This window comes from Macaca thibetana, chromosome 5 (genome assembly GCF_024542745.1).
Source record: "Macaca thibetana thibetana isolate TM-01 chromosome 5, ASM2454274v1, whole genome shotgun sequence".
Lineage (NCBI taxonomy): Eukaryota > Metazoa > Chordata > Mammalia > Primates > Cercopithecidae > Macaca > Macaca thibetana.
The window spans coordinates 34449204-34593382 of record NC_065582.1 but is presented as its reverse complement, the minus strand read 5'-3'; the positions used below and the strand labels follow the sequence as shown (position 1 = coordinate 34593382).

The following is a 144179-nucleotide window of genomic DNA, read 5'->3' as shown; positions in this document are numbered from 1 at the left end:
GATGCTGTCTCACCCTAGTTAAAATGGCTGGTATCAAAAAGACAGAAAATGACATGCTGGCCATGATGCAGAGAAAGGTGAATGTTCATACACTTGGTAGAAATGTACCATGGAGAATGGTACTGAGGTTCCTCAAATAGCCACTACCATATCATTCAGCAATTCCACTACTAGTTATATATCCAGAGGAAATGAAGTCAGGATTTCAAAGAGACATCTGTACTCCTATGTTTATTACAGCACTATTTACAATAGCCAAGATATGAAATCAACCTAAATGTCCATCAAGAGATGAAGGGAGAAAATGTAGTATATATACACAATGGAATATGATTGAATCACAAAAAAGAACAAAATTCTGTTATTTTAGCAACATAGATGGAAATGGAGGACATCATGTTAAATGAAATAAGCCAGGCACAGAAAGACAAATATTGTATATTCTCACTCATATGTGGGAGCTAATAAAGAATTGATTTCATGGAGTTAGAGGTAGAATCATGGTTACCAGAGCTTGGAAAGGGTAGGGGAGAGGGAGAATGGGGATAAAAAAGGGTGGTTAATGAATACAAACATACAGCTAGATAGAAAGAATAAGTTCTAGTGTTTGATAGCACAGTAAGGCGACTCTACTTAACAAAAATTTATGGCAGCAATTCCCAACCTTTTTGACACCAGGGACCAGTTTCATAAAAGACCATTTTTCCACAGACTGGAGAGTGGGGCAGGGATGGTTTTGAGATAGTTCAAACTAATTACATTTATTGTGCACTTTATTTCTATTATTATTACATTGTAATAATAATACAATGTTGTATAATGAAATAATTATACAACTCACCATAATGTAGAATCAGTGGGATCCCTGAGCTTGTTTTCCTGCAACTAGATGGTCCCATCTGGGGGTGATGGGAGGCAGTGAGAGATCATCAGACATTAGAGTCTCATAAGGAGCATGCAACCTAGCTCCCTCCCATGCGCAGTTCATAATAGGGTTTACACTCCTATGAGAATTTAATGCTGCTGCTGATCTGACAGGAGACAGAGCTCAGGCTGTGAGGTGAGTGATAGGGAGGAGCTGTAAATACAGATAAAGCTTCACTCGTTAGACAGCTGCTCTTGCTGTGCGGCCCAGTTCCTAACAGGCCACAGAGTAGTACTGGTACTGGTCCGTGGCCTCCAGGGATTGGAGACCCCTGATTTATAGTGTATTTCCAAAGAGCTACAAGAGAAGATTTAGAATGTGTCCAGCCCAAAGAAATAAATGTTTCAGGTGATGGATAGCCTAAATATCCTGATTTGATTATTACACATTGTATGCATGTTTCAAAAAAACACGTGTAACTCATAAATATATACAATAATTAAGTATCAATTAAATATAGCATTGGAAGAAAGAGGTTAATATGTGTATCCAGTAGCTGAATTAGAAATCACAATTATTCTCAGTTCTGTTTTCTTATTATTAGGATATTTCTGTAATACTATCTAAGAACACATTTGTAGGCATCTTCAATTAATTGTTAGAGAATGAATATATATTTTTTATTATACTTTAAGTTCTAGGGTACATGTGCACAACGTGCAGGTTTCTTACATATGTATACATGTGCCATGTTGGTGTGCTGCACCCGTTAACTCATCATTTACATTAGGTATATCTCCTAATGCTATCCCTCCTCCCTATCCCCTCCCCACAATAGGACCCAGTGTGTGATGCTCCCCTTCCTGTGTCCAAGTGATCTCATTGTTCAATTCCCACCTATTAGTCAGAACATGCGGTATTTGGTTTTCTGTTCTTGCGATAGTTTGCTGAGAATGATGGTTTCCAGCTGCATCCATGTCCCTACAAAGGACACGAACTCATCCTTTTTTATGGCTGCATAGTATTCCATGGTGTGTATGTGCCACATTTTCTTAATCCAATCTGTCACGGATGGACATTTGGGTTGATTCCAAATCTTTCCTGTTGTGAATAGTGCCACAATAAACATATGTGTGCATGTGTCTTTATAGCAGCATGACTTATAATCTTTGGGTATATCCCCAGTAATGGGATGGCTGGGTCGAATGGTATTTCTAGTTCTAGATCCTTGAGGAATTGCCACACTGTCTTCCACAATGGTTGAACTAGTTTACAGTCCCACCAACAGTGTAAAAGCGTTCCTATTTCTCCACATCCTCTCCAGCACCTGTTGTTTCCTGATTTTTTAATGATTGCCATTCTAACTGGTGTGAGATGGTATCTCATTGTGGTTTTGATTTGCATTTCTCTGATGGAGGGTGATGATGAGCATTTTTTCATGTGTCTGTTAGCTGTATGAATGTTTTCTTTTGAGAAGTGTCTGTTCATATCCTTTGCCCACTTTTTGATGGGGTTGTTTGTTTTTTTCTTTAAATTTGATTGATTTTTTTATAGGTTCTGGATATTAACCCTTTGTCAGATGAGTAGATTGCAAAAATTTTCTCCCATTCTGTAGGTTGCCTGTTCACTCTGATGGTAGTTTCTTTTGCTGTGCAGAAGCCCTTTAGTTTAATTAGATCCCATTTGTCAATTTTGGCTTTTGTTGCCATTGCTTTTAGTGTTTTAGACATGAAGTCCTTGCCCATGCCTATGTCCTGAATGGTATTACCTAGGTTTTCTTCTAGGGTTTTTATGGTTTTAGGTCTAACATTTAAATCTCTAATCTATCTTGAATTAATTTTCATATATGGAGTAAGGAAAGGATCCAGTTTCAACTTCCTACTTATGCCTAGCCAATTTTCCCAGCACCATTTATTAAATAGGGAATCCTTTCCCCCTTTCTTGTTTTTGTCAGCTTTGTCAAAGATCAGATGGCTGTAGATGTGTGGTATTATTTCTGAGGGCTCTGTTCTGTTCCATTGGTTTATATCTCTGTTTTGGTACCAGTACCATGCTGTTTTGGTTACTGTAGCCTTGTAGTATAGTTTGAAGTCAGGTAGCATGATGCCTCCAGCTTTGTTCTTTTGGCTTAGGATTTTCTTGGCAATGTGGGGTCTTTTTTGGTTCCATATGAACTTTAAAGCAGTTTTTCCAATTCTGTGAAGAAAGTCATTGGTAGCTTGATGGGGATGGCATTGAATCTATAAATTACCTTGGGCAGTATGGCCATTTTCACAATATTGATTCTTCCTATCCATGAGCATGGTATGTTCTTCCATTTGTTTGTGTCCTGTTTTATTTCACTGAGCAGTGGTTTGTAGTTCTCCTTGAAGAGATCCTTTACATCCCTTGTAAGTTGGATTCCTAGGTATTTTATTCTCTTTGAAGCTATTGTGAATGGGAGTTCATTCATAATTTGGCTCTCTGTTTGTCTGTTACTGGTGTATAAGAATGCTTGTGATTTTTGCACATAGATTTTGTATCCTGAGACTTTGCTGAAGTTGCTTATCAGCTTAAGGAGATTTTGGGCTGAGACAATGGGGTTTTCTAAATATACAATCACGTCATCTGCAAACAGGGACAATTTGGCTTCTTCTTTTCCTAACTGAATACCCTTTATTTCTTTCTCTTACCTGATTGCCCTCGCCAGAACTTCCAACACTATGTTGAATAGGAGTGGTGTATGTTCTAAATAAATATTAGTACCAAGTTATACAACTGGTAAGAGTTTGCTAATGAGAATGTGGGACTTCCATAAATTGTTTAAGGATTTCTTTAGTTTGCTTTTATTGTAGTGAAAGAAAGTTAATGTTATATGGAAATATAAGTGGCTCAGATTGAGCATGGTGCTGAGAACAGAATGTTTTTGCAATATATGGCGTGGAAAAGCAAGTAAACCCAGAGTTGAATGAAGTGCTAAAATGGGGTAAAGCAAAAATTAATGTGACAGAGATTTAGTCCTGAGCCAAGAAAATTCTGGCTCATCAGAGCAATCCCTTATTATGAGAATCCTCTTATGAGGAGCAACACTCTTCCCAGCGTAACATTAACTATCATGATTAAGAAATGTTAAACTGGGCCGGGCGCGGTGGCTCACGCCTGTAATCCCAGCACTTTGGGAGGCCGAGGCGGGCGGATCACAAGGTCAGGAGATCGAGACCATGGTGAAACCCCGTCTCTACTAAAAATACAAAAAATTAGCCGGGCGCGGTTGTGGGCGCCTGTAGTCCCAGCTACTCGGGAGGCTGAGGCAGGAGAATGGCGTGAACCCGGGAGGCGGAGCTTGCAGTGAGCCGAGATCGCGCCACTGCACTCCAGCCTGGGTGACAGAGCGAGACTCCGTCTCAAAAAAAAAAAAAAAAAAAAAAAAAAAAAAAGAAATGTTAAACTGGATTTGATTTTAAAGTTTATAGAACATATCAACTAGTAGGAGTTAGACAGTCCTGACTACCTAAGATTTTCCTGCTTTTATTTCCATGATGTGAAAATTAAACCAAAAAAATTATGCACCACATGGTGGGCTGCAGACCTTTTGGGTCCTTGGAGTTATTTCAAGAGGTCTGTGACTCCATATGCACACTAAACATTGTCTGTAGTTTGGATAAATAATGCATTGCATACACAAATGCACTATTCTATTTAAAATGCATGAGATTCTGTTTTGATTAATAAAATTCCAAGGTAGCATTTTGCCATTCAGCATTTTATTGATCAACACATACCGAAAGCACAGTTTCTCCCTGGTGGGATCCATAAATCTTTTAGACCATGTAAAGGAATCATCACACATGGAATGGCTTAAAAACATGCCTTGTAAGTTAACAATTTTATATCAGTCTATAACTAATGATAATTTAGTTTTGAATAAGCATTATTTGTCAAACCATATATCAATGCCATTAATCAACCTCAGCTATGTATAATGGCCTATGATAAATATCAAAGATTCAGATTGGCTCATGATATCCAGACCTTTCAAGGCCCCAGAAAATTTTCAAGTGTTGACTGAGCCTTTTCTTCCTACACTCAACAAATTCAAAACTCTATTTTCCCACGCAAGTGTTTTTTTCTTGATTGTGTTTACTATCATGTTTAATAGTACTGGAATTCAACTTACAGCCCATGCCATAAATTTATCTTGAATTCTACCACTTTCTAAATAAAAATTCTTCCAAGAGTTCATCTGTCTTCATTCCTGCCACCACTGCTCAAGATTTTGCTTTGATTAGGAGCCCTGCAACTCTTTCCTAACTGGACCTTTGCTTCCAGCCTTGCCCCACTTCAAGGAATACTTCATAATTTGCCACAATAGCTTTATAAAATTCAAATGTGATCACCCCATCCATTGTTGAAGTCCTTTGACTGTTCCCTATTACCTTTAGGGTAAAATTCAAATTCTTTAATATGATCTTTATGGTCTGGTCACTATCAACCTTTTAAATGTCATCTACTGATCTACTGTTCATTTCTTCATAATCCTCTTGCCATTCCAAATTCAAAGTATTTTTTTTTATATCTCATCTTGCTTCATACTTGAGGCATACATGGTGAGTTCCATCTCAGCAACCATACCCTCTACCCTGCCTCTCTTACCAGCAGAATGTCAATTTAATTTTGTAGTGGCATTTTTTTTTTTTTTTTTTTGAGGCAGGGTATCACTCCCGTCATTCAGGCTGGAGTGGTACAGTGGGCAATTACAGATCACACCAGCATCAACCTCCTGGGCTCAGCTAATTTTAGTAGAGATGGGGTTTTGCCTTGTTGCCTAGGCTAGTCTCAAACTCCTGAGCTCAAGTGATCTGTGAGACTCAGCCACCTGCTGGGATTACAGGGATGAGCCACCGCACCTGGCCTCTGGTATTCTTTTCAGAGACATGTGGTCAGAAAAGATGATCCCTCCCCTGGTTAAAGGGGCATATCATAATTTTTTTTTAGTTTGAATCTCAGCGTGTCACCCAGAATGGAGTGCAATGGTGCAATCATGACTCACTGCAGCCTTGAACTCCCGGGCTCAAGCAGTCCTCTAGCCTCGGCCTCCCAAAGTACTGGAACTACAGGCATGAGCCACCATGTACAGCCTAGGAGTATATCATGATTGGTTTAAGTTAGGCATCAGCAAACCTTTTCTGTAAAGTTCCAAATACTAAATATTTTAGGCTTTGTGAGCCAACAGGCAAATTCAAGGATTTGATGTAGGTTCTTACATAAAAGGACATAAATTTTTATACATTTTTGTTGACAAATTCAAAATATAATCATAATTGACTACAGTTTGAATATAGATCTTCTAATGAAAATAGTCAAATTCCTTTTTAGGAAAACAGTTGAAAGTTAGTTTTCTCTATTATTGCTTCATTTGCAAATGTTCGTTTGTAAAATCTTCTGGGTCATACTTGGCCCAGTTCCTGGTCTAAACATATTATTCTACTCTAATTACTTTTGCCAATGATTAATTGAGGCATGGATATTTTACCCATTCCTACTCAATGGGACCTAAGAAAATGTCTACCTAGTGGTTCTGGGAAAACAGATCTTCACCAATAACAAGAGGCCTCCTGAGGAAAAAGGCTGGTGAACACGATATGTCTGTATGTGACACCCTGAGCTACTCTTGCTGTCTCGTTGCCTTCAGCAACATTGCTGACCTACTGCAAAGGGCAAAATAGATGGAAAAGACATAGATAGAACATGATAAAATTGTGTGCAATTCAACTATGTGCAGTTGAATTAACAAACCCTGGGAACACCTGCTTCTCATCTTCTTGTGATGTGAAAAAACAAGTTTTGTTTATGTTTTTGTTTTTGTTTTTTTGAGACAGAGTCTCACTCTCTTGCCCAGGCTGGAGTGCAGTGGTGCAATCTTGGCTCACTGCAAACTCTGCCTCCTGTGTTCACGCCATTCTCCTGCCTTAGCTTCCTGACTAACTGGGACTACAGGCGCCTGCCACCATGCCCAGATAATTTTTTGTATTATTTTAGTAGAGACGGGGTTTCACCAGTGAGCCAGGATGGTCTCGATTTCCTGACCTCATGATCTGCCTGCCTCAGACTTCCAAGGTGCTGGGATTACAGGCGTGAGCCACTGTGCCCCACTGAAATAAGTTCTTTATTGTCCAAGTTCCATTGAGTCATAGTTTCTGTTACTCACATCTTGAAGCTTTCTAACTGATCCAACACTTCTATTCCTAGTATCTAAAATTTCTTTCTCCCTGTGGTTTGAATAAATCCTTACTCTTTCCTTCATAACTGTGTTCAAATACCACATAGATTCTTTTGCAGAAGCTTTGCTGACCTCTGTCACTGACTTCCCCACCCTTAAACACAGTTGGTCACTGAGTCGCTGGTGCTCCCATAACACTTCACACAGCAGCTCTTCTGCTCTTAGAGTTTTACATTTTAATTTTTATATATGACATATATGCCTGACACCTGAATTCTACCAGATGGAGAACAACTCTAGTCTAAGAATTACAGCTTGTTATTTAATCCCTCACACTCAGCACAGTATCCAACAGATAGTATACTCTTGATGAATACGTTCATAAAATAATAAATAAGTAGATTAATGAATCCTCTATACTATCTACCCTCCAAGTGAATGCAGTATAGATGAGAAGATAGAGATATGAATATACCAAGATATGAAAAGTGAACTGTGCTTCTGGTGTTGGAGATTAAAAATGATGTGGCATGTCCCTTAGCTCCATAAGTAATGTTAGTGATTAACAGAGGCTGCTTAGGTATCTGCCTACTGAAGATCCAAGAAGCTGATAGTCTTCACCAATACCTTCTTTGTCTTGATAGGAATCTGCTCTATCTTCCTTATTTTCCTTTCTTAAAATAATGATATTTAGAAGTGTCTAGATCTGGACTGTCATCCTTATTCAGATATTATGCAGTAGGACGATCATCTGCCTATTGCATGCCTTTCTGTGCTTTTCATCTCAGGATACCATCACAAGACATTCTGAAGCCCTTAGCAAGGTGACCAATGGATGTTTTGTCTGGCTACCAATTAATCACCAATTGTGTTTAGCATGACTGGAAACCATGTTCTGAATACCAATAATAAGCCACACTCTCCTCACAACGTTGGAAGGACTATGAGATCAGCTGGTTAGCTTTGGTGGTGGCCACGCTGTGGGAGGAGAGAGAGGCAGGGCAGCAGCCCTCAGAAGAAATGCATTGGTAGTTTGCACAATGATTAGAAAGGTTTTGCCCCTCTATTGCCCTCACTTGCTGAACTGTAGTCCCAGGTTAAAAATGAGATCCCTCTCCACACATTCTATAAATAATAATGTTTTTACAATGCTTTGACAATATACATCAACTTTTCTAAAATACCTCATGATTTTTCAAATGACATTAACACTGGAGGAATGTATTATTCTCCATTAGTGATGCTGAAAACTATTTGCATATAAAATGATTAGAACAATTAAACATTTTAACAATGTAATTTTTCTTAAAAATATATCTTAAAATTAACCTCCCAGTATTTTATTATTAGAGAGTCACATAAGGAAGAATGATTTCTGTACAGATCTTTTTCTTTTAGCAGCAGAATTCATTTTCCTGCTCTGAAGCTTCCAGTGTCTTCTGATTACCTAAAATATTTTAGTTTGGGATTTAATTGCCTCCAGAAACTGGCTATAATCTAATTTGAGCCTATTTTCCTTTGCTCCCTACAGACCCATATGCTCAACTATCTACTGTTTATCTTCAGTGAAATGTCCCACAGTATTTAAAATTCAACATGTGCAAAACTTTCTTCTCCCCAATTTATTCTTCTTCCTATTGTTTTGTCTCAGTGGTTTAAATCCCCTGATTAATCGGTTATCCAAAACACCCTAAAATAATAATAGCTTGCTTGAGAAACAGGGACATTGTTAACAGTATTTCATTTGATTTCTAAAACGTTATCTGTGAATTTCTGTTATTACAAATATATATGTAAGGACTGAGACTTGGCAAGGTGAAGAAATTTGCCTCCCAGCTAGAAAGTAGAGCACCTGGAATTTGATTGAGGTTTGTCTGGCCTGTAAGCCCCTATTCATAATGAGTATGCTGCACTAGAATCTCTGAATCACTCTTTCCTTTATCCTCACAGAAATCAGTCCTGTCACATTGTTTTTTTGATACTTTCCTTCCAAATAGCAGTCAGGAACATGTCAGATGGCTCACATGCCAGTCTATTCACCTGTATAATGCAGGGATCTATGTGGCACCAGATAGAGATACAAAGAGAGTTGCTGACTAAAGACTTTCTATGACCCGTAAGGCACAACTATGTTTCTCAAAAGTATTTGAGATGCTCCTACTCCCTTATCATAAATATATTTTTATTTTATATCGTATTATCCTAAATGTGTACTTTACCTTCATTATTTGTTTATAAACCTGAAGATATCAGGAGTGATACTGTAGATAGTTGAGGTAAAAATTTGTTAAGTTTATTCAAAAGATCATTTTCTAGCCCATATGTACCTATCTTTAATCCTGACTTGCTATATTAAAGTCTTGCTTTAATGTTATGTAAACATTTTCAGCTTCTTTATACTAAAATTCTTCTTATTATCCAACATCAAAATAATGATTTTGCCTTTAAACCACCAGAAGAAAGTTGTAAGATGTTATGAATCAACTTATTTTCTTGAATAGCAACACCAAATAGAAATCCTTTAACAAATTCATCAGTTTTGATTTATGCCAGATGCGTAAATGTGAATTTGAATTCCTAATGTAGAATTGAAGCAGAAATACTGAGGAGGTCTATAATGGCAGAAAAGTAAGATGTTTTATAGTTTATTTATTTTATTAAATTCATTATTTTTCCAGATAAAGTATGTTCTTTCGGCCCATCTATTAATGTGACATTTAATTGTGGTTCCAAAACCTATCCAGTTATAATAAATCTTTGTTGCTCTCACTTCATGTACTGTACTATTTTCTGCCTTCATCTGTTTTAGTATGAGACACACTCCAACTGAGACAAATAGTTTCAGGAAATCAGTTGTTCTAAGGTTCTTCCTCACCACCCCACTCTTCCACCCCTGCTTAGGTATGTTCTAAATGATGCTGGTGATCAATAATGACATCTTTATTATTTTCCATATTTACTATGATATCATAAAGACAAAAACATGTATGGTTACTTCATAAATAACCCTAACTGCATTAGAGTTGAAAAATCAATGCTTAGATTCTTGAGATAGCCATGAATCATAGCTGGCAGAGAAGGGACACAGCAGCAGGCTATAAACACTCATAATGTTTGTCCATAACAACTACCCAACCTCTGCCCACCAAATAGCTCAGTTAGCAGTTCAATCCATGTGAATTTGCATGAAAGGTTTAGGTTGCTAGTCTGTAATAACAGTTACCATGCAGTAGATTGTGGCTGTAGGTTTTATAATTATTCTGATTGTGACTAAGGGTTATACATTTCCTATAAGTTTTTTCTTGTATTTTCTAGGCCCAGCATACAAATTTGTGCATGATTAAACCTTGTTGGTTACAGTATTTTATAGTTTTGGTGGAATGGTGCTGGTTTGGAATGGGCTTAAAGAGACAATAGAAGTAGGAGAATTGGAGAAAAACGACAAATAACTCTTTGGGGGAATTTTGCTTAAAATCAAGTAAAACAATGGAAAAGCACTATTGGACAAAACAGGATCAAGAGGATTTTTTTAATGAGAGAAAAAGGGCATATTTGTACACTAAGGAGAATGGTGTGAGAGAGAGAGGGAGAGGGAGAGAAGAGGGGGAAGACAGAAAGAGAAGAGAATTGCTGGAGAAATTGAGTGTTGGTGGTATCTGTTGCACATATGCAAGAACTAGCTTGAGACAGGCTTGTATAGTCAAACTACAGTCAGAGCAGGAGGACAGTGTAAAAGGGTGCAGAGGCTGGTAGATGTAGTTTGACGCATCCAGAACTTTTCTTCTGATTGCTTCCATTTCTTCAGTGACTCTGGAACAAGGTCTTTATCTGAGAGTGAGAATGGAGGAGGAAGAGGGTTGAAAAAAGAGAAGGTATAAAATAGACACTTAGAAAAGAAAGAGAGAAGGGATAAGGGATAGCGTCCCAGGCCTTTGGCAATAAAGCCATATTAAATTCAACTTCAAGTCCTGTACTCTTGAACTCAAATCCAGTATCTCGTCTCCATTTCCACTATTGCTACCCTAGCTCAAACTGCTACTCTCTCTTGCCTAAACTCCTAAACTGGCCTCCTATTGGCTTACACATGTCCACTTTTGCTGATCTCCAATCCATTATTCTCATTGCAGAGAGGGTCGTCTTTCCAAATGGGTGTGTTCATGATCCTGCTCCATTTAAAACTGTAAGCCCATGTGAGATACAAGCAACCCCTTCCATGATGTCCTCACCTCAACTCTTTGTTCCTCCTTCACATTTAACAGTTCTACAGCAATGGCTTTTTTCACTCTTTTAATGAGCAGTGTTTCCTCATCCCATGTGGCTTCATAAATGCTGCCTGGAAAAATCTTTCTCTCCATTTTGTTTCTATTTTTCCTTTATATTTCAGTTGAATTGTCACTTTCTCAAGGAAACCTTCCCTAGTATCTTTAATTAATTTAATTTCCCTGTTAAATCCTTCTACGGTGCCATGTATTTTTTGCAGTTGTAATTTTATTATAAATTTATTTGTGAGATCATTTGATTAAGGACTTTTCCAGCTGGACTGGGAAGCTCTGAGAGAGTTAGCACTATGCTTGCTTTTGCCCACCAGTGTATTGCTGCATACTAAGTAAATCATGTCTGGCACACAATGGACCTCAATAAATATTTGTCAAATTAATTTTGACTGAGTAAATCTCATGGGTACCAATTATCAAAGTTCACTACCTGTAGAATTCTGAGCCACATCCTTTATAACATTCATTTAATCTTTACAAAAATTTATACAGTAAAAATTATTGTCTGATTTTAAAGATGGAGAAATTGAGACTTAGAGATGTCTCTCCAGGTCTTTGGAGAACTCTTTAGTAAGTTCCCCAAAGCTAGCAAGCTGATATTTAAGCCAGACAAATTTGACTCCAAAAGCACATACCATTAATCACTCTGAACTGTGATTTTTACCAAGTTGCTCATTTACCGCCTGATTTTTCTTCCCCTCTTTCAGCTTAGATAATGTATCTGTTGATTTTTAGAAGACTTCAATTTGTACAATATACCTGATTAACTCAAAATAATTTGTTTTATAGGCACATGTTTCAGGACTTGGTACTATCAAAACAAGTGCACATCCTTCTTGGCCAAAATAAATAGTATTCTGGCTGTGTGTGTGTATTAGTCCTTTTTCACACTGCTGATAAAGACATACCCGAGACTGGGAAGAAAAAGAGGCTTAATTAGACTTATAGTTCCACATGGCTGGGGAGGCCTCAGAATAATGGAGGGAGGTGAAAGGGATTTCTTACATGGCAACAGCAAGAGAAAATGAGGAATATGCAAAAGTGGAAACTCCTGATACAACCATCAGATGTCACGAGATTTATTCACTACCATGAGAACAGTATTGGGGAACTGCACCCGTGATTCAAATTCTCTCTCACCGGTCCCTCCCACAATGCATGGGAAGTATGGGAGTACAATTCAAGATGAGATTTGGGTGGGGTCACAGGTCCAAACCATATCATTCTGCTCCTGACCCCTCCAAATCTCATGTCCTCACATTTCAAAACCAATCATGCCTTCCTAACAGTTCCCCAAAGTCTTAACTAATTTCAGTATTAACCCAAAAGTCCACAGTCCAAAGTCTCATCTGAGACAAGGCAAGTCCCTTCCGCCTATAAGCCTGTAAAATCAAAAGCAAGCTAGTTACTTCCTAGATACAATGGGGGTACGGGTATTGGATAAATGCAGCCATCCAAATGGGAGAAATTGGCCAAAACAAAGTAATTACAGGGCCCATGCAAGTCTAAAGTTGAATTTTAGGGCAGTTGAATTTTAAAGCTCCAAAATGATCTCCTTTGACACCAGGTCTCACATCCAAGTCATGCTGATGCAAGAGGTGGGTTCCCATGGTCTTGGGCAGCTCCACCCCTGTGGCTTTGCAGGGTACAGCCTCCCTCCAGGCTGCTTTCATGGGCTGGCGTTTAGTGTCTATGGCTTTTCTAGGTGAATGGTGCAAGCTGTCAGTGGATCTACCATTCTGGGATTTGGAGGACAGTGGCCCTTTTCTCACAGCTCCACTAGGCAGTTCCCCAGTAGGGCCTCAGTTATGGGGGCTCCGACCCCACATTTCCCTTCTGCACTGCTCTGGCAGAGGTTCTCTGTGAGCACCCCGCCCCTGCAGCAAACTTCTACCTGGGCACCCAGGCATTTCCAGGAGTCAGGAGTCAGGAGTTTGAGACCAGCCTGGCCAACATGGGGAAATCCCATCTCTACTAAAAATATTAAAAAATCAGCCAGGTGTGGTGGTAAGTACCTGTAATCCCAGATTACTCAAGAGTACTCAGGAGGTTGAGGCAGGAGAATCGCTTGAACCTGGGAGGTGGAGGTTACAGTGATCCGAGATTTGACCACAGTACTCCAGCCCGGGCAACAGAGTAAGATTCCATCTCAAAAAAAATAAAATAAAATAAATAAAAAATAATGTTTTAGATAAAACAATAGTAATGCTAAAGTTTAAAGTTATATAATTCTATAGAAAATCTATGTTTCATCTCCAAAATAATTTTACAGTACAGATTCATTACAAACGAATGAGATTTTCAGCTCTCAGTGTGCCTGTGAACTAGTTAAAGCAAGAGAACATTAAATTACAGGCTTACTAATATATATTCTTTATTTTACACTGACCAAAGCAATAAAATCCTTCCAGGCCACTTTACTTTGAAACTACCAACCTTAATGCATTTTTAAAGTCTAAAGAGTAAATCTCTAGTCATTCAAAGAACTGCCTGCTTCCCACAAGCATGCTATTGTGAGCAGATGCTCCTTTTCCTACACATAAGACTGCAATAGGGCCACCTGTTGCGAAGAACTGGAGCCACCACTAATTACCTCAGGCAGCATCAGTCAGAAACTTCGTGACCTAGGCTGGTTTCACCACCAGTCTTTAAGGCATTATATTTTCGGTAGGGTGAATGGCAATTAAACTGTGTGAATTCCCATTATAGACACTTATCAGAACTGAAAGGTACAAGGCTACAAGTCATTTTAAATTCATGAGTGGGGGAAGCAGCAGTGGGCAGGCACTTGACCACATTGGGCTTGTATTAGATCCATTTGGGGGTTAATAAAGCCACAGGGATATTGCATTAGCCCTACTCGTAGGTCCTGGCTGAGTAATCTCAGTCCGCATTTCCCAAACGGTTCATTACTCTTACACAGGCATTTCCTAAATGTTCACTAACTTCTCTGCCACTTAGAAAGGACACACAGAGTCCTCTTCCTTTTGTTCTCACATGCATACTCATGAATTTATGAGCAGTTTTTGACAAGCCATTTCTTCAGATTTGAAAAGGAGGCACCACGTTTCATATAAAATGCAGTATTTCATCAAAGGATGTGAAAAATGTTCCTGGCAGGACTTCTGATATCCTGTGCCAGACTGACCACAGGTCCCTGCCTTGGCATCGTAGTGCCAATATAAAAGCCAGGGTAAAATATTATCTTTCAAAATGTAAGGCTCCAGTGACCTTTAGTACTTTTACTAATAAAAGCTATTTTCACAGTTATAATTCAAGCATCCAGATTTCCCCACTGCTTAATACACCTGTAGTTGCAAAGAAGTCATTTGGGATGAGTATTAGTCCCTTCAAATCATATAGTTGCTTTTCCGTTTATGGCAGACCTTCTAAAACAGAGGATCCAAGAGATCTAAGGAGATCTAAGGCAACCAAAAGACAGGTTCTTTATATTCAGAACATGTATTAAAAACACGAAACTCTCATAGTGAAGCCGAAACACATTAATCCTCCTAATCTGCTTTCAGAGTAATGAGGCACAAGCCTCTGTCACTGGCATGCTATGTCTGCCATGCTAACACGGTCTGTGGTAATCACAGCCACCACTCACAATTAGGAAGGCTAAAGGCAAAGAACTAGAGTGAGAGGTGACTACACCACCATCCCAGTCTTCCTGTACCTTTTCCAGTGGTCTCGTCTGGAGTTACCCATGAGCTATTTAAGTGAAAGGTTAGGTGAGTTACTTCTGATTCACTGTAAAGAGCAAGGAAAGCCATTTGCTCTGGAGCAAACATTTCCAATGCTTATGTAAATAACATAATCCATTTAAAATTATGTCTAGGAAAATAATCATTTAGAAATGTATCGTCAGGAGAAATCGTAGTACCATATCTGTGTGAATAGGTTACATAGGTCATTGTAGGCAAAACAGCTCTTCAACACTACTGTCATTTTGAGTGCATGAAACTAAGAAGAAAAGTCTTGTTTAGGTTTATGTTTTTCCTTTAAACCTTTCAGTTTATCCTCACTCAGTTCTTCTCCAATAAATGGGAATTCTTTGTTTAGCCAGTTTTATTTTTAATTTTTGCCTCTGCCATCACAGTGCAGTATGGGGTGTTGGAATCCTGAAGTATTATTCCATAATGTCTCTTACCACAGCTTATTTCTCAAACTGTACTGGGATTTTCTGAAAATATTCCAGTAGGTCCAGTATTTTATGAGCATTTTTACATTTTTTATTATAAAAAATTTTAAACATATTATAAGCATATCCGGAATCATTAAGATTGTTTTGTAACCTAAAACTACCGTAAAATGTGTTTGTATTTATTTATATCAAATGTGGTTGCTCTATGTTAAGACTGTTACCACAACACTTTGTGCAAATGAAATGTTTTTAAAGGTTCAAATAGATATAAGCAATAAAATAATTTGTCCTCACTCACTCTTGGTAGTAAAGACATGCCCTATGAAACAACAAACAAGAAAACCTGCATTCTGGCATCAGGACCATATTGACATTGTGAGAGAATGTATTTGGGAGATCCCACATTTGTAGATAGAAGAAAGACTAAAGCAGTTCATTGATAATACATATTTAAACAATGAAGACTTATTTGGTTCTTGATTTCAATAATTGCTTTATATACTGTTGACACTCTTGGTTACCCAGCAGACATCCATCACTCCTCCTGTTCCTCTTTCATGGCATGTGATTATGTTAGCCCATGGCCCTACCCCCATTCCTATCCCTTGTCCCTTTCTTTTCTCTTATAATTTAGATACTAGGAAAATCTTCTGGAAGTCAGGGATTATAAACTCTATACTTGCGATTCTGTGTAATACCCAACATATATACATTCACGAATTACAAACATTGAAATAGTACTTCTGAAACTTAATCTAGTGCTTCACCCTGTGCTTCAAAAAGAACAGCAAATGATCTAGAAAATAAACTTGAATATAACTCTACCAATTTTTAATAACATGCTCATGCAAGTAGTCAGTCTTTACATGAATATTGTTAAAAGGCAATTCAGAAACTAATTTAATATAAAAGTGATCTTGGTGACATCATTCTACTATTAAAACCAACTTTAATTTTAAATTTAGCAAAATAATATCATATCTTAGGTTACATTAATATTATTAATATGAATTTCTTTGGCATCATTGTTTGTTCACAGTTAATTTGTACGTTAGTTTTGGTTTTAAGGTTGACCAAACCCCACATGCAAAATGTGTTTAAACCTACTTAATAGACTGTCAAACTTCACTGACTATTTAGTCTAATGGATAATTTAGACTGGAGTGAGAGAGAGAGAGAGAGAATAAACCACAATAGTTAATGGCATAGAATGCAGAGGCAGAATTCTGTATTTGAACTTTAACCTCAGCCATCAGAAAATTTGTGACACTGGGAGAATATGAAACTTTCTATAAAAAGAATATAATACCAGCACTTCCCTAGTGTGTCACTAGGATCATATCAGTTAATACATGTGAAGGACTTAAAATAGTACTTGGCACATGGTATGTGCAAGAATTACTTTTTTCTGTTCCCATTATTATTTATTACTTAATTATTTTATCATAAACAATAATTGAAGTGGTTATTTACTGGAGGGACCAGCCTTGAGCTGGTAATTGTAAAGCATCCAAGAAAAAAAATCTGATGTTCATAATTTATGTCTACCTTAAGACTGGCCATTCTGCTATGATTCCTAGGTACTAACCAAGTTTGAATTCAATGTATAAAGCTAAATACATAGCCCACATGAACTTACCTTCTGCATAAATGTTTTTGCTGAGTTAATTTCTGGTGTTTTGCCCTTGGCTATTACAAGGAGATGACATTTTAAATGACCATATTTGTTTGCAATAAATGCTAGGTTATTCACGATCTGTTACTTCCTCCTACACACCGAGTTCCCAGAAGGCACAATTCAAACTCATTTTTCAGAAAAATTAGAAACTTGTATTTGAATTTATGAATAATTATGCCAGCTTAGCTCTGGGAACATTATGCTTTGGTTTGGTTACCTGAGGATACACCTCTTACAGCTTTGCCTTGCCCAGTGACTTATACTACCAACTCCAGCTTTGTTCTGCATGTTCCCTAGACACTTAAAAGAAAATGATCTACTGCATGGTACTGGGGCTCCCAATTAGCATCTTTTTTTGCATAAGTTATACTATTTCCTTGACAGATTATCAGCATGTAGACCTGTGCAGCCTATCAATGTAGAAGACATTTATTATTCTCTTTGCCCAGTTCTTACCCTTGTTTGGATAATCTTCAAAATGTGGTTGCCAGACACACAGATAAATGTTAAAACACTTGTAGGCCGGGCGTGGTGGCTCAAGCCTGTAATCCCAGCACTTTGGGAGGCCGAGACGGGCAGATCACGAGGTCAGGAGATCGAGACCATCCTGGTTAACACCGTGAAACCCCGTCTCTACTAAAAATACAAAAAAAAAAAAACTAGCCGGGCGAGGTGGCGGGTGCCTGTAGTCCCAGCTACTCCGGAGGCTGAGGCAGGAGAATGGCGTAAACCCGGGAGGCGGAGCTTGCAGTGAGCTGAGATCCGGCCACTGCAGTCCAGCCCGGGCTACAGAGCAAGACTCCGTCTCAAAAAAAAAAAAAAAAAAAAAAAAAAAAAAAAAAAAAAAACAAAAATGTTAAAACACTTTGCTAATGCTTCCGCTGTCTAAACAAGAACCATGCCTTTATAAGAATATTGAACACCAGAAGGACTTGGTCCACAAGAAGACCCCATTACTGAGGAGCTAATGTCTTGAAAGTGAATTAAAAGTCTATCTTACTCATCACCAGGGAAATGGCAATCAAACCCACAATGACATATCGTCTCACATCTGTTAGGATAGCTATTATTACAAAGACAAAAGATAACAAATATTGGTCAGAATGTGGAGAAATGGGAACCCTTGTACACTTGTGATAGAAATGGAAAATGGTGCAGCCACTATGGCAAACAACATGACACTTCCTCAAAAAAATTAAAAACAGAGCTACCATGTCATCTAGCAATCCCACTTCTGGGTCTTTGTCCAAAAGATTTGAAATCTATCTCAAAGAGATATTTGTAGAGTATTTCTCCCTTATCTTAAGTTTCACCTTCCCTGGTTTTAGTTACCCACAGTCAATGGCAGTCTGAAAATGTTAAATGGAAAATTCCAGAAATAAACAATTTATAAGGTTTAAATTACAGATTATTCTGCCGAGTGTGATGAAATCATTTACCATCCTGCCCTGTCCCACCCAGAACATGAATTTGCACATGCCAAAGAGAAGCAATACAGTGCTTCCTCTAAGTAAAAAGGTGAAAATTCTTGAATTAATAAGGAAAGAAAAAACTTCAGATGCTGAGTTTGCTAAGATCTACAATAAGAACAAATCTTCTATTAGTGAAATTTAAAGGAGGAAAAAGAAATATGTGCATAGGACAGTTGACCCTTGAACAACGCAACTGTTAGGGGTGCCAACCCCTGTACAGTTGAAAATCTGTATAAACTTTTGATTCCCCCAAAACTTAACTAATAGCCTGCTGTTCATCAGAAGCATTATCTATAACATAAGACAGTTGATTAACATGTATTTTGTATGTTGTATTTATTATATACTTTATTATTACAATAAAGTAAGCTAGAGAAAATATGTTATTGAGAAAATCATAATAAAAAGAAAATGTATTTAGTATTCATTAGGTGGAAATGGACCATCACTAAGGTCTTCATCCTCATCTTCTTCGTGTTGAATAGGCAGAGGAGGAAGAAGAGAGGGGATTGGTTTTACCTATGAGGAGTGGCAGAAGTGGAAGAGGTGGAGGAGTTGGAAGGGAAGGCAGAAGCAGGCACACTCAGTATGACTTTACAGAAATACAGCATTATTTTTGTCTGAGTTTTTTGCCTTTTTATTTCTCTAAAAATAGTTCTGTATGGTACCAATCTTTCTTCCACTTTTTACTTTAGTTTCAGTGCCCATGTAATAGAAAAACCTATGTTGTAAAAGAGTCAATAACAGCCTTGAAAATTAGAACCCTTATGTCAGACTGTCTAAAGCCTATTTGTTTCTTGGCACTGCTTCCTCTACGTCTTCTTCTTCCTAGCCTGGAACTGGTTCAAAAGCACTCATCTCTGTCAAGTCATCTTTTGTTAATTCCTCTGATGTGGTGTCTATTAGCTCTTTAATTTCTCCAAGATCCATATCCTGAAAGCCTTCACTCCCACCTTTTTTTGTCATATCCACAGTCTCTTTCATGATTCCCTTGATTGCTTCTGTTGTGAATCTTGTGAAGTTGTGCACTAGATCTGGACCCAGTTTTCTCCAGCAGGAATTTATTGTTTGGTGCTTGACGACTTTCACAGCTTTTTCTAAACAACAATGGCATTTTCAATGATGTAATCTTTTCAGATTTTGATGATCTGTGTATCAGGGTTTTCTTCCATATTATTGACTTTTTTTTCCCATAAAGTACCATATGTAATGAGCCTTAAATGTTCTTATGATCTCCTGAGCTAGAGGCTGAATTAGAGACATTGTGTTTTGGGACAAATAGGTCATTTTGATATCCTCCATGTTGAACTCATGGGGTTCTGTGTGGGCAGGGCCATTGTCCAATGTCAAAAGAACTTTAAAAGTCAGTCCCTTATTGGCAAGATACTTCCTGACTTCAGGGACAAAGCAAGGATGGAACCAACCCAGAAAGAGGTTTCTTCTTGTCCAGCCTTATTGTACAACCGAAAAGCCTGGAAGCTGGTGTTTAATTTTTTCCTTCAAGACTCAGAAGTTAGCAGCTTTATAGGTAAAGGAAGTCTTAATCATAAACCCAACTGCATTTGCACAAAATTACAGATCTCTTTCTACCTTAAATCCTGGTGCTTGCATCTCTTACTAATAAATGTCCTCTGTGGTGTTTTTTTTTTTTTTTCCAGAATAGTGAACTTTGATCTGCATTAAAAACCTGTCTAGGCAGATATTCTTTCTCCTCAAATGACTTTCTTAAAGGTGCCTGGGAACTCAGTTCCTGCCTCTTAGTTGGCAGAAGCTGCTTCTGTTATCTTGACATTTTTTAAGCTAAACCTCTTTCTAAAATTATCAAACCATCCATTGCTGGCCCTAAATTCTCCAGCTTTAGATTCTTCACCTTTCTTTTACTTTAAATTGTCATATAATGACTTTGCTTTTTCTTGAATCATATTAGAGTTTGTAGTTATGCCTTTCTTATAGCAATCCTGCACCCACATAAAAGCTGCATTTTCAATAGGAGATTAAAAGGTATTTTGCAAAAAGTGTAAGGTTTCTATGCCTCCTGGCATAGCTGCAGCGACAGATTCATGAATTTTCTTCTTTTTAACGATGATCTTTACACTGATCTTGAAATGGCAGGCAACTGCAGCTGCAGACCCCAATCTAAGGTACATATAAAGCAATTCAATTTTTTATTGTAATATCATGATTTTTCTTTGCTTCTTGGAAACACTTTCAGCACTTTGTATGGATCTGATGGTGTTATTCAGGGTCTATGATATTATAATACACTAAACATGATGAAAAGATATGAGAAACTTGAGAGATCAATTTTTAGTGTGACACATAATTTACTGGAAAGACACACTTCTTACAAGCAGATGATCAATGTCACAGGGCATTTCAAGCCTATACTTGCAAGAGGAGCTCAGCTTACCGCAACAACAAGAACAGGTGGCTGCAACATGATTACAGTAGTACAGTATGTGCTACGGTTAATTTTATGCAGTTATGATTTCATTCTGCATCTTTATATTTGTTTACATTTCTCTCAACTGCAAATGGTACCAGGTATAGTCTGTGTTTGTGTGGGTAAGTTTTGATAACGTTTAATTGTGTGTAATAGATTTATGTATGTTTTATGATAGCAAATGATAAAATAGACTAATATCTACATATGTTTTATATATCCACCAAATAACCTGTTCTCAATTCTTTTGGTATTTCTAGGCTACGTGGCTCATTTCCAAGTTTTTTCAAGTCATTGCAACAGTCCACAAAATTTTTCAATACATTTATTGAAAAAAATCTGTGTATAAGTGGACCCGCACAGTTCAAACCCATGCTATTCAAGGGTTAACTGTAGTAGAGTTCAGTGCTATCCACAATTTCAAGCATCCACTGGGAGTCTGGGAATGTATCTCCCATGGATAAGGGGAGGCTACTATAATCCCATGTTTATCCCAGCATTACTCACATAACCAATATGAGAAAGCAACCTAAATTTTCATCAGTGAATGAATGGATAAAGAATATGTGTAAATACAATGGAATATTGTTGAACCTTAAAAAGAAGGACATCCTGCTCTATGTGACCACATGGAGAAACCTGAAGGATATTACACTAAGTGAAATAAGCCAGTCACAGTAGGACAAATACTGCATGACTCCAACTTATAAAAAGTATCAAAAATAATCAAACTCTTTGAAGCAGAGAGTAGAATGGTAGTTTCCAGGGCATGTGGGGAGGAGGAAATAAAAAATTACTTTTCAAAAGTTTGCTATTCATAAATAGTTGTGCTATTCATACATTTTAGTTATCAACTGCCAATAAGTTATGGAGATTTGCTGTACAACATCACTTCTATAGTTAATAATACTGTATAATACACAAAATAATTTGTGAAAAGGGTAGATCTGAGGTTTAATGTTCTTAGTACAATTTTACAAAAGAAAAAATGGAATAAAAAACAATATTGCCACCAAAACATCTATTTCATTTATATTAGAACACCAGAATTTCAGTTATGACTAACGAATCTACAGTGGCTTAATGCCATTATAAATTGTTTCATAGCAGATATCTTAGTTGACTTGGAACAAAATACTATAGAAATATTACAAATACCTTCAAAATTCAATGAGAAAAAAAAAGTTGTTTTTTCTCCAAATTATTTAAGGTTAGGGAGTATAGTTTGTACTAAATGTGATTTCAAAAAAATTACCTTTTCTACTTTCCTACCAATGAAAATAACTTCTATTTTTATAGTGATTTATTCATCACAATCTTCATAATTATTCCTAAAAATATCTGAAATTCATTAAACATTGATTTATTGAATCAATTGCTGAAAAAACCTAGCAGCTACTTTTCCATTTTGTTTCAGGATATTTGATGTAGAGCATGACTATTCTGAGCTCCTAAAGTCTCAGAGTTCACTTTAATCATGGAATTGCATTTGAGATAAAAAAAAAATAAGCCAGAGAAGTTATTGAAAGCAGTGTAAATATGATATATAAGAACAGCTACATTCACCTCTATCCTTCAAGAGATACTGGACAATGTTGGTATTTATATTAAGCCACAAGGGATTTGAAGTGACCCACAGAAATGTGTGAATTTTACAAGACAAGATCAAATAACTTAAGGAGTTTGGGGTGAAGGGAACTGCTAGTGAAAAAAAATGGAAGTGAGGGGTAAGAGTTACACACGAATATTCATGACATTGTGTTCTATAAAATGGCTAGAAGTTGGACTAGAGAATCCTTAACTCTAGTTAGAGAAGTAAAATGGAAGGTACTATAAAACCTAAATCCTTTCACAATGTCCTTTTGCAATAAAACATCAGAAAGATAAAGTTATGTGTAAGATTTTTAAAAAGCATTAATATTTACATAAACAGTAAAGGGACTCACACTATTTACTAATCTGCTTGTAAAGATTGGTATGGAAGTAGTGACATGAGAATCTAGATAGACGAAATGGACTGCTATGTACTATTCAGCTTTCTAGCTTTAGTACCTAACATTGCTAAGTTAGCCTCAGTGGGTAACTCAATAAATACTCGTTGGATGAATGCATGAGTATAGCAATCAATTAATTAATAGAGGAAATTAAAAAAGAAAGATGACTCTAGGAAAAAATATCTAAAAAGTTTCTACAGTGTATTTATAACTTTCATTTTTTACATGTAGAAAATTCAAACTCATATTAGGTTGTAAACTCATAAGATTAGTGACCATGGTTTACTCATCATTTATTTTTCCTCCTACCCTTACCCTCTAAAAACATAGCAGCTGTTGTTTTTAAAACTCCTACTCTATGCCTGGTACTTTTCATTTATCTCACTTAGTGTCTTAGCTCAGGCTGCCATAACAAAATAGCATATACTGGATGATTTGAACAACAGAAAGTTATTTCTCACGATTCTGGAGGCTGGAAACCTAAGATCTTGGTTACAGCATAGTTAGGCTCTCTTCCTGGCTTGCGAATGGCTGCCATCTTGCTGTATACTCACATGACCTCTTCTGTGTAAGTGTATGTTGGGGTAACGGAAAGCTCTCTGGTGTCTCTTGTAAGAGCACCAATCCCAACAGGAGGACCCAACCTCATGACTTCATCTAACCTTAGTTACCTCTCAAAGGCCTTATCTCCAAATACTATTGCACTGGGGATTGGGGTTTTAATATACAAATTTGGAGGTAGCACATATATTTAGTCTGTAACATCTAGCCTTCACTAGACCAGCGAAGTTAGCATATTGCTGAAGTAAATGGGCATGAGGTTGAAATTGTACATATTTGTTTTATTTATTTGCTTAACGAGAATCTGTAATGTATTAGGGTCTGATATGATCAGCTCCTTTGAAACAAATTCATTCTAAACATACTCTAGGCTGGGTGCAGTGGCTCACACCGGTAATCCCAGCACTTTGGGAGGCTGGGGCAGGCAGATCACCTCAGGTCAGGATTTTGAGACCAGCCTGGTCAACAAGATGAAGCCCTATCTCTACTAAAAATATGAAAATTAGCCAGATGTGGTGGCACATGCGTGTAATCTGAGCTACTCGGGAGGCTGAGACAGGAAGATCACCTGAACCCAGGAAGCGGAGGTTGCAGTAAGCTGGAATTGCACCACTGTAGTCCAGCCTGGGTAACAGAGAAGGCTCCATCTCAAAAAAAATAAAAATAAAAATAATACATAAACATACTCTCAAGCTTGATGAATATTTTAAGCCCAAATGCTAATTAATTACTCTAACATTACAGGAATCCTGCTAGCAGATAATGGTTGACTTGACTGCAAAAAAATCTCCTTGGAATGAAAAATAGAAAACTAAATTTTGGTCAGTAGTGCCAATTAATTAAGTTATTCCCCCATGCTTCCCGTATAGTGTGGCTTCATTAATTATTTGTCAAATTTCTGCTGGAATTATAGAAGAAACGAGAAAATTATTCTTTTGTTCTTGTGTCTGCAGTCAATTTATTGTGATATGTTTTATTAATTGAAGTATGTGAAGAAAATACAGTCTTAACACACATATGAAGTTAGAAAAGGGAGGAACATTTTAATATACTTATTCAGATAATTGTGAACATTCCTTTTGACAGTACACCAAAACTAAAGAAGTGGTAGTTTCTAAATTAATTTCTATACTCATTTATTCTTAAAGATTGGTGGCAATGTAGAAACTGAAACTACATCTAAACGTATTTTTGTCAATTTGTGACATTAAAATCTCTTGATCTGTCTTGTACTTTAAAAAGTACGTAATAATTGTATGTATTTATGGGGTACAGTGTAATATTTTGATACATGTAAACAATATGTAAAGATCAAATCAGGATAATTAAGATAAGCATCACCTCAAACATTTACTGTTTCTCTGTGTTGGGAACATTCATTCATGTTTTCTTTCTTTTCTCTCTCTCTCTTTTTTTTTTTTTTTTTTTTTTTTCTGACTAGGTTATTTCAAAAGACTTGCCTTTAAGTTCAGAAAGTCTTCTGCTTGGTCTAGACTGTTGTTGAAGATCTCTATTGTATTTTTGTATTTCATTCATCAAATTCTTCAGCTCCAAGATTTCAGTGTGGTTCCTTTTTATATCTACCTCTTTGCTGAATTTCTCATTCAGGTCATGCATCATTTTTCTAATTTTGTCAAATTGTATATTTATAATCTCTTGTAACTCACTGAGTTTCCTTAAGATCAGGATTTTGAAATTTTTTAGGCATTTCATAGATTTTGTTTCCTTTAAGCTCTGCTACTAGAGAATTATTGTGTTCCTTTGGGGATATCACGCTTCTTGCTTGGTCATGTTTCTTGTGTCTCTATGTTGATATCTGTGCATATGGTGGAGTGGTTGCCTCTTTCAATTTTATGGAGTAGCTATTATTAAAAGAAGAGTTTTCTTTCTATAGATGTGCCCTACAGTTTCAGTTGTGTAGGGTACTTTGACTTTGGTTCTGGGTGGGTGCAATAGTGTAGTTTTCATGGGATTTTGTTGGCTGTAATCAGCATCAGTGGTGTCAGAAAGTGCCTCAGTGACCTAGATTGTGGGCGTTTGTAGAGGCAGTGGTGCAGCTTTGCTGAGGACAAGGGTCACTACGTGGGCTGATTGTCAGGCTCCGAGGGGATATACACAAGGCACAGTTGCTCTGCTCATCAGTGGACAATGATTGTCAGTGGTATTGGGTGCTAGTCAAGACAGTCCTCAGGTTCCAAGATGCATGTGTGGGGTGTGGCAGCTCAACTTACCTTGCATTTTGGAAAGATCTTATACTTCCGTATGATTTCGCAATCCCACATATTGGTCATGGAAAAATATCAGTTGACTTAGTAACACAGATATTTTTAATGTTGACACATTTTGTTATACAGAGCTCTGTGTCTTTCAGCACACTTTGCTTAAACTCTCAGTTTCACTTTTGTCATTTGAATATGGAGGCTGAGAAGTCCCAAGATCTACTGTTGGCAAGCTGAAGATCCAGGAGAGCTGAAAATATAGTTCCAGTCTAAGTTTGAGTCCAAAGACAGGATGAAATAAGAAAATTATTCTTGATGGGTGGACTTACTTAGATGAGGAATTATCTGCAGAAAATTTACCACCTGAAAGCTTCTTTAAGCTACTGTAACTTTTTCAATTAAAAATTGGTGTTTGTATTGTAGGACACTGTCAACTTTGTGATCAGTTTCTATATGACCACCATTGTGTGGGTATGGGAAATACTTTTTTTATGTGGTGTCAAGATGCCTGAATTTAAATCCTGGTGCTGCTTTTTATATAACCTTAAACACGTTATTTGTTTATTGTGAAACTTCCGTTTTTTGTAATAAAAATTTTCTCAGGGTTATTGTAAGAATCCAACAAAATAAGAGTAAGAGGTAAAATTTGTGGAATATTTACTGTGTTTCAGACAAGCTGTCTACCATCTTACATATATACAGTAAATTGTTTAGTTGCAGAATATTCCATTGTTCCTTTTCTGCATTTACTATGCCTTTCTGTAGGCAGAATATACTTCCTTGTTCCATTGACATTGCTTGACTAATGTGATGTAAGCAAATGTGACTTATATAATGTCAAAAGAGAAACGTTTATGCTTTAGCTCTGTCTTCTTAAGTTTCTACTGTCTACCATGAGAAGAGCAGACTTCAGATAACAGCTACTACCCCAGCCTAAGTCTTGAAATAAGAAGGCATGGGAAACCTACCAGAGCCTAGAAAAGCCATAGCTAACTCAAGCTTTTATAGAATATGGTCTAGTAATAAATATTTGTTGCTATAAGATAATAATTGGTTTGGAGTTGTTTGCTTCTCCGTGGTGCTTAGAAGCTTATTGCTGCCATAAAGTTTCCTGAAATTTTAACCTTGACTTTGTGGCCAGGTAGCAGACAGTTACAAAACTATTCCAGATGTCTGTATACTTATTATTATTTCACAGATGCCACACTATTCAAAGAATTTCCTTTTTGATTTTGCCTTAATTTCTAGAGAGTGAGTTATTGCTATTAGAAGTGGTATATTATTTAAATTACATTTTCTAATCAGTGATTGGTGATATAAAGAGATACCATTATTTTTCTTTTTTTTAACTTTTATTTTAAGTTCAGGGGTGCAAGTGCAGGCTTATTATATAGGTATACTTCTGTCATGGGGGTTTGCTGTACAAATGTTTTTATCACCTAAGTATTAAGCCCAGTACCCATTAGTTGTTTTTCTTGATCCTCTCCCTCCTCCTATTCTCTACCCTCTGAAAGGCCCCAGTATATGTTATTCCCCTCTATGTGTACATGCATTCTCATCATTTAGCTCCCACTTTTAAGTAAGAACATGCGGGTGATACCATTATTTTCATCCACAAAGGTAGTATGTCAATTTTGTCATTTTGTATAATTTGCTGATTATCTTTTTTAATGTAAATGTTTCCGTCATTACGAGTAATAATTACTTTATTCCTTCACTTCTAATTTTTCTAGGTCATTTAATTTCCTGGCCAGTACTGTTAAAGAGTAGAAGTGATAATGCATATTGTAATTTGTTTCTGACCTTAAAGTAAATGTATATAACATTGAGCACACATGGATATAAACATGGGACCAGTAGATACTCTGGACCACTAGAAATAGGGGAGAGAAGGAGTGGGGATGGGACTGAAAAACTACCTATTGGGTACTATGCTCACTACCTGGGTGCAATACACCCATGTAACAAACCTGCAGATGTACCCCCCTAATCAAAAATAAAAGCCGAAATTTTGAAAAAAGAAATGAAACTATAAAACCAGTCGATATTATTAAATTATATTTAAATTTAGAAATGTAAATTAAATGCATTCTTTGCCATGAAAAAATAAAAATAAATGTATTTGTAGATTTTTGTTAAAGCTTTTGTCAGCACAAGAACATTTTAATCTATTCTTAGTTTTCTGGTTTTTAAATTATTTTTATTAGCCTTGCTTTACTCAATAAACAGTATTAATCAAAGTATAATTGCAATTGATTCCATTAATAAAGGAAATGAGACTAATATGAATGTGAAAGGAGCAGAGTAAGTGAAGGGCAGGAAGAGTGGCAGTTGGGAGGTCAAGGCAAGACTCACTGGTGATTTCAATCTGAACCACTAAACAAGTGACTCTCCCAAGTTTGCCAGGAAACTGCTACAGCTCTCCCATTTCTGGGAAAGGCCAAGGTGTTGTTCTTGATCTGCAGCAGCCAAGTAGGAACTTGTGCAGAAATCTATGAAGCCATGGTATCTGGCTCTCACAACCTCCTTGGAATAAAAACCTCTCCTATAGTTCACTTTCCAAATATTGTGTAAGGTCCTTTCATTGGCAGGCTCTAGCCTGAAATGATATAGGGAGGAAAATTCTGTAAAATAAAGTTTCTGGCATCTGCAATGCAGAGTAGACCACAGAAGAGGGTGGGTGGAGTAAAGCAAAGTTGACAGCTGATCCTGTAGCCCAGTGTAGTTTATTTTTTTCTGTACATATTAAGATGACTGTGTAGATTTTCTTTTTTTTTTTTTTAACTCAATATTGTGAATCACACTAGTATATCTTTCTGATGTGGAACACCTTGGATTCCTAGAATAAACTCTATTTGGCCTTGATGTACTATCTAAAAATACACTTTAGGATTCAAAATCTTAAACTATTAACTGTTTCTCCCACAAATAGATACTCATTGTAAGGAATCTAAGAGGATGTACTCTACTAAAGGAAAACGAATTTAGAAGAAAGTTATGTGATATGGAAAGTAATAACAAATAAAATACTTAGTAATAATTATACTGCCAATATTTGCAATGACTTAAGTGTTTGCCATGTAAATTTGCCTTTAAAATTCCACTTTCCACTTAATAATTGTTAATATTTATGTAATAAAATACTATTTTATAGTATTTATTATTTATAAAAGATACTAGCTGATTAGATACTAGTTGATATTAATCATCTGGTATCTAATAAATATTAATTCATTTAATTCTTATGACAAATATTAATTCATTTAATTCTTATCACATACTTTGTGGAAGGTAATACTAATATCCCCATTTTACAAATTAAAGAACTGAGACATAAAGAAGAATTTGCTCAGTTTGACGGCCGGGCGCGGTGGCTCACTTTGCTCAGGAGATCGAGACCATCACAAATTGGCGCCTGTAGTCCCAGCTACCAGGAGAATGACTGTCCAGCCTGTACAGAGCTGGTGTATGGGATTTATACCCAGGTAGTTAGTTCTAGGTACTGCTATCGCCTACTATGTTATGCTACCTCAATGCCAACATTTGGTGAAGAGAGAAAGGAGAGAATCCAGAAGAAGTTAAAGACATGACAAAATTCTTATCTTATTCATGAGGCAAATATAGAACGTGAGGCATTGTTCTTTTGCTTTTTAAATCAAATATTTGTATTCATGACATGATTGAATATGACCACATTACAGCTGTTAAATTTACAAATCATATTTCTATCCACCCACATACACTAATTTTTTGTCCTTATATTCCACATTTGGAGTTCATACAAGTTGATGGGCCCACCATGAGCTGTATGATTATTCCTGGTCTAGTGAACTATGGTGAGAGAGTGGCATGAATATAAACATGTTTGATGGTGATCAATCTTCACTGTTAAATAATTTTTCAGGGGAAGTGAGGGAAATAGAAGAACACCCTTCCAGGAAAGAAGCATTATGTTGTTTAAGTGAAGGATGGTGCTTAGTGTAAAAATAAAACTTAATTTAAGAAAGTTTTATCTTTCTAGAACTGATATAATTGGGCCTCTACTCCTGTGGTATATTTTTATGTGGAAAGGTATGTGCCAGTACCCCTTAAGAGGGCTCTTTCTGATTTTCTCTGAGACAATTTTAAATAATATATGTTTTACTAACAATGTTTTTCTTATTTTTAGTCGAATCTCTCTTAACTGACACCTGTCATTCTGTAGCACTTATATGCCAGAGACAGCAAATTCATTAAGGCATGGAGGGATAATACATACAGTTATCTCTTTTTTCCCCAGGAAACCATTGACCTCAGCTATTTCCTGGTCATTTTGTTTCAGTTTTCTGAAAATATGACTTAACATAGCATCATCCCATAACGTTGACTCTATGGAGCAGTCCATCAGCAGTAAGAGAACAACAAAGTGATGGCAAGCACATAATCACCATCACATAACCACAGAACGTTTTAATTAAGAAAACCTACTGAAATGACAAAGATATGGCAATATTCTGTGATTGGAAGAAAATATGGGAGAATATTTCAGAAAAGGTGAAGATATACAAGCTGATAAATTCCTATTGTAACTGTGTAATTCCCACAATGGTAGTTGTAGAAATAGAACTCTCCACCTGCTTACCCTGTCTTCCTCATTCTGTCCCTCCTAGTCTTGAGAATGTGCTTCTGCCTCTAGAAATCCATCTAATGTTATCATGTTGACATATTTGTCTTATAAATAAATGACTTGAAAGCAAACTACAGGCTTTTAGAGAGGGTCAGGATTACAGCGGGACAATATAACAGGAGAGCAGCATAAGTGGGGAGCATTGGAGGCATTTTGGGGTGCTGCCAGGGAAGATGTTTCAAAGGATCAATATCTGAGATTCACTGATAACCTTACTACTTAATAAAGACAATAAATGTGAAGAAAATAGCATCTTAGAATCATACTCAAGTCAGAAGCTGATGTTGTGCTCAGTTTTTCCACATAGCTTTATGACATAGAAGTACGGAGTCACAAAAAGACTGTGAACAGTGTGGAAAGTGATTCTAGATATTCCTAAGAGGAAAAAAAAAATGTTGTTTTGATGGCACAGTGCTGAAAGAGATTTAGGGAAAAGAAAAATGAGCAGATCCTTTACTCTTGCTACTACGGGGTTTCTAGTAAATTGATTCTGTCCTTTAGGATCTGTTGTTATACTCCTGCTTTGGAGCTCTGAATTGCTTAGGAATAGGTTCAGCAGCATGTAAAAGTGCTTTATGTGGCTGAACAAAATAAGGAGACATTTTCCCTCATGCAGCTAGGAGTTTGAAAGTTGGTAATTCAGGGCTAATGCATCAGAATCACAGTCTCATCAGTGTCTCAGGCTTACTCTGGTCCCCAAGGTTGCAAGATGTCTCTTCCCCAATTCCCCAGCATCACACATTTTCCTTTCCCCAGGAGAAGAGAGGGAAGCTAGAAGCCTGCTAAGTCTGTGACTGTTTTGCAGAGCATTCCTCAAAGTTCCCCATAATGGCTTCCACTTATAATTTTAGCCAGAACTGTGTCTAAAGCTACTTCTGTCTACAAAGGAAAATGGAAGATGTAGTTCTTAGGTGCTCCCATTACTGTCTTCAGAAAAAATAAATATTTGTTGAGAGAGAATAAAGGGAGATTGAATACTGGAGAGTCAAGCACAGTGCATTATGTGGTATACACTTCATACACTGTCTGGCAGGAGCTATAATAATATCAGATATTATTGTTACTTGAGCAAATATGTATGATTCTCCTACAAGTCATATTTAGAATAGTGTTTCCTTCCCTTGTTGAAATTAGGTGGGTCCGTGTTTGTTGTTTTGGCCAATAACATCAAGACAAGTAATATGTGTCATTTCATGGAGAAAACTAAGAGCTAGTGTGCAATTGGCAACTCTGGTACAGAATTTGTAGTGTTCCAGATGGTGGTAGCTGCTTCAGCCTAAAGACCCTGAGTGATTACAATGAGCAGGGTTCCTCTGTTGGTAATAATAAGCCTGAAGCCTGAAGCGTGCATATGGTGTCAAGCCACAGAGAGTCAGGGGTTACTTTTTACTACCATATCATCTAGCCTACCATGACCATTGCTTTCTGGCACTAGATTCTATAGAATAACTGGTCATTTCTATTTCTTTATCATATTTTTACTCATCTTCTCTTTTTATGTTTCTGATCCCTTTCTCTTCCTTCCTTTCATTAGCCACCCTCCTCCCCTCCTTTATCTTTTCCCAAGTGAACTGCACTTGTGAATACCATCTAGCTTTATTATTGGCACTGAGGACAAAAGAGTTACTTTCTCTGAGCAGTGGAATAAGATACCATAATTTACAGAAGCTCTGTTTTGCTCTACTTAGCACATCTTAAAACAGCCAAGTGCTGTTGACCAGCCAAGTGCTCTGTCCAGCATCTGAAATTGTCTTTTTCTCAGTGTTCTTTCCAATTTGTAGATAAGATTAAAGACTGGCACAAAAAGGAGTCTCCACTAACATAATTATGTTACTGGATTAAACTTGATGATAACTGAGCAAGTAAATAATGGTTTTAATTTAAATTTTTACTGTACCAGCCAAGAATGCAGAGAATAAATAGGAAACTGGATGCATTATCACAAAATGTAAGTCCTGAAATCTAATTAAATGACAAAAGAGCATGTATCTGGAAGCTTCATACATTCTACTTAAAGTAGGCTTAATTGGCTATATAGTGCTATATTTAGATGTCATGATTATGGTAAGTTTTTAAAGTGGAGATAAATAATAACTTTCACTGCTAAGCAAGATTTTATGATTATTATATCCTACAGAGATTATAGAAATCATCTAAATATGTCTTGCTTTAGAGACAAGATATTGTGTACTAATTAGGTCAGGATGACCAGATTTTTAAGAAGTGTATTAAGTGCATATTAAGAGTAGAGGATGTATAAGACTCTTGGAACTTAAAACTCAGTTTTGGAAGTTTAATTAAGTTAACTCATGAGTGCCTTGGCATGAAGATTAGGAGTTAAAGATTCTACTTTTAGCACTCTCAAATGGTTTAGGATCCTATTTAATGAGACATATTCTTCTTTTTGTCCTAACCACTTTTTTTTTACTGATATTCAGGGAGTTGCAATCATTTATTCAAGCTAAAATAACACCTCTAAAACCTGAGTTATTATCTCAGCAAAAGTATGCATAATGTCATCAGAAATACCAGAAATTTTGCAATTTGTAGTAGGTACCAGTTGTTTTTGTTGTTGACTGTTTTTTTCCATGTTCCTCTTCAGACTGTGGAGTTGCTCCTACCATACCTCATGTGGTTCTTCAGTAGTGGTCAATTCTTGTGCTCAAGGGATAATTCATGAATTATGTATTTGTTGGATGTGATTTGCTAATATTTTAAAATATTTTTTCCATCTATTTACATGAGGCATACTGGCCGGTAATATTCTTCCAGGCTTTTTGTTATAATTCTTTATCAGATTTTAGTATTAGTGTTATACTGACCTCATAAAATGGGTTGGGCATTTATTTCATCTCCTCTAAATTGCCTGTAGAAGATGAATTCTATTTTGTCCCTGAAAATTTTTAATGTATTAATAATTCATTAATGAAATGTCTTTGCCTGGATACTTCCTATCAAGATTTAGATAAAAACACTTTATTTCTGTAATAGACATAAAGGTGTTTCTCCCATTGATTGGGCAAGTTCGAAAATTTGTCCTTATTTCAAGTTTGTCAAATTTGTTGCCATAAAATTGTTCATAGTAATTTCTTATTATCCTTTTAATGTCTTTCTTATAAGGACACCATCATACTCACTACTTTTAAATTTTTTAACCTTTTAAATATTGGTAATTTCCAGGATATAGTCTTTACTCCTTTTCTTTTCTCACTTTATGAGCTACCTGAAAGAGGTCTTTTCTACTTCCATAATTTTTTAGAGTAAGACCTGGCAGTAGTATACCCAACATCTCTCCTAATGGTTCAAATGTGCATCCGTAATTGAGAATCGCTGCTTTAAATGCTCAAGATTCTAACCTCTAGCTTCTGATTCTTCTAAATATACTTCCAAGAACCTCCAGTAAATTTTTTTCAACTGCATACTAGAATGTTTGAGAAATTTGAGTTCATTATCATTATCTCTAAGACTTGCTCTTCTTTCTCTACGTTTTTTCTTTATAAGCCAACTCAGTTAACATAAATTTACACTAAAATGCCTCATTTTTAGTGTAGAGACCAAAAACTTTTGAAAAATGTATTCACATATGTAACAACCACCCTAATCAAGATATGCATTCCTGTCATCTCAAAAAGCTCCCTTATGTTCCTTTGCATTCATTTTCCCTTTTATGTATCATGTCACATTAGTAAAAATAAATGCAATGAATTGGAAAACAAGTAGAATTAAGATTGGGCCTTGGAAAAGACAAAGAAATAAGTTAGCCAGAACCCCAACACTTCTTATATACTTCCTGCTATGCCTGATCTTGCTCTTATTATAATCTACTGAGATACTTCCCAGGAACAGAGGACGTTTTGATCTGCCTTGCAACCGAAGTCTGAGGCCATGGGGGAGACTATTAAATAAGCCCTGAGCAATAGTCGTCAAGCCAAATAAGTCCTAGACTAAAGGTTTCTCTGAATTCATCCCAACAAGGCATCAGACAAGCTTTGAAAGGATATAATTTACTTGAGTAACTTAACTCAATTAAGGTAACCGTGTAACAGTGCAAACTCCATCAATAGGTAAAGTACAAAAATCTAGTACCAAACAGAATTCAAAATAGCCAGTATTCAATTTTTTAAAAATTACTAGGCATGCAAATAATTTGAAAATTAAGACTTATAGTTAGGAGAAAAAATAATTAATAAAAAGAGACACAGATATGGGATAATTAACATAAATAAGTTAATACAGATGTTTTAAATATACTGTATATGTTTAAAAAGTAGAGGAATCATGATTATGATGAGAAGAGAAACATAAAGCTTAAAAATAATTCAAAACTTATAAATAAAAAATACAGCATCTGAAATGGATAACACAACTGAAAGTGATCAACAGGAATTAGACATTGCAGAAGCAAAGCTGAAAACATAAATACTTAGCTATAAAAACTATTCCCAAAATGAAACACCAAGAGAAAAAATATAACATAAATAATTGAACAGAGCATCAGTTATGTGTGATACACTATCAAATGGTGCAACATATGTGTAATTGGAGTCCGAGGAAAAAGAAAAGATGTTGAGGGTAGTGGAAAGAAAATATATTTGATGACACAAAGGCAAAATTTTCTAAATTTGGTGGAACATTTTTAAATAAAATAAAACACAGAGAAAATACTACCAATGTATATCACAATAGAAATCTAAAAACCAGTGAAGAAAAATGTCACACAGAGCCAATGAAAAAAAGACACTCTCTCTCTCTCTCTCTCTCTCTCTCTCTCTCTCTCTCCCTCTATGCAGGAACAAATTTAAGAGTTATTGTAGACTGTTTGTAATGACCTAAGGAAACCAGAAAACAATGTAATGACATTTTAATGTACTGAAAAAACAAAACAAAACAAAAAAACCCGTCATCCTAGAATTCTGTTTACAGAGACATAAGAAGAAATATAAAAAATTTAAAAACTTAGGGAATCCATTATTAGCAGACTTGCACCATATGAAATTTTAAGAACGTTTTATAGGCAGAAAGCAATGACACTAGATAGAAATTTGGATCTAAAGAAATAAGAAACACTAAAATGATAAAGTGTATGGAAATATAAAAGTTTTTACTTCACTTTTTAGACTCTTTAAAAGATAATTTATTGTTTAAACAAAAAGTAGTAACAATATATTGAAAGATTTATAAATTATGTGGAAGTAAGATGAATGATAAAATTATCACAAAAGATAAGGAAAATGGCAGTACATTACTGTGTGATTCTTACACTGTACATGGAGTGGTATAACATTATTTGACAGTAGCTGCAATAAGTTGAAGATCTGTTTTGGAAATTTTAAAGCAATCACTAAAAAAGAAAGAAAATGGATACTGCTAATGGGTCAAAAGAAGAGATCAGATGGAGTCATAAAATATACTCAATCAACAAGAAAGCAGGGAAACGGAACAAAAGGGATATAAAAAATTAGAAAAAAGGCTGAGGCAGGAGAATGGCGTAAACCCAGGAGGCGGAGCTTGCAGTGAGCCGAGATCGCGCCACTGCACTCCAGCCTGGGCGACAGAGCGAGACTCCGTCTCAAAAAACAAACAAACAAAAAAAAAAAATTAGAAAAAAATACCAAGATGGTAGATTTAAATTCAACAATATCAATAATTGTATTAAACATAAATTGTCTAAGAAATCTAAGTAAAAGGAAAATATTTTCTGATTTCCTTTTAATTAGAAGAAACAATTATCCTTTCTACAGGGAACCCTCTTTAAATATATAAACATAGATAAATTAAAAAATGAAAGGATACAAAAGACATATCATGCAAGTATATATTGAAAGAAAGCTGGAGTAGATATATTAACATCAGACAAAGTACATTTCAGAGAAAAGAGTATCACCAGAGATAAAGTAATTCATCAAATGCAATAACATTTAATAAAAGAGCTTCAAAATATATGAAAAATAGGTGCAGTTGCCTGCAGCTGTAGTTCTATAACAGCTACTCAGGAGGCTGAGGCAGGAAAATCATGTTTGCCTAGGAGTTCAAGGTTGCAGTGAGCTGTGATCACACCACTGCACTCCAGTCTGGATGATCTGGATGATAGCGTAAGACCCTGTCTATCTAAAAAAATTAAATAAATAAAAGAAAAAAAAAAGAAAAAATGCTACTACTTAACGGAAAAATAGAAAACTCCAAAATCCAAGTCGTGCTTAATTTGCATAATGAAAAAAAACCTTGGCAATATTAGAAACATCTACCTTGATAGTCCATATCATGATACAACGTTTTTTTCTACAATTGTCAGATCTTAGCCTGTTCATGAACTTAGAATTCTGAATAAAGCAAAGATCTGCTCCTTTTGAAGCTACTGGCGCAGGTATGTGCTATCAATCTTTCTTCTAGCCTCTACCAAAGACTCGTAGTCATTTACTAGAGTGATAGTGCATTGGGAAGGGGACATACTGAGACTTTGCAGGGGACTATTGAACATTTCTTTAAATTACTTTAATTTTTTGTGTTCCAAGAAACATCACTGTGATCAGAATGAGGGTTGAGAAGTTATGGCAGCCAGCTGATATGTGAACATTTGGTGAGAACTCATTTTACAATGGTCCAGTGAGTCTAAGAACACACCCTGTGGTTATACAAATGCATAATTGGAATGGACATGGAAATATTGAGCAGATGGTAGAATTAGTAGATTCGCTCTTTAAACCACGGAATGAGAATTGTTATTATGACAGAAATCATTAAGTAGAAGCTTGATTTTCCTTGTCCATCAAAAGAGTAGACTGAAAAGCAATAGTGTATTCTTGAAAAATAATCACAGAATTTATTCCATTATCAAAGATGTATGAGGGATGATATCACACCCCTATTTAACTCATTTATTAGGACTATGTGAGAAAAGCAGGGAATTTGAGGAATGACAGGGGATTATCATAAATTTAATAAGGTGGTGACTCAAAGTACAGTTACTGTTCCAGATGTGATTTCTTTTTTCTATTTTTTTTTTTTTTTTTAATTTTGAGACAGAGTCTCACTCTGTTGCCCAGGCTGGAGTGCAATAGCACAATCTCAGCTCACTGAAATCTCTGCCTCCTAGGTTCAAGCAATTCTCATGCCTCAGCCTCCCAAGTAGCGGGGATTACAGGTGTGTGCCACCATGCCCAGCTAATTTTTGTATTTTTAGTAGAGACAGGGTTTCTCCATGTTGGCCTGGCTGGTCTTGAACTCCTGACCTCAAGTGATCTGCCCGCCTCAGCTTCTCAAAGTGCGCTGGGATTACAGGCATGAGCCACTGTGCCTGACCCGGATGTGATTACTTTACTGGTCACAACTAAGCTTTGATCTGGCAAAATAACTTTTTTGATTGGCAAAAACTTCCAGAAGTAGTTTGTATTCACTTTCAAACATAGTAGTATATTCTTTTAAGACCTCTCAAACTCTGTGTTTTAATAGAAGATGCAAAGACTTTGATATTTCACCATTCCTTGAGATATCTATTTTTTTGCTTATTAAATTGATGGCATCATGTTTATTGGACCTTTAAAAAGGAAGTAGCATACACACATACAAAAATATGTGTGTGTCACAGGGAGAGAAGTCAACCCCATTCCAGTTAGGTGCTTGTCTCTTCAGTGAAGTTTCTAGGCATCCAGCTATCTAGGACATAAATAATTTTTCTAACCCAAAGTGTAAGAAAAGTTGCTGCACATTGTATAACCTGCCACTGAGAAAGAGGAACATTTGATGGATCTCTTAGTAATTTCTAGACAACATATGTCCATTTCTCTATGATGCTTTGGCTCATTTACTAAGAAATTTGGAAGGCTTTTTAGTAGATCCCAGAACCAGAGAAAGTTCATTAGCTAGACTCTTCTCCAAAATAATTTTCTTTCAGTTAGGTTTTATTATCCAAAATTTCAAAGATGCTCAAAATGTCTGCAGTAGGTACAGATTACTTATGGAGTCTCTGGCAAACTCTAATGCAAGAATCACAGTTCTGTTTCATAGGGTTTGGAATGAAACTGTACCACGTTCAGAGAAAAACCTTTAAAAAAAAAATCTAAACAAAACCATACATTTCTTAGCTCACTAATGGTCTGTAGTAGAGACCAAATATCTGACCAAGCGACAGCAAATGACTATGAAATCTCAGCTGCCCATCATTAATTAGATATCAGCTGATTCAACAAAGCATAAAGTTGAACATATTAGCTCTATGGTCAAGTAGAAGGGATATATGAGAGAGGGGCCTAGTAGACACTGAAGTTATAGGTATGCTTTGTTCACAGAATGCTCAGATGGCAGTAGTCTCTATCACTTCTTGCATCATCCTCATCTTTGACTTCATGATGAGTTTTCTAAAATTCCTACTAAATAAGAAAAGATTCATACTTTACTTATAGATCATTTCACCTAATGTCTTGTTGCTAGACTGAAGTGGATTTCTGCAATTTTATAGTTTATCAGGAGTGACCTTGAATGACAGAGGAAAGGGAAATCCTATAAATGGGCAAATCTTCAAGCAGTTGTCCACTTGCTTCGTAACATAAATGGCCCAAAGTATAGGTTTATAGCATTACATTTTAGAAATGGTGAAAGGTTTTGTCAGATTCTCATGAACTTGGAAGGAATGAAATGAGATGGTTGGTGACAAGGATGTCCAGAAAAGTTGTCTTAAATTATTTCTTGGAATAGTCACAAAATGTGAGGATATTTGCACCTCAAGGAAATAATCATTAAAGTGCACCCAATAATGAGGTTCTCTGTGATCAGGTGTACAAGAAGATGTGTCTTGTAAATATTAATCAGCCTCTTTCCCTTGCACAGTTTTTACACAATAGGCTTATGTGGCCATGGAGGCAGAAATGAAAGTTATAAATGTACTCAACAATATAGACTTGTCCTCATGAAGTTTTATCTGGCTGTTAAGTGGCCATCTAAGTGCCCAAACTGTCAAGACTAGAGAGCACTGCTGAGCCCTTTCCTTAGCCCCATTCTTCAGAGAACCAACCAACCATAATGTGGTGGGTTGATTACATAGAGGCATCGGTGATGACTTGTTCTCAAATAGACATGTACTCTGGATATGGATTTGTATTTCCTACCTGCAATGCTTGTATCAGTATAACGATTTGTGAAATTGCTGAATGCCTTGTTTGCCATTTATGGTATCCTGCCATTTATGGTATCTTACCAAAGAACTCATTTTACAGTAAAATAGGTAAGAAAAAGGCCAAGCCTCATAAGATTCACAGGTATGATCATGTACTTCATTAGCTGACTTGATGAAATGGTACAGCAGCCTAATGTTGACTGATTCATGTCCCTTACTGGTTGACAAATCCTGCAGGAATACTGAGCTCCCCTATCAGGTTGTGATATATGCTTGCAGATAACGGCAGCATACACAAGTTCAAAAACCAAGGTGTGGAAAGGGAATTGCTTCTATTTTTTTACATAGTGTTCTCATTTGGGCTTAATTTTTCACTCCTACTCCCACCAGACATCTGGCAATGTCTGGATACAATTTTTATTTTCATGACTGTGGGAGAGGTAGAGGGCAAAGATGCTGCTAAACATCTTGCAATAAACAGAAAACTCCCTACAATGAGAATAATCTGGTCTGAAATTTCAGTTGTGGTAAGTCAGATAAACTTTGATCTATACCTAATGACACACTTAAAAAATACATGATTCCCATTAGCACAACCTTGGGTTCTGCTGATTAAGAACCTTTCTTAGTTCTTGGGAGTGGAACTAATATCATTTATGGCCTCATGACCAATTATAGAAATGAAAACAGTAGTAGCTATGCATTTTTCCCTTTCTTTGTCAGGTATGTATATGTTATTTATGAAATTTTCCTCTTCATTTAACTGAGTATCTTATATAAAGTGCATTGAGGGGAGCTATCTTAATAATTTAGTCTCTAGGTTATAAAATACCCAGAAGGGCTGTGACTAACTGGAAAAAGAAATAACATGATCTAGGTATGAATATGGTGTTTTCTGAAATGTTGTGTTTTCATTTTGGGAGGATAAGTTAAGCTCATCTTGGTTTGTACAAGGAGAATTTCATCATTTTAGATGGAAACATGATGTTATTCTTCTTGTTGTTTGGAAGCTTAATGCTGGCATAATGATGGAAATGGATGCTGACTGGAAGCCAACTGGGGTAGACTTTGAAACTTTCCTGTTAGCAACTTAGTACAATTTCCACTTCCTTCTATGCTCTCCTGTTGCACAACAAAATTCACACCCTATCTTGGCGGAATTCTATTGGTTAGCTTTCCCACATCCACTTCATTCACTCTAAACTCCATTCCTGTGAATGCCTTCTACTGCTGACATGCCTATATATCTTTGCACATGACATTGCCTACCTACCAACCTCCTTCCCTTTTTCAAATTTGAGACTCACCCTGAATGCCACTACAGAGGCGAATGTTCCCTAAAATCTCTAAACATGATGAATCATATATTTTTCTATGTTCCCATGTATTCTATACATAGCTCTAGGATGGCACTAGATATATTGTGGGGGTTAGCTAATATTTCTTTACATTTAACTTTTAGATCATTCCAAGTGTTTAAACAGTGTGCTATGCATGGTAGGTGTCCAATATATGCATTGTTTAAGTATGGCATAGGTTCAATAAATGTTCAATACAGTGTATTTATTGAAACACCTCTATATTTTTCTTAGATTTCTCAATTAGAAAAAATAATGGCTGGGCACAGTGGCTCACGCCTGTAATCCCAGCACTTTGGGAGGCCGAGGCGGGTGGATCACGAGGTCAGGAGATTGAGACCATCCTGGCTAACACGGTGAAACCCCGTCTCTACTAAAATACAAAAAGTTAGCCGGACGTGGTGGTGGGCACCTGTAGTCCCAGCTACTCGGGAGGCCGAGGCAGGAGAATGGCGTGAACCCGGGAGGTGGAGCTTGCAGTGAGCCGAGATCACGCCACTGCACTCCAACCTGGGCGACAGAGCGAGACTTGTCTCCAAAAAAAAAAAAAAAAAAAAGAAAAGAAAAGAAAAAATAACACAGTTGGCTACATAAAAATACATGTGTTAATTTAATTATAAAAATGAAAAGGTATCAAAAGCCTACTTTGAGATATGCATAAAATAAAATATAAATTTAATAAACAATTATGGAATTTTTTTCACCATGAAGCAGATGTCATGGAACATGCTTAGAATAAAAGAAATATAAGACAAAGTATCTAAGGATTTCACAGAGTAGAGAACTAACAAATAATTACATTATAGATCAATTATATATGTATGTTTAAAATATGATCAGAATATGGACTCTTTTTAATCCCTGGGAGAAGTGGGGAGGCCTTCACAAGGGAGGGGACAATTCAGTTGGGTCTTGATCAATGCATTGAAGATCAACATGAAAAGCATGAGAATAAAATTGGTTTCATGAACAACTTCCACATATGCTATTTATATAAAGGAAAATTTGTAAAAATAACACACGTATTTAGAGATGGATGAGCATTTGTTGTATGCAATTACACAAGAGCAACAAAGATTAATATTGCAAAGGCAGGTCGAGGCCAGATAATGAAAGAGTTTTATGCCATTTTAAGTAATTTAGGCTTTCCCCTGCAGGTAATATTGAGCCACTGAAAATTTTTAATCAGAAAAATCACATTTGAGTTTGTTCAAAGAATAAACTACACTGTAGAGAAAGTGGATAAAGGTAGGCAGATCACGACAATAGTCCAGGTGAGATTGCTAAGATGAGGAGGAGGAGAGAAATCAAAACAGTATTTAAGTAGTATAATTGCACAACTCCTTCCAAAAATATGTAAAGAGAGAATAGTTAATGCAAAAGAAACCATGACAATCTTGATTAAATTCTAACATCGTGTTTTAAATAAAGGCATTATTTTCTGAAGCTACTGATCTGGGATTTAAACAGTGCAAGGGACATGTTATCAGTCTGTTTTGGTGTATATCATACATGAGCTAGTGATTTTCAAATACATTATACATGATCTTTGCAAGCACTGTATCTATTAATTCTTTTGTGAGAGTAGAGATACTTACAGGAAAGAAAAAGGTTTAAAAGCTAATACTTTTAGGTAAAAATGATATATGCTTCAGTGGAGAAAATACATTACTTTTCTGAAGTTTGGGGCACATTTTTTTGACTTTACCAATTCTGATAATTCTATTATGAAAAATAAGTAGAATTGTGAGCATAGCTTGTAAAAATCCTCTAGGAATCCTTCTGGGGTTTAAATTTTAAGTCATCATAATATGCTTTTTCTTGTGGCCAGAGTATTTAGTTGAATTCTTTGCAGTATTAATTAGACACTAAGCACTTGATATGCTAGTCTACAGACTCAAGCAGGTTTGGTGGGAGGGTACTGTAGATGAAACACTAATGTAGAGTGTTTCTGTGCATAAATACACAAAATGGGCAGCGTGTAAGTATATCAAGGAGCCCACTGTAGACTCCTATGTGTGCCTCCTTAGAAGGAATCATAATTTGCAATAAACAGTCAGTCTTGAGCACATTGGTTATATGTATAAGACATGGAATGTATCAACATGCTACGTTATATTTAAGTTTAGTGCCAGCCTGTAGCCATTCCCAGAGATTGATCTTGAAGAATGCAAGATTGAAAGCTGTAAATATATATAAATATATATAACATAAAATATATATCATATTCACTGGAGAGATTGGGTAAGAACACTGCAAATTTTCTAACTCATGCTAGAGATACTTCTTGCTGGCTTAAGTAAGTGGCCATGTTGGGAAGACCATATACCTAGGAATCCAAGCCATCCTCTGGAACTGTGTGTGACCTCTGGAGCTGAGGGCAGCCTCATGATATGACATTACCATCAATACCTAGCAAGCACCTAGGACGCTTAATCCTTCCAAAGAAAGGGAATAAATTCTGCCAACAATCTGAGTGAACTTGGAAGCAGACTCTTGTCCAGTAGAGCCTCCAGATGAGAATACATCCTCACCAACACCTTCACTGTGAAACCCTAAGCAGAGAACCCAATTAAACTCTTCCCAGGTTCTTGGTACACAGAAGCTATGAAATAACAAGTGTGCATTGCTTTAAGACACTAAATTCATGGTAAATTGGTTATGCAACAATGGAAAACTGATACATCCTCTGAACTCAGTAACTCAAATTTCCTTGCAGACAAATGAAGTCTGAGGTGCCTCTCTCTTCATTTGGCCTTGTTGGCTTGAATAGACACACAAAATAATGATCTGGGTGGAGAAGAAATGAGAGAGGATAAGGAGGAAAAAGGGAGTGTATAGCAGAGAAAGAGTAGGAAGGCAGAGGCATGGGGTAAAAAAATCGGAAAGATGCTTAAGTACATAATATTTGGGCAACAATTCACATTTCAAAATTATAGTCTAATTAACCTAGAACCTTTTTCAACTTTTTTGAATACCTTTTTCTCCTGTGCTGAGCTTTAAAGCTGTACATACAAAATACGATCCTGAGTAGTTTGGGGACTTCTTCATTCTCCTAGATGATTTATCAGATCTAGCTTGGGCCCCGGGCACACATGAACAAAAACCATCCCCCCATTCAGAAATCTTGAAAGGAGGAAGGAGAACAGGGATGAGTGTGGTTGAAGAAGGAGGGTCTCCCTATGCTGACAGCTGCATACTTAGAGCTTTTTCACTTGCTGTCAAACACTTGTGACAATTGAAATATTCACACATAACCAATTTCTTTCCTACTATTTTTCTTTTTTAAATTTACCTTGTATTTATTGACTGATACATAATGTTTTATGTATTTATGAGGTACCTGTGATATTTTGTTACATGCTTAGAATGTGTAATGATCAAGTCAGGGTATCTGAGTTATCCACCACTTTGAGTATTTTTCATTTCTATGTGTTGGGAATAATTGAAGCCTTCTCTTCTAAGTATGTTAAAATATACAATACATTGTTGTTAACTATAGTCACTCTACTCTGTTGTCGAACATGAGAACTTACGTCCTTTGTGTAACTGTATGGTTGTACCCACTGACTTATTTTTCTTCACTTCCCTACCCCCACCCATCCTTTCCAGCCTCTAATAATCTATCGTTCTACTCTTAGCTTTATGAAATCAACTTTTTTAGATCCTGCATATGAATGAGAACATGTAATATTTGTCTTTCTGTGCCTCAGTTATTTCACTTTACATGATGACCTCCAGTTCCATCCATGTTGCTGCTAATAAAATTATTTCATTCTTTTTTATAACTAAATAGTATTCCATGTGTATATATACCATATTTTCTTTATTCATTCACCCATTGATGGACACTTGAGTTGATTCTACATCTTTGCTATTGTAAATAGTGCTGTGATAAACATGTGAGTGCAGGTATCCCTTTGATGTACTGATTTCTTTTCCTTTGGATAGATACCCAGTAGTGGGATTGGTGAATCAATATAGCAGTTCTATTTTTAGTTTTTGGAGAAATCTCCATATCGTTTTTCATAGTAGCTGTACTAATTAACATTTCCACCAACAGTATGTAAGAGTTCCCCTTTCTCCACACCCTTGCCAGCGTCTACTTTTTTTTTTTTTTGTATTTTTAACAATAGCCATTGTAACTGATGTAAGGTGATACCTCATTGTGTTTTCCTTGGCATTTCCCTGATGATGTTGAGAATTTTTTCATATATCTGTGGGCTATTTGTGTGTATTTTTCTGGGAATTGTTTATTCATAGCTTTGCCCATTTTTAATAAAATTATTTATTTTTTATTGTTGAGTTTTTTATATGTTCTGGACATTAGTTCCTTGTAGATGAATAGTTTGCAAATTTTTTCTCACATTCAATAGATTGTCTCTTGACTCTATTGTTTCCTTTGATGTGAAGAAGTTTATAGTTTAATATAGTCGCATATATCTATTTTTTGTTTTAGTTGTCAGTGCTTTTGAGGTCTTAGCCATAAAATCTTTGCATAGGTCATTGTCCTGAAGTGTTTTTCCTATGCTTTCTTCTTGTAGTTTTATACTTTCACGTCTTACATGTAAATCTTTCATCATTTTGAGTTGATTTTTGTATATCATGAGAGATAGGAGTTCAATTTCATTCCTCTGTATATGGACATCCAATATTCCCAGCACCATTTATCAAAGAGAGTGTTCTTTCTCCAGTGTACGTTCCTGATGTCTTTGTCAAAAATCAATTGGCTGTAAATATATGGATTTGTTTCTAGGTTCTCTATTCTGTTCCATTTGTCTGGGTCTATTTTTATATCAATATCATGCTGTTTTGGTTACTGTAGTCTTACAACGAAAATGTATTTTGCATTCAGGTAGTGTAATGCCTCTAGCATTGCCCTGTTTGCTCAGAATTTGACTATTTAAGATCTTTTTTGGTACCATACAAATTTTGGGATGTTTTTCTATTTCTGTGAAAAATAGCATTTGTAGTTTGGTATACACTGAATTGAATATGTAGACTGCTTTGGGAAGTATGTTCATTTTAATCATATTAATTCTTCCACTTCATGAGCATGGGATGACATTCCATTTTTGTCTTTTTCAACTTCATTCATCAGTGTTCTGTGTTTTTTACCTTACAGAGATTTTCTACCTCCTTGGTGAAATTGATCCCTTTTTTGTAGCTATTGTAATGAGATTGCTCTCTTTTTTCAGCTGTTTCATTTCTACGATATAGAAATGCTATTCATTTTTGTATGTTGACATGTTGATTTGGTATCTTGCAATTTTACTGAAGCAATTCCTGGTCTTGAGGACAAGAAACTTTTCTTGTTGGACAAGGAAAAGGAAAAATAAGAGAAAAAAATTGAACACCAAACTTTTTTTCTACCTGGTGGCAGCACTTATAACACAAATACTCCATAATTAAAATAATTTTATTTTTACTATAAAAAATATTAATAATCTTTTCTGAACCAGATTCTTAGAGAACAAAGGTAATATTGGGGGGTATTGAATATAATGTTTAGTTATCAGCAAATATTCATTATTTTTCTCAATACTGATATTGCTATACTTTGGTGGAGGGGAGAAATATAAGAGTGAAACTCTAGATCTAGAGCATAGAGACTTAGATATGAATGCTAATTTTAGACATTTTCCCAACTTCTGAGGTACCTTTTGTGAATTTAAAGAGCCAGAGAGCATAGAGGTAAACAGAATAGGTGTGCACTGAAATTTCAACTGAATACTTAGGTTTCCATTTGGCTTTAGAAATGAAGTATATAGTTTAGTAGCCAATAAGTGTATACAAATGATCCAGTTAATGGACCACCAGTTTGAAATAATAAGCAAATTTTTACTTTGTTTGTTTTCTTTAAAGACCTACGCTTCCAAAGTAAACATTTTCCTGCCTTGACTCTGCTTCTTTTCTGCCAAACTTAAAAGTCACTCCTCAAAATCCAAGGTTAATTCTGGATAATAACAGCAAAACATTTTCTGTACAAAAAGTGAAGAGAAATGAAAATTTTAATGGAAAAGACTATCATAATACAAAATATTCTATTTTAGAATAACAGTTAGCAAAAAATATATATTAATGATACCCACCTTGTGATTGGTGGTTTGCCTATTTAGAAATGACAAACTCCTCTAATTCTACTGCTAGTAGACTGTTCTTCCCATCTGTGAATACTGATATTTTCCAAATATCAGTGTAAGGAAACTTACACAGAGAAAACTCTGTGTTGTAGATAGCAGTTTTCCACTAAATGAAAAATTATCTATTTCCCTATCTCTTAGAATACACCATCTGTATTTGTCAAACTTTCTGAATGTTGCAGGAATCTGGGCTGTGTACCTGCTCAGCTTTCTCCTGATGACTGACAATCAGTGACATGTGGAGAGGGAAGGAGCTTCTAACTTCTATGAGATTGAGAGTTTTCCAAGTGGGGCATAGGACACAACTCAGTAGAGTTAAATTATCAGTTTTTCAACACAAATGACCCAATTTATGGACTGTCCACACCTCTTTCTTTTCATTTGCATTGACCTTCTGCCTTTGTAGTGCTTTTCCAAACTATATCAGATGGTGAGAGAATCAATAAAAATAAATAAATAAAATAAGAAAAATGAATGCTTAAAGTTTTTAGATACGGTGCTTCTAAGCAAATATAATTTTAATTTCTGTGTACAAATGGAAACATATATAGCTCTACTTATGGTTCAATTAGGTATAATAATTTAAATTTATTGAACTTGCAATAACAAAAGTGTAGCTTTAACTCTGAAATGGATGTGAGAGGGAAACGAAAGGGATGGCAAAGCAGAGGAGGTATGGAGGGATAACGTATTTCATTTCTTGAGCAAAGTTTCTTGTTGAGTGTTGCTAAAATTCTCCACTAGGCAAAAAGTAGGTGCTGTGCACTGTATCACAGTGGCCCCTTGACTTAGGATGCAGGCCCATAGGCCAATCTTACCAGCATTATGTATATCACAGATGTATCTGTTCAAAGGAAATGGCCCACATTCCAAGGAATTTGTGAGCCCTAATGTCACAGAACAGGCCCAGTGCCCTTGGCTAATGTGAGTAACAGAACTTTTACAATGGAAGAAAATTTCATTTTCCAGTGAGCAAACAGAAACCTAGAAAAGGTAAATTTATGGTTCACAGCTCTCCAATTGCTTCTGTTAGAACTGAGACCTGGTTGCGTCTCCAGAGCTGTTTGTGGATGCTCTCATAGCAAGATTCCAGATGTCAAAATCATATTTAATAACCATGATATGATATTTTAAATCATTTAATAACATAAATATGACATATTTAATATACATATAATGATGTGCATATTTTACCTCTGGTCTTTCTCTTCCAAACCCATGACTCCATTCTAATAGTGAGAAATAGATCAAACAATATCAGTTAAGGGACATTCTAAAAAATACTTGACCAGTAATCTTCAAAACCGTCAAGGTCACCAAACCAATCAAAGTCTGAAAAACTGTTGTACCCAAGAGGAGTGTAAGGAGTCATGATAACTAAATGCATTACGGCATCCTAGTGGGATTCTGAAGCAGACATAAGACATTGGATAAACACTAAGTAAATCTGAATAAAGTATGGATTTCGGTTAAGAATAATGTATCAATATTAGTTCATTAATTGAGACAAATACATTATAATTATGTAATGTGCTAATAATAGGAGAAGCTGAGTATGGGGTATATGAGAGTTCTCTATCAAACACCAAATGCTGGTGAGGATATGGAGCAACAAGAACGTGCATTCATTGCTAGCAGAAATGAGAAAAAGCTCAACCACTTTGGAATAGAGTTTCGTAGTTTCTTACAAAACTAAACATACTCTCACCATACAATCCAACAATTGTGCTGCTTAGTATCTACTTAAAGGAGTGCAAACTTACAGCCACACAAAACCCTACACACAGATGGTTATTATTATGAGTAATGAGCAGCTTCATTTGTAATTGCCAGAATTTAGAAGGAACCAAGATGTCGCTTAGTAGGCAAATGGATAAATAAACTTTGGTACATCCAAACAATGGAATATTATTCAGCACTAAAAAGAAATTAGCTATCAAGTTATGAGAATGCAAGAAGGAAACTAAAGTACATATTATTAAGTGAAACAAGACAAACTAAATTGGCTGCGTACTGTATGATTCCAACTATATGACATTCTCAAAAAGGTAAAACTATAAAGATTTTAAAAATCAGTGGTTTCTAGGACTTAGGAGACAGGGAGAGATGAATAGGTGAAACAGAGAAGAATGTTAGGGCTCTAAATATACTCTATATTATATTATAATGGTAGATAAATGTTATGCAATTGTCTGAGCCCATAGAATATACAACATCAAAAGTAAACCCCAGTGTAAAGTACAGACTCTGAATAATAATTATATGTCAATGTAGGTTTATAAATTGTAACAAATGTGCTAATATGGTGGGGAATTTCAATAGGGTGGAGGCTGTACATGTGTGGGGGCAGGTGGTATATGAAATATCTCTATAACTTCCTTTTAGTTTTGCTGTAAACCCAAAACTGCTCTAAAAAATAAATTTTTTGCTTCAAGTCACTATTGAAATCATCTTCATCTATGACAAGTATGTACAACTTAGTTAAGCAGGAATTTGAATCATTGCTTGTGAATACAGTTATGATTGCCTATTGGTTTTATAGGAAAATCATAACCAAAGCAAATTTCCATTTCTGAGGTTACTACAATCCAGTGTTTATGTGAAATAATGATCTATTGGACCAAGATTCTGGAAATTTTTACTTTTACCTGGTTATAAACTCATGCATTTTAGAGACAATTGCAATGTGAAATAGCAAGATAAATTTTTCCAGAAAATAAATGTTTTCATTTTGAGCTGATTCATCTTCATAATTTTAACTTTCTAATTAATGGATTCCAATTACTTGCTAACTCTTTTATATGAATCATTTATTGTCTAGTGATGGAAAGATTGCAGATTACTAAAAGGATAAAAATTATAAAATTATATTGAATCAGAGAAAATATATCCTGCTTACTGATTTATCCTGACCAAAAAAAAAAAAAAAAAAAAAAAGCTCATGATTACATGTTGCTTTAATTAAACATTTTATTTGAGTTAACTGTAAATTCACATGCAGTTGATAAAAAAATAATACAGAGAAATCTATATACCCTTCAGTTTTTCCCAAGGGTAACATCTTGCGTAACTACAGTACATAATTATCACCAGGAAAATGACAATGCCATCCATTAACCTTATTCAATTTCACTAGTTCTACATGCACTGATTTGTATGTGTGTGTGTGCCTCATTCCATTTTATTTTTGTCACAGGTATAGATTCATTTAACAACCATCACCATCAAGCCACTTGACAGTTCCATCAGCACAAGAATCCTATGATGGTTACACACTCTTCTACCTGTTCCTTTCCACCTTTCTCAGTCCCTAGCAGTAACTAATACATTTTCTATGTCTATAATTTTGTCATTTCAAGAATTTTCCACAAATGAAACCTCATGGTATGCATAAGCTTTTGAGAGTAGCTATTTTCAGATAGCATAATCCCCTTGAGATCCATTGAAGTGGTTGTACGTGCCACTTGTTTGTTCTTTTTTGTTGCTGAGTAGTAATCCATAGTGTGACTGTTTTTTAATAATTCACCCACTGAAGTCTATCTCGGTTGTTTCCAGTTGGGGGCTACTATGAATAAAGTTTCTACGAATGTGTGTACCTGAATTCCTGTGAACATAAATTTTTATTTCTTTGGGATAAATGTACAGGGTCAAATTGCTGGGTCATGTGGTAAGTGCAGATTTAGTTTTCCAAGAAATTATAAAACTCTTTTCTAGAGTGTTTATATTACTTTACATTCTCATCAGCAATAAATGAGTGGTCTAGTTTCTTTGCATTCTCACCAGCATTTGACATTATCACTATTTTTTGAGCCATTTTAATAAGCATATAGGCATGTCTACTAAGTGTGGTTTTAAATGTTCATTTCCCCAATGGCTAATCATCTTTTCGTGTGCTTGTTTACCATATGTATTTTTTTTTTCAGAGAAATAACTATTTATGTCTTTTGCCTACTTTCAAACTGGAGTACTTGGTGGTGGTGGTGGTGGTGGTGGTGTTTCATGTTGGATTTTGAGAGTTTTTATATATTTTAGATACAAGGCTTTTGTCAGGTATGTGATTTTCAAATATTTTGACCCCATATGTAGCTCGTGTTTTCTTCCTCCTGACACAATCTTTCACAGAGGATAACTTGTTATTTTTTTATTTTTATTTTGAAGAGGTCTATTTTATCTTTATTTCCTTTTATGAATCTTTTTTTTTCTTGGGTGTCAAAACTGATACCTTTTCTCCTAGTCCTAAGTCTCAAATATTTTCACTCATTTTTTTTTCTAAAAGTTTGAATTTGAAGTTCATCTTCTATCTTTAGTTACTTTCTGTAAAGAGTGTACAATTTGGTTGAGGTTCATATTTTTGCCCATGGATGTTCAATTGCTTGGGCAATGGATATTGAAAAGACTACACTTCCTTCACTGAATTGTTTTGTACCTTTGTCAAAATTAGTTGAGAATATTTCTGTGGGTCTATACATGAGTTCTCTATTCTGTTCCATTCATCTATGTATCTGTCCTTCTGTCCCTCTGCTAACACCAAACTGTCTTGATTCTTGGCATACATGGCTTTTTTTTTTTTTTCAAATCCCTTTACCTTTATAACATAGAGAACAATTCATGCCACCCTCTTATCTATCTATATTCGTTGGTTAGGGACAAAAAGGAAGAAATGAATCTTTTAAAATGTAGAGGGTATTTAACAGAACTTGTTTCCAATTAGAAAAGGATTGAGATTGCTCATGGCTTAGGAAATTATTTCCCTATTGCTTTCTATCTCTTTGGTGTTCTTGTTTATCCACAATGTGTTATAGTCTCCATTTTATAGATGAGAAAATTAAAGTTCTTTGAGGTTCCCACAGAATATAGTAGGACCAACATCATGCTTGGAAGTCAATTCAGCTTGGTTCCAAAGTTTGGAATTTTATCCACTATGTTATACTACTTATGACATCTCAGAGTCCAGTGCCTTTCAGACCAACAGCTCTTACATATATATGGGAGATTTTTGAAAGTCTACATCAGTATCTACTGGTAATGGTACAAAAGACTCGTCAGGTGGAAAATAGTCTTATTAATTTAATTACGAAATACTCGTTGAGTACTTATAGACCATGCCCTTGACCCAATGGAGCTTACATTTTGCGGGAGAAGCAAACAAACACACAAGCAAGCAAGTCTCTCTGTATATTTACATTTATATTTTTATATGTATTCTCCAAATCTCCTACCCACAGTTCTACAATTCAAGAAGTTCTGAAAACCAAAGATTCTTTTATAACTTATTTGTTGGCAAAAACTTGTCTTGAACTGACATAAAGCTATTTATAGACTCTATTTATCCCACTTAAAAGTAATTACTAGTAATGAATTTTATTGTAAATCGGTGGCTGAGGCCAAGTGTGTTGGTGGAGGGGGATTACATAATATACAGTAAATGTCCTATATTATCTTTCTAAAATTTGGGAAGAAAATGTCTTATTCTGGAAGCACATTTATTCTCAAAGGTTTGGGATAAAGGAATGTAAACTTGTATTATTAAATGCAGGAAGAATAGGTGCTACAATGAAAACTAGAGTAATGAAGGAGAATACTGTTTGAGATAAGGCACCTGTCTGAGGATGTGTCACCTTAGAGAGATGCAGAGGAGAGCTAAGCTATGGAGAAGGAGCATCCCAGGTAAAGAAAAAAAAACAAAAACAAAAACAGATGTAACAACACCTAAACAAGAATACCATGCTCGAGGAGTTAGAAACACCAAGGACACTGAGCCTGGAGTGGAGTGAACATGGTAGAGGGCAGTAGGAGGTAGATTTGGACTTTCAGTCGGACCATATCACCTTAGTCAAAGAGCAAAATTATCCACGTGTTTTCCCTTTTGTTCACTGTGAACAAAAAATATCTGAGACAGGTCTCAATCAATTTAGAAGTTTATTTTGCCAAGGTTAAGGACATGCTTCTGACACATCCTCAGGAGGTCCTGAGACCATGTGCCCAGGGTACTGGTTTTATATGTTTTAGGGAGACATAAGACATTCATCAGTGCATGTAAGATGTACATTAGTTTTGTCCAGAAAGGTGGGACAACTCAAAGCAAAGGGGATCAGGTGTTCCAGGTCATAGCTGGATTCAAAGATTTTCTCATTTGCAATTCGTTTAAAGAGTTTATTTAAAGACTTAGAATCAATAAAGGGATTGTCTGGGTTAAGATAAGAGATGGTGGAGACCAAGGTTCTTATTATGCAGATGAAGCCTCCAAGTAGCAGGCTTCAGAGAGAATAGATTTTAAAACTTTATTATCAGACTTATTAAGTACCAGACTTTTAGTTAATTCTCCACTGGATCAGGAAAAAGACCTGGAAAGAAAAAGAAATTCTCTTCAGATTTTAGATTTTCCCCTATGAGACAGCTTTGTAGGGCTGTTTTCAAAATATGTTGAAAAAATATATACTTGGGGGTAAAACACTTTTCTTTCCTTCAGGGTCTGCTATTTATCATGTTGGTATCATATTGCTACAAAAAGTCTGCTTTGTCAGTCATAAGGTCTCTGTTTTAATGTTAATGCTGGTCAGATGTAACTGAATTCCAAAGGGAGGAGAATATAATGAGGCATGTATGACTCCCCCGTCCCATCATGGCCTGAACTAGTGTTTCAGGTTAAATTTGTAATGCCCTTGGCCACAAGGAGGACACCATTTAGTTGGTTGGGGAGCTTAGGATTTTATGTTTGGTTTACATCACAATTGCTTATATTCTCTTTCAGTCATTTCTCTGTGTCTCAGTTATAATCTTTAATATGGTTTGAGGCTTGCAAACACCTTGCTATTATTTTTTAATTCTCTGGCACTGACTCAGCTTGTAAAACATCAAGAAGAGTTCTAAATCTTCCATAAAAAAGGTAGTGATAATACTTACATATTGGTACATTGAGCTAGAATATATGTAATAACACCTTAATACATTATTTGAAGGCCTTAAGAAAACAAGGATTATTTTCAAATGCAGTATTATAGTATTTTTAATTTAAGAAACATTCTGAAGATAAAATCAAAGTTATTATTCAAAATTATTGAATTGGCCTTTTTTCTTTTCTTCTTATTAAATCATTTTAAAGGCTGCCATCTTAGAAAGACAGATTTTTGCCTGTTCAATTACACTTGCTGGGTACTATTCTGTATCAGTTAACCAGCTGCTTTTCATGGGATGCCCAAGTCCTTACTAAAGATGAAGATCTATAGTCACTTATTAAGTGAATTCACATCTGAGAAGGATAAAATGTTATTTCAAACAAAATACATGTAGATTTAATGTAGAAGGATCAAATTCGATGCTGGAGACACAATAATCTATTGCCCACAAAGTCTAATCCTCTCTGATATGTCTATAGTTTCTTTATTCTAATGCCAATGTGAGGATCTTCTTCTATCCCGATGTCATGTGTATTTGACCCAGCCTGGAGGTATCAATATTGCTTTAATGTGAAAAGAAATAAGTAAATAAATAATTACTTCTCTGGTGCTGACACCATCTAACTATAGTAAATTATAAATCCACATCCCTCTGTGACCATCCTGCACCCCCAGTGTTTCCTCAAATTACTTCCAGAACTTTTCAGAGAAGCCTCATATATAGTTGCAAGTCCTTTCAGCCTCCAATGTCTACTGAGTTCTATAGTGCCTGCAAAGCTGGGCTTTGTTGCAGTTTTATCCTCTGAGGGCTCTAAGTTCTATTCAAAGGAATGGCCTCGGTAAGCTATAGCTGAATCCACTGCTGGAGGTGGTGTCTCCTGCTATGAATAACCCCAGTGCTGACACTCCTGTGTGATGGTGAGCCCATTCTTTCTTGCTATATTTACACATGACCTGTGAAAATGCCTCTTTGAACATCCAACATCTCACAGAGACTTTATGAGTTAACATATTTTTAAGTTTAACTTTGTCACACAGACATTTCTTTCTCTTTTTGACAGAACTCATAGGATTAAAAAAAAAAACTGAGTATATTAATTTGGTAGGGCTGTCATCGCAAAGTATCACAAACTGACTACTTTAAAAAACAGAAATTTGTTTGCAGTTCTAGAGGGTATTAGTCCAAGACCAAGGTGTCAGCAAAGTCAGTTCCTTCTAAAGCCTCTGTCCTCGGCTTGTAGAAAGGCTGTCTTCATGTTTACATGAAGTGCTCTCTCTGTGTGTCTGTGTCTCCTCATAAAAAAACCAGTCATACCAGATTAGGGCCCACCCTAATAAATTTGACCTTGAAGGGGTTAACAGCTCACCAGAGTGATATGAAGATTACTTTAACTTAAGAATATCTACACAATCAGCAGCCACATAGAGAAACATCATCCAAACTTAGCAGAGACTCCCCAAATACAGCTGCCATTGACCCCCTCCAAAGCAGTTTCCTATTTGAGGGCTAGAATGGTTAATTCTACGTGGCAATTTAACGGGGCCAAGAGGTGCCCAGATTAAACATTGTTTCTTGGTATGTCTGTGAGGGTGTTTCCCGGTGACATTAGTATTTGAATCAGTGGACTCAGTAGATAGGCCTCCCTAAGGTGGGAAAGCATCATCCAATTTATCGAGGAAGGCAGAGGAAGGAAGAATTTGACCCCTTCGCTTCCTGCAACATACTTGATCTGGGACATCAGTCTTCTCCTACCCTTGGACCAGGATTTACACCATTGGTTTCCCTGGTCTCAGACCTTCAGACTTGGACTGAAATTACACTGACAACTTTCCTACTATGTGGGCCAATATCTCATAATAAATCTCTTCATATATGTATATATTATATATACATATAGATATGTATATATAATTGTTATTAATAATATGTCAATATATATTTTTGGTTCTGTTTCTCTGGAGAACCCTGATACAGGAGAATACTGGCCCTTGGCAGCAGGAAGTATAAATTACACTGTTGTAACACCCCCCTCCACTTCAGGCTGAGATTTCAGTCTGGAAGAACACTGCCATTTCTATTTGCATCATAAAGCTCAACAGGACTTTCCATACTTCCCCACTGAAACCCAAGACACTGGCCACAGCTGCTTACCCTCCTTTTGTTTAGCTATTATATAGACCTATACCTCCAGATATTCACCAAGTCACTCATTACTGTGTGTTCCTATATATGTGTGAACTAAACCTGTCTTTTCTCCTCTTAGAATGTCTGTTAATTCACAGGTTCTGATCATCTGGCCTTAGGTTGACAGAAAGATTCTTTCTTCCAGTAATCTTAACTACCTCTTTTAAGGCCTAATCTCTAAATATACGTTCACATTCTGAAGGTACTATGGGTTAGGATTTTAATATAGATATTTGGGGACACTATTTAACCCAAAACACTGAGCTATAAATTTCTCCAAATCACCCCTTCTCTCTGATATTAGGAAATCAATCTTAGAAAGAGCTTATGTGTCTCATTTCTTTACTCAGAAGTTCTCAAACAATTATGTCAAGCATCCCTTGAAGAAACTAACCTGCTTGCCCACTGAGTATGTCTAGGTGTGTCTGATCCTAGTAGTGAGGGTCGGCAGAATGGAAATGCAAGCTGGGATGTATACTGTCTTCTCTAAACTACCTAATATAAACCAAATGTGTCAAGTGTGGAGTTGAGAAAATATTCCCAAATGGTCAATAATTTAGAGCAACATTCCCTATTTTGCTTCAAGTATCCACATAGAGACACCCAAAAAATGAGTCTGGGTGATTATCCTGGGCTCTGAACATTAGTTGATGAACAACTGAAGAGAAATAGAAGATCCCACAAATAGGTGTTAAGAGAGGACTATGACATTGCTAACACAGCTGAATCTAGAATAAAAATTAATCAGTTCATGTTCTGAAAGCAGTAGTAGTTCTAGAAGCCTTGACCCCAGTTACCTCACATAGCAACCAACTTACAGATAAAGTGCTGATGGGATTTTCAAACACAAAAGATTTGGGGAGAATTCACCAGAGACTGTTTTTCTTAATGAGTCCATTCCTTGCCCAGACCACCTCCCTCACTGTACTGATGCAATAAGGTGTATTCCTTGGCATCTGATAATTGTCATTAAGTCAGTCTTTTGGGGAGCCATTTATGATAGCTCACAACAAATTTGAATATTACATGCTTTTCATGTAGATGCATTTCTTAAATGGAAAAAAGTCTCAAATGAGCATTGATGGATTTATTTAAAGCACATTAATTTGGCTATTGACCTTATGAGGCAGTATTTTTCAACTCTCACATTTATTTTAAAACCTAAAAGCTGTATGTGTTAGTACATTCTTGCATTGCTCTAAGGAAATACCTCAGACTGGGTAATTTATTAAAAAAAAAACAAGGTTTAATTGGCTCACAGGTTCTGTAGGCTGTACAGAAAGCATGGTGGGGAAGGCCTCAGGAAACTTAAAATTATGACAGAAGGCAAAGAAGAAGTAGGCACATCTTACATGGCCAGGGCAGGAGGAAGTGGGTGGGAGTGGGGGTGGTACCAGACACTTTTAAAGAATCAGATCTCATGAAACTCTATCACAAGAACAGCACCAAAAGGGGAAGTTCCTCCCCATGATCCCACAGGGTCCTACCTCTAACACTGGGGATTACAATTCAACTTGAGATTTGGTCAGGGACACAGATCTAAATCATATCATTCTGCCCCAGCCCTTCCCAAATCTTGTATTCTTCTCACATTGCAAATTGCCATCATCCCTTCCCAGCAATCCCCTGAAGTCTTAACTCATTCCAGCATTAACTGAAAAGTTAAAAGTCCAAAGTCTCAACTGAGACAACACAAGTCCCTTCCCCCTATGAGCCTGTAAAATCAAAAACAAGTTAGTTACTTCTAAAATACAATGAGGGTACAAACACTGGGTAAACCCAGCAGTTCGAAACGGGAGAAATTGCCCAAAACAAAGTGACAACAGGCCCTGTGCAAGTTCCAAACCAGCAGGGAAGTTACTAAATCTTAAAACTTCAAAATAATTTTTATTGACTCCATGTCCCATATCCTGAACAGGCTTGCACAAGGGGTGGGCTCTCAAAATCTTGGACAGCTCTGTCCCTGTGACTTTGCAAGGTTCAGCCTCCACAGGTGATCTCAAGGGTTGGTGTTAAGTGCCTAAGATTCATTCAGGTGCAGGGTGAAAGCTGCCAGTGGATCTCCCATTCTGAGGTCTGGAGTATAGTAGTCCTCTTCTCACAACTCCACTAGGCAGTACCCAAGTGGGGGCTCTGTGTGGGGGTGCCAATCTCACATTTCCCATCTTCACTGTTCTAGTAGAGGTTCTCTATGAGGGCTCCATTCCTGCAGCAGACTTCTGCCTGGATATCCAGGTTTATTCATATGTCCTCTGAAATCTAGGCAGAGGCCCCCAAGCCTCAACTCTTGCACTCTAAGAACCTGCAGGCTTAATACCACATGGAAACTGGCAAGACTTACAGATTGCATCCTCTGAAGGAGCAGCCCAAGCTATACCTGGGGACCTTTTAGCCATGGCTGGAGCTGGAGCAGCTGGAATGCACAGAGTAGTGTCCCAAGGCTCAAGGCAGCAGGGACCAGGTCCTGGCCTGTGAAACCATTCTTCCCTCCTAGGCCTCTGGATCTGTGATGGGATGGGCTGCCCCCAGGGTCTCTGAAATGCCTTAGAGGCCTTTTTCTCATTGTCTTGGCTATCAGCATTTGACGACTCCTTACGCAAATTTCTGCAGCTTGCTTAAATTCCTCCTGAGAAAATGGGTTTTTCTTTTCTACCACATGGCCAGCCTACAAATTTTCCAGGCTTTTATGTTCTGCTTCCCTTTTAAATATAATTTCCAGTCTCAAGTCATTTATATATGAGCATAGGTTGTTAGAAGTAGCCAGGGCACATCTTGAATGCTTTGCTGCTTAGAAATTTCTCCCACCAGATACCCTAAATCATCACTCTCAAGTTCAAAGTTCCACAGATCTGTAGAGTAGGGGCACAGTAAAGCCAGGTTCTTTATTAATGCATTAGAAAAGTGACCTTTGCTTCAGTTGCCAGTAAGTTCCTCATTCCATCTGAGACCTCATCAGCCTGGAGTTCAATGTCCATTTTGGTCAAAACCATTCAACAAGTCTCTAGGAAGTTCTAAACTTTTCCTCATCTCCCTGTCTTCCTCTGAGCCCTCCACACTCTTCCAACCTCTTCCCATTACCCAGTTCCAAAGCCACTTCCACATTTGCAGTTATCTTTGTAGCAATGCCCCACTCTTGGTACTAAAATTGTGTATCAGTCTGTTCTCACATTGCTATAAAGAAATACCTGAGACTGGGTAATTTATAAAGAAAAGAGGCTTAATTGACTCATGATTCTGCAGGTTGTACAAAAAGCATAGCTGTGGAGGCCTTGGGAAACTTACAATTATAGTGAAAGGTGAAGGGGAAGCAGGCATATCTTACATGGCCAGAGCAGGAGTAAGGCAGGGGAGGTGCCACACACTTTTAAACAACCAGATCTTGTGAGAACTCTATCACAGGAACAGCACCACAAAGGGAAGTCTGCCCTCATGATCCATACACCTCCCACTAGTCCCCACCTCCAACATTGGGGATCACAATTCAACATGAGATTTGGTGAGAAACACAAATCTAAACCATATCACTGTACCCAGTCATCTTCTGAGCCTTGTGCCACCCTGTTAGTTAATATGCCATAAGAAGTCATAGAAGATTTTTCATATTTCCTAATGACATTTAACTATACTATCCATACTGCCATCAGTGAAAATGTTTTTGATGATAATGAGAAAGTACAAACAAATTATTCTTTTCTTCATTTAAAGCAATTCTTTATATACTCATAAACTCGCTTATTTGAGGCTTTGGTTTACATGGTTCTGTGCTAGCAAGCAGAGATGGATTAAATTATACTTCTTCAATAAGTCATCTACACTCTTTAAAGTTTTAATATAGAACATCTAATGCTATACTGTAGATGATTGTTAATTTGTGTCTCTTCATAAATAATGTGAAAATAACTTTGGAAAGAGAGGACTATAAGAAACTGATTTAAGGAACAGTATGAATTTCTTTATTACAAATATTTAGATATTCTGAAGAGTACTTGTAGGTTCCCATATGTTTATATGAGAACAAGACCCAGGTCCATTTCTTTTATTATTCTTATCTTTTTGTTTGCCAAAGGTGCATGACAAATAATAAATGTTTAAGAATCAATTGTGAATGATGAATTCAGATAATATGACATACTTGAACATGGGATCAGGGAGATAGCCAAGTTAATACTGACACAACGCTCAGCCTTATGATAGGCCCTGTGCAGGACACAGAAGATGTCCAAAGTGTGGTCTCTGTTCATGCAGACTTCTAAAGGTCTATGATTTAATATCCAAATATTTTAATTCATTTGCTAATCATTAAACAGTTAATATAGGCAATGAAAAGATTGTAACAACAAGAGTAAGAAGGAAAAGAATCAGCCAGGTATTTATTGAACACTTCACACATGCCAGTCATTGTTCTAAGCCATTAATTTGTCTTATTATTTGCAATGATCCTGAGGTAAGTATCATTATTGTTCCCATCTTAGAGATGTGTAAAATAAAGTAGTTTTTCTCCTCAAGATGTATGGAATAAAATATAACAAGTTCAAAGTAGAAGGTATTATTTTATCAAAATCTACGAATTATATTAGTTTCGTAATATAGTATTACCAATTACATTAACAACTTTGCCTGGTTTTTTTGTTGTTGTTTTTTTGTTGTTGTTGTTTTGTTTTGTTGTTTTTTTTGAGACAGCCTTACTCTGTTGCCCAGGCTGGAGTGCCATGGTGCAATCTCAGCTCACTGTGACCTCCACCTCCCAGGTTCAAGTGATTCTCCTGCCTCAGCCTCCCAAGTAGCTGGGATTACAAGTGCCCATCACAACATCTGGCTAATTGTCATGTTTTTAATAGAGACACAGCATTTTTAGTTTCACCATGTTGGCCAGACTGGTCTCAAACTCCTGACCTCAAATTATCTGCCCGCCTTGGCTTCCCGAAGTGCTGGGATTACAGGCTTGAGCCACTGCACCTGGCCCAAACTTGCCAGTTTTTAAACAAATCTTTCTAATATAGAAAAACACTTTGTAACTATCTAAGATTCAGATAGACATCTTATTTACAGTGCACAAAATTTTACAAAATTATTAACATTCACAGAAAAAAAAAACAAATACAGAAAATCTAAAACTATTACCATGTGTAGAACTAATGGAATCAAAATTAATTTCTATGTATGAGAAGAGAAAAAAATGCAGCATACAATGAAGAATGTGTTTATCCTAAGAATACTATGAAATTCTTTCAAATGTAATATTGTAATGAAGAGATGCCTTTTTAGTCTCTTACTGATAATTAATTTTCAGTTAATATAATATTTACTTTTACACACCCTGGAGCCACAACTTAATTCACATATCAAATCCAATTGTGAAATTCTAAACATTGAGAAAGAATCTTTAATTTTGTTAAAACTGAAAGAAAATGTGAAAAATATTTCTAGCACCACCATAATCTTGATAAAATAACCTTAAAAATGTTGAAAACACAAAAATAATAGATTCTATTCCCAATAAAATCAATGCTGGTAATTATTTTTTCATTCAGGTATCCATTTAACAAATAATTATTTAGTGCTTACTATGTGTTAGACATGCAGCTAGGCATTTTTTAGTGAAAACTGTTATGAATTCAATTTCTAATTATGTGAATAATTAAGAACAATCAGAAACTACAGAATTTTTTAATGACTTGAGATTAAAATTCTTTATTTCTTAATTTATTCATTATTTTTTGTGTGCCCACTTAACAGAGATACATTTTAAAATATAAAGTGACTTTCTTGCCATTAAAATGATTAAAATCATGGCAGGAAGAAATTTTATCCAGCCTTGCATACAACGTTGAAGACTTAGTGTATGATGATTTAGATACACCACACTGCCTTAGTAAATGTAATGAAGTCATTAATTACATTGTGTAAAGCATCTAGAAGATAAAGCTCAGCATCACTAGTCATAAAAGAAATAAAATTGATAACAATAGTTATCTTAACCTGCCAAATGCTAGAGAATTAGAAATGATGGAGCAACTAAGAATATGGAGACACAGGCATGGTAATAAAAAGTGCTGGTAGGCATACAATCTACTTACCAGATTTTTTTTTTTTTCCAATAAGTAGTCATGTGACAAATTCTGGCCAATAAGATATAAACAGAAGTATTGTATATGACTTCCAGGAAAATTCTGACATCTTGTATTATTAGTGTTAGTAACCATTTAAGATATCAAAAGAGGTTTTGAAGAATAAATAGAAATAAATAAAGATAAATAAAGAGAAAATAAAATAGTTTAAAGTACAGAATTTTCTGTATTACAAATAGCTGGAGAATCGAAAATATTTATATTTGCTTATATAAGACAAAAATGAAGCATGTGCATTTTCTGTGCTGTTTCCTTTGTTAAATAATATAAATGTTCTCCAATAGTGTTGAGTTTATAATGACTAATATGAAATGATGGAACACTCCAACACCGATATTTGATGGATACAATCTCGTCTACCTGCTGGGCATACAGGACCTATGCAAAGGGTTCTCAGCCCCTCACTGCCTAAGAACAATGGGAACAGGGCAAGGAAATTCTATGAGTTCTTTGAGGTTCAAATTACAACAAAGCTTACCTCAAGTGGTTTAAGCAATAAGAACACATGCTATTTTGTACAACAAAAAAAATCTGGAGGTAGATGGTTCCAACGTAGGTTAAATTAATAGCCCAAAAAAGTCAAAAGTTCTAGCTCAAAGTCTTGTGATCCTCTGAGCTTTTTCTTCATGCTCTGAAGATGGCTGCAGCTTCTCTGATCATCAGGGCCTCACATAATAATCTCCAAAGGCAGAAACAGAAACACTGTCTCAGGAAGCCTCACAACGCTTCCCTTTAAATACCTCTAGGCAAGATGCCCTTGCCTGAACTAATCACTGGCAAGTACAGTGAATTGTCTTGATTGGCTTAGGCCATATTGTACGCCAGCTTGGAGACCTAAGAGGGGCCCAAAAAGACTGTGGATGCTGAATATCTATTAAAAATCACGTTGGATTTATAATAAGATAAAGACAGAAAATACAGCTGTGGAATTGGCAAATATGTGGTCTTTCACACTAAATGCTGATATAAAGACTAGAAATAGGCTCACTAAAATTTCTCCCAAGTCCATGTAAATATTTTGTATACAAATTGTTTTTAAAAAGATTTATGAATTTTTTCTATGACAGAAAAGAATAGAAATACAAACAGATAAGGACTAAATGTATATATTTCACAGTTAACATTAATAAATTATCATATACTATAAAATGTATTGGAACATGATAACAATTTTAAAACCAACAATTATTTTATAAGAGTATTGACAATTTTAATGATATTCATTTATGTAATGGAAAACAAAATTGCAAAGCCATTTTAGATAGACGTTTTGTGAACTGCTGCAATAAACATGTATCTTCTATGAATGTTAATGTTATCATTTCTTTTTCTGGAAAGGACAAATAATTCATGCAAAATGTTCAGCTAAGTAACATTTTATGGCTGTTTCTGCCAGAGCCTAAGTCTGTCTCTCTGGGAGAAAGTAAAGATGTCTGGAAATGCGATGAGGTACACTGGGCTCAGCCCACCTCAGTGCTAAATTTCAACAGAGGGACTGGTGGTAGGAACAATTGCTCTAAGTTTTCAACAATAATAAAACTCAGATAATGTACAAGAACATTTAAAGACCAACATGTTGAAAAACATATGAAGGCTTTTCAATCAGTTATTAAGAATATAAAATAGTGTATGATTTTATGAGGATTCACTTGAAAGATGTTTTTAATTCATTGCCTCTCATATCTAAAGATATCTTAGTAATAATCTATTCAGTCTCTTTAATGGACTAATGAAACATGGAGGACCAGAAATATCAAAGATTTATCAAGACCAAATAGTTAATGGGTAGAAGAATCAAGAAAAAAACCCAGGTGTTTTGATTGCTAGTTCATGTTTTCCTACTTGGGCTTATTATTCCAATTATTTTAATAATCTTACTTCTTTTCATTAACAATGCAAAAATTAAAGATAACAGAATATAAACAGTATTGCATTAAAAATGAAACACTCTTCACCCAGATGTTTATAACAGCTTCATTTATAATTGCCAAAACTTGAAAGTAAACAAGATGTCCTTTGGTAAGTGAATGAAAAAATAAACTATGGTATATCCAAGCAATGAATTATTATTCATTACTGAAAACAAGTGAGCTATCAAACCATGAAAATACATGAAGGAAACTTAAATGAACACTCTTAAGTTACTGAAGCCAATCTGAAAAGGCTACAAACTATACGATTCCAACTATATGAGATTCTTGAAAAGACAAAACTGTGGAGTTAGCAAAGAGATCTATGGTTGCCAGGGGTTAGGGGACAGAGAGAGATGAACAGGAGAAGCAAAAAAGAGTTTGGAGCAGTAAAAATACTCTGTATGACACTACGGTGGTGGATAATGTCATTATAGATTTGTCCAAACCCAAAGAATGTACAACACCAACAATATACCCTAATGTATCCTATGGACTCTGAGTGATAATGATGTGCCAGTGTAGGCTCATCAGTTATAATGTGTCATTCTGGTGGGGGATGTTGATAATGGGGGAGGATATGTACGTGTGGGGGCAGGGCTATATAAAAAATATCTGTATCTCCAATTTTGCTGTGAGCCTAAAACTGTTCTAAAAGAAAAAGCCTTTAGGAAAAAAAAAAGGCATTCTTTATTTTCAAAGAAAAGCAACCATAAATAATGTTGGAAACGTGAAAAATTATATTTTAGGTAGGTACTGTCTCTGAGAGAGACTAATATCTTCATGAATGTTTATTAACTGTGACATTTTATTTTTAAAACTTCAATTTTTATTTTTAAATAAACGTATTAAGTTATTAATGTAAAATTATAAATTATTAAAATAAAAAATTTTTAATTACTTTGTTTTTAAATTAAATTATATTAATCAAAAACTGTACATATTAAGTAAAATTGAACGTATGTATATCTATCATAAATCTCACAATTCAATAAGACTCCCCTTTTTGTTAATAACAGTAGTATGGTTATTACTTAGTAAGTTCCAACCAAATGCCATGTTCTTCGTATATACTAAAGTTATATCATTAGTATATTTACTTCACCTCCAGTCAAATTTTAGCTAAGACTAAATGACATTATGTTCCAGGAACTTTCCTAAGTACTTTACACATGTTTACTTAATCCTCTGAATTTCTTGTAAGGTTGGTATTATTAGTATCCATATGAATATTAATGATTACAGGGTGGTCTTTGTAGCACCAAGCCTCATATCCTCCCAGACAAAGTGCAAAGCATGGAGGAAAGGAGAGGCTTCTTGTGAGAAGTTCCTGGAAGTCTTCTCTTCAGTTCCTATGATCTAGCAGTGGAGCTGGTGCAAGGAGAGCTGAGAAAGCAAGGGTGTGGGAGGCGGGCTCTGCCAATAAGGAATGGGGAGAAGAGGAACACCCATAGGGCAAGTAGAGCTAGATCAGTAGCTATTGCTTCCTAACAAACCACTCCCAAAACAGTTATTTAAAACCATCCATTATTTCTAAGGGTGCCATGGGTCACCTGACCTGGGTCAGGTTCTGGTATCTTGGCTGGGATCACTAACGCATTTGTATTCCATTGCTGGATCAGTTTTTGTAAGCCTAGTAGAGAACTACTGGTAGTCCTGGATCAATCTCCTTTGAAGCATTTCTCTTTATTCTTCTTTTTCCATTTTCATCCTTTGGTGCTAGAGCCAGATATTGAGGTCACTATGTCGCTATGAGGTTCAGAATCCTGACTACCTCATAGTAGCAATTCTGGGTGAAGTACATGTTAAAGAGGAAGCACATCTTTAGTTTCCAGTAACTGGCATTTGGTTATGGGGTGGCTGTTTTTCTACGTGGAACAAGCAGGGTCCCAGTTCAAGTTTCTGCTGCATATCTGATAATCTTGAGGTGTTTATGAAGGACTCCTTTGAAAGTTCTCTACTGAGTTTCCTTAAGGAATTGGAATATGTAAGTAAATTACTGTCCAGAATGGAGGAATACTACACTAATCACAATGAATAGACAGTGTATTCCTTATGATATTCATATCATTTGAAGGAAAAATTAGGTTCGTAACTCTACCATATAATGTATTTACTTATGGAATTTTTACTCACTTCTTCAGTCCATTGTATCTGCCATGCTTTAGAACATGGTCATGGCTCTTATTGGGGTTATCCTCATCTTTATTCCTGAGCAGTCTCCACCTTTGGTGGCACTGCTTATATTATATTGATATAGTTTTGATTAAGTTTTACCACTGATATGGCTCCGATGAGTGCAGGAACACCAGGACTCTTGTTTCGTGTGAGTTAGATAAAACAACATGGACACATGTGGAGTGGTTTTAAGGAGCAGAGAATTCAACAGGCAAGAAAGAAAAGAGAAGGCAGAAGGAAGAGGCTAGCCTTACAGAGACAGAAGGTAGGGGGCTCCAAAGTTGAGAGAGGAAACCCCAAGTGCCACAGATACCAGCCAGTAGGCTGGAGAAGGTGGTGTTTGATTTGCATAGAGCTCAGGCGATTGGTTTGACCGGGCATGTCATTTATGAACCCAGTGGGAATAGTTGGCCCTCCCACCCCAGCCTTTTAATATGCAAATCTAGGGTGCCATGATATTCTACAAACGTGGGGATATGTGGAGGCAGCCATGTTGCCCAGAATATGCAAATCTAGGGTGCCATGATATTCTACAAACGTGGGGATATGTGGAGGCAGCCATGTTGCCCAGAATATGTGGGGCAGGGCAAGGGAATGGCCATGTTTGGGTGGACCCAGTTTCTAATGGCCTGCATTTGCTTATCAAAGGTTGCTGACCTGGCTCTAGAGCTGCTTTAAAAACGAAAACTTCCAAGGACCCATTTTCCTCTCTATCTGCCTAAAATAATTACTTAACTCCTACCACACCACTAGGCATGGAAATAATTTGGAGGTGGAGACATTGGCAAATTCGAATACATTCAGTTAACTTCCCTTCCTTGTAGATATGAGATAACTGACCCTTGAAAAGTGAAGAAAAGTGACTTGTCTGAGATTGAACATCCAAACAATGAGAATCCAATCCCTTTGGACCTGTTTTCTCACCTATAAAATAGGTGACAGAATATCCTAGAAACATCCTGTCTTTGGCAAACAGTATAAAAGGAGAATTTTATAAACAAACACATTTATCTTCATGAATATCTGATCTTACTGGTGTTTACACTCTGGACATATACTTCAGTCTGGGGAGAAGAGAAGGACACTGCAGAGATAATCTAACAAGAAAGAGCAAGTAAAAGTCTTATAACTTGCATGAGTTAATTTTTATCAAGAGTGAAGAAATGATTTATGTCGGGACAGGTGGGAGTTTGGTGGGGAGAGTGAGGATATTGCAGCCATGAGAAGCTTGCTCTTGGATATATGCTGTTCTGATTGGAAATTGTATTTTCTCCGTGTAGTAGCCATCCCTAGTAACTGCTTACCTACTTAGGACTTTTAGTGAACAGAACCTGATTAAAATATACTCTCCTATATAGCTTCATATTATCTTTATAATAAATTGCCATTGAAAACTACTCAGAAGATAGTTAATGTATTTTAAAGATAATAAGTATTTGGGAATCTGGATGAAGTTTTAGTTTTAAATGTAATATCTTCTGAGAAAAGATAACTGATTCTTGGTCATCGTTTCAGTGATCTGAAAGAATCAATGCTCTTGTATTCGGCCAACAGGAGGCAAATTGTGAATCCAAATGATAGACTATAAAAACAAGCAAGGACCTTAGAAATTATCCAGGCTCAAACCCCTGCTTTTAATGATAAGAAATTAGGCTCAGAGAAGAACATAATATACAGGAATAATTTCACAGATTGCTGTTTGCTTCTTTTTCATTTATTAACCTATTCAATACTTGCTGTGTCTCAGCATTGTTGGCTGACAGAGATATAATCATAAATAAAACCCCAGAATAGCACAAAAGCATGTTCACAATGCCTTCCTGACTTCTTCCAGGCTTATATTCCCCCATTCCCCAGGCTCTCAGCCTCACCGAAAACCTCAGACACATCCTGTTCTTTCCAACCTCTCTGTCTTTGTTCATGTTTCTGGTCCTTTTAAAATAGGTGATTACAATCGCTAATACAAGTACATGGTAGAAAAATCCCAGAGGTATAAAAGGACAAATAAAATGAAAATCACATCTCTCTTTTGTCTGTGTTTCCTAGTCGCTCACTTCCCCTTCCCAGAGATAACCACTGTTTCTAATTGTGTATTGTCATGGAGTTAGTTAATGGATATGTAAATACATATGTATACATAATTGGTAGTCTTTTTTTCTCACCAAATGTTAACATGTTTTACATGTTGTTCAGTACCTTATATTTTTGAGCTTAAATGTGTGTGTTTTCTTCTAAATTTGATAGTAATTTTTTTAGATTAATAAGATCTCTCTTCACCTGGGCTTTGGTATACTCAGATGATTTTTAACTCAACCTGGGTCCTCTCTTAAATTATATTCTTTAAATTTTATATAAATTATATTCTTTAATTCAATTTAAGTCAATTACTTTAAATCTTTAATTCAGTTACTAATTCAATATATTCGATTAATTCATTTTGTCATTCGAAGTCTTCAGAGCCTGTTTACCTGCAATCTGTAACCTGATTTCATGCCACTGTCCAACTCACACCTTCTTATCACTCAGCCTGTTTCCTCATTTCCCCTTGAATGCTGATGCATATGCCTGCTTCTGAGACTCCGCTAGTTGTGTTTCTCACAGCATTCCCTTCTTCTCCCTCAGTACTACATTCTATGAGACTTAATCCTCACCTCCTCCATGAAGCCTTCACAGCTGTTCCCACCCACATTTGTCTCTTCCTCTTTCATATTCCAGTTCCATTTTGATATAATCACATACTATCCTTTATTTCAACTTAGTGGGACTCAGCCATTACTCAGAGTGTTATAAGCTATATTTTTCTGGCAAGTTAATGTTTACAGAAATCATATAGCCTCTTTGGACCTGTTTTCTCACCTATAAATTGAGAAAAGCAGTATGATGTTCAGCAACTTCATGGAATGTGGGGTCTGCTAGACTAGGGTTGTATTCCAAAGTTTGCATCATATTCCATCCCTTAGGCCTATTAGAAAATTGCTCTAAACTCTGTTTTTCAAAATCTTCAAAATGTAAATAACTCCTTACTCAGCACTGTTGGAGGATCTAATAGAATAAGTGATGCTCTTGACACACAATAAATGCCACTTTTTGCATGTATAGCATTTAGTCAAGTGATACCAATGTGGATGTCACCAATAAATATTTTACTGAGTATTGACTATGTGTGCAAGACATTGTATTGGGCACTAAGGTATGAAGATTTACATGCTTAGTACCAGGACCTGGAACATGGAAGGTACCCAGAAAATGTTGACTCAACTCCTGGATAAGAAAAAGTCCCTCAAATGCAGGATCCAATATGTTAGAACATGGACATGTGCGTTTGTTTTTTTAAAAAGTCTATAAAATTAAAAACTTCTAACCTTATCACTAAGGGTTGCTTTAAAGTTTAACATTATATTTTGAGGAAATTATGTACCTCAATATAGAAATACAAAGCATTCAAAATATGTAAATAATAATTGTTCTTATCTTATGTAGATGTAAATCAATCTCTAAGGTTTTTAGGACAAGTTACATAAGAGTCCAAAACAATTACCAAGGCCCTGAGTAGGGAGTGTGGTTCTCATATTCAAAGAACATAAAAAAGACTAGTGTCGCTGGGGCAAGTTAAGTGAGATATGAAATGAAATTAAAGAGGATTGTGGCCCTGTCTCCCAGTTTCTATGGCAATTAGGAGTCTAATTTCAGGAATGGCTTATTCCATATTGTAAAACTATCTCCTATCTTGAAGATAGGATAAAATTTACTTTTTTTTCGGTAGGGCTAGTTAGCAAACACAGGTGGCCAATGATCCTCTCCTGACACAGCTTTTATACACTTTCTTCTCTTTGTTTTAGAGAAGTTGAACACCAGGCCTTTCTCCTCTATTGCAATAGCATTGAATAAAGTCTTTCTTACCTATGTAACTTTGTATAGTGTCATTTTTTCTTTGACACAGTGATGATGGTAAGAAGTGGTGGGATCACTGGATATATTTTGAAGACAGGATTTTCTGATAAATTAGATGTAGACTGTGAGAAAAATAGAAGACTCAAGAATGATGTCAGGCCAGGTGCAGTGGCTCATGCCTGTAATCCCAGCCCTTTGGGAGGCTGAGGTGGGCAGATCACTTTAGGCCAGGTGTTAAAGACCAGCATGGCCAACATGGCAAAACCCCATCTCTACTAAAAATATAAAAAATTAGCCAGTCATGGTGGCATGAACCTGTAGTCCCAGCTACTTGGGAGACTAAGGTAGGAGAATTATTTGAGCTAAGGAATGAGCTGAGATCGCGCCACTGCACTCCATTCTGGGCAATGGAGTGAGAACCTGTCTCAAAAGAAAAAAAAAAAGAATGCTGTCAAAGGAGTCCATGAACAAATGGATAAATAGAGTTGTCATTGACTGGATGGAGAACACTGTGGTTATGGCATATAGGTGTAGTGGGTTGGGAAGTTCTGTTTTGAATATGTTGAGTTTGAGATGTCTTTTAGACTATATGGTAGGCATTTAAATATTGAATGTATGAATTTGGAGTTGAGAAGGTTGGTCAGCACTAAATATATAATTGTGGGTGTTGTTATGGTTTGAATGTCCGTCCCTTCCAAACTCATGTTGAAACTTAATTCCCTATGTGGCAATATTGAGAGGTGGGACTTTTAAGAGGTAATTGGGTCATGAGGACAGAGCCCTCCTGAATAAGTGAATCTATTCATGGATTAATAGATTGAGTTATCACAAGATTGGGACTGGTGACTTTATAAGCAGAGGGAGGAGAGACCTCAGTTAGCACACTCGGTCCCCTCACCATGTGATGCTCTGCACTGCCTTGGGACTGTGCAGAGAGTCCCCACCAGCAAGAAGGTTCTCACCAGATGTGGGCTCTCAACCCTGAACTTCTCCGTCTGCATAACTGTTAAAAATCAATTGCTTCATATATATATCATTAAATAATGATATATATAGCAATTGATATATGTGTGTATGTGTGTGTGTGTGTGTGTGTAAATTGCCCAGTTTCAGGTATTCTATTATAACCAACAGAAAACAGACTAGGACAGGCATCTTCAAAATGCAAAACGTGTACCAAACCAATGTCTGGGTATAAAGAGTGTGACTAGAGAGGAGAAGACTCAGGATTGAACCCTGAGCCACTACATCAGTTAGTGAGACAAGAGAACTTCCAAAGAGACTGAGAAGGCATGGCTTCGGGGTCAGAAAATCCAACAGTGCTGCCTTGGAAGCCAACAGAAGAAAAGGTTTCCAGGAGAAGGGAATGATCCTCTCAGACAAATGCTGTTGATAAAGTTAAATGTGAGCTGAGAGTTGGTCACAGGATTCAGCAACTTGGAGGTCACGGGTGATCTTAACTAGTGCCATTTCAATGGAGTGATGGGAACAGAAACTGGACTGGAGTAAGTGAAGAAGAGTAGGAGGTGGGGCTTGGAGAAACTGAGTCTGGTAAGGAGTTTGGGGTGCAAAATTGAATAGAGGGATGTGTCAGCAATTAGAGAGAGAAGAGGGGTAAGTTTTTGTTTTAGGTTTGTTTGTATATTAGGGACGACAGAAATAAAAGCACAGTTGTACAGATGGGAAGGATACAGTAGAGAAGAGTGTTTTGATGTTTTGATGGCATAGAAGAAAGACAGAGGAGAGAACTGTTAGAATGAGGCATGATGTCCCTGAGTAGGGGAGATGAAAGTAAATCCAGGGTCTAGTGTACCAGATCAGGAATTAGCCAAGTGATGAGACGCATCATATTTCCACCAGGGGAGGCAGACATTTCACTTCAATAACTGAAAGGAAGGCAAAATATGTGGGCACAAAAGCTGGCATGAATGGGGGATGTGGTAAAGGAGGTTTATGAAAATTTTCATCTGATTGCTTTTAAATTACATTTTATGGCTTTTCAAACATCCGGCGAACTTTAATATCTGTTATGAAGCAGTAATAAGGAGATTTTCATCTATAATGTGAGTTGTAGAACACTTTGAAAAGTGAAGTCTGTCTCCAAAGATAATTAAATATGCCCTTAATTTTAATGACACATCTGTGACGTTTTAGTGGATCTGTCTTTTTCTTTCAAGCCAATAATACAAATAGCAGTCATACAATTTAAGTATTATTTTCTAACATTTCTATTTATTACTTTTATATTGTTTGAATTTTTACTGTTACTCTTTCCACTGCAGTGACAAAAAAACAGGTTATTCTTACCTTATCTATACACAGCTACATTTTGACATTTGGATTTTTAATCAATCAACATCTAGCCCAAGGCATTACATCCTTTCAATTTATCTGAAAAATGTTATTGTTGTATCTTTGAAAGAGAAGAAATAAAATGTCTAATATTAAAAATAATAGCAACAATAAGAATAATCAGCATTAATTAACTATTTATATACTGCTAAATGTTTTACACTTCACACAGATTACATCTTTTAATTCTCACAAAAATCTATGAGTTAGGAACTATTATAACAATTGTTATAAATAAAGTTTTGGTGCCGCAAAAGAAACAGCGCTCGAATATAAAATTTTCTTTTTAATTCTCAGCAAGACAAGTTATTTCTATAGAAGCGTGCGCCCTTACAGATGGAGCAATGGTGAGCGCACACTTGGACAAGAACAGAGAAGGGGTTCTTATCCCTGACACACACAGCCCGTGCTGCTGTGCCCTTCCCCTATTGGCTAAGGTCAGACTGCGCAGGCTAAACTAATTCTGATTGGCTAATTTAAAGAGAGTGACAGGATGAGTGGTTTGACGGGAATAATGGTTATGCAGGGCGGAGAATAAGTTAAGGAGGAGCAGGTAGCAGGTAATCAGAATGAGTCAGAGTGGAGCAGGTGATTGAAATGAGTCAGGGTGGAGCAGGTAATCGGAAAAGGTTGCTTTATGAGGAAGGAAAGTTTAAAAGTAGAAGTCAAAGAATTGAACACACTGACATATTGATTCTTTGAAAATAAATTTAGAACTCATATCTAACACACCCATTATTTATATTATGCAATTGAAGTTTTAAAAGGTTAAATAACCTGTCTATGTTTACACTGACTAAGTCACAGAGCTGGAATTTGAAAGCCAATTGACTACTCTTTACAACACCAGATTATCCCAGAAGTTTGTCTGAGAAGAACCCTACCCTTTCAAATGATAAAATGTAGGTGAATTCATCATGGCAATGGTGTTAGCAGCGGTGTGTGGTGTGTGTTAAGTTAGTGTGTATGTGCACACATATAATTGTTAAATATGGACACTCATGCTTATATGTAGGTTTCTATTTATTTAGAAGTGTACGTCCAGTGGTTTACAAAGCAATCCTTATTTTTTTTGTTTGATATTCAAACCTACTTGTACTTCATTAATTCTTAACCTACTTAACAACTGGTTCTCAGAACGTTTAGCAGGGTCATCTGTGTAATGTTTCTAATTATTCAGGCATCTATTTTAGCTGATAAAAGAAATCATATTCATAGATTCCTAGGGTTCAACCAATAGGAGAGAGAGAGAAATAGAGTTTGAAACAGAGGGTGGGGGAGGAATGGCTCAGGAGTTAGTGGGGCCTGGGAAATCTGAAATTCGTGGTGCAACCTGGCAATTTGGAAACTTAGGCAAGGGTAGATGTTGCATTCATGAGGCAGAATTCCTCCTTCTGGAAACCTCAGTTTCCACTCTTAAGGCCTCCAACTGATTGGTTGACGTTCACCCACGTTATCAAGGATAATCTCCTTCACTTAAAATCAATTGATTGTAAATGTTAATTACATCTATAAACTACTTTTACAGCAACCTCGGGGCTGGTGTTTGACCAAACAATTGGTCACCATGCTGTCTTAGTCCATTTGGACTGCTAAACAAAATACCATAAACTGAGGTGCTTAAAAAATGATAGAAATTTCTTCCTCTCAGTTCTGGAGTGTTGGAAGTCCAGTATCAGCTCTGGCAAATTAGACTTCTAGTGAGGGCCCACTTTCTGCTTCATAGACAGCAGTTTTCTCCCTGAATATGGTGAAGGGGGTTGAGAGCTCTCTAGTGCCTCTTTCATAAGAGCACTAATTCCATTCATGAGGGCTTCACCCACATGGCCTAATCACCTCTCAAAGACTCCACCTTCTAATATCATCACATTAGGGATTTGGTTTCAACATATGAATTTTGGGGGGACACACACATTCAGTCTATAGCAATAGCCTAGTAAAAGTGTCATAAAATTAACTACCCCAGTATTCCTTGTGATATGACAAATAATGCCTAGATTACTGCAGAAAATGTAATACTGAGTATTATATACATGTTGAGAAGTGTTTCTGAGCATTGCTCCATGTTAGGATGTTTGTTCATGGCAACTGTAACCTCTCATGTATTTTGCTCAATAAGCTTTTATGTTTGACATGCAGAGGAAAACATAGGCTATGTTTGCAGTAGCAATTACAGTAGAGACTGCTCTCCGTGGACCAAAACTTGTGCTTCTCCTTTCATGTTATAGAGCTGTCAGCTGGATGCAGCTGCCTAGCCAGGGACTACCTGTCCCAGTTCCCTATTCCTTACCTTCAGGTGGGGCCATGTGACTACTTCTCACAAATAAAATTTGAGCACAAGAAATGTTAGTTTCAGGTTGATATGGTTTGGTTCTGTGTCCCCACCCAACTCTCACCTTGAATTGTAACAATCCCCATGTATCATGGGAGGAACCCATCGGAAGGTCATGGAGGGTTTTTCCCATGAGTTGGTCTCATGATGGTAAATAAGTCTCATGAGATCTGATGGTTTTATAAAGGGTGGTTCCCCTGCATATGCCCTCTTGCATGGGCAAGACATCCCTTTGCTCTTCCTTCATCTTCTGCCATGGTTGTGAGGCCTCCCCAGCCATGTGAAACTGTGAGTCCTTTAAACTTCTTTCCTTTATAAATTACCCATTCTCACGTATGTCTTTATTAGTGGTGTGAGAACAGACTAATACATTAAATTGGTATCGGGTAGTTGGGCACTGCTGTAAAGATACCCGAAAATGTGGAAGTGACTTTAGAACTGAGTAATAGGCAGAAGTTGGAAGAGTTTGGAGGGCTCAGAAGAAGATAGGAAAATGTGGGAAAGTTTGAAATCTCCTAAAGAGTTGAAAGGCTCAGAAGACAGGAAGATGTGGGAAAGTTTGGAACTTCCTAGAGACTTGTTGAATGGCTTTGACCAAAATGCTGATAGTGATATGAACAATAAGGTTCAGGCTGAGGTGGTCTCAGATGGAGATGAGGAAATTGTTGGGAACTGGAGGAGTAAAGATCACTCTTGCTATACCTAAAGACTGGTGACATTTTGTCCCTGTCCTACAGATATGCGGAACTTTGAACTTGAGAGAGGTGATTTAGGGTATCTGGCAGAAGAAATTTCTAAGTGACAAACTGTTCAAGAGGAAGCAGAGCATAAAAGTTTAGAAAATTTGCAGCCTGATGATGCAATAAAAAAGAAAAGCCCTTTTTCTGGTGAGAAATTCAAGCCTGCTGTAGAAATTTGCATAAGTAACAAGGAGCCCAATGTTAACCACCAAGACCATGGGGGAGATGTCTCCAGGTCATGTCAGAGACCTTTGTGGCAGCACCTCCCATCACAGGCCTGGATACCTAGGAGGAAAAAATGGCTTCATGGACTGGGCCCAGGCTCCTCCTGCTGTGTGCTAACTAGGGACTTTGTGCCGTGCGTCCTAGCTATTCCAGCTGTGGCTAAAAGGAGCCGAGGAACAGCTCAGGCTGTGGCTCCAGAGGGTGCAAGCCCCAAGCCCTGGCAACTTCCATGTGGTGTTGATCCTGCAAGTGTACAGAAGTCAAGAATTGAGGTTTGAAAACTTCCTCCTAGATTTCAGAGGATGTATAGATATGCCTGGATGTCCAAGCAGAAGCTTGCTACAAGGGCAGGGACCTCATGGAGAACCTCTGCTAAGGCAGTGCAGTGGGAAATGTGGGGTTGGAGCCCCCACAGAATCCCTACTGGGGCACTGCCTAGTAGAGTTGTGAGAAGAGGGCCACCACTTTCCAGACCCTAGAATGGTAGATCCACCAATATCTTGCACTGTGTACCTGGAAAAGTTGCAGACACTCAATGCCAGCACAGGAAAACATCCAGGAGGGGGTCAGTACCCTGCAAAGTCACAGGGGTGGAGCTGCCCAAGGACATGGGAGCCCACCTCTTGCGTCAGCGTGACCTAGATATGAGACATGGAGTGAACTAAGATCATTTTGGAGATTTAAGATTTCACTGCCTCGTTGGATTTTAGACCTGCGTAGGTCCTGTTAGCCCCTTTGTTTTGGCCAATTTGTCCCATTTTGAATGGCTGTATTTACCCAATGCCATTGTATCTAGGAAGTAACTAATTTGCATTGGATTTTACAGGCTCATAGGCAGAAGGCACTTGCCTTGTCTCAGATGAGACTTTGGACTGTGGACCTTTGGGTTGATGCTGAATGAGTTAAGACTTTGGGGGACTGTTGAAAGGTATGATTGGTTTTGAAAAGTGAGGATGTGAGATTTGGGAGGGGTCAGGGGTGGAATGATATGGTTTGGTTCTGTGTTCCCACCCAAATCTCGCCTTGAATTGTAATAATCCCCACGTGTCATGGGAGGAACCTGGTGGGAGATAATTGAATCATGGGAGTAGGTTTTTCCCATGCCATTTTTGTGATAGTGAATAAGTCTCACAGATGTGATGGTTTTATAAAGGGCAGTTCCCCTGCACATGCTCTCTTTACTCCTGCCATGAAATACATCCCTTTTCTATTTCTTAATCTTCCACCATGATTATGAGGCTTCCCCAGCCATGTGGAACTGTGAGTCCATTAAACCTCTTTCCTTTATAAATTACCTAGTCTTGGGTATGTCTTTATTAGCAGTGTGAGAACAGACTAATACACAAGCTAATCCTGTAAAGGAGAAGGTTGTCTTTCTCCATACATTTTTTTCCATCTACTGAATGGAGAAGACTCTGAGATGCTAACAAAGAGTGGAAACACAGGATGGAAGGACCTGGGTTGCTGAAGCACCTTGTGGAATAAAGTCACTGCTAACAGAGATGCCTCCATTGAGCACCTGCATGAATAAGAGGTGCTGTTGTATTATGTTAGCAACTGTGTATCATTAGGCACTTGCATGAACAAGGTCAATTATTTCATTATGTTAATCTATTAAATTTTTGGAGTAAGATTATCTTAATCTGAACCAAGACAAAACTGGGAGTACACATTTGGATCTTCACATTAGTAAATTGGTTCTTTAGGAAGGGTTATTTCCTAGTGACTAACCTCATAGCTGCTTTCTGGTTTTTGTTTTGTTTTGTTTTTGTTTTTCAGTGATGCTAGAATGTAAGTTGTATGTGAACAGGAATTTTTGTCTGTTTTGCCGTTGATGTATCTGAAGCAACTAGAACAAGTACCTGGCATATGGTAGCATTCAGCAATTAGTTGTTGAATAAGCAAATGAGCAAAAAGCAAATATTATCTTCTAACTAGTGATTGGAGTGTCATCATGCATAAATTGAAACTATGAAATGGGCTTTTATATAACTGTGTTTCTATATCTCCATAAATAGAATGTTATAAAGTTTTATGTTATTAATGTTAACAAAATAATTTCTGAAATTTTATGGCATATTTTTCTGAGTTTTTTGAAAACTAATTGGCAGCTCTAAAAACTGTAAATGTGTCACATAAATGATAATGCAAAGGGTTAATAGGGAAGAGGGAGTGTTGATCCCGTAAGGCATGGAAGGTCGTGTGGGCCTTCAGATCAAAAGGGAGATGTGTATATATGTGTAAAGGCATCACCGTGTCATAAGAGATGAATTCTTTGGTTTAAGTTAGATCTCAGAAAGTAATGGACTGCATGAAGTGGATAAAGAACTGAAGATTTAACCCTGGGGAACAGTTGTGACTACAATTCCATGACTTTTACTTTCCTTTATAATAAAGCTTAAGGAGAGTCTGAAAACTTAGGATAAGTGAGAAATAAGCTTTGTACAAGGGTTGGGTGGGGGGCTCTAAAGGGTAATTCTCTGGTCATCATCATCTTGGCTGAAATGGGCATCTGGCATCTACTTGGTCTGGATATTAACATATGTAAACCTCTGGGGAGCTTCATTTTCTTGGGTAAAGGAAATAAAATTAAAAACTAAAAATGAGTGAAACTACACAAATGAATGAAACCACATGTAATTTACTATACTATAGATTGAAGAGTAAAATATATACAAAATTCATGACTACCATACAGTATCTTTTTGGTATTAATGTCCAACTTTCCCTCTTCACTCCTTGTCCCTCTCTCCCCAAACACACACGTATAGAGAATCACTAGAAATGAGTGATATATCCTTAGCTAAATTTGTCTACAGAATGTTTCTGTCATGGTCAAGTTTGTATCTTATTGGGCTTTCACCAGTTTGTTCATAAATTCCATTCTATAGAGTCTCAGAATATAAAATTTTATATCCCTAGCACAGAATCAGTGGCAGAAATTTTCCATATTTCCATTCACAGCTCATATGTTAAATTTATCTCTTCATACCTTTCTAGAACCCTTTTCACTGCTTGTCCTGCCTACACAGATTGATATAATTTGGTCCTTTATGGGTTTCCCTCTTTTTCAATAGTCCCCTGCTATTATAGCCTTGGGGATAATTTACTTCTGTGCAAAGTGACCCATGTGCTCCTGTCTTTTTTTTTTAAATGCCTAAATCTCTCTGGTCAGTAACTTGTACTTCTCTCTGCCATGCTTCCACAGTGGGAAGGACAGATTTCCAGAATAAGGCTGAACTGAAACTGGCCTCTTGGTTGCATTCTTTCCTGATGAAAGTGTTCTTCTTTATAATGCCATTAAATATTTCCCTTGGCTGCAACACAGTATTTTACTGTTTGAACACGCATTAAATATGCCTTCTTTCTTTATTATAGGAGATATTATTATTTCCAGGAACTAAGTCTCAGAGCAATATAGGGCTGGGTTAGACTGAGTGTTGCTCACTCTTGTGATGGGTTCCAAGCAGACAACCCTGTAAAAAGCATTATTGGACCACCCAGAAGGCACAACTTAAGAAGGCCAACCTTCTGGGAATGCCACCACACCTGTCAATGAGCTACAGAGCTAACCCATGGTAACAATTGGCGTGGAGGTACACTGTCTTACTCACCTGAGAAAGGAGCAAAATAAAACTATAGAATTCCACTTAGCCTGTTGTATCACACACTATTTAGTTTTTTTCTGAAGCCTATCTACCTTCTCCCTCTCAATTTTTGAATTTTTTTTTTATCAGCTTCTCTGTCCTTTTCCTTTTTCCTGGACTTTCTCTATTCCTGTTTTTGTTTTTATGAAAGCATGGCCTTTTAAAATGCCCACATATAACACTCTAAGTTCACTAGATAAAACTGTAACAATAATTACAAAAGGTTTCACTTATTGCTAATGCTTTATGTATATTAATACACTGTATAAACTTTGTAGCAAATTTATGATATTAGATTGCTTTTATTTTTCCCCATTTTACTGAGGTAAACTGAAAATTGGAGAATTAACAAGTTGTTCAAAGTCACATAGCTAATAAAAGGCAGGATTCAAAGCTTGGTCCAATTAACTCTAGAAGACGTGATTTATGGATCCAATAAATAATGAGTGAGTGCATTGGTGATAGACACAACGATGACAAAACAGGGTGATCACTCACCTCACAGAGCTTACATTCCTCTGGAGTGTCAAAGAAACATTGCACCAGACATATTAAACAGGCAAGGAAGACTTTATTCAAAACTATTGCAATAGAAAGAGAGAGAGAGAGAGAGAGAAAGAGAGAGAGAGAGAGAAACTGAACTCAACTCTCCTAACAAAGAACCCTGGAGAGTTTTTCTTATGGGGATGAACAAGTGGAAAAGTATTGGAGGATCTTAAGGTGTCAACGTGGTCAGATCATTTGTGTTGCTAATTTGGCACTTATGGAAGTTAAGTTTCTACCTTACCCCAGAGACTGGAAAATAGGGATGTAATTTTTCTTGATGATTGCACTACAAAGGAATGAATCCCAGGTACTTGAGAAAGACATTCCTGGATTGTCAAACTGGTAAAAGGCTGGGAGAAGATTTACATTTCAAAAGAGCAGAGAAAGAATTTATAACAGCAAGTTTTCTACAGTAAATGATTGAAGAAAAAGAAGATCGGACATCAACAGTCAGGAAGAAATTTGTCTAAAGTTTAGTCAAGCTAAAGAAATCATTAAGATCGTCTTGGTCAGGAGAGAGACAAAAATATGTAGTGAATGTCCTATCAAGCAGGATACAAATGCTGGGTGGGGGAGTTTCTATTTTATGTGGTTTATGTGACTTTGTCCTAGTTTATATCTAGAATAGAGGTTTTAGGCCCCCCAGTTCCTGATTTATGGAGAAACTAGTTGATATTAAGGGGAAATATTTCCTGAAGACAGAAACATTACTACTGACTTGGTCTTTACTAGAACACATATTGCCAGATTGGTTCTCCGGATTTATCCCCTGATCTGAGGGCTTTTCAGCATTATGTTCAATGCACATTATTTTTGGACCACTGGCATAAACAAATAGGCTACTATTGACCACCCTGACCACCTTCTCCCACCGCAAGTTTCTATACCGTCTAATCCAAGACCTCTTAGATAACTTGACTATCTTCTCATTCTCCCAAAGGAAAACATCCCAGGTCACTTCAGCTCCCTCCTACCCCTTCCGAATCTGGCATATTTACCTAATAAGCCTAAATGTACAGTGTTCATGTATTCCATTTTCTGGATAATAGCATTATTTATGCAATCTCTAAAACACAGGGAAGACACTTCAGCACTTTGAAAAGTAATGTCCCCACTTGGGTAATCAAGGAGACTTTTAGCAGCCCTCTCGCTGGCTAAATCCGGAAGAGCAACTGCCTAACAGCAAATGTAATCTCCAGCAGGGCACCTCTATGCCATTATACTATTTTTATTATCCTTTAGTTGTCAAAAAAATTTTACAAAGCCACTACATTGTGGCTGCTATATTTCATATGCTCTGTCCTGCTGCAGCTATCAGCCTACTGAGGCTGTGAGCCTTACTTGTCATTGGCTTATCCCTGCTCAAATGGGAGGAGAAAGATGTGAGATCCTTAGGGCACCTCTCTGTAGCACTGCTACACAAGATTCTCCATTATGGCGCCAGTTAGAGGGAAAGTATGAAACTCTCTAACTCAAGAGATATTTAAAGATCAATATCAGGGCTGTATATTTGAGAGGGTGGCCTCTGGGTTCTTTCAGGAATGGTTGGTTGGCATGATTGAATCGTACAATTTCACAAGGAGATGGACCATAAAAGGCTACACAGTACAATCATTGTCAAACTCCAGAACTACTAAAACAGTCACTCAGGGATGATAGTTAAACCTTCAAATTCCTATATCATATCCTGATAACAATAAGTTTCCCTGGGTGTCTCCAGAGTCTGTCTGGTCATAAACTTCTTAAGTATTTCTTAGTTGGCTCTGAAATTCAAAAAGTATTTGACTAAATGGTGAAATGATGCAATGTACCTCTAAAAATTTGAAAATGACAAAAAATAATTCCTGAATAATTTTATTCATAATAGTCTGCTAAAACCTAAACAGATGTTAATTTCTACAGATTAAAAACTTATTCTGTCTTCTCCCGAATGGATGGATTGCTACCTGATTTGATTTTTCCTCGCACAGACATTCTGTGGCTGTGTCCCTCGTGGGAGGATGTGAAAAGATGGTCATTCTAGAGAACAGATTCTGTTGTGGTGAAGGGTACCTTCGCTCCTCTGACTGGATGCAGATATCACAGTCTTTAGGGACAAGGAAAGCTCTGCTATTAGCCTCACTATCCTCTCACCCTTCAAATTCTTGACAGAGTGCATCTGAAAAGTAAAATAATTGTTTCCCTCATGACTACAGCACAGATGAAATGAAAAAGACTGGCCTTTCCCCGACTCCTGAGTAATTAATTTAGTCTAATGTGTCTGTTCTAGCATCCAAGTACTGCAGCAATAGGCGCCAGGCATATGTGCAGTAGCTTGAGAGAGATCATGTTATTCAGATAATCTAGTTACCCCTTGATCCACCCGATGTTAACAGTGACTTGAAGCTCTCATTCATTATTTGGGCTAACAATGTCTTACATGTTAGAGCAAATTTTAGCATTTAACACACTTTCATAAATACTGTCAGGAAGCTGGATATATGTGAGGAAAGTTGTATGACTTGTTTCATGGTCCGACAACCCAGAAAGGGTCAGAATTGAGACTCAAATGCAAGCTTAGAGACTTCGAGTCTAGTTTCCCTCTAAAGGACATGAGGTTGTATGTAATACAATGTTTCCAGTTCCTATAGTTATAGAGGAAATCAGAGCTCTGGTTCCAATAAGAGTGTTGTTTGGCTCAAATCCACACCCAGATTTGCTGAGACTCTAAAGTCACTCCTAACTCTTATCAGGGCTTGGCTCCTTCTGAAAAACACTCCACTGTCTCCTTTATCTAATTAGAGTTCTAGGGAAACTTTTTTGACTAGCACTAAAACCCAGAGTCATAATATAATATATTTATTTTAGCAAGTCCTTCATTGAACAAATACTTGTGTATTCGGCATGCGCTAGGACCTGGGTACTGTGCTGAGAATAGGGAACATAATCAGTGGGGGGCAGGGGAAAACTTGCATGTCTTCTTTGAACTTACAGTAGATTTAGAAGAGGTAGACATATGCACAGGGTATGGGCATAGAGGGATATTTCTTAATAAGATGGATGTATAAAGATAAACAGCTGGCTGGATGCAGTGGCTCATACCTATAATCCTAGCACTTTGGGAGGCTGAGGTAGGTGGATCATAAGGTCAGGAGTTCGAGACCAGCCTGGTCAATATGGTGAAACCCCATCTCTACTAAAAATACAAAAATTAGCCAGGCATGGTGGTGGTGCCTGTAGTACCAGCTACTCAGGAGGCTGAGGCAGGAAAATTGCTTGAACCCAGGAGGTGGAGGTTGCAGTGAGCTGAGATCATTCCATTGCACTCTAGCCTGGTAACGGAGCAAGACTCTGTCTCAAAAAAAAAAAAAAAAAAAAAGATAAACAGCTAATCCAGGCAGAGTGGCCTTTTCAAAGAAGGCTGCTTGGAGGAAAAAAACAAAAACAAAAACAAAACGCTAAGCTAATCAATAAAGGATGAGGAGCAGTTAGTTAGGTAAATGGGGATGAGATGGAGAGAAGTTCCCAGGCAGAAGGGATCAGCACCGTGGGGAGGCCTGGACTGGGAAGCCTTGTGAGATCAGCTGTTGCTTATGTTAGAGTCACTGATGTGATGCTGCCACAAACCTCCACATCTGTGTGCATCCTCTTCCCCTTCCAAACCTATTCATGGGCCTCTGGCTGCTGCCCTTTCTTGCCCCCACTCTGTTCCCTGATGCAATTTATCTCTTCGACCTTCCTCTGCTCCTTTATTTGCAAGCAAGAGAGACTGTATTAGGTAGAGTAATGACTTCCCCAAAGATGTCCATGCCATAATTCCCAGAAACTGTGAATATGCAAGGACATGCCAAAGAGGTAGTAAGGTTGTTTACAGAATTAAGGAAATTAATCAATTGGCTTCAATAAAGAAAAGTACCTGGATTCTCCAGGTGGAACCAATCAAATCACATGTGCTTTGAAAAGAAGAGGGAGGTGGAGGCGTGGGTCAGATGGTCGAGACACTAGAAGGATTCCATACTCCAGTGTTGGCTCTGAACATGGAGAAACCAGCAAAAAAACTGGTGTCCCATAGAAGCCAGGAATGGCCCTCAAGAACATAACAGCAACAAAATATGAACCTTGGTCCTACAATCCTCAACCTGAATGAGCAGGAAGCTGATTCTCTCCTCAAGGTTCTAGAAAAGAACACGGCCTGACGACATTGTGATTTTAGTCCAAAGAGACACACACTGGCCTTCTGACCTATAGAACTGCAAGATAATAAATGTGTGTTGTGTGAGGCTGCTCAAATTATGAAAATTTCTTACAGCAGCAATATAAAACTAATACAAAGGCTTTCTACTGAAAAATGTGAATCTTCTATCATACCTGGGATGGCTCCAATTTCAAGGTTACAATATAGGTCATATGAACTGCACCCCTAGGGGAACAGTGTATACCCACAGCTCTATACACTGCCTCGCTGCATGGAAATAACACCATAGCTTTTGCAGACATATTGAATTCAGTCTTCATCCTTCTATAAAGAATGGCCTCCAGGAATCACAAGAGATTTATTTGTGTGGTTCTAATATGTGCCTTATTCTGATCTCCTGTCCTAAAAAGTCTGGTCCTGAGTCTTGAGTAAGCTGATTTCCTTTCATTTTCCCTCTCAGAGAAAGTCCTGTTTTCCATCTTGCTGAAACACTTTCCCCTGGGCTTTGTGAGGGAGTTTCAGTCTGTTTCAATACTGTGATGTTAATCTTCATTCCTTGAAACCTAAACATAGTCTCCAAAATTCTCTAATAATTTTTTTGAGTTTGGAGATAGAAGTGGGGCCAATAAAGGTGATAGCATGGTCAGCTGGTAGGATTTTAGGACCTCTTAAAACTTGCTACACACGATGCATGTTGAGCTCCACTGCCATACTGCCTTACACACCCGTAGAGGTGGAAAAAAAAAAGTTTGTAAAATCAAAAGCACATTTATGTCCTTAAAATTTTAAGATGGCATTATAAAGACATCTCTGTCATTTTCTTCCTACAGAAATCAACTCACAATAACAGAAAAATCTAAAAAATAGAAAATACAAAATCCGTCTATGATAAAACAAGGGGTCATCTTAGCCCTAAACAATGATATATAAGGAAAGGCTGCCAAGGAAAGATCACACTGGGGTCTAGAAAGACACAGGGCTCTCTCCATGCCACTGGGGTGCACGCTACTGCAGATCTCAAACTAGCAAAACACCATCATTTTCTAATGGAAATGCATAGTGAGGGAAAAAAACCTCTTTGCCTTTTGGCTTAAAGGGATTAAATAAAACAAGGTGCATATCTTGCTGAGATTATCGTTGAAGACTGAGTGTCTCTGTAGAGAAATGGGAGAGTTAGATCTACGAGAGAAAATTGAAAATGTCATGACTGCGTGTAGATGACACAAAAGTAGAGAGAGAGTGAATTGTGAGCTGTTCAGAGACGCCAATCTGTTGTGAGTGCTCAGAAAAATATGCTAAGAAAAATCATGGTTATACATACAACTCTGTAACATCAGAAGTTTCACTGAGAATAAGACTAAAATCCTGTTCACTTTGCCTTCTCTGGTCACTTTATACATAAATTTCCTTAAAATAACTGAACCAGAACTGACTTAGGTCATTCTAAGTGAATAATAATAAATAAAAATAATTACCACAGGTCTATATACATATTACTACTACCACTAGAGGAAAGAAATAGAAGTGAGAAGAAATGATAAATGCAAGTATCTCCATTGAGGAAATGACAGTCCATAACAATCTGAACTGTAAGCTTTCATGAAATTAACAAAAAACACAAATCAGAGATCTAAGAGGTTAAGAGAGACACAGAAAAAATACAGGAGGATAATAAACTAGTAGACTTCAGGATAAAAGTGGTGCAAAACCATCACATAAATGAAGGTTACATTGAAACCAACAGGAGAACAGAATAGATGCCAATTAAATCCTAGTAAATGACACAGAATTTAGGATTGAGAAAAGTGAGGATAGTAAAATATAGTAAGCAAGGACGAAAAGGATTAGAGAAAATATGTTAGATATAGATGGCAGACAAAGAAAGTGTGATGTATACATCATTGGGTCCCTCAATAAGCAATCTGACAAATTAAAGACAAAAATATCCAAATATATAATCACAAAAACTGTCCAGAATGAAATCTAGTTAGGATCCATAGATTTTTAACAGTGTTCTCTGCCACAGGAAAAACTGATATAGAATGATCAAGCTGTGACATATCCAAGTACATATTACTAGGTTCAAACACTAGGAAAAGAATCCCTTGATCATTTTTACCAAAGGAAAAAATCACTGTCCTAATCAGCATGGGCTGCCATAATAAATCCCCATAGATTGGGTGCCTTCAACAACAGAAAGTCCTTTTGTCACAGCTCTGGAGGCTGGAAGACCATGATCAGGCTATCAGCATGGTCAGGTTCTGGTGTGGAGCAGCTTCCTGGCTTGCAGATGGCCACCATCTCATTGTGTCCTAAAATGGCAGAGAGTAAACAAGCTCTGGTCTCTTCCTCTTCTTAAAAGGATGCTAACATCATCTTGAGGATTCCACTCTCATAGGCTCATCTAAACCTTATTATTTCCCAAAGGCCCTACCTCCTAATCCTATCACATTAGGGGTTAGTAGAGTTTCAACATACAAATCTGGAGAAACACATGCATTCAGTCCCTAACAGTCACCTATACAGGATAAAAATTGGTTCCAGTCTTATACCTCTTCATAGATACACTCACAGTACTAAAAGAAAACGGACTACACTAAAGAAAGAAAAGAAACACCCAAAAACTTTATATTTAGCAAAACTGTCACAAGATAAAAGAACCATAACCCTACATCTTTTTAAACATAAAAGAACTCAGGAAATATAATTGTCAACAAGATTGTTTTTGTAGAAAGTATCACAGGGTAGCCTTGAGAAAACCAAGACATGATTAAAGAAAGGGACTAGCGGTCAGCTCTGAGTTCATTTAAGTCACTAAGACCTAATACTTAAGTGGTGCTTCTTATGGTTATAGAGGGGAATGTAAATGTTTAAAACAATGATAGTGTAGTTCTAGTATAAATAATGCAAATTGAGAGGGGGAGTGAGAGATTAGGTAGAAGGCAGTGATGAAGACTCTGTTCTTTTCATAATGGATGAAGAAAGTCACTGCCAATAAAATTACACAAAATACTGAGTGGATCACATATTTACAACCTCATCACTGACACATGGAGTAGCAAAATTGAAATATTTAAGCAATTTTAATCTTACACAAATAGAGGGTCACATTTCAGGCTGACCTTCTAAAAAATGTTTTAAGTTGTAAGGAGCTGGATGAACCTCTGGCCCTTAGCCCATTTAAATTATTTCTGGACCAATATAAATGAATAAAAACATTCAAATATCTACATTTATCTCAAATTTATCATGTTTTCTACTTTACCCTTATTAACACTCCAATCTCCTCCCACCATGGAATTTGGTTAAAGATTATCCTAATTTTGAATTACTTTCAAGATTATTTTCTTAAAAAATAGTGCTTATTTTGTTTTATAGTAATTGAAATTTTGGTCAAATTTTGTCTGGCATTTACTGGTATATATTGGTATTTGTCTGCTATTTACTGACAAAATTCATAGATGACTGCACACCAATTTTGGATGGGATACTCATCTTAGTATATATTTTGATGGAATTTGTGAAATAATTTCACAAGAAGTTTTCCTTGATAAACAACACTGGAGAGGAAATTTGCAAAATTCACTGCATCATATATATGTATACATACATACATATACCAGTCTATGTTTTCTTACAAAACTATGATCCTCTGTGGCCTATTCATTACCGATACTGCGGTAAATTATTAAATAATGCTATTCATTGAAATAGCAGCTGTCCCTACTGTAGCTAAAAACTCAGTTTAAAATGATCTACCACTAGGCCAAGAGGGAAAAATCTGAACATATAATGATGCTACATTGTCTTCTGTGTTAACCTTGATTGCTTCTTGACCTGTGTGTGGGCAATATTATTAACAGTTAGAAATATTCTATTCACAACAGCTACAGGCAATGGTGTCCATGGAATGATAGATTAATAGTCACAGAGTTAGCTAATTAGTTTAAATATTATTTACGTCAGAATCTTAGCTCATTTCTACTTATTCTGAGGCAAACTCTTTGAATATGAAATATGATTTATCAGGACTCTTACAAGAAAAACGTCAGGTATAAGATTCATATATGGAAACACAAGCTGATAAGTTAGGGAAAAATATTCTAAAGTGGTTGATACATGAGTCTAGGGTGTGGGGAGGCTATTGACTGGGAAGGGACACGAGAACACTCTGGGATGATGGAACTATTCTGTGTGGTGTTAGGAGGGTACGTATTTCTCAAACAGACCTTATGAAATTCTTAATCTTAGCATTTTATTCTATGTAAGTTATACATCAGTAGTAAATAATTCTTTAAAAACTCACTAAAAATTACCCCTGTAAATTCCACTAGATTTAGTTTATCAGTGAGTTTTGAAAATACAAGCAGGGATGGTATCTTGAATTGAAAAAACTGTTTGAACACTAGGAGTTCAAATCTGAAACTCCTAAGAATTTGAATACTAGTTATTCAGTATCCATTTCACTCCTGTCAGACATGTATAAAGCTGAGATACTAACATTAACCAAACTTATTGGGCTGTCTGAAGAATAAATTAATTGAATATCTCTAAAACACGTAGCAATAGAAGCAAATCATTCTTTGTATCCTATATAGTTAAACTTGATGTGCAAAATGAAAAGTCATCACTCTTTTCACAGTAGTTATTTTCATTTATGCTATACATTACATTTATAGAGGTAAAACTATGTAAAATTTATGTAAAATGGGGGACAGGTCATTGTTATTTTGCATACTTTATTTTTGGTGAGCAGAGAACCTTTTTAGTCAATTTATGTAAATGCTATAGTATTTTTGTCATTGTAACCCAGAGACCAATTTGTTGAATTAGATAGCTGGAAGCAAGCAAGGAAGGAAGGCAGGCAAAAAGTATTTCACCGAAAAGGCAGAAGACTGGCATCAATTTCAAGCTCTGGAATCAAGACAACTTTGGCTGAGTCCCATTTTATATAGGACTAAAGGAGAGTGCTGTCCTCAAGGGCAATAATGCTTATGAGAACAAAGACGACTATGGAGAAATTTTAGGCAGTAGAAGAGAGCAGAAAGGTCAAGAGGATCATGGTTGAAGTAAGCTATACAGCAAATCAGGCATTGCCTAATTAACTAGGAATTACCATCAGACAAAGCAGAAATACCTGAAAGCTAATTGCTTATACAACCAAATATTTAGTAATAAAGATATTTTCATCTAGAACATTCCTAAAAATCACTCTGGTTTCTAAAAGACCAAAGGTAGTGGGCAGGTATACAAAGAAAGGGATATTTATGAGAGAGGGCCTGACATTTAATCTATTTATGTAAGTGACATGAATACATATTGTCAAGCTCGGCAATGGATATGACATAATTAATAATTAATACAACCTAGTTGTATTAGTTCTCTTTAAAACTAGAAGAGAAGTTGCAGAAGTTCTCTTTAAAAATAGAGTTATGTCTCAGAATAAAGAAAGATTCCTAGCTCTAACACTTATTGCCTCTATTTTCTTGGGCAAGTTACTTCAACTCGCTAAACCTCAGTATCTGTCAGTAAAATATAGATAATAATAGTGCCTACTTCATAGGATGTTTGGGAGGGCTAATGATAAAATGCTTGCAAAAACATTTAGCATGTAGTACTTAGAATAAAGTAAGCACCCAATAGATGTTAAAATCTGACATACATACACACACATATACACACACATATTTACACTTATTTGCACATGTGTGTGTATATATATGCATATACACATAATATAAATATTTAGCAAAATAGACAAATTTGACAAATATGCATAAAAACTCTACTTGTTACTTATAAAAGAGACTGACTATTTACCATATCTGTTTCCCTTTCCTTCTGGGTCCACAGCTATCTTATGTGCCTTAAAGTAAGGTATTGCAGGTACTGAGTTCCTGCCACTGACACGTGGTATTGCAGGTACTGAGTTCCTGCCACTGGCACGAGTAGCACAAATGTGTGCTGCTTCTAGATCTGGCAGGTGAAAACCTTCCATGAATTCTTCTACCTGTTCTGTTTCCACCCTGCCAGCTCAATGTTGGCAGTCATTTGCCAAAGAATGGCAAGGCTCTGATCACTGGAGACTCAGAGGAGTTACGTACCCCTAGAGGGGGCCCACAGTAAACTAACGACAAAGAAACCTAAACGCAAAACGATCTGTCAGACAGCTCTTGAAGGAGAGCAGTGGATCTCCCAACCAACGTTGAGATCTGAGAAGAAACTCCCTGCTCAAGCGGGTCCTGACCCCTTTCAGGTTAACTGGGAGACATCCCGCCCACTAGCTCAGTCTGCACCCCACACTCACAGGGATCACCAGAGACATACCAGGCAAACAGGGTCTGGAGTCAAGCAATCTCCAAATGCAGGAGGGTCCTGACTGTTAGAAGGAAAAACTATCAAACAGGAAGGACACCCACACCAAAAACCCCATGTACGTCACCATCATCAAAGAGCAGAGGGCAGATAAAAACCACAAAGATGGGGAAAAAGCAGGGCAGAAAGGTAGAGGGGATGGCAAAGAAACTAAAAATCTTGAAAAAAAAGTGGAAGAATTGATGGCTAGGGCAGAGGAGATGGCATAATGTACATTATTCAGGTGGAGGTTCCATGAAAAGCCCAGACTTTACTGCATGCAGTATGTTCATGAACCCAATTGCATCTGTACCCGCTAAATCTCTTTAAAAAAAAGAAATGCAGGGCTCAAATCTGACTGCAGGAACTGAGTGCTACCACCACCACCATCTCTACCCTTGGTTTTGTTTCCTAGAGTTTTAAGTGCATGAAAAATATACTTCTATTGCGTTAAGGCCATTGAAATTTGGAATGTTGCCTATTGTGGTAACTAGAGTTACCTTGACTAATACACTACTGAATCCAAATGGTGTGTATATTATGGAACATCAGTTCATGTTTTTGCTGCATGTATGAATAAAATATGAGTGTGTCATTCAGAATTTTGTTTGGTTCCTCATGATAGAAAACCAGTTGCCAGCAGCTTTAACACTTAGTTATTTATTTTTCTTATAAGAATGTAGTCCAGAAATAGCAGTTGTTGCTTTTTTGCAGTAGCCAATATATCTAGAATTCCCTTGCTTTTCCCTCATTATTACCATATGACTGCTGTGGCTCCTACCATCATGTCTACATACAAGGCAAAAAGAAGGTAGAAAAACTTACTGTATCTGTCTCCTTTTATTAGGAAATTCAAAACTTACTTAAACTTAGAAGACAACAACATTCGCAAATCAATAAACATAATCCAGCATATAAACAGAACCAAAGACAAGAACCACATGATTATCTCAAGTTGCACTGGCAGAATTGTGTCATCTGGTCACCACCAGCCACAGAAAAAGAAAGTCAGTATATATAGAAAACCCCATTGTCTCAGCCCAAAAATCTCCTTAAGCTGAATATTTGACTGGGCACCTTATTGCCCTAGACGTAACTATGGTTCTATTATCAAAGAATAATTGAGGAATGGCTCTTGGCTAAGTAACTGACAATGTCTGTAACTTATAGTGCTAACAATGAACTCTAACCTGACTGATTTTTGGTTCAGGCTATTTGTCTATACAGGTGATATCAAAAAACCCAGAAAAGGTCAGAAGGGACTATGTTTTTACTAAATTCCAAAAGTTGACAGAAATAATTATAGCTCTGAAAAGGCTATATGTCGTCACATGCTTGTAACTTCTGTTTCCACATAGAAAGCCACTTGACATCTGAAAACCCAGCTCTCTGTTCATGGGCTTTCTTTGTTCTTTTTCAGATGAGACAGGGAGATAAAAATGTTTCATCTGTATAACTTTTAATATATTTTTGAAAGAAAAGAGAAAGTATATTTAAAATTATTTGGGTTAAATCCTTAAAGTCTCTAATATGCTATATATTTAATCACATTTTAATGTTTTAATTTTCTTTTTCTTTTTCAACTTTTCTTTTAGGTACAGTGGGTACATGTGCAGGTTTGTTGCGTGGGTAAATTGCAACAAACCTGCACATAAGGTTTGGTGTATGAATTCTCCCATCACTCAAGTCATGAGCTTAGTACCTGATAGGTAGTTTTTCAACCCACATCTTCTCTCTATTCTCCTCTAGAAGTCCCTGGTGTCTATTGTTGCCATCTTTATGTCCATGTTTACCCAATGTTTAGCTCCCCCTTATAAGTAAGAATATGCAATATTTGGCTTTCTGTTCCTGTGTTAATTCATTTAGGATAATGACCTTCAGTTGCATCTGTGTTGCTGTAAATTGCTTAGTTTTTGTTGTTGTTGTTGTTGGAGACGGAGTCTCACCCTGTCGCCCAGGCTAGAGTGCAGTAGTGTGATCTTGGCTCACTGCAACCTCTGCCTCCCAGGTTCAAGTGATTCTTCTGCCTCAGCCTCCTGAGTAGATGGGACTATAGGCACATGCCACCACGCCCGGCTAATTTTTTGTATTTTTAGTAGAGACGGGGTTTTGCTGTGTTAGCCAGGATGCTCTCGATCTGACCTCATGATCCACCTGCCTCGGCCTCCCAAAGTGCTGGGATTACAGGTATGAGCCACTGTGCCAAGCCCTAAAGTACATAATTTTATTTCTTTTTATGGCCGCATAGTATTTCGTAGTGTATGTGTACCATATTTTCTTTAACCACCGTTCATGGGGATCTAGGTTGATTTCATGTCTTTGCTATTGTGAATAGTGCTGCAATGAACATGCAAATGCAGGTGTCTTTTTGGTAGAATGATTTATTTTCCTCTGGTTAAATACCCAGTAATGGGATTGCTGGGTCAAATGATAGTTCTATTTTAAGTTCCTTAGGAAATCTCCACACTGCTTTCCACAGTGGCTAAACTAATTTGCACTCCACCAGCATAGTATGTGTTACCTTTTTTCCACAACCTCACCAACATCTGTTTTTTTTTACTTTTTAATAATAGCCATTCTGACTGATGCGGGATGGTATCTCATTGTCATTTTGATTTGCATTTCTCTAATGATTGGTGATGTAAAGCATTTTCTCATGTATTTGTTGGTTGGATGTACGTCTTCTTTTGAGAAGGATCTGTTCATGTCTTTTGTCCATTTTTGGATGGGGTTGTTTGTTGTTTGCTTGTTTAATTGTTTAAGTGCCTTAGAGATTCTGGATGCTAGACCTTTGTTGGACGCATTTTTTGCAAATATTTTCTCCCATTCTGTAAGTGTGTTTATTGATAATTACTTTTGCTGTGTAGACGCTCTTTAGTTTAATTAGGTCATGCTCATGGATAGAAAGAATCAATATTGTTAAAATGGCCATACTGCCCAAAGCAATTTATAGACTCAGTGCTATTCTTATCTAACTACCAATGTCCTTTTTCAGAGAATTAGAAAAAAAATTATAAAATTCATACGGAATCAAAAAAGAGTCTGAATAGCCAAAGCAATCCTAAACAAAAAGAACAAAGACAGAGGCATCACACTACTGACTTCAACCTACACTAAAAGGCAACAGTAACCAAAACAACATGATGCTGGTGCAAAAACAGACACACAGATCAATGGGACAGAATAGGGAATCCAGAAATAAAGCCACACACCTACAACCATCTGATCTTTGACAAAGTCGACAGTAACAAGCAATGGGGAGGCGACTCCCTATTCAGTGAATGGTGCTGGTATAACTGGCTAGCCATATGCAGAAGATTGAAACTGGACCCCTTTCTTTCACCATATTAAAAAAGCAACTCAAGATGGATTAAAGATGTAAGACCTAAAACTATAAAAGTTTTATAGAAGAAAACCTAGAAACACCATTTTGAACATCAGCTTTGGCAAAGAACTTATGACAAAGTTGCCAAAAGCAGTTGTAACACAAAGAAAGATGGACAAACAGGGCCTAACTAATTTTAATTTTTAATTAGTCAAGTAATGGTCTTGTTTAGTTTGAGTGTTTAAGTACAATGAAGAACACATCAACTTGTTTTCTCATTTATCTTATTGGGAGTTTGTAAATAAGCAACTCTGCTGTATGACTCATTAATAAAACATAGACTTTTGCCCTTTGAAAAAACACCTTGAAGCTGCTTTTATATATTTATGACAGATTTCACTTGCTGTCATGACTCATGGATGGTAATAATTATAATTTATTTGAAGGTCGTTGTTTTCTTTTCTTAGTATGGGGGTAGTTTTAGCTGAGACATTCAGTCTAAACTGAAAATTTTAGTGTACTATATATATATCTGGAGTATATTATTCTGTTTATTTTCCTTGCAAGTATTTTCTTCAATTTAAAAATTATTATGTGTGGGTATATTTGCATAATATATTTTCTGTGATTACTTGTTAATTTATAGTAAATTACAATTACTTTAATGAATTTTCATATAAACATATTTGTTACTTAGGGAGATTTATCAAAACGCTTGAATTTTTTGTTTGTAAATATTCCAAGCAAACATTCATTATTGCCAGCTTTTACAGCTGGTCAATATTTTTTTAGCAAGAGCAGAAATGTATGCAATTGACCTGAAAGGACCTTGACAGATATCAAGTAGTCTCCATGATATACAGGCATTGCATTTCGACTTTGTTACTCAAGATTATGTTTTCCTTATTATATTGTGCTTGCTAAAGGGGAAGATACTAACATTATTGTCAGCATGGCACAGATAATTTTCACCTAAATTAGTTGATTTCTGCAATGCTACTATATGTGCTGCCTGTAAAAGCCCAGGAGGCATAATTCCATTTCATTTTTATTAAATAATTGTTGCAAAAAAAGTTATGAATTCTTCCATCTTAAAAACATAAATCCAGCCTTGACCCTATATCCCCTTCATCTATGATCCCCTCTCCAATTTTCTTCATTCCTTGTTAGCAAATCTTATTGAAAAGTGGCCTGTACTTTGATTCTGATAGCCTCTCTCCCTTCTTTTTCTTGAAAACACTAACCAGGTCTTCATCCCCATCACTCTGTTGAAATCTTAATTTCTTAGGTCACCACTGACTTCCATATTATGAAATAAGTCAATCGTCGTCTTCTGATTACTTGGCCATTCTCTTTCTTGAAGTGCTTTATTCCATTGTTTTCCAGGGAATGCACCTCTTCTGGATTTTGTCTAAACACACTGGCTTTTCCTTCTCAGTTTCAGGTGTTGAGTCCCTTCATCTTTCTGACCTCTAAATGTTGGGTTATCCTAGGGTTTAGTCTGGGACCCCTTTTCTTTTTACTTTCTCTTTCTTTTTATTTATTTATTTATTTATTTATTTATTTATTTATTTATTTATTTTTTGAGACAGAGTCTCACTGCGAGACCTGGGCTGGAGTGCAGTGGCACAATCTCAGCTCACTGCAACCTCCGCCTCCCAGGTTCAAGTGATTCTCCTGTCCCAGCCTCCCGAGTGGCTGGGACAACAGGTGCATGTCACCATGCCCAGATTATTTTTTTGTATTTTTAGTAGAGAAGGCGTTTCACCATACTGGCTAGGCTGTTGTCGAACTCCTGACCTTAAGTGATCCATCTGCCTTGGCCTCCCAAAGTGCTAAAATTACAGGCATGAGGCACTGTGCCCAGCCCTTTTTTTTTTTTTTTTTTTTGACACAAGGTATCACTCTGTTGACCAGACTGGAGTGCAGTGATGTAATCACGGCTCACTGCAGCCTCAACCTCCTCCAGCTCAAGTGATTCTCCCACCTCAACCTCCCGAGTAGCTGGGACTACAGGTGTGCACCACCATGCCCAGCTAATTTTTTGTAATTTTTGTAGAGACAGAGTCTCCCGAGGTTGCCCAGACTGGTCTGTAGCTCCTGAACTCAAGCAATCCACCTGCCTTAACCTCCCAAGTGTTGGGATTACAGGCATGAGCCACCATGCCTGGCCAGGGACCCCCTTTTCTTTTTAATCTATACCTACTATCTAGATGATCCCATCTAATCCCATCTGTATGCTGATAACTCCCGAATTTAAGTCTCTAGAGATTTTGTCCCTTGATTTGAATATCCAAACTAGCTACATGATACTTCCTTTTGAAATTAACATTTCCAGAATTCTTTGTTTTCCTTCAGTCTTGATTTCCCAGTGTTCTCCATTTCAATAAATGGTACCACCATTCATTCTGTTGCTCTATGCCATCCCTGATTCTATTTTTTCCCACAGCCTCATCCAACACATCTTGTAGTTTCTCCCTCAAAACACAACTGAAATTTGATGACTTGGCATCCTGTGCAACTACTATCATCTTTTTTCTGAACAACTGTCACAGCTCTTAAACTCTTCACCCTTGTTCCCTAAAGTCTGTTGTCCACTCAGGAAAATATCTATGTTATATGATCTTGTGCAGTCACTGCTATTAACTCTCCAATTTTACAAATGAGACTTAAAATAAAATCCAAGTCTGTGCCCTATGAGGCCCCACAGGTCAAATTCACATGCGTATTCTGTAGTTATTCACGTGGTTTGCTCATTCACTCTTTTTAGGTTTATCTCAGTATTCTTTAGATAAACCTCTGACAATCCTATGAAACAGCTTCTATCACTCTAATCTCATACCCTGCTTAGAGGTTTTTGCACTTATAATCAGTAAACGTTACATTACATATGTACTTGTTTATCTGTTCAGTATTTCTCTTCCCTATGAAAATAAATTACATGACCACAGGAACTTGGCTTTATCCATTTAGGTATACTCAGTACTGAGATGAGCACTTGGCATATCCAATCCATTTACTAGGCTTCCATATAATAGATAATCATTACTCTGACCAAAATCATTCCTATATCTCACAAAAAACTATGTATTTTTTCTGTCCTTGGAATTTTTTTTTTCAAGATGGAGTCTTGCTCTGTTGCCCAGGCTGTAGTACAGTGACACGATCTCTGCTCACTGCAGACTCCGCCTCCAGGGTTCAAGCAATTCTCCTGCCTCAGCCTCCCAAGTAGCTGGGATTACAGGCGTGTGCCACCACGCCCAGCTAATTTTCGTATTTTAGTAGAGACAGGGTTGCACCATGTTGACCAGGCTGTTCTTGAACTCCTGACCTCAGGTAATCCACCTGCCTCAGCCTCCCAAAGTGCTGGGATTACAGGCATGAGCCACCACGCCTGGACTGTCTTTGGAAATTTTATTAAACTTGCCTACTACCCAGTGAGATTAAACTTTTTCTCTTCTTTTAACAAAAGAAGATATCATTGAAAATGTTGCCATCCACTTTTATAACTAGCATAGAGAAGATAAGTTGACCTGGACAGATCTTCTTTGTTCTGGAAAGAGTCACAACTTTGGTTATGTACTCTGAGATATGAAGTATCTGATTATCTGGGGAATGGTAGAGCTGGTTCCCAAAATTTGTCGTATGGTATCAGAAAAAAATCATTGTTATTTTTGATTACTCTGAATGTTTTAAGAGTGCCTATATCAAGCTTGGTTAACACAATTGCCTTTTCTTCATATAAAAGTAAAATAAAAAATTATTAGAAAATAATGAACCTGTATCAAATGTCAAAATAAGGTGTTTGAAAATGTATAATGGGTGATATGATTTGCCTTTGATTCCCCACCCAAATCTCATCTCAAATTCTAATCCCCACATATTAAGGGAGAGACCTGATGGGAGCTGACTAAATCAAGGGGGTGGTTCCCCTCTGTTGTTCTCGTGATAGTGAGGGAGTTCTTATGATATCTGGTGGTTTTAAAAATGGCAGTTTCCCCGACACACTCTCTCTCTCTTCTGCCACCTGTGAAGAAGGTGCTTGCTTCTCCTTCACCTTCTACCATGATTGTAAGTTTCCTGAGGCCTCCTCAGACATGCAGAACTGTGGGTCAATTAAACCTCTGCTGTTTATAAATTACACAGTCTCAGAATACAAGAGTTGAGGTTTGGGAGCTTCTGCCTAGATTTCAGAGGATATGTGGAAACACCCGGATGTCCAGGCAGAAGTCTGCTGCTGTGGTGGAACCCTCATGGAGACCCTCTGCTAGGGCAGTGCAGAGGGGATATGTGGGGCTGGAGCCCTCAAAGAGTCCCTAATGGGGCTCTGCCTAGCAGAGCTGTGAGAAAAAAGGGTCACCATTCTCCAGACCCCAGAATGGTAGATCCCCTGACAGCTTGCACCATGTGCCTGGAGAAGCCACAGACAATACCAGCTTGTGAAAGTAGCTGCAGGAGCTGTATCCTCAAGAGCCACAAGGGCAGAGCTGCCCAAGGCTGTGGGAGCCCACACCTTCCATCAGAGTACCCTGGATGTGAGACATGCAGTCAAAGCAGATCATTTCAGAGCTTTAAGATTTAATGACTGCCCTTCTGGGTTTTGGACTTGCATGGGGCATGGGGCATGGGGCATGGGGTCCCTTTGTTTTGGCCAACTTCTCCTATTTGGAATAGCAACATTTACCCAGTGCCTGTATCCCATTGTATTTTGGAAGTAACTAACTTGCTTTTGATTTTACAGGCTCATGGGTGGAAGAGACTGTTGGGAAGGCATGATTGGTTTTGAAATATGAAAAGGACATGAGATTTGGGAGGGGCCAGAGGCAGAAATTATATGGTTTGACTCTGTCCCCACCCAAATTTCATCTCAAATTGTAATCTCGTGTTGAGGGAGGGACCTGGTGGGAGGTGATTGGATCATGGGGGCGGATTCCCCCATGCTGTTATTATGACAGTGACAGAGTTCTCACGAGATGTTTGTTTGATATGTCTTGCATTTCCCCGCTCTCTCTCTTTCTCTCCTCCACTATGTAAGATGTGCCTTGCTTGCCCTTCAACTTCCATCATGACTGCAAGTTTCCTGAGGCCTCCCCAGCCATGTGGAACGGTGAGTCAATTAAACCTCTTTCCTTTATAAATTACCCAGTCTCAGGTACTATCTTTATGGCAGTATGAAAATGGACTAACTTTGCTTGTGTGACTTTTAAATATCAAGCTTTATATTTGAGATGTCCACATGCAATCCTGATCAAGACATTTAAAGATTATCTCATCAAACCCTTAGAGACCAAACATTTTGTTAGCATAAATAGATAATACAATTTTTGAAAACATATACTGCATCATCAAATCCTTTGCACTGGAATCATATTTAAGTAACCAAGCAGTGTTCTTTTCTTTCATTAACAATTAAAATGCTAAGATTCCATGTGATAAAGCAACTTCAAATCATGTTGAATATTTTGTGAAATACAGTGTATCAAGATAATCATGGAGTTCTGGTTTGATGAATGGCACTTCCATGGTTGGAATGGATAGTGCATTCACCCTGTAGCTAGTTTGGATGCCTCTAAAAGTTCACACAAACTATGAAAGGCAGTATATACTTGAAGACAGAGAACTGTACCCTCCAGGAGACTCCATGTAGCCTCCAGGCACCACCCAGCTTCTATTAGTCTGGCCATTAGGCTGGCCACCATAGTGATGCAAGACAGATGAATAATGTACTCAGACCCTGAATATTCAGTGAAAGAGCAGTTAGGGTGCCGGGCCACATACAGAAAGGCTTGTGGCAGTTGCACAACTTGACTAGCTGGCCCTGTGGGCATTTATTCAGCACAGATTAATGACAAAGGCTTTGAGTCAACACACCTGTGGATAATTAACCTGGTCGCCCTCCCCAGGAGAGAGCCATCCTGCCTGGGAATGATCAAAGGTTAGTCTTAGGACCACATGAGTAAACAAGCTATTTAGATAAACTCCCTTATATTCTTTGTATCTACGCCCTAAGCTCTCTGGTTCCTGAAAAGAGAATCTGCCTGTCTTCAGCCAAATCTACTGAAGCTATGCAACACCCCCACCCTTCCAAGAAGGTTTGTGTCTATTTCCTATAACTATATCTATAATTTTTCCAACCACACTGATCGATCCCCTACAGTGATGTGTTTTGGGCATCTGAGAAATGAACCCCTCCAGCAGCCCACAGGCCCCTATCCATGGCAAGTAGCATACTCCACAGCTGGCTACTGAAAAGGATTTCATATGATTGAGGATATTCATGGCCAAGGTAAAGCAGTGACTGTGCATGTCCCTCACTTTGTAGTAACCTGCAAGTACAAAGTGGCACACCAGTAAGCCCGAGTCTCCACGTGGCACCCTTCTAGAAGCCTATCTGAAGCAGTTTGAGCCAGAGGGGACACACTCAACTGGGGCTCTGTCCTAAGCTTCTGTAACTCCCTGACAGGAACCCCCCAACAGCATTTGTAGTGTATCAGTGCACTTTAGCTCATGTATGTGCTTCAATACACCAGTTGGAAATTTCTGGGGAAGAAAACATAACCAGGAAGGCTTGCGGAGCTGTTTCATTTGGACCTTGCAGTGTTCACTTTAAGAGTTTTGTTTGTTTAGTTGACATGGACACTGATATTTTAAAATACAAATTCTGTCAAGGCAACCATTAGCTGTTATTGAGGAAGAGGTAGGCTCTGTATCCCCAGTTCATCATCACCCTTGCCCCTCCATTTTGCCTGTTCAATACTGAGGTCATTTGTCCTCACACATTTATCAACACACTTACAATTATTTTTCTGGTGGTAGAACCAGAAAAAAGTCAAATATTTCTTTTATTTGTGTCTGTTAAATGAAAAATCTAGTGATAGAAACAAATTCATGTTTCAAGAAAAATAGTTCAGGGTGTGGGAAAAAGCCCCTAAAGTAAAAATTAGAAAAAAGTAGCCACAAGCAACCATGCAATCTACTCACTAGGATAGAAGCATCACTGTAGACCTTGACTTCAGCATCCACGCTTGGGCATATCTGAATTACAGCTCTATTCAAACGATAGTTCTATCTGGGATTCATTTTTTAGACTGAATGAACCAGTAAACCCTGGGCTTATTTCTTTTTTTTTAATGTATTTAATATTGACAAAGGAAGGACACCAAGACAGAAAAAAAATAGTGCTCTGGATAGTGCTTACTTAGTTGTAAATATTAGAATATATGTGAGCTTATTTTCTTTCCCAACTTAATGCAATGATACACACATATGTGGTTTTTCATTTAAAAGATTATTTTGTTGAAACTGAAAAAATAGTGTAATATGTAAGTAAAATTTCAAACTATTTGTTAGTTATGAGTCATAATATATAATTCCATTTCATACTCATACAATTTCTATGTTATCTATAAAGTCCTTATTCGTTTATATAATATACATGCATTACAAACATTCATGCACTATATATATATATATTTTTTTTTTTTTTTTCTTTTGAGACGGAATTTTCGCTCTTGTTGCCCCAGGCTGGAGTGCAATGGCGTGATCTCAGCTCACCGCAACCTCCGCCTCCCAGGTTCAAGAGATTCTCCTGCCTTAGCCTCTCTAGTAGCTAGGATTACAGGCATGTGCCACCACACCCAGATAATTTTGTATTTTTAGTAGAGACGGAGTTTCTCCATGTTGGTCAGGCTGATCTCGAACTCCTGACCTCAGGTGATCCGCCTGCCTTGGCCTCCCAAAGCGCTGGGATTACAAGCGTAAGCCACTGCACCCGGTCATATTCATGCACTATTTTTGTATTTTACTTTTAACTTACTATTCTATCAGCCAAAGATTATCCAGAACCAACTGATAAACTAGATATGTCAAAATGTGGAAAATATAGTTCCTGTCCTCATAAAGTGCTCATTTAAGTTGGAAAATAGACGTATACATTTTAAAAGGTGCGGCCTTCAATAACAGTCATTTAGGGTAGGGAAACAGTGTAGAGAAGAGAGTAAGTTACACTGTGTGTGGGATGGGTAGGAATCACAGTAGACTTTCCTCAAAGGGGATCCATGAACACCATGGAGTTATTTTTAAAAGTTATATGGCCATGCATACAGAAATATAACTGAATTCAATTAATCTCTAGATGGGGATTTGTTTCATCATATCTACTTCAAGTGAATGGATTCCATTATTTTGTATGGTTACTACAAGTCTCCCAGAAATCATAATATAATTTGGTTTTAAAAGCATTACAAGAACCCTAAAGCTTATGTCAAAAATAAAGTGGGTTCAAGAACAAAATCTGAAATGAAGAGTTACTAGGTTTACTTGAACTGTTGCTTTCTTCCTCAGTATTCAATCCAGGTTTAAGTCCTTCAGCATCTGACATTCTCCTAGCAACTGTAATTGAATCAATGATGACTCATCGGAGATGAGCAAATTGGTCCAGTTAGACCAAACAAAAGACATTCTATAATCAGGAAAGAAGTCTTCTCTATATCCCTCTTATATGAGCAAGTAAGCATTATTATTATTGCTTTGTGGTTTTGAAACTGTGGCCAAATATATGTAAAATTTACTATCTTAACCATTTTTAAGTGTAGGGTTCAGTAGTGTTACATACATTCTCACTGACATGCAAGTGATCTCCAGAACTCTCTCCATCCTGCAAAAACTGAAATTCTATGCCCATTAAACAACTCACATCCTATGTCTTGTAGTTCTGGAAATATAAAAAGGCATCTAGTTTTATTTATAACATTTCCTTTATTTATCAACAGCAATGATATGACATTACAAAGTGATCCATGACATCTTTTTAAATCTTGCACATGAACTGCAGCAAGGTTAATCCTGCATGTGAAAACTTCTGAGTGACTATCTCAAAGTCTGTCATATAACCTGCTGAGTTTTCTGACACTGTAATACTAGATACAAGATGTCTGAATAACTCCTTATATTTATAAATTCTTATTTAATTTTATAGCTTTAATGAGGTTCATCATTTCTAATAATGATATTGGCTACAAGAATAATGATCATATTATTTATCATTTGTAAAGCTTTACCATTTGTTAAGCAACAAATTGCCCAATAACAATTAAATTGTAGTTACAGCATCTAAAATTATTAGAAAATTATATTAGCATGGAAATATGTTCATGATATATCACTGAGTGAAAAAAATCTGGCTACCAAATATGTAGTCTGATCTCATTCTTATTTAAAATAATAAAAAATATGTGTATGTTTGAAAATATGCACATTAGTATTTGTATTTTATATATATTTTGTACATTATATATATATGCATACATATTTGTATATACACACAGATAGCACAGGAGAGAGACAGAGTGGGAGAGAGAAAGAGGAGGGAGGAGCAATCTCTTTTTTCTCAGCTTAATTTCGGCTACAGGAGAAAGTACACTAGAAACGAATTAATGGGAAGAGTACACAATAATATGTTAGTTATAATTATCTTTGGGAGATGAGAACTGGGAACATGGGTGACTTTTGCTTATTTGCATTTTCTAATTATTTAATAATTATATAATTATATTATCTATCTCTAATCTGTGTAGTAAAACATCAGTTTTATATCCAAATTTTTAGTCATTTATAATAAAAGGTATATTAGCATAATACGATTGTTTCATCCTTAGCCCACAAATAAAACTCACACCACATTTCCTAACACTATGGGCATTTTGGAACACAGTCAATAGTGTCACCCAATAAAATAAATCTTGAATGGTTGATTTTAATACATTAAACATTACATGAAAACATACTACCAAAAAGCAGACATTAATATATTCTTAATAATTTTTAAGACACCCTAAATTCAATACCAAGAATTTTGCCTACCTAAATTAACATTATACAATTACATGTAATATACATATACAAAATGGCATAATCACATGAAATTTTAAAGTAAAAATAACTCAGAGAAGGCTCCAGTTTAACATTTACACAGCATTTTATTATCCTATTAGCCAGTGTAAATGCAAACTAGGAAAGTTGATACCTTTGTTTTATGTAAAAGGAAGCATATGGGTTTAAATACCTTTTTATATAGCACTATTGAAATTGGAGTCAAGATTAAATTAGGGAAATCTAAGTTTCTTTTACTAGTTTTTTCTTAGGAATGATTAAGACTAACATGTAATTTCCCCTACTTTGTGAAATTCCTTTTCTTTATTGTATCTTAGTCCATGACACAGAATTTAAGGAACTTCATTATTTCCCCTTACTTTAAATGATAGTGTAGGTACCCAAATAGCTTTGATCTGGTGGACAGTTATGAAGAAGGCAGTGGAGGAATAAGGAAATAAATAAGAGGACATGAATCAATGAAATTAATAATAACCACAGTTCAAAAGTTAGTGTGGAAGTTTTATCAATATTGAAATTGTGGAATGGTGAGCAGAATACAATTGGGACACTTGATACTGAGATCTAACTCTAAATGTACTGTAGTTAGTTGTAGGAGATTGGACAAGTCAAAAGTACTTGACAATCAGTTTCTTCAACTTAGAAATAAAAGAGTTTAGGCCAGGTTTACTAAAGTATTAAAACCCCTTTCAGAGGCATAGTTCTATAATTCTAAGGAACATAAGACTGTGGATACCTATCTACTGTCAGGTACTGCTTTGGCAACAGTGAAAATATCAGTTTCAGTATAACTTTAAACAATAAATGGATTAACATTTTTGAAGTATGAGGCAAATACTAACCACTGGAATGTTTTTATCCCATAAATAGTTACTTTCTTTCATTAAGAAAACTTTAACCTCTTGATCTAAAATGCCATATTGCATCTTTTAAGTTATATAGCATTACCACTTTCTTCATTATTATGAAACTTAAATTCTGTTTACTACTTTATTTTTTAGTATTAATATTTAAATTTATCCACAAATGTGCTTTCTAAGGAAACTTTTAAGTAATGTTTTAAAATATTCATAAAATGTGTTTTCCTTACTTTGAGATCTCTGCATTCTTTAAGTGACCAATGTGATTTATAAAACCAGAACTTTTATATGAAAGTCTATATACTTTTAATGTCCTTAATTTGAATTAATCATTCCTTTATAATACAAATTAATGTAAACCTAATGAGTAAATATCTATATTGAGATGACATACTTCCTAAGGAAATATGAGAAAATCATACCTTTTAAATAAGTAAATATATTCAAGAGAATATTATCAAGCTTGATTCTCTCCCTTGGATCTTAGGAAGTAAACAATAGTACTGTATTTTCACCCACCTTCCCAAACACAGCTTTATTTGTGCTAGAAGAGGTGATTTTATTCAACTAGTTAATTTCATCACAGGTTGCTGTAAACAGGAAATAGTATGTTATTTATCATAGTAAGACAAAAAAAATTTGAAGGGAATGACTTGTTGGGTCTATGCAAATACCTCATCCTACCTCGGAAGCAAGCCTAAGAAATTAATACTTACTTAGCGTTCTTTTTAGAATACAAGGCATCTCTTTCTCTCTCTCTCTCTATATATATATATACACATATATATATATATAAAATACTTTTATTATACATTAAGTTCTAGGGTACATGTGTACAATGTGCAGGCTTGTTACATATGTATACATGTGCCACGTTGGTGTGCTGCACCCATTAACTTGTCATTTACATTAGGTATATCTCCTAATGCTATTCCTTCCCCCTCCCCACACCCCATGACTGACCCCAATGTGTGATGTTCCCCTTCCTGTGTCCAAGTGTTCTCATTGTTCAATTGCCACCTATGAGTGAGAACGTGCAGTGTTTGGTTTTTGGTCCCTGAAATAGTTTGCTGAGAATGATGGTTTCCAGCTGCATCCATGTCCCTACCAAGAACATGAACTCATCCTTTTTTAAGGCTGCATAGTATTCCATGGTGTGTATGTGCCACATTTTCTTAATCCAGTCTATCATTGATGGACATTTGGGTTGGTTCCAAGTCTTTGCTATTGTGAATAATGCTGCAATAAACATACGTGTGCATGTGTCTTTATAGCAGCATGATTTATAATCCTTTGGGTATATACCCAGTAATGGGATGGCTGGGTCCAGTGGTATTTCTAGTTCTAGATCCTTGAGGAATCACCACACTGTCTTCCGCAATGGTTGAACCAGTTTACAGTCCCACCAACAGTGTAAAAGTGCTCCTATTTCTCCACATCCTCTCCAGCACCTGTTTTGTCCTGACTTTTTAATGACTGCCATTCTAACTGGTGTGAGATGGTATCTCATTGTGGTTTTCATTTGCATTTCTCTGATGGCCAATGATGATGAGCATTTTTTCATGTGTCTATTGGCTGTATAAATATCTTCTTTTGAGAAGTGTCTGTTCATATCCTTTGCCCACTTTTTGATGGGGTTGTTTTTTCCTTGTAAATTTGAGTTCTTCGTAGATTCTAAATATTAGCCCTTTGTCAGATGAGTAGATTGCAAAAATTTTTTACCAAGAGAGATTTTGTCACCACCAGGCCTGCCCTACAAGAGCTCCTGAAGGAAGCACTAAACATGGAAAGGAACAACTGGTACCAGCCACCGCAAAAACATGCCAAATTGTAAAGACCATTGATGCTAGGAAGAAACTGCATCAACTAATGAGCAAAATAACCAGCTAACATAATAATGATAGGATCAAATTCACACATAACAATATTAACCTTAAATGTAAATGGACTAAATGCTCCAATTAAAAGACACAGACTGGAAAATTGGTTAAAGAGTCAAGACCCATCAGTGTGCTGTATTCAGGAGACCCCTCTCACGTGCAGAGACACACATAGGCTCAAAATAAAGGAATGGAGGAAGATCTACCAAGCAAATGGAGAACAAAAAAAGGCAGGCGTTGCAATCCTAGTCTCTGATAAAACAGACTTTAAACCAACAAAGATCAAAAGAGACAAAGAAGGCCATTACATAATGGTAAAGGCATCAATTCATCAAGAGGAGCTAACTATCCTAAATATATATGCACCCAACACAGGAGCACCCAGCTTCATAAAGCAAGTCCTTAGAGACCTACAAAGAGACTTACACTCCCAAACAATAATAATGGGAGACTTTAACACCCCACTGTCAACATTAGACAGATCAACGAGACAGAAAGTTAACAAGGATATCCAGGAATTGAACTCAGCTCTGCACCAAGCAGACCTAATAGACATCTACAGAACTCTCCACCCCAAATCAACAGAATATACATTCTTCTCAGCATCACATCACACTTATTCCAAAATTGACCACATAGTTGGAAGTAAAGCACTCCTCAGCAAATGTAAAAGAACAGAAATGATAACAAACTGTCTCTCAGACCACAGTGCAATCAAACTAGAACTCAGGATTAAGAAACTCGGTCAAAACCACTCAACTACATAGAAACTGAACAACCTGCTCCTGAATGACTACTGGGTACATAACGAAATGAAGGCAGAAATAAAGATGTTCTCTGAAACCAATGAGAACAAAGACACAACATACTAGAATCTCTGGGACACATTTAAAGCAGCGTGTAGAGGGAAATTTATAGCACTAAATGCCCACAAGAGAAAGCAGGAAAGATCAAAATTGACACCCTAACATCACAATTGAAAGAACTAGAGAAGCAAGAGCAAACACATTCAAGAGCTAGCAGAAGGCAAGAAATAACTAAGATCAGAGCAGAACTGAAGGAGATAGAGACACAAAAAACCCTTCAAAAAATCAATGAATCCAGGAGCTGGTTTTTTGAAAAGATCAACCACATCGATAGACCGCTAGCAAGATTAATAAAGAAGAGAGAAGAATCAAACAGACGCAATAAAAAATGATAAAGGGGATCTCACAACCAATCCCACAGAAATATAAACTACCATCAGAGAATACTATAAACACCTCTATGCAAATAAGCTAGAAAGTCTAGAAGAAATGTATAAATTCCTGGACACATACATCTTCCCAAGACTAAACCAGGAAGAAGTTGAATCCCCGAATAGACCAATAACAGGCTCTGAAATTGAGGCAATAATTAATAGCCTACCAACCAAAAAAAGTCCAGGACCAGATGGATTCACAGCCGAATTCTACCAGAGGTACAAGGAGGAGCTGGTACCATTCCTTCTGAAACTACCCCAATCAACAGAAAAAGAGGGAATCCTCCCTAACTCATTTTATGAGGTCAGCATCATCCTGATACCAAAGCCTGGCAGAGACACAACAAAAAAAGAGAATTTTAGACCAATATCCCTGATGAACATCGATGCAAAAATTCTCAATAAAATACTGGCAAACCGAATGTAGCCGCATATCAAAAAGCTTATCCACCATGATCAAGTGGGCTTCATCCCTGGGATGAGGCTGGTTCAACATACACAAATCAATAAATGTAATCTCTCTGTATTTTTTTTAGTGATACAGCCTGGACTGGCCAACAAGACAGAAATTTCTTCTTGCTAAAAATGTGTAATGTCAAATAACCATTATTAATCCTATCTATGTTAATGTTCTTACACTCATGAAATGGGGAAATGTAGGGCTCATGACAGTAAATCAATAATGACAACAATGAACCTTTAAGTCCTTATTATGTGTCAAATACTTTACATTAATTAATTCAGTTCTCACAACAACCTAAGAGGTAGTAACGGTTAGCCACTAAATATGATAATATAGAAGAAAATAATTGGAAAGTAAATAATGTGAAATCTGTAAGATACACATTCATGATCTCACATCCCCAAAAGTAGCTGTACCTTTTTCAATTTTTTTCCTTTTACTTCCCTGGAATTTGTAAATATCTTTTTAGCTCTAAATAGATAATACAATAAACACTAAATCTATTTTGGCAGGCACTGTGTTTGGAACTATGGGGGACAGAGGAATGAGTAAGAGAGGTCCTAAGTTCCATGCTGATACTACATATTGCTGATAATTAGATCAATTTCAGAAAGTATTATAGTTCTGGCCATATTGAAAGGGTTCTAGTTTTATCTATGAAATTTCTCTTAATTGTCTATAGCACTGATACAATCTTACAAAGCCGCCTATGACATCTTATCTTGCACATGCAATGCAGCAAGAAGGCTGATGCTCAGTGCGTGAAACGTCTGGAGTGACCATCTCAAAGCCTTTGTCACATAACGTGCTGAGGTTTCTGATATTCTGATAGTAGTTATAAGATGCCTGAGTAACTCATGAAATCTTATGGATTTTTATTTCACTTGACAGACTTAATGACGTCCACCATCTCTAACAACAAGCAGCTATTTCTATAGAGAAAGATCATGTTTGGATAACAATACATGATTTTAGGCTCTAAAAGTTAAAACGTGTTTGTAACGTTGATACTATGCAGAGGTCTTGACAGAACTTAGCTGTCTCTGAGGCTACAGAGAAGTGTGAAAAAGAGCACAGAGATTTCAGAAGGAGGCAGATTCAGTCAGACAGACTGAATCCCGTTTGATCCCAGTTCAGGCACACTCCAGATGGATGGCAAATTACTTGGGTTATCTGAGCATCAGTATTTTTATCTGTAAGATGAAGCTAATAACACCTACCCTGAAAAGTTGTTGTAAAGATGTTAAATACATTTGTAAAGATACAGTAGAGATTATATATTAGATGCTCAATAAATAGGAACTGTGTATTCCCATCCATCATCTCTGCATTGCATTATTGACTAATGCTGCATTTCAACTCCGAGAGCATATACTTGGTCTGTCTTAAACCAGAGGACCAGGTCAAGTATGAGACCAATGACTACAAGGACACGCAGAGATCAAATAAATAAATAAATAAATAAAGGCTTTGTGGACATTGTCAACATATTTACCTTCCCATACAGCTGTCTTCGGAATATAAGCTATAAAACTGGACTAGCTAAGATGACAATAATTGCCTAAATCACCTTTATGGCTTTAGTCTGGAAAATAATTATAGTGATAATGACCTTGAACTCCTGTGGAATTTCCATAACTAATGCATAAGTATATCACTACTGTGACATTGATATCTTTTGGTATCACTGAAATAATACAGTGAGATAGAATTCAAAAAGAAAAATTTCAGAGGTGGACTCATTATAAAGTGCCTATGATTGTCACATAAGCCTGGAACAGATAAAGTACACTCATATTAAAACATAAGGCAGTTCTTAAATAAAAAGCCTTGATGATTAGAGTTCTACTGAACTACTGCCTCAACTGATCAAAATCTAACTTGCACAGTACAAATGCAACTGCTTTGAGCTAAACATCAGTTTCAGAAGGAATAATATATGTGCACTTCCCAGCGACCATTCATTTAAAAACCTGAATCTAGATTCACAATCATCCACAAATGGAATAATTTCTATTACTGAAATTAAATATACTTAACACACAGAGCTTAATGAAAAAGATCATGAATCACTCCACTGTAAGAATTATCAGGACATGATAAAACTTTATGTATCTTAATGGTAAAAACAATCTGATTATTAGATCTTCATTTGAGGCAGTTTACAGTTCAAAAAAATGCTTTCACTGATTACATTCCAAAGTATCTCTCTCATTGTCAGCAGGAGTGTCTGGCATTTAATTAAAATATATTCCTCTAACTATAAATAATTGAATGTTTTTAAATCTATGGCAAATATTGGCAAACCGATAAACAACTAAATAATGTAAGAACTAGAATTATCAAAACACTTTTGTGAACACAGTTCTGCTTGGAGGGCTCCACGGAGGAAGTGCCTCACTTTCAAGAAAGGAATGACGTTTCTTCTGTTTTCGTTCAATTCTTTCTTGCCTTTCCTTATTTTCCTAAAGAGAAAATAGAACACTATACATTTATGTACATATATGAATATTATTTTCAAATCAGGTTGCTTGCTGAAGAAAATAATCCATTATAGGATATTTACATATCACTTCCTAGTTTAACAGATCATAAAGAAATAACAGGTAGGGCCGGGCATGGTGGCTCACACCAGTAATCCCAGCACTTCAGGAGACTGAGGTGGGTGGATCGTTTGAGCCTGGGAGTTCGAGACCAGCCTGGGAAACATGGTGAAACATCATCTCTACAAAACAATACAAAAATTAGCCAGGTGTGGTGGCACACACCTATAGTCTCAGCTACTTAGGAGGCTAAGGTGGGAAGATTGCTTGAGCCAGGGAGGTGGAGGTTGCAGTGAGCTAAGATCGCACCACTGCACTCCAGCCTGGGCAACAGAGTGAGACTCTGTCTCAAGAAAAACAAACAAAAAATGGAAACAAGAAAAAAAACAGCCAGGAAACATTGCCAATTTGTAAGTATATCAACAGGTATTAATATCACTTAATATTTTAAACTATAAAAGTGAGAACATTAAAAAAGAATTGTATAAAATAGAAAAACAGACCTACTATTGTAACTCAAAGATAATAACTATTATAAGTTGGTGATGACTTTGTGAGAACAAATTCTCAGAAGTAAATTTACTGGGTGCAAAGTTTTAATATGTCATGACAGTATGAGATACTTCAAATTTTTTACAAATAGTTAAAAAATCTGCCTCATGTTTCTTTATTATTGAACTTGAGCACATTTTCAAACATTTCTTTAGCCCTTTTGTAAATTTTCTGCTCAATTATTTGGCCATTTAAATGTATGGTATCAGTGCCTTTAATTTTTAGCAATTTGTGTACTTTCATATAAAAAATATTAATGTTATCTTTGCATCAAACATTTTGCCTACCTTTGTGAGTCATTTTTGATCATTACACAATGTATACGTAGATGGAAACATCACACTATATCCCATAAATATGTACACTTTTTATGTGTCAATTGCAAATAAAAAATTTTTTTAAAATCCCAACACACAGATATTGTCTCTGTCCCCCAGGCAACTTTCAAAATGGACAGAAACAAACAAGAAAATAAACAACGGATAATTCCAAGTTGTGTCAATTTCTAGGAAACGTGTTTTGAAACTATGAGAAGGAACAGAAAAGAGTATTTACTTTTAACAAAAAATGGGCTCAGGGAAAGTCCCTTTGAAGTGTGAAATGATGGATAAGAGAAGCCATTCGTGATAAATATTGGGGAAGAGCTTTGCAAGCAAAGCAAACAGTAGTAGTGAGGGCTCTGAGAGTGGGAAAAAAATTTGTGATGTGGGAGGAAACAAAAAAGATCTACTGCGACTAAGGCTTGCCAAGAGGCAGGAGACAAGAAATGGAAATGGGGCACAAGGTGAGAAAGAGATGGATGAGGACTAAGATCATATGGGCCTTGGCAGGCCGTGGTAACATGCAGAACTTAGGTAAAACAATTCAACGAATGACACAGAAGCCAGGCAGAGAAGTGAGGAGAACATCAGGGGAGCATGACAGCCAAAGGAGGTGACAGCTGTAGGAGGAAGAAATCAACAGTGTAGAATGCTGAGATATTCTGAAACAGGACAGAAACACACAATAGACCGTGTAGATGCAAACCTGTAACTTTCAAAGTGTGATTTTGGTGTAGCGATGAGGACAAAGACAAAACTGAAGTGGGAAGTGAATGAAAAAGATATGAGGAACTAAGGAAGTATAAGCAAAACTTTCTAGATGTTTCACTATAAAGAAAAGCAGACAAAAGTGGGCCCACAGACAGAGGGAAATGCAGAGTTCAGAGAGTGTATTTTTCTTGAAGATTATATATCCTGGAACATGACGGGAACAATTGAGAACAGTAGAAAGAATGATGATTCACAGAAGTGGAATGGTATATTTATATTTTATTGCTTGATAGGGATAGTCCTACTTCACATTATTCTCAAAATATTATCTCCCATATTTTTATTCTACAGATGAATTTGAGAATCATTTCATTTCCCTGCACGTCCTCCCATCAAAGAAGTAACTGAGTATCTGCATATTAATATGAAATCTAAATATTTATCTAGGTATACTTGAAATATTAGTAGGATCTGGTCTTTCCATCTTACAACTTGGATTGTCTATTTCTTTATGTCTCTGCTAACACTATAAGGTTTGGTGGTTTCTTCATCGTGGTATTTTTCTCATATTCCTCAAGGAGCAGGAAAACCCTTAGTGAAACCTGCCTCTGTAGGTTGATGGCTTGGGAGGAGAGGCATTATGGAAAATGATTAGGTATGTATGTATCTTTTCATCAGTATATGTATATAAGTGCCACAAGCATAATATGGCAGTACAGCACAAGGTTTCCATTCACATATAACAAAGTTAAGTGGGAGGTTTGTTTTCTTCTCAATCTTAACATCCATATCCTCGTTCCATGTCATAAGAATGTTTGCATGTTTGTTTGCTTGCTATTTCTATTAAGGCAAAGAGGGAACTTCCTTTCAGAATTTTAATTGTGAAAACCAAAGCTGTCATTAGATCATCTTCAATCATTTTAATATTTTAGAGAGAGGCAGACCATCTAGCTAGGCGGAAGAAAAGCAGTGACCAGACTGTGTCCACAGAGATTGACTGAATAAATCTCTTTTTCTAATTCCACTTAACATGGGGGGACAGTAACTTGAAATATGCTTCATCTTACTAGCGGGAGCTGGTCAGGGTAGCTAATAGACAATTATATTAACTGTAATATCAATTCACAAGAATCAATAGTTACCTTCATAGTAATTAAAAGAACCTTGTTAAAAAGTCCTTCTGACATTCACCTGTGGAAAACTGAGCTTTTTGCTCATTTTCTTACTAAAGGTAATGAGAATTAAGCTGGGAATTGGCAAGAAAAATATTTTAGTCTTACCTGATCTTTGGCTATAACTCTCCCCTAAAACAACTATGCACCAAATGCTTACTGTGCAGACTAGTTTGTATATAAAAAGCTTGAGATGTTATTTTACATGAAAATTGAAGTCATTAGACTTCGATATAGGGACAATTTTTCTGTTCTATCTGCAAACAAATTTCAATAAGAATTTGGTAAGAAGCAGAATGGATCTGTAACATGTATATTTATGTGTTTATAGGTGTACTATATTTGCAGACATTTTACTAGATATCATGTTATTTTGTCTTTGGTCTTTAAGGAAATCTTGTTCTTCAGAGGACTGATGAGAATGACAATGTAATTAAGTACTATAATTAAAAATAGTGTACCTAAATGTGACTTATTAAGGCAATTCTATTTCATTTTCATGAAAATACAAAATTAAAATGGAAAACTCAAACATTTACATTTAATTTCCCTAATTGATTCCAGCGGTCAGTATATATCTTCTTAATATAAGTGGACTTTAAAATGTTTTTTGGAACATAGCTTTATTTAAAAGTTTAACTTAAGGAAATCATCAAGAAACACTACCTTTTTCATTCAAAATTGAACCAATTTTGATTACCTTATTATTATTTCTCTGCACAGAATTAGCATATAGCAGTACTAAAGTCAACACACAGAGTAAATCCTGTTGGCTTTTGTTACGAGTGCATTAAATTACTTCAGAGAGAGCTGACATCTTTATAACATCATTGTAAGTGTGTTTCTATGCACAGGCAATTCTGATCCATTTTCTCAAGTCTTCATTTGTGTTGTTCAGGAGAGTTCTACAATTTTCTTTATGTTGGTCTGGCATGTTTCTTAAGTATATTATTGTTTTATCTTTTTATCCTATCTTTAAATAGCTCATTTTTAAATGATGTCTGATGTGCCTTTCTAACTGCTGCAGATTCTTAAGTTTATAGAAAAAAAATAAACAAGACTTGTCAAAAAGACTGTGAAAACGGAACTATAAAGGGAGATGAATCCAAGCAGATATTTAGAAATATCAAGTCTAATAATGAAGTGTGGCACTGGAATCACAAGACTGACCAATGGAACAGAAAGTTAAGAAACAGACCCGAAAATATGAGAAGGTATCATATAATAAAAGCAGCACCTCAAATCAATGGGTAAAAATGGGCTACTTTATAAAGGATACATTTGGAAAAACTAAAGTTAAAATCATATTTCCCACCATTATCAGGGTAAATTCTAAGTAGAATAAATTTTAAAACATTAAGGTATTAAAGTCACAAAGTTGTTAAAAGAAAAATAAGAGAATTTTGTTTAACCTCAAATTGTGGAGGTCTTTTCAACTATGCTTGAAAATCAATAGCCAAAAAAAAAAAAAAAAAAAAAAAAAAAGACTGATAAATTTGACACCTAAGGAAAGTTGGGAAACCAACAGTATGGTGGGGAAAAATATTTGAAACTCATATAAAAAAATGATAGGTTAATTTCCTTAGTACAAAACAAAAGGTTCTAGAAATCAGTAAGAAAAAAACCCAACAATCTAACGGAAAAGTGTACAAAGTCTATGAAATGACAATTTACAGAGAAAATAATAGATAAATGGCTTGTATACAAATGAAAAGATATTTCGAGCTCAATTCTAATGAGAGAAATGCAAATCAAAAATAACCTGGATGATTTTTTTTAACTAGTCGATTGGTATGAGTTGTTTTAAAGTTTGATAAGAAACCTGACTGGATAGACTTCCAGTGCAAAAATGTTATACTTTTTGGTTGCTGAATCAAATGAATATGTTAATTATTCATATGAATGTGTTACCTACTTATGTATTTATTCACAATATATTACTTATATAAAAATTGACAAAAATGCATATTTATATTGATATTCTAAAATGGAAAGTAACATTTTGCTTGACATCAACAAAAAGTAACTTTTATAAAGATTAAGTGAAATCAAATATATACATACATCTGGTTCAGCTAGCTATTGCTCCTCCTAAATCTCAAACCCGCTCTCTCATTAAAAACACCTAAATAAGAGATTCTCCTTGAGGTCATCAGAAATATCAAAAGAGAATAAAAGATGGACTAATTTTCTCACTATTAAATTCAGTGTTACTTTTTGTTATGACCAAGTTCCACCAAGTAGTAGCCCCGATAGTATACTTTTCTTCTTTCTATGATGTTAGATGTGAGAATCACAGCAAAGGAAGAATGGGCATCAATAGTAAATGGTAAATGTGGGGATGCAGGTAAGGAAGAAGACTTTAACAAGTTTTAAGCCTAGGTGTTTGAGCGAATAGTAGAAACATTAATAGAAATGACTAAATCAAAGAAAATATGCTATATGCAGGAGGAGAGCTTGAATTCAACAAAGCAGATTCCAGGTAGAAATAATCAGTAGGTCTGGCACAATAGAATTAGGGACAGAAAAGACATAAAAGGTAGATGAAAAAGACTCAAGCGCATTGACAAATAATACCTACCAGCCATTTTTCATATTCATCAATAGCTTGTTTATCTTTATCTTTTTTCTCAGCTCTTTTCAGTTCTTCCTTTCTTTTCTCATTTATTTTTTCTTTTTCCTTTTGCTTGAAAAAAGCTTCTTTTTTCTCATTCCTACAGAGGATAGTATACAACACTGGACAGTTAAAGGAAAATACATAATAAAGATTCCCTAGTACATCTTTGACAGTAATGAAATTGAAATGCATTAGTAAATTTCAAGTAAATAAATTTTATAAAATTCTGAAGTGTTATTAATTTAAAATATGTCAAAATATGTATGATTTGGGATTACCATTTCTCAACAGCAGTTAAATTATCTTTCTTTTTCTCGGCAACAGTTTCCTCCTCTTTCTGTTTCTTTGCTCTTTCATATTCTCTCTCCTTTCTATTTTTCTCTTTAAGATATTCCATCTTTTTCTCTTTCCATTTTTCAAAAGCCTGAAAAAGTTCAGAATAATTTTCTTACTGTGAATATTTGAAAATAAATAAAAATACATTAATCATTAATTTGAATTTCAAATGTTTTAAAATAATTAAGATGTGCAAAGCTCCCGAATACCTGTAGTGCTTCTCCTTTTCTTGCAGCATTTTCTTCTTCAGTTTTCTTCTTGTTTTTTTCTTCAAGCCTCTTCTTGGCAGCTATTTTCTTTGCTTCCTTTTCTTTCATAGCCTTCCAGGCTTCAAATGATGCTAATGCTTCTTCTCTTTTAGCAACTCTTTTCTACATTGGAAAAAAATAATAGAGTGATATACATATATACATATATATATAGAGAGAGAGACAAATATGGCTAGATATAAATATTAGACAAATATGGCTAGATGTAAATATTAGACAAATATGGCTAGATATAAATATACACATATACATTTATCTTTAATCCTCTGATATTCATTGTACTTAGAAGTTAACTTTCAAAGTAATTTATTTAAAATGGCTTAGATAAGTTAATTTACAAAGAATGTTATCTGAATTATTCACTGATTTTAAAATGTCCTTTTCTAAAAACATTTATCACATATTGTCCTATTAATGAGAAAGATGTCAACTATTATTTTTGAAAGTGTTCTAAACAAATTATGTCAAAATAAACTGTAATAGGCTAAGTGGTATAGTAAAATTTTCATAATAATATATTTGAAAAAAATCAGTAAACTTATGGGCTTATCAACTAAGTTAGAGTAAGGCAAATTGGCCAAGTCATGCAGTAAGATGCAGATTTTTGGTTTAAATCTTAATTTTGAATAGTATCAAAACATGAAGTTCTTACTATACAAATGTATTCCAAATGTTGAAAGTATGTGCTCAAATGAAAAATAGGTTGGAGACTGTATAGCAAGTTATTATTTTATTTCCTTCAATCTAATCCCATAATATTCTATGTTTGCTTTATTGTTCAATATTAAATGACATAAAACCTTAATACTGGGGTAACATAATTTAGAAGTCAAAGTACTGTCTACCTCACAGAGCTGTGAAGATCAAATGAGAAGGGGTATGGCACTGACCACAGCAGCATACTGCTATGAACTTGGTTAACAAGATAGACAGGCACGCCCCCTGGAGGGCGGCTCCCTTCGCTACTGATGCATTATCGTGCTGTTCACTTTGGAAAATATTTTTCTTCTAAATCTATTTTAATATTGAACAGCACACTGGAGTTTTTTTTTCAGAAGTTTGACTTTAAAATATAGGAAACAACTGAGCGTATTCTAAGCAGGAGTTAGAGGAAGCGACTCAGTACAGAAGAGAAAGGAACAAAAGTTCACCTCCAGTTGATGGGAAAGGATACAAAAATCAAGAGCTCAGGGAGGGGTTGGACTTGATAATTTGTACTAAACAAATTATATCAAAATAAATTGTAATAGGCTAAGTGGTATAGTAAAATTCAAGAGAGAAAAGAGGAAAACTGAAGGCTAGCTAGTGTCTAATGATCCTTTATCTTCTTATGCCTTTTTTTTTTCTTTGAGACAGTCTCTGTCACCTAGGATGGAGTACACTGGCACGATCTCAGCTAACTGCAACCTCCACCTCCTGGGTTCAAGTGATCCTCCCACCCCAGCCTCCCGAGTAGCTGGGATTACAGGTGCCCACCACCATGCCTGGCTAATTTTTGTATTTTTAGGAGAGATGGGGTTTCACCACATTGCCCAGGCTGGTGTTGAACTCCAGACCTCAAGGGATCCCGTCTGCCTCGGTCTCGCAAAGTACTAGGATTACAGGTGTGAGCCACAGTGCCTGGCCTTCTTGGCTAAGTTCTAAATGAAGTCAACTTTTAAGAGTGAATTAGGTGCTCACAAACAATAATAACTTCATAATCAGCAGGAACAAAGCTATCCTATACATATACAAAATTAAAATCTGTTTTCATGTAAAACAGTTATATCAAACTAAAATCTATAAAGTAAAACAGAAATAAAACAAGAAATCAATTCCTTAATATACAAGTTATTTTACCATTTAAAAAGCTGATTTAGAAAAGTTATATATTCAGGGATATTTCACCGAAATAAAAATCCAAAACATTTTTACTTCTATATGTCAGAATACCTGTTCATTTTGGATCCTTAAGTTTTCACTTTCAATTCTTTTTATTCTGTGCATTTCATGTAAATATACATTTTTCTTTTCTAACCACTCCTATGAGAACAAGAAAAAGGTTATATAATATTTAAAATTTCTTAAATGAATTAGAATTCTTTATATTAACATTTTCTCTGAAATTCACATGTACAATTTTCTAAAGTATACTATTCTACTTTAAAAAAGACAAAAAACGATCTTTTTTAGAATTGTGAATAAATTAATAAAATCTTTTTTCTATGTATGCCTAACAATATCTTAGGAAAGAAAAAATTTACTAACTTTTTGTTCATAATAACTCCTTTTGTTCATATAAACTTCAAGAATAAAAAAATGAAAACATATAGACTTTACAATGTTTTGGCTTGTGTTATATTTCTATAAATTGTAATGGCATATTCTTTCCTTAAAAACAACTATGATTGGTTATGAAAAGTGTGGAAGCAAATAATTTAGTAAAATATCTATGGATTACTCATGTATTATAAGGAAAATCTTTCTCAATAAATTAAGTATTAAACCATAATTTCCTATCAGGATTGCTTTATTCTTTATAAACAGTGTTGGCTTATGAAAGTGATCATCCTTCTCCTCTTAAAAATATTTTCCTTTTTTACCTGATAAACAGCTGCCCTTATGTTATCTGCTCTATCAGGTTCTATGCTCTGTTTCTGTGAAGGTTTTTGGTCCAAGACTTTTAAAGTCCCTAAATAGTGAGAAGAGGTAGTTGTCGATGGAGTTCTCCTTTTAGAACTAGATTTCTTCAAAAACTCAGAGGTCATTAATCTGAAAAGATCCAAATGAATCAAGATAAAATATTACAATTGCATTTGGTACAAGAGAGATCTGTTAGAATATGCACATATAATATTTGAAAACTGACCAGGCACGATGGCTCACACCTGTAATACCAGCACTTTGGAAGGCCAAAATGGATGGATGACTTGAGCTCAGGAGTTACAGACCAGCCTGGGCAACATGGTGAAACCCTGTCTCTACCAAAAATACAAAAAACTAGCCGGCATGGTCGTGCACGCCAGTAGTTGCAGCTACCCTGGAGGCTGAGGTGGGAGGATAGCTTGAGCCCAGGAGGCAGAGGTTGCAGCGAGCAGAGATCATGCCACTACACTCCAGCCTGAGCAACAGAATGAGACTCCATCTCAAAAAAAAATTGAAAACTACATTATAATTTAACAAATTGTATTTACTTTGAAAATGATATAGGTAAAATGTACAGCCTTAGTATACGAAGAGTATTAAATTATGTTGAAGGGGACATAATTTAAATATGTCCCCTTTAAGTTATATGGCTTTAAAATGATTGCTCTATTTAAATATTTGTAATTAGAAACTTTTTAAGAAATATGGACCATGTTACTTCTTCTCAAGTTACATGGAAAAAACAATAAAGTGGGTTATAATCACTCTTTTAATATTTATTTTCTTTCATCATTTTGTTACATGAAGCATTCCAAATATAAAATTAGAAAGAATAGTACCATCTATTTCAGGGATTGGTGGGAAAATCTGGCCAGCCATCGGTTTTAGTATACAAAGTTTATTGCACCATAGCTGTAATCACTCACTTAAGTTTTGCCTGTGGCTGCTTTCCTGTTAAAATAGCAGAAATGAGTAGTTCCAATACAGACTGTGCCTAAAATGCGCACGAACTGGCCATTTACAGAAAAAGCTTGTTAGCTCTGTTTTATTTGATTAATGATAATTTGACTAATGATAATTTAAAAGATTCAGAAGGTTTTGATTAGCACTTATGAGTTAGGCATTCATTATCACTGGTGTGAATGAAGCCATATAGATAATCATTTTAATAAACCTACTTAGTTCATAGATTCTGAAGGCTTTCAGTACAATTTCTCATGTTAGACAATGATACTTGATAATGAATAAGTATCATTGCTAGACTTCAGCTTTATTACCATTTTATATTGCTTGTCTCAGGAAAAGTAGGAGAAAGAAGCTCTATTTCAGAAGCAGTGTGGAGCACAGAGAATCCCTAATCACTGACATTAAGAAAGAAGAAAAATATTCCTAGGACGATCCTGGAGAGCGAAGGTATTGCATAAACATTCCAGGCACTAAAACAACCAGTAATAGGCTTACTTTTTATGAATTACTTTATTTCAAATAATATCATCAACCAAGGAGTTTTATCACGAAGTAACTACTCTTTTCATTTTATGAAATGCAAATAAAGAGAAAACACAGTAACACCAAATGAAATTTACTTTATGAAAGTTAAATTAAAACTAGCTTTGCTAGAATGCAAGCCCATAAATGAATGACAAATATTGATCACTTTCTTACCTGGCAGATGCACTGGATGCTCTATTATTTGTTGACTTTTTATTCTTTATATTTCTATCTTCAATTGTTTTCTATTAAACAGAAAATGCCAAAGATGATTTATTCATAACAACTATCTTTGTTAGGCTTAGAAGCCAAACTGCCAGTAAATCACTATTCTTTAAGCATCTACTATGTGTCAAACACAGTAGACACTGGGAACAAATCAGTGAATAAAATGCCCTTAAGAATATTAAATTCTAGAGATGGTTGACCAAAAATAAATATATAAGCAAACATGACTCATGAAGGAGATAAAATAGTGTACAGCGACAGAGAATGACCAGAGTGGGGCTGAAGAAGTTGATCAGGGAAGGCTGTCCTGAGGGGCTGACATCAGAGCTGAGACAGATAATGAGTGCAAAGGGCCCACTTGAAAGTCTATGAAAGAAAGAAACAGCAAGTGGTAAAAGCCTGAGAAGGGACAGAGCTTGGTAGCTTTGAAAAACAGAGAGGTGAATGGAGCTGAAGCATAGTGAATGGCAGAGAAGAGTGGAAGACGTGGTCAGAGAAGAACCTTGTGCGATCACTAGGTGGCGATGAGGAGTCTGGACGGAATTCTTGTGATAAACCAACAAAAAGACTTTAATGGAGAATGATTCTATTCCTGTTTAGAAAAGGCCACTCAGTAGAGAATAAGAATGAAGCCAAGGGTCCAGTCAAAAGAAATACGTTACAACCTTACTTCTTACATATAAATTGCCTGTTCTAATTTAGAATTGCCTCTATTAGACATTCTACAATCCTGTCTATAAACTCCAGAATATCCTTTCTCCTTGTAAGGAATAACTTTTCTACTTTACGTAGACTGATGGGTGCTAGTGGTAAAGTGAGAGCACAGATATAAACACATCCCTAACTCGTCAGTGTTTTTTTCCTAAGGAACGTAGCTAAGGATGATATACCTGGCACATGGCTTAATGAACCTTCTCCATAAACGTTAAGAAAACTTGTATTTTATATTATAAAAGTATTGCTCAAACACAAATTTTCAGCTAGCGCTGTTTTCTTCCCCCGATACTAAGTACACAGCACTGCTAGTTAATTGCAGCTATAAGAGATAATGAAAAATTCAGGAGAAACAAAGACTGAAAATGCTACACCATAAATTTTTAAAGTATAGCACTCAGACACAATTTAGTTTAGGAACAAGTAATCCTACATAATCACATATCTGTTTCTTAAGGTTAGAATAATAATGTTCCCCTCAACAACAACAGAAAACAAATAACCGCATTAAAAAGAAGGCAAAAAATGTGAATAGACTTTTTGAAAAGAAGACATACAAGTGGCCAAGAAACATATGAAAAAAAAAATGCTCACCATCACTTATCATCAAACACAAATTAAAACCACAGTGAGATATATTATACTAGTCAGAATATTTATCTATTATTAAAAAGTTAAAAAAGTAACAGATGTCGGTGAGAACACAGAGAAAAGGAAATGCTTATATACTCTTGGTTTTATGAATATAAATTAGTACAATCTTTATGGAAAATTGTATGGGGATTTCTTAAGGAACTAAAAATAGAACTACCATTCAATCCAGCAACCCCACTGTGAGTATCTGCCAAAAGGAAAATAAATCATTATATAAAAAAGATACCTGCACTCATATGTTTATCACAGTACTAGTCACAATAGCAAAGATATGGAATCAACCTAAGTGTACATCAACATATGATTGGGTAAAGAAAATGTACACACACACACACATACACACTGGAATACTATTCAGCCATACAGAAAAAATGTCTTTTACAACAACGTGGGTGGAACTGGAGGTTATTACCTTAAGTGAAATAAATCATAAACAGAAAGTCAAATGGTACATGTTCTCACTTATAAGTGGGAGCTAAATAATGTGTACACATGTATATAGAGTATGGAATAATAGATAATGGAGACTAGGAAAGGTGAGAGGGAGGTGAGGGATGAGAAATTACTTAATGGATACAATGTATATTTTAATTTATACTAAAAGTCTGACTTTACTACTACACAAATATATCCATGTAACAAAAAAGCACTTGAACCCGTTAAATTTATATGAATTAAAAAAAAAAAAAAAGCAATTTCATCACCTCTAGAGGTGCCAGGGCACCAACTCATTATTTTGAAAATTAGGAAATAAAGGCAAAGGATCAAATATGAATAATAATAATAATGTTCCTGATGATAACCATCTATTTTAAAGAAGCACGGATGTTGAAAAACATTTAAGATTTTCGTTAAAATTGTTAACATGTTTCATGTTTTAAAGTGATATCCAAAAACATAACTCTAATTTAAAATCTCAGAAGTTATTCCAGATAGTTATATTTTTAAAATGTGAAGACCTATGGAAATATATACACTATGAGTATGCATTTCTGAGATATTTAAAAGTATATTATAATCATACACCTCTGATAAATTTTAAACACTGGGTTTTATTAAATTCACTACAAACTTTCCTTAAAGTGAAATTTTACTGGATTAAGAAAGAACCATGTGACAATATAATACCACTATCAAAAGATAAATTTTCCACTGGTAATTCAGAAGTATATAACACAGAAGATAAAATTTCTTAAAGTTCTGTTTCAAGTTTTAAGCTGTAGTATGAAAGGTATGAATTTTTACAAATACCTTTGAAGACACTGTTGCACTGGTAGATGTTAAGATACTCTGAGATTTAGATAGTAGTGGATCAACTGTTCTCTCAACATCCATAATCAGTTCTGCTTTTGCCTTTTCTTCTTCAAGGTCATCAGCAGTCACTTGACTTTGCTTGGATTTCTCAAATGCAGTAGTTACATGGTCTGCTGAAAATGAATTCTCTTTATTTTCATCGGATTTCAAGGAATTATGGTTTTCAGTGATTTCTTCATTTGGATCTATTTTGAGACAGAGTAATAGCATTAAAACCCCCTTCTGAATTAATAAGGTAAATACCAGATTCATTTGCTTTCTTTTAAAGGAGGACTATCTATAAACTTTTTTTCCTGCAAAATATGAAGAAAACTATCATATTAAACTTGCACAAACTTTTTTCAAAAGTGATTTACAAAAAAAATAGTCTACGCTTAACTAATGAAGCACTTACCAAATCTAGTACTTAGAAAAATAGCATATTAATAAACAGAATGGAATAACTACCCTAAAACAAAGACACGTCAAAAGAGCTTGTTGACATACAAACCAAGCAAGTGAGATGACAGTATTTGTTCAGCTCTAAAGCCTGAGTTTCTCAGCTGGAACAACAGGCTGCATAAGAAGGTGTCACACCTCTCTAGGCTACTGTAGTTATTTGTAATACAACTGTTGAATTGTATAGATGCAGAAAGAACCACGAATTAATGCAATTTTACACAGCCTCTAGTGAGTTTCATCTCACCAAGATGCAGTACCGCCTCTGATACCATAAGCAGCAATAAAGACTATTGCTTATCCTCTCTGTGCTCCAAGTAACAGGCTCAAGCTCTGGCATAAGAAGGTTCAGTTTTGCACTTACAGAATTGCTTCTACTATTCTGATTCTACCACATTTTAGAATGGGATCACCAACTTTCAGTTCTACCAAGATCCACCTCCTAGCTAAACCTGAATCTTCACTATCAAAAGTCTTAATTCTGTTGGTTTCACTATGACCATTTTTTGAAATTTCTTTTGAGGTACGATGGGCTTAAAATCACTCAATTCACTACTGGATTCTTTGGAGCTGTTAATCTAATCAGTGAAAAGAACAAGAACTTTGGAGCTCAAGATTTAACTATGGCTCCATCACTGACCTTGGGTGTTTTCCCAAGTCACTGCACTTCAGCTTTTCTCATCTGTAAAATGACAAAAATGATGCTACATAGTAAGCACTTAATAAATGTTTGTTACATATCTCAGACCTAGAAATAGCTATGTCTTTTAGCTTTCATTAAGCTACATATCACTAAGAAAAGAAATTATATTCACAACTCACATATCACAGTAAGTGCTTACTATGGTATTGCTGTAAATGCTTTACATGTTTAATTCTTACACCACTGTATAAGGCAGATTACTCTTATTTTACCCATTTTAAAGATCAACATACAAGGTCAGAAAGGTTAGCTACTTTGTTTATGTAATTGTGCCTGTATTCAAATCTAGCTTAGTCTCACTTTAAAATTCCACCTAGCTATTATGTTGTCCTGCAGAATATCAAAGCAACACATACATAACGATAGCTTATCTCAGGTGCTCACTCCACGTGGGCTGTGAACTAGGCTAATGGCTAAAATGCACTATATCACTTAATTTTCATAATGACCTTATGAGACAGATAATATAACTTAGGGAAATTGAGGCCCTGAGAGATTAAGTTCTGCATCCAAAATCACAGTTAGTTAACTACATGATCAGGATTAAAACTCAAACTCATAAAAACATGCATTTCTCTTGCAATTATAGGAAGTATTATTTCTCTTACAAACAGGAGTCTAAGTAGTACAGAGTTCACAAATAAGATATAATTATTATATATAACCACCTTTTACAGATGTGTTTCCCTCAGATCCTGGTGAAAAACAATCTCCAAGAATTTGTTTAAGTGATGATGATGATAGACTTGTTAAGCATGAATCCTGTTTCTGCAAAAAAATACATTTCCCATGTAAGTTTAGTAATTAACATTTTAGGGAACAATAGCATTATTAAAACTACAAATTAAAATAGTGCGTAACTCTGAAATCTGCATTATTAGTCATTTGTTGCTGAAACACAAAGTGTGACAAGCCAGTGGAGGTGAGTATGCTTTACTTTCAAGCCTTGATGTCTTGGTCAATAAAAGGGGTCACTGAAAGAGTTATTCAAGTTCTTTATCTAACTACCACCACCTCTCTATTTGTTTTTACCAATTTTCAAAACTCCTATTACTTTAAAAACACATTTCTTATAAATATTTAAGGCCAAGATTTGATTTTGATAGCTCTTCCTACAATTATCCTTTGAAGGAAAGCATAAAGAAGACAGGTAAATACTTTAGTTCCAAGCAAGTATTACTAGTTATCCAAATGAAAACATTTAATAAAATCAAGTAAGCAGCTACTTCCAAATATTTTAGATAGGAAAAGCACATAGACTGCATGCACTTGAGTTTTCCTCAAAATTCTGAAAATTATATCTGAAATGCAATGATTCTACTTGTGTATCTAAGGTAAACATTTCTTCATAGAATCATCTAGCCTAAAGGTGATGATATTATAATGTAAGAAGTTCCACTTTGTTGTACAAATCCTTTAATTTTCTTTCCCAGCAATATTTTATGGGTACAAAGGAAATTATATGTCAAAAGCAATGGAGAGAAAGCATTTGAGAAAATGGAAGAAGTGCTGAGACACTGGAGTCTACCCTGAAAGACAAAGCTTCACCTGAGGAGATCTGCAAATTAGTAGCTTTTTGCCAGAAGGCATTCTCTACTCTATGCAGCTCCAGTAATAGAAGGCTACAGCCTTGGTGGAATGACTTGAGGGGACAGAGGATAGAGTCTAGGACCACGAGATCAGCCAATGTGGAAAATAGTAGAGGACAGTGACCACAAAATCTGCATATGAAATTCACCAAAAACCTTTACCACCTCTATTTGTGGCATAAGGGAGACCTCAGAGGATCCTGTGAAAGCATAGAAGCTAGAAACTGAAAAGAATTAAGCAGAAATTTCAGCTGATATCCATTGCAGGAGAAACAAGATTGGGAATTTGTGTCCAGCGATGATATCTGCTTGCTAGAAAATGTGTTTGGAGGGACATAAAAGAATCGAGAATCTCTACAAAATATCATTCACAACACCTAGTATTCAATCAAAAGTCACTAGATAAAGAAACAGAAAATGGTGGCACTTATTTAAAAAAACAAACAAACAAAAAAAAGAGAATGGTCAGTAGGAAGCAACCCAGAGATGACTCACATTTTACAGTTAGCGGACAGGACTTTAAAGTAGCTATTATAAATATGTTCAAGCACTTCGGGGAAAATATATGCATGATGGCTGAAAAGATGGGGGATTTTATCAGAGATATAAAAAATATAAAAAATACCAATGGAAAAATCTAAAGTTGAACACCACAGTAAGTGAAATAAAAAATTCACCTGGAGAACACTTATACTTTGCAACTGCAAATGGAACTTTCACAATATACACTTATGCTGGGCCATTAAAACAAAACAAGACAATTTCATACAATTTGAAATCATAAAAGATACATTCTCTGGACTGCAATCAGTAAACCTGAAGACTGAGTAACACAAGTTATTAAATGAAAAACAAAGAGGAAAAAAATTTAAGAAATATAAACAGAATCTCAGAGATCAGTGAGATATACTAAAAATTTCAATGCATGTGTAACTACAGTACCAAAAGGAGAGGGAGAAAAATAGGGTGGGAAAAAATAATCTTCCCATTTCACAGACAGTATCAACTTACATGTTTGGAAAGCTCAACAAACGTCAAGCAGAATAAACATAAAGAAAGCTAGACCTAGGCACCATATAGTCAAATTGCTGTAATTAAAAGATAAAAACCACAATCTTGAGTAAAATTCCTGAAAGCATTCAGATGAAATCAACACATTATATAGAAAGGACAATGAAATAAATGATTACAAGAGAGGCCAATAAAAATGGAAACCTATAAAGAGCTGGAGGTAGAAGGAGGCAGCTATTAGACAAGAAGGATATAATCACATCACCCACCCTTTGAAAACAAAGATGAGACAAATACTTTTAGAAAAGCAAAGACTGAGAAAAATCCATCACTAGTAAACCTGTATTATAAGAAATGTAAAATAAGTTTGTAAGACTGACAGGGCACAAAATGATAATCTGAATCTACAGGAAGAAATGAAGATCCCTAGAAATTGTATATATTTATAGATATATATTATCTCTATATATTTATAGATATATATTATCTATAGATATATATTATCTATATTTATAGATATGTTATCTATATATATCTACATAATATATGAGAATAGAATATATTATCTATATATAGATATTATCTACAAATATGTATTATCTATAATATATTTAGCAATAGAATGTTATCTATAATATATACAATATATAATACAATAGATATATAATATATATTCTAGCCTTCTTTATTTAAAAGTCTAATAGAAAAAACTTAAAGGGCTCTTTAAAGAAAAGTTATAACTTTATTGTGGGGATTATATGATATGTAGATATAAATGACAATAGCACAATGGATGCAGGAGTATATGGAACTATATTTTTATATCAAATGTGAAACAATACCGTATCAATTCTAAATAGACTGTGATAATGTTTAGATGTATTCTTTAATCCACTGATCAACTCTGAAAAATATAATGCAAACAGATATAGATAAAAGGTCAATAATAATAAAAATAAAAAACTAAAAAACTCATGATTATCTCCTCAAAAAAAGGCAAGAAAGGAGAAACAACAATAAAAATAATAATTTTTAAAAAAGATAAATAGAAAATAAAGAGAAACAAATTGCTCCTAAATCCAACCATATCAGTATTTACATTAAAAGTAAATTGACAAAATATTCATAAATGGACTAAACACTACATTAAAAGGTACAGATTGCCAGACTTAATAAAAAAGTGACACCAGGTGTGTGATGTTCCCCTTCCTGTGTCCAAGTGTTCTCATTGTTCAGTTCCCACCTATGAGTAAGAACATGTGGTATTTGGTTTTCTGTTCTTGCGATAGTTTAGTAACAAACCTGCACCTTGTGCACATGTACCCTAGAACTTAAAGTATAATTTAAAAAAAAAAGTGACACCAAACCCTTATTGTAAGAGATTCACTTAAATGAAAGACAGAATTAGTTTGAAAGAGAAAAGATAGAAAAAATATACCATGGAAACACTTGTCATAAGAAAGCTGAAGTATTAGACAAAACAATCTACAACCTAAGGAAAGGAATATTACCAGAGGTAGAGACATTTCATAATGCTCAAAACATAATAATAATAAATATGTATGTGCCTGATAACAAAGTTATAAAATACTAACAGAACTAAAGAGAAGTATAAACAAACCCACAAACATAACTGGATATTTTAATACCCCTAAGTTGGTAACTGGTAAACAAATTAGATGAAAAATCAGTAAGGCTAAAGAAGATCTGCATGATATTACCAACCATGTTGACCAAACTTCAACTACACAACATTATATTCAGCACCTGGAGAACACATCTACTTTGCAAATGCAAATGAGACTTCCACAAGATACACTATCTTGGGCCATTTAGAAATAATAATAATAATTTGTAAAAATTTGAAATCACGTAAGATACATTATCTGGACCATAACAAAATTAACTTATAATTAACAGAAAAGTATATGTAGAGAAGAACCAAGTATTTGAAAATAAAATAAATCACCACAAAATAACCAACTGGTCAAAAAAGAGATCACAATGATCACTATATATTATATGTATCGAAAAATCACTATGTACCCCATGTACAATTATTATTTTTCAAGTAAAAAAATGAATTTCTAAAACAGGAGATCACAAGGGAAGTTAGAATATATATTTAAAGAAATGATAATAAAAATAAAAGGCATCAAAAAATTGGGGCCACTAAAGCAGTACAAAGAAGAAAGTTTACATCTTTCAACAGGTTTAGCAGAAAACATGAAAATCTTAAAAATGAGTGAGAAAATTTTCAAATCTAAAGATAAGCAAATTAAACCAAAAGAAATAATACTAAAAATTAATGAAGCTGGAAACAAACAATAGAGAAAATTATTAGGTTGGTGCAAAATGATTGCGGTTTTTGTCACTGAAAGTAATGGCCAAAACTGCAATTATTTTTGCACCAACATATAACAAGGCCAAAGTGGTTCTTAAAAAAGTTTAATGAAACTAAGCAATGCCTATCAAGATTTAGCAGGAAAGACAGAAAACACAAATTATATATGTTAGAAATAAAAAATGAAATGTCATGATAATCTTACAGTCAACAAAAGAATGTGGTACTATCATGAACAACTATGTTTATAAACTCAACATATCAGATGAAATGGACAAACTTCTTGATAGACACAATTACCAAACTGGTAAAACAGAAAACTGAGTACTGAAATATCTATCTAAAAAATCAAATTTAATGACAAAGATGTCCCCACACAGAAAATTCCAGGCCCAGATAATTGTACTGGTGAATCCTCTCACCAGTACAATTAAGAAAAAAAAAAATACCAAACCTTTATAGAATAAAGGAAGAAAAGACATTCCCCAACTCATTTGATACCCAAGCCTGATGGTAACATTGTAAGAAAAAATTACCGACCAATAGCCTTCATAAATATAGATGCAAACATCTTAACACAATTTTAACAAATCAAATTCCACAATAAAATATTGCACCATGACTAACCAGAGTTTATCCCAGGAATGCTAGGTTTAACATATGAACATTAATGCACCAAAATTCATGGTCATCTAGAACCTCAAAATACGACTTTCTTAGGAAATAAGGTGTTTACAGGTTTAAACAGTTAAGATGAGGACACACTCAATTAGGGTGGGCCCTAAATCCAATGCCTGGTATCTTTTTTTTAAGAGAAAGAAGAGACACAGAGACGCAGAGAAAACACAGGGAAGAAGGCCACATGGGATGAAGGCAGGGATGGGAATGATGCAGCTACAAGCCAAGGAATGCTAATGGACTGCTGCCAACCACCAGAAAGAAGCTGGAAGAGGCAAGGAAGGATTCTTCCATGATGCCTTCAGAGGAACATGGCCCTGCAAACACCTTGATTTCGGACTTCTGGCCTCCAGAACCGAGAGAATACATTTCTGTTGTTTTAAGTCTGTGGCAATTTGTTACAGCAGCTACAAGAAACTAGCACAATATTCAACTGACCAGATAATTTTCTTAAATATAAAGTAATTGCTTGGGTTTCTTCTTCTGGTTTTCAGAACAAATTAAGAAACAGCATGGTGGTGTCAGTTAGGCGTATATCAAATTGTCAGTTTTACTGGTAAAGTTCAACTGCAGAACAAGATTTGAATCGATAACCTATTGTGCTTCCTAATACTTTCGGTCTGAATTGGGGGGTTCCCCCATTTAGTCAGAGCAGAAAGGAGCTCCTCTCCGCGCCTTCTGCCTCACCTCCCAGGGAGCAGATCCTTACACACCAACACTGCAGACAAGCGATGAGAAAAAGAAAGAAGCTTGGCCAGGTGGCATGCAGTTCCCTAATCTGTCCAAGCAAATTACGGGGAAGAAATGTTCTTCCTGTACTTTTCCCTTCTGAAATGTTCATAAGGGAAAATTTGCTTCTCATAATGAAATACAAAGAGAAAAACGAAGTGTTCTCCCTTAATAACAATGCATAGTAAACTTCCTGATAGAAACCTGAAAGGCCACATTTAATGCTATTGGAACATAACCGAAAGAACGCAGAACAGTTTCATGAACATTCAACACACATTTGTTGAGTGAATAAAATCAAATAAATAAAATGACACTGACTATATTGTTCTTAGCCATAAATTCCATAATTTAAAGATACATAAATTTAAAAAATTATTAAAGATAAACACTATTATATAGATTCAGAAAAGCAACATTTTTTGACATTTTACTTTCTCTAAAACTGGATAAACTCTACAATCAGTGGTGTGTTATAGTTTAATTGTATGCATTTCCTTCTTCCTTAGTGGTATGTAAAATAATGCTACATTTTATAATTGGTGCAGTTTTAGATTCGGTGGAATACAGTATATTTTTAAAAATTATTTCCTTATCAGTTGCAGAAGAAAATATGTAAAACACACACACACACACAAATTCATTCTCTCCTTCTCTTTTTCATAATCAGATAAAAAAGCACAAATTCAAGAACACAATGCAGCAGTTTAGTGGTAGTGCTAACCTCAGGATCAAGGTGTTCAGAGAATGCTTTTTTCTCAGCTTCTACTTGTGTGCCATTCGGTATTGGAGGGGAAGAAGGTGCAGAATGTAACTCCAATTCTTCACTGAGGGCAGTTTCTTTATCTTCTAGTCCATCTTTCTCTTCTCTGTGACTATTCCTTTTTAACATACTCCTTGGCCGAGGTGATGGTTTAAAGTGATCATCTGTGTCAAGGCTGTTGTTTTCTGCTGAAAAATAAAATGCTTAAAGCATGTGTACAAAAAAATGACCATGGCTTTATCTATCTCTCTGGGTGCTACCATACTTCCCTCCTGTGCCCATGCCCCTTCGCTCTCTGTCCTGAAGAGTCCAGATGAAGCCCACAACTCTTCTCTATACAGAGCTCTAATAAGTCACAAATAAATGATAGTTAATAATCAGGCCAAATGCAGTGGCCCATGCCTGTAATCCCAGCACTTTGGGAGGCCGAGGTGGGCAGATCACGAGGTCAGGAGTTTGAGACCAGCCTGGCTAACATGGTGAAACCCCATCTCTACTAAAAATACAAAAAAATTAGCTGGGCGTGGTAGCTCATGCCTGTAATCCCAGCTACTCAGGAGGCTGAGGCAGGATAATTGCTTGAACCCAGGAGTCTGAGGTTGCAGTGAGCCGAGATCTAGATCATATCATTGAACTCCAGTCTAGGCAACAATAGCAAAACTCCATCTCAAAAACAAAAAACAAAAACAAACAAATAAAAAACAAAGTAAAAAAAAAGTTGTCATCCTGAAAGTAACCACTATAGTTTAGTTTCACAAGAAGTTAACTCTTCAACATTAACTCCTATAGTATTCAAAAAAAATGTTAAAAAACAAAACAAAATCTTGCCCCAGTTTCTACCACTATAAAATGAAGAGGTTCATCCATCAACTCTTTGAGTACCAAGCCCTGTACACATTACTAAACCTCATAATCAACAAAGCAGCAATGGACCTGTCCAGGGACTTTACAGGTTGATTTTTCTAAACAAAATTACAAAGGTAAGTGCTATTATAAGGATCAAGATGATGATGTTGGCACCCAAGGGATAGGAGTGCTAACTCTCACTAGAGGAAGAAATCTTTTATGAGTTAATTGTTCTGAGTCAATAAAACTTCTTTAGCAGTTATTAAAATTTCACTATTTCCATTACTTCCAAGTTTAAAACAAGAATCTAATGCTGATATGCCTCCAGCATTTGAAACATAATGGGAAGACTTTCCATGTATATATTTTTTGCCTGAATTTTACCTGCTATACACATTTATGTTTCTATTGTTCTACAAATGCATTTCTCTAAACTTCAAAACTGTTCTAATTAACATCTTCCTCCCATTTACCTACAAACAGGCTTATGAACGCTGCCAGAAGATTCCACAACCATACCAAGTTGGTATTATTATAAATATTTCCTTGACAATTTTAGCTATCTCCTAAACTCCAGCCAAATGTTCAACCCCAAATCCAAGGGTCCTAGATTCCTCCCTCTATTATCCCCTAAATCCAAAGTATCAATATATCCTATCGATTCTACTTGCCAAATATCTCATTTATTCCACTTTCTACATCCCTACTGTCGGGTCCTTACCCACTCTTTCCTAGATTACTGCTTCCATGATATTTACAAAATGCAAATCAGATCACATCACTCCTCTCTACAAAATTCTTCAATGGCTCCCCATGATCCAATCCTACAGAATAAAAGCTTAACTGCCTTTGAACAACATAAAAGGGATTTTATGGTTTTGTCCTTCACTGCCTTATCCACAGCCATTTTGTCATCTGTGTTTCTGAAATGCTGGGCTAACAGTTGTCATGAACACATGCCACAATCCCTCTAATCCCTCTTACTACCATACCTTTACCTAAGCTGATCCCCCTGCCTAGAATATCCACTTCCTGCTTCTCCTCCTGACAAATGCTTCCATGTCTTTTGAACCTCAGTTTAAGTAGAGTATTATATAATGCCCAAAAGAAGGTATTGAGCCCATTTTTTGTATTATTGTGGTAAGAACACAACATGAGGTCTACCTTCTTAATACATTAAGTGCAAAAGACAGTACTGTTAACTATAGGCACAATGTTGTACAGCAGATCTCTAGAACTTACGCATCCCACATGACTGATACTTTATACCTGCTGAGTGTGTTTATAAACAAATGCCAAATAATAAAGTGAATAATCAGAACATTTATAGAGTGCTAAATTTATGCCAATACTGTTCTAAGCACTTCAAATATGTTAACTCATTTAATTGCCTCAAACTCCTAGAGGTAGGCAACTATTGTCCCATTTTTAAAGATGAATAAAATGAGAACAAAGAGGTCTCATGCCCAAAGTCACAAACTCTAGCAGGCTTTAGATCTCAGATTAAAGGAGAAGCATCCTGACTCCAAAGTTCATGATTTCAGTCATGTTAGTGTTAAAAACATATCCTGCAAAAAATACTTTCATTTTATAGAGCAACTGTCACTTCAGTAGTGATTATGAAGTCTGGTTATTATACTTTTTACAAAAGACAAGCAAGGACAGAGAAAGCCTTCAAGCTCTAATAGTTTCATAAAGCACTACTTGCTCCTCAGCAATATCTCACCACATTAAAAATATTGAGTTCCAAACCTGTATTAAAAAAAAAAGTCAAATAATTTAGAGCATAAACTCATGAACCACATTCCCTCTTTCAAAGATAAATCATTCATATATTAATTTATTCATTAAAATACTTAATATATTCTATATGCTAGATATTATCTTAGGAACACTAGCCTCAATTTTTACAAGAACCTGAGAATGACAACTTTAATATGTTTTCTACAAAAAATATCACTTCCAAAAGTACTGTCAAGTTCCCAAAAAGAAAAAAAATGCCTATACTTTAAGAAAAGTGCTTTTTTTGGTAATCAATGTATACAATTGCCTATTTAGGTAATTTTTATATTACACATACTGAACATAACATTGCATATGTAAGTAGAGCATTTAGGATCCCGATGCCACCTTGTGGGTAAAATACAGTATTTCCTTATCCATTTTAATGTACCACAGGTTTTTTTTTTTCTTTTATTTTTTTAAGGTATGAAATAGGTAGATTATTGCTTTCCTGATTGTCTACCATAAACTTCTAATTATATACGTCCACCTGTCTCAGACAAATTTTTAGCTGCTATATGCTCGCATTCTCGTAATAAGAAAGTTCAATTATGTTCCTCTTCTCTGCAGCATTGATTTCACTCACTATACTTGGGAGGCACATTTTAACAAGTTAATTCTGTTTCATTATGCATCCTGTTTGCATTTTTGTAGTTTTTTATAGTTTATGAGATGCACTTCAATAAATTCTCACAACAATTTTGCAGGAATAGAAAGAGGGCTATTTTTAGCTTCTTCGTCATGAGGATAGTGAAGCTTATTTGCTGAAGTCATATATAACTAATATACAGTGGCTTTTCCCCAGGTGTCCTGGACATTATTCTGTGTTCTTTGCTCTGCTTACATCCTTTGCTCATTTCAAAGTTAATTAGATTGTGGGGTCAGGAAGAAATGAGCAGTTCCCCAATACATGCCTGAAATAAAGTTTTGTCTGATGTTACCACTGGTATCTAATACGCAAAGTATGAAATATTTACCAGCACTGTATTTACTGATGATATGGAAGGAGATTTTTATGATGGTTAACATCAACTAATAATTCCTTTATACAACAGAAAGAAGATTGAAAAACACAAAATCCTTTACCTTGCATATACAAGTTCATGAATGGTGACCCAGAGTATGTGAGAGGGCTTGGTCTGTTTCATTCTATCTTTGTTCCTTTATGCTTAAAGCTCAGTATAATTGTGGGGAGAACTACTGTAACCCCAGATCACACTGGGAACTTTGCTTTGGAAAACTGAATCTTAGTAGAATTTCATAGGCAATACAGAGACCAAATGGAGATTCTCTTAATGAGCACCTAGAAGCTTCAAAAAACAGCAGCAGCAATAACATAACTCATCCTTCAAATACACAAATGTCAAGAAAATTTTCTGGCACAATGTTGGTATGGCAAAGATTGTTTTAAAGATTAGTCCCAATATTGTTGTAACTCTAATCTTTGGAGTGTGAGAGGGATTAGACAGCATTCCATTCCAGTTCCATGCCTACAAACAAAACTGAAGCTCACACGTCTAGCTGTCTGCAGATCCACAGCTACGGATGCTATGGATAACTAAAGGTGCTTTGGCCTTCTATCAGGCAACAGCCTAGATGCAAGACAAAATACAACAGGTCTGTAAAATTGAAGTTAAGTCTGTTTTTCTTAAATATATACTAGCTACCATATAAAAAATTTTGGGACTGATTATCTTAAAATAAACTTCCAAGAAATGCAATTACAGTAATCCTAACAAATTACCTGAAGATGTGCTTTTAATTGAAAGAATTCTGGGTTTAGGTTTCATTTTTATTTTGTCTTTTTCAAATTCCTTGTCCTTATTTTGAGATTCAGAGGAGGATTTTACAACGATGTCTTCACGCCCGTCGGGTGCCATTTCCTCATCATTTTTGATGGCACACACTGGCTCATCTTTGGTTATGTTACCATTTGATTTCTTGGTTTTCAAAAAAGATAGTTTTGAAGGATTCTTTTCTTCATCATCTGATATATGAAAGTCATTCATTTTTTTATTAACTGAATTTTCATCTGCTGAAGTGTCAGAAAAATCACCTAAGGAAACTGAAAAATTGAAAAGAAAAAAAGTTTTCCACAGTATTTTTAAAAATTGTCAAGGTAACGTTAACTTAATCAAAAAGTTTACCTTAAAAGCTACAAACAAAATTCTAACAATGAATACGCACAAATGTATTTTATGAATAGACTTGCAGCTCTAAAAACACAGCTAACTCAGGCATGTTTCATTAACATTTATGAAATAAAAATTCCAATTACATTAATTTATTCAAAATGTATTTATTGTGTGTCTTTAGGGTACCAAACAACCAAATACTGTTTGCTCTGGAAAAAGCCATCCAAAGGTCCCTAACAATCAGCCATGTAGCATTTAAATTAGGTTATGGACTGTAAAACTTTTATTTGAAAATTACTTCCTCATATAAAATTAAGAATGGATGAATTTAATTAGTAATTACTAATTATCTTTTTTTCCATAAAAATTTTGGAACTACAATTCCATCCACACCAGAATACTAGATTTACTAAGAATCATAAGGAATGCTAAGTTAACTATATAGCAGTGATTTAACTGTGGTTATTATTGGTTTTACAGAAATCATTAACAACTATTCACCAAATTTTAAAGAATAAAACACCAGGCTGGGCGCGGTGGCTCATGCCTGTAATCCCAGCACTTTGGGAGGCCTAGGCAGGCAGATCACAAGGTCAGGAGTTCGAGACCAGCCTGGCCAATGTGGTGAAACCCCGTCTCTACTAAAAATACAAAAATGAGCTAGGCGTGGTGGCGGGCGCCTAGAGTCCCAGCTACTCAGGAGGCTGAGGAGGAGAAGTGCTTGAACCTGGGAGGTGGAGGTTGCAGTGAGCCGAGATCGTGCCACTGCACTTCGGCTTGGGTGACTGAGCGAGACTCCATCTCAAAAAAAAAAAAAAAAAAAAAGAATAAAACACCAAGTTTAGAATTCCATATGCTTAATGCTTACACCTGAAACTAAAATATTAATATTTTTACATAGCTAAGAGAAACAAAATTATAATCGTACTGATATATGAAACATGAAGAGTCTGTGGTTTTTAAATTTACCCCTTATCACAGCCCAAAAAAAAAATCTGATTTATAGTAAGCATTATAAAAGTACTTCTAATGTGCACCAAAGTTTAGTTCTGTGGGACCTAGTTACTAACTAGCTATAGCATCTCCTAGGGTTGATCTTAAAGATGAACCTGTTTTCTCCAATGTGGTTTACCACTGGCAGCCATCCTTTTACTGCAAATCTGCCATCAATTAATTTATATTTTCATATACACATTCAGAAAACAAAACAAAACAAAGCAACAACAACAACAACAAAAAACAAGAAAACTCATACGACTTCTTGAAAATTAAGAGTGGCTTTCTACTAATTAAAACGTTGAAAGTCTAAAACTAGTGACTGCATAGGTATTATTTTAACATACGTGATTGAGGGGATGGGTAGTTGGGGGGCTGGCTAAATACAAAACTAAGGAAGCAAAAAGAAGAAAACTGGTTCACGTTTCCATACTGTCACGTACCAATCTCATCACTGTCGAAGTCATCTGAGTATTCAGAACTCCTTTGTCTGGCTGAGCGAGCTGTAATTGCTCTTATTAGCTCATCCTGAAATGAGATACTGAAATCAATTTCCATCTAAACATGGAAGTATCATATTTACAAGTAATTCTTTAAACAAACAATGCTTGATTAACAACTGCTTTCAGACTTAGGTTTCATTCATCTAACAAATATTTCCTGCAAGCTCACTTTATGCCATGTACCCACTTTATGCCTCATACTCAATGCAGAGCATCACAGACAAGAGCCCTTCCTCATGCAGCTTGCAGTTAAACTAGAGGAGACACATATTATCAAATAAATTAATTGCGGGTTATAATTAGAGCTGGAGGTTAACAAACAAGAAGGGGCTCAATTTAGATTATAATTTATTAAAAACTGGTATTTTGAAAGAAATTGGTATTTTTAAGAGCTCTTGTCTCAGCATATTTCAGAAATGGATGCAATCAATATTGCAAACTTAGAGGCTGAGTTCAAAATTGTAGTGACTCAACAGAAAAAAACTTAAACATTATGTTACAACAGAAAAAAAAGTTTTTATATAAAAATGGCAATTTAAGGCTGCAATTCCACTTTTAACTTAGTAGGAAACTAGTATTGAGGCTACTTCGGCAGTCTTAAAACCATATAGGGGAGTTTGTAATACTGAATGCAGTCCAAACATGATCATGTGCAAAACCTCAAAAGAAATATCAGATTTACCCCTGCTTTATATAGGACTGTTCCTAGACTCACCAATTTCAACCCATCTAATACAGTGCTTACACTGTGAAATGATTCCAAATAAAAATACTTTACCTGGAAAGTAGTTCTTTTGGTAACTTTTGGACTCTTTGTATATGCCAAAGTGGTGCTAAAAACTTCATCAGACATAGTGTATTTTTTTCTCGTTACCTTTTTAAAATAGCTAATTATTAGAATAATTCAACTTCTGATGGTGGCTGAAATATACAAAAAACAAATCAGACTTTGCATGCTTGAGAATTTATTTTACTACATTTGATTGTATTCTCCCCGCAAAGGTCAAAGAAAAGCATCTCATATGAACATTGGGCTACATCTTCACTTAAAAATGTAAAAGGAGTTCTTGTAAAGAAATAGCAAATTATCACAAGCTTATTTTAAAAAAATTCAAATGGAAGATATCCTAAAATAAAAATTCAAATGGAAGATATCCTAAAATAGTTTTGCAACTACTTAAAAACTCTGCAAATAAATGATTACAAGTTAATAAGACAAAATGATGCCAATTAAAATAGAACACCTTATTTTTCACCTCTCTTCTAAAGTATAACATTGCCTTCAAAATTACTCATGTCTTATTTAAAAGGCCATCAAAAGGATCGTCGGCGTAAAAATTATAAGCACCACATCAAAAAAAACGTATCTATATATTTGCATATAGCGCTATTCAAAGAAAAAGATCTTAATGCTAACCCGCAAACAGCCAGCGATATGGATTGCAAGCCACTTTCCTCTCACAAAAGTGTTAAAGAGAGCCAAGTAAACAAAACGACGAAGCTTTCGCAATGAGCCGCATTAAAATCGCGGTTTCCGTGCTCGGAGCAGAGGCCTGGCAGGGCCGCCCATAGCGGTGCGCGCCCGGGGTGCCGTTCCCTACCAGGCCAGGTGACGTCCGGGTGCTCGCCGCTCCTCACCACGCCATACGCTGAGCACCAGCGAACACCAGGCCCGTGCACGCCCAAGCGCGGTCTCTGTCGGGATCCCCCATGGTCCCCAGGTCCCGCTTTCTGTCCCCAGGTCCCGCTTTCTGTCCCCAGCCCCGGACGCCCGTGGCCAGTTCCCCGCGACCCTGAGAACCAAGAGCCAAGCCTCGGGTAGGACCTGCTCACCTTGGCCTGGGCCTGGCTGCGCCCGCAGAGCCGGTCCTGGACCGAGCGAGGAGGAGGGGCTAATAACAGAGGCGGAGGGCGGTTGCTAGGAAACAGCGTCTCCGGGAGGAAGTGACTTCCCTACTACCGGGTCTCTGGGGTACCCAACACCGCTCTTCGGCCTAACGTGTCGCTGCGGCAACCACCTAGACGAAGGAAGTGACATCACTTTCCTGGGTCTTGGGAGAGGGGTTCTTGATTGGCCGCTTGTGTGCATGTGTTGTTGCCTAGGAGACAGGACCCACCCAACTCCCACCCAGATAGCCTTACTCTTGCCAATAGAGTAAGGGCCCTTATCTGCACGTGTTGCAGATAAAGCACATTGGTCGTTTTGCCACAGTTAGGACGTGAAGTTCTCTGAATCCAAGTACAGTGTCAGTGGATGGGACAGAATAGTACGGTAGTGACGTTTGCAGAACACTGCTTCTGACTGCATGTTTGAATCCTGGTGACCCTTTCCTACACACGTGATTGTCCCAAGTTAAGGTCTTTATGACCCAGTTTCTTCTTCTGGGGGAAAACAAAAGTGTACTAATAATAGACAACTGAAAGGCTGCTGTAAAATTGAATGAAATAATGCAAGCGGAACACTTGGAAGAGTGCCTGAAATTGTATTCGGTACTAGATATGCTGCTCTTCATGCAACTAAGCTGCAAAGGGCCTGGAGAGAAGTCAACTCTTGTTATTTTAACTTCTGTTGTATAAAACCCAAAGATTAAAAGCTACAACATTGGATATAAAAACTGAGTCTTTCAATAAAAAGAGGAATGGGACAAATTAACTCAACATACTTTTTTAAAAATCATTTTTCCTAAAAGTACAATAGTTCCTCCTTATCCAAGAGGGATCCATTTGGAGATCCCCCAGTGCCTGTGCTGAAACCATGAATAATACTAAACCCCATATATCCTATGTTTTATCCTATGCTTACATACCCATGGTAAAGTTGAATTTGTAAACTAGGCTCAGTCAAAGATAAATAACAGAATAATTATAGCATACTGTAATAAACGTTAAATGAATGTAGTCTCTTTTTCTCTCAAAATATCTTATTTTACTGTACCATAGGTAGCTCATACTGTGGATAAAGGGGAACTATTGTACAACAATCTCACCATTTGCCTATATTCCCGAACCATTTTTAGCTTTTCTCCTCCTTCCTTGTTTGTTTCCTTTGGTTCAATGCTGCTGAGTATTCTCTAAGAGGCTCTTCTAGCTCCAATCACATTCTTATATCAACAGATAGGAGGTTCTTCAACTGTCAGCTACACATCTATCCCTGCTAATTTCTTCATTGCCTCCACAATTTCTATAAGGGAAAAGCAAAATCTGCACACCTGCAGAATTAGCACCACGTAGATGCTGCTAAAGGATTTTCTGCCTGTGCCCTCTGGAGGGGTGACATCATGTCCCCCACTGCACCAGGGCCCCCTGAGCAACACTTGGAGCAACCAAGGGGTGCCACACCAGAATGTGGGGACCAGTGACTTCAGGGATTGCTGGGAAGCAAACCCCAAGATCCCCAGGGCACCCTAGGGCCTTCCTTGGAAACTGTACTGCCCTCAATGCTCTCGCAACATGGGCCTGTGATGAGAGTGCATCCCAAGCAATCCACAAAACGCCTTCCGGGTTGCTCTTTCATTGTCCTGGTGAAGAGCACAGCCCTGATCCATGTATTCTGATCCACAACCTTTGTGTTCTCTTCCACACTTTATTTGTTAAAATATGGACAGGCTGAGAAGGCTAAAAATTTCCCAAATCTCTAAATTCGCTTCCCTTTTGATGATAACTTCTGTTTCTAAATCCTTCCTCTTTTCTTTCATTTTCCTATACATATTCAAGAGAATCAAGCTGCTCCTTTAATACTTTGCTTAGGTATTTCTTCTAGCAAATTTCAGTCTCATTATTCATAAGTTTTGCCTTCCAAAACACTTGCACATGAACACAATGCAGCCAAGTTCTTTGTCACTTTGTGACAAATGTCACCTTTCCTCCAGTTTCCAATAGCATGTTCTTCATTTCCATCTAAGACTTATCAGAATGACCTTTCCCTTCCATATTCTTTTATTTTATTTTATTTTAGAGACTGGGTCTCCCTATGTTGGGCAGGTTGGTCTTGAACTCTTGGCCTCAAGCAATCCTCCTGCCTCAGCCTTGCAACATGTTAAAATTCCAGGCATGAGCCACCATGCCCGGCCCCCTCCATATTCTACAAACATTCTGTCCAGCTTTCCTCCTCTGAGCCCTCACCAGAATCACCCTTAATGAAGAATAACAGGGAGAAGACAGCCACCCACACCTCAGGAGACAGGCCTGGAACACAGCCTTCCTGCTCCACCCTCAGAAGAGACCCGCCTGCTGACAACTTGATTTTGTACTCTTGGCCTCCAGTACTGTGAGACAGTAAGATTCTGTTGTTGAAGGTGCCCAGTCTGTGGCCAGTCTGTAAGACAGCCCTAGCAAATTAACACAGCCTGGTAGCCCATGGATGGTGAAAAGATGGAGTGCACAATGGAGCTCCAGGCTTACTGTCTACAGCTCCTAAATTGTGCTACGGGACCCTTTGGTGGATGTAGGTGTGCAAGGTAATTTTGGGTGGTGCAGGGTGAATAATTTCAATTTCCATAATAACGTATCTAGCTTACTGGGTAAATCGGGGTCCCCACCTGTTAGGAACCAGGCTGCACAGCAGGAGGTGAGCAGCAGCCAGAGAGCAAAACTTCAGCTGTAGGAACAGCTCCTTCTTATCCCTTGCATTACCGCCTGAGCCCTGCCTCCTGTTAGATCGGTGGTAGCATTAGATTCTCATAGGAGCACAAACCCTACTGTGAACTGTCCATGCGAAGGATTTACATGCTACGTAAGATGTACATACAACTTAAGATTTACATGCTACTAAAAATATGGGTTTCAACACTAATAAAAATGGATGCAAATGAAAACACTCTCTCGCTGTGGTCCCAGAAACCTCAATCATTCTATCAGAGAGATGTGTAGCTTTGACCTGTCACTGTCTTCCATCACCCCTAGGTGGGACCATAGGTGCAGGACAACAAGCTCAGGGCTCCCACTTATTCTCCATCATGATGAGTTGTATAATTACTTCATTATATATCACAACGTAATGATAATAGAAATAAAGTACACAATAAGTGTAATGGGCTTGGATCATTCTCAAATCATCCCTTCCCCTTCTCCTGGGTCTGTGGAGAAGTTGTCTTCCACAAAACTGGTCTCTGATGCCAAAAAGTTTGGAGTAAATGCTGGTGTAAATGCTTCTAAGAATAGTTAAGCAACTTAAGATTTACATGCTACTAAAAATATAGGTTTCAACGCCAATAAAAATGGATACAAATGAAAACACTCTTTTGCTGTGGTCCCGGAAACGCTCATCACTCTGTCAGAGAGATGTGTAGCTTTGATCTGGAGCTGCCCTCCCATATTCCGTCCGCTGTAAACCCCTGCAACACACACCCGCACACTCACACATGCACACACATACACATACCAGAGTGCACACACACACACGCACTCACAGACACACGCACATACATACATACACACACCAGTGTGCACACACACACGTGCACACTCACAGACACACGCACGTACATACACATACCAGCGTGCGCACACACACACACACATGCTGTGCCTCATGCCCTCACAAAGGTGGCACGGGAGGGAATGAGTATTTTTAAGAGAAATGACAACTCAGACCCTTGTTCTTCTCTGCAGACCATGCTTCCATCTCTTTCTTGGCTCTCCCTCTTAGTGAAAGACAGAAGCAGAGCCCCAGCCCAGTGTAACCAGCTGCTTAGTGCCCAAGCCAAGTTCACAAGCTTCCCGGGGAATCTGGTGACATGAAGGCAGTGCAGAGCCTCCCCCAAAGATGTGTC

The 144179-nt window shown here is 36.4% G+C and overlaps 1 protein-coding gene and 1 long non-coding RNA gene across 3 annotated transcripts; one reads left to right on the top strand and one right to left on the bottom strand.

Moving 5' to 3' along the window:
• Positions 1-66052: 66052 nt before the first annotated feature.
• On the top strand, positions 66053-102456 carry LOC126955083 (uncharacterized). The gene is made up of 4 exons (XR_007725803.1): positions 66053-66234; positions 99047-99118; positions 100022-100103; positions 102355-102456. It is a non-coding gene; the product is annotated as an uncharacterized LOC126955083 (long non-coding RNA).
• Positions 102457-102748: 292 nt separating this feature from the next.
• MAP9 (microtubule associated protein 9) lies at positions 102749-140367 on the bottom strand. 2 transcript variants are annotated; one of them, XM_050791271.1, is made up of 14 exons: positions 140242-140367; positions 139187-139329; positions 138349-138433; positions 136519-136839; positions 132108-132334; positions 125701-125800; positions 123829-124076; positions 121156-121226; positions 119448-119616; positions 118798-118887; positions 116806-116967; positions 116539-116684; positions 116225-116357; positions 102749-110810 (listed from the first exon to the last, which is right to left on the bottom strand). In XM_050791271.1, exons 2-14 carry the CDS (start codon positions 139259-139261, stop codon positions 110688-110690), a joined length of 1950 nt encoding a protein of 649 aa, XP_050647228.1. In that variant the 5' UTR covers positions 139262-139329; positions 140242-140367; the 3' UTR covers positions 102749-110687. The 2 variants fall into 2 exon arrangements, with proteins under 2 accessions (XP_050647228.1, XP_050647229.1); XM_050791272.1 differs by having other exon boundaries at positions 132108-132331.
• Positions 140368-144179: the final 3812 nt, after the last annotated feature.

Bases quoted from the DNA above. Each gene is read 5' to 3' on its own strand.
- MAP9 (XM_050791271.1), bottom strand. From the start codon at position 139,261: ATGTCTGATGAAGTTTTTAGCACCACTTTGGCATATACAAAGAGTCCA. The intron at 119,617-121,155 runs GTAAGAAAGTGA...GGATCTTTTCAG, and splicing joins GCATCCAGTGCATCTGCCAG to ATTAATGACCTCTGAGTTTT. The intron at 110,811-116,224 runs GTAGGTATTATT...TTTTCTCTTTAG, and splicing joins ATGAATATGAAAAATGGCTG to GAAAATAAGGAAAGGCAAGA.